The 144179-nt window shown below is 41.6% G+C and overlaps 2 protein-coding genes across 4 annotated transcripts; one reads left to right on the forward strand and one right to left on the reverse strand.

The window, feature by feature from the left end:
• The first annotated feature begins 629 nt into the window (after positions 1-629).
• On the forward strand, positions 630-78579 carry gtf2ird1 (GTF2I repeat domain containing 1). Of its 2 annotated transcripts, XR_005282347.1 has the most exons (28): positions 630-902; positions 13948-14075; positions 14335-14476; positions 16364-16540; positions 16622-16805; positions 22933-23240; positions 23495-23590; positions 23961-24044; positions 35845-36028; positions 41003-41028; positions 41601-41727; positions 45941-45984; positions 46151-46231; positions 48277-48417; positions 52993-53046; positions 53320-53400; positions 69283-69466; positions 69544-69605; positions 70362-70430; positions 70563-70830; positions 71764-71792; positions 71880-71927; positions 72012-72089; positions 75657-75849; positions 76133-76170; positions 76254-76363; positions 77759-77980; positions 78095-78579. XR_005282347.1 is itself a non-coding variant. In XM_038303710.1 (27 exons), exons 2-27 carry the CDS (start codon positions 13950-13952, stop codon positions 77825-77827), a joined length of 3003 nt encoding a protein of 1000 aa, XP_038159638.1. In that variant the 5' UTR covers positions 630-902; positions 13948-13949; the 3' UTR covers positions 77828-78579. The 2 variants fall into 2 exon arrangements, 1 of the variants encoding a protein (XP_038159638.1); XM_038303710.1 differs by having other exon boundaries at positions 77759-78579.
• Positions 78580-83919: 5340 nt separating this feature from the next.
• dtx2 (deltex 2, E3 ubiquitin ligase) lies at positions 83920-114077 on the reverse strand. 2 transcript variants are annotated; one of them, XM_038303707.1, is made up of 9 exons: positions 113490-114077; positions 109312-109900; positions 106860-106918; positions 96835-97047; positions 91960-92027; positions 90334-90501; positions 89238-89399; positions 86388-86477; positions 83920-84269 (listed from the first exon to the last, which is right to left on the reverse strand). In XM_038303707.1, exons 1-9 carry the CDS (start codon positions 113794-113796, stop codon positions 84030-84032), a joined length of 1896 nt encoding a protein of 631 aa, XP_038159635.1. In that variant the 5' UTR covers positions 113797-114077; the 3' UTR covers positions 83920-84029. The 2 variants fall into 2 exon arrangements, with proteins under 2 accessions (XP_038159635.1, XP_038159637.1); XM_038303709.1 differs by lacking the exon at positions 96835-97047 and having other exon boundaries at positions 113490-114076.
• Positions 114078-144179: the final 30102 nt, after the last annotated feature.

Below are 144179 nucleotides of genomic sequence, written 5' to 3' on the forward strand. Positions count from 1 at the left end.
CTTTTAAACAGCTTTTATTATTTTATTATTATTTTTTTTCTCTATTTTTATGTATTTCTTTTTTAATGCTTTTTTAAATGCTTTTTTTGTAGCACTTTGAGGCCTTTTTGGTGAAAAGTGCAGTATAAATTAAATGAATTATTATTATTATTATTATTTCAAGTGCATATTATATAATTATCCTATTTTAAGAGTAAAAATACTCATTCCATTGGCAAACTATCTAATTTACCTGCTCAAATTAAGGGTGAATACACTTAATTTAAGAAATGTTTACTTATTTCTAGATTGTTTCTGCAGTGTTATTACATTGATATTAATCTTTGTCATCAAAATATCCATATTTTTTAATCTTACAAAGGTAATAAGGTCTGGTCCTGGATTAGAATAACACTATTAGCTGGAAATATGGAGGATTTCCCTGGGATCCCTATAAAGGGTTAAAGCAGAAAGCGTTAATTAATTGGATTATTTAAACACTTGCATTAAAATAAACACTTTCATAAATTGACCGTAAATATTTCCCTTTTTTCCCCTTCCTTTTGTCCAGGGAGGCTGCCCCGTTAATCCTGTATGTAAATCCCAGCCAATGGATGCTGCTGTTGAGCTGGGCTGGGATTAGCAGGAGACGAATGAGTTTCAATTTTACTGGATTACAGAACAAAGAAAAAGGGGAAAGGGACACCCTGCTCTCTGAAAGGGCATAAACTACAAACCCAGAAAATAAAACAGAATAAAAACATCTCGGTTTGCAGGAGTCACCGGCCTGTTAGCGGAGGGATGCGGATTACGCTGTTTTAGCGGACATTGCTGGATGGGAATTGCGGCTGTTTCTGATGGATTAAAACGGGGAATAAACCGGGATTGACAGCAGCAACAAGGCTATTTAATCGCTAATTAAGGTGAGATTTTAACACTCTTTCATAATTAATCCCGGTATATCGGTGTAGTTTTTTTAGTGTAGGTTGTTTTGTGTTTAGATAAAGCGGTGGAAATGTGCGGATTATAAACTCATTTCTGGGGGAGGAGATGAAAGGCTCGCGCTAGCATGCAGGCTAACCTCTGGAAGCTAGCTGCTTAGTTAGCTTAGCTTCGTTAATTTGACCCTTAAACGGCTGATAAAGGCCGACAGGAATAACTGCGACAGAGTTCAAACTCTAACAGCAGAGGATTTTATTTGAACGGCGCCATTAAAGTTCTATAGCGGGTTTATTAAAGGTTTATTAGCCTGTCATGATCTAATGCTAACTCTGACACGAAGGTTACCAGCTAACAACAAAGCCAGCTGGCTGCAGAGGGCTGAGCGAGAGGAAAGGTTAAAGTTAGAAGAGTTTAACTGTTTTAATCTGTTATAGAAAGCTGCCATCACTCACTGGTGCTGGGAAAACTTTACTGAGTTTACAGCTCTAAGATTAAAATCTAACATCTTCCCATAAATAATATATTTGCATGTCATCTCAAGGGTCTGTACTGGTCACCAGATCATCCAGTCAGATTGATTCAAAGTTTTCCATCTAAGGAAAACCAGCTGATTGCATCGACTCATTGACTCTTCAGCAATCCCTCACACTAAGCATGCTTGTAGCGACAGTGGAGAGGAAAAACTCCCTTTGAACAGGAAGAAACCTCCAGCAGAACCAGGCTCAGTGTGAGCGGCCATCTGCTGAGGCCCACTGGGGTTCAAGGAGACAGAAGCAGACATAGAAAAAGAAGCATAGATACAAAAGGCAACTGTCAACCAGCTCCACAGGCGGCCCCGTCCAGGAAACACACAGCCAGGCAGACGAGCTCCGAGCCAGCTCCCATGTCAGAGGATGAAGAGAGCACATCCAGTGCTTGAGCTAAAAACCTGGTAGCACCTTCTGATGGTGCTGTTGTCTTTAGGAAAAACAAGTGATGCATAGCCTCCGCAACCATCAAATCTGTCTCTGTGCGTGACCACGCCCCCCGCGCAGAGGTTCTGCAACCGTCGTCACGCATGTCAAAAAAATCCTGACTATGCGTCGGACAGTCATAAACCCACGCAGACCCCAAGCGGAATTGCGCGGACAAAAAGCAGCTGTGATTGGCGCGCCATTTTTAAAAACCGAGGAACAATAGACAACTACGATGAAAGATGAATTGGTCTTTTTGCCAACTCCATTAACAGAACCTGTTTCTCTTTAATGTCTAGCAACTCTAGGTCTATCTCCAAGACTATGATATCTTGCAGACACACCATTGTTGTTTTGGAAGATAAACACTCCTAGCAGCTAGCACCGCCGAAGTTCTCGTGACCATCCGCCAAAGTTCTCTAATAGGAATGAAACTGCTGTGCGTCCCTAGAAATTCCAGACCGATGGTGCAGTAGCATACCACCAAAACCGGTTCACGCCCAGAACCAAGCGACATTTGATGGATGTGGTTGCAGAAGTCTAATCTGCCCTTCAGGCCTCCGTACATGGGTGGTGTGCACTAACCACTGCGCCACCAAAGCACGCCCCTTGAATGAATGTTTGAGAACAAAAATGGCGCCCAAGTTTAATTCCAGAGCTGATTACTAGCCATTTTTCCATCTGTTGTCGATAAAAACGAAAAATCGATAAAGAACTTGATAGCTATGGCATTGCACCAACAAAAACACAATTCTGTGTTTTTCTGTGTTTTTCTGCGGTTTATTCACGTCAGAGATCACGCACACAGGATACCGTACATCCACAACCATTGTTTTTAATGGAAAGGTGGTCGAATAATATATATAGAAATATATATAGACATATTAAATATTACAGTAACTAAATATATAAATATATTCAATTCACTTCAATTCAGTTTATTTATATAGCGCCAAATTCACAACACTTTCCAGTTCACCAGATCATCCAGTCAGATTGATTCAAAGTTTTCTATCTAAGGAAAACCAGCTGATTGCATCGACTCATTGACTCTTCAGCAATCCCTCCCACTGAGCATGCTTGTAGCGACAGTGGAGAGGAAAACTCCCTTTGAACAGGAAGAAACCTCCAGCAGAACCAGGCTCAGTGTGAGCGGCCATCTGCTGAGGCCCACTGGGATATATAAATAATCCGTGTATCATTCGTTCTTTCTATTTTCAATTGTCAATCAAAAAACAAAAAATAAAAAATTGACTGGTTATTTTGTTTTTTGTTTTTTATGGTTAAACCAAAAACGAAAAAAGGATTTGTTTTTCATATATCAATTCTAAGCTCAGATCTAGAATACGAAATGGAAAAACGGACAGCAACGCAGAGTTTGATTTTAATATTTAATCGGTACAGTTTACGTGACCCGGAAGTTTGGTGGAGCTTTAGCTAAAAAAAACAATTGGCTTACCCCCATAGATATCCATAATAAAGGCTTTATTATGGATATCTATGCTTACCCCCACCACGTTCGATCAAGCTGCACCAGATAAGGCAGTCGGACCTATCAGCCATGGACAGTTACGCTCGAGGATCCAAGCGTGTGACTCTTAAGGAGGAGGACATGACAACGGAGAAAATCAGCAGGATTTTCCAGGTATAACTTTTTTCTTGAAACTTTTCTGTGCACTGTACTTTTAACTAGCAACAACAAACAGCGTTCTAGCGTCGCCATGGTAGCCACTTCATCACCCCACTGCCTCGCAAAGAGCTATTTCCGGGTCACGTAAACTGTACCGATTAAATATTAAAATCAAATTCTGCGTTTTTCCATTTCGTATTCTTGATCTGAGCTTAGAATTGATATATGAAAAACAAATCCTTTTTTCGTTTTTGGTTTAACCATAAAAAACAAAAAACAAAATAACCAGTCAATTTTTTATTTTTTGTTTTTTGATTGACAATTGAAAATAGAAAGAACGAATGATACACGGATTATAAATATATCTGTATTAGGTATATGTAATATGTTTTCTTTGAATAAGGGTCCATTAGAACTCCCCCCACCCAACATAAAATGGTTTGACCTGGGGGGACGTCAGACGTATCCGGAGTGTTTATTGCAAAGTTCCTCCTGTCTTTATTCCAGTGTAGGATTTCTATTGTCATAAAGCTGAGCTTAATGCTTCATTTACATTCTGCTTTTTCACTACGGCTGCCCACAAGCAGGTGAAGCAACAGATTACCAGACTTTCTTCTTTCTTTCTTCTACTCTGATAAAAAAAAAAGGCTCAGATCTAATGCATCTCTAAAGTCCCGTTGATATATATATTTTCTTTTCAAAGCATTTTTCTCCATGATTCTTTTTCCAGCCAGCAGCTCCTCCAGAAACCATGCCGGGTGGTTGATAGACATAAAGCTTTACTGCGGGCCACCTATTACATCACTATTTATTTCCCTGAACTCCTGCTGCTTCTGTCAGATGAGCTCTGCTGCTTCACTTGCATGTCTTCCTTCTGCTGCCAGAGCCTTAAACAACTGCTGTGACACACAAAAAGCGTCATATGTTTTCATATTGACTTATGAGGATTCTGAGCATGATTAGAGACGGCCCCTTCTAAAGCGAATAAAACATTGGCAATGAATTTATTCTCTTAATGTTTGTGTTTATAGTAGGGATGCACGATATAATCGGCCCCCTATCGGTATCGGCCTTAAAACTGAATATCGGACATCGGCCACCCAACCGATATTTAACCCGATATTTGATCAGCTTCTGAGTTTCTAAAGTCTAAAAACAAAAAAAAACTACTTCTTCTTACTCAAAAACTTCTTTTTTACAGACTTAAAAACTTTTAAAGATGAGGGAAAAAATATTGATCCATTAAAATATCCCAATATCTTCATATGCTGATATATTGCCATTTAAAAACACCATATCAATCTCTTTTACTAATGAAATATTGCTATATGTCATCGTTATGCTACGAAATCCCCCGAAAATTCACCAAATGTTGCCATATTTTTATATGTTGATATATTGACGCGGTATCGATCTATTTTACTAACAAAATATCACAAGAATTTGCAAAATATCACGAGAGTTTGTAACAGAACGATGAAATTTCACAAGATTTTGAAAGTAAAATAGATCGATACCGCGTTTTTAAAAATCTATTTGATATCAGCATATGAAAATATATTTGAGTATATTATTTTTCAAAGTGTCAGAAATGGATAACAAAACTGCTATTTTCAATGACTACTTATTTTTGTTATCGGCTACTTGAGTTTTAAAATATCGGCATATCGGATATCGGCCAAAATCCCAATATCGTGCATCCCTAGTTTATAGTCCTATAAAGTGCACATGCAATTCCATACAGGAAGGTCGGGATTTGATCCTGCAGCCTTCAAGCTGCAAAGCAGCAGCAAAGCTATAGAAATAAAAAAGCATGGAGCCCAGATGTGTGGAATCACTTCTACTGATGGATTTTTCAGGTTGAAGAAAAAAAAAAAAAGATATGGAAAGAAATCTGGATATCTGTTATCCCATTGTTCCCTCATTCCTTAGTCGTGTCCTTCCCTTCTCCGTTTCCTTTTCTTCATTGATCCAAGGATTCTTTCTTGTTTCCTTTCCTCCCCATCTCTGTCCCCTGCAGCGGAGGTACCACAGCCTCCACCGGGGTGAACATCCAATCAACAACAAATAGGAATAAATAATGCATCTGTCCTTTGCATCATACCTGAGCGTCCGGAGGAATAATCAATGGATCATTATTTATACCTTAAACTAATACGTTCACAGTGATTTAATGAATTTAGAGTTAATCAGTAAAAACTTTTGCGACCAGTCTGGGAGCGGCCATTTTTGTCCAAATCTAGTAGCCCCTCCCTCCTGCCATCTTCCAGCAGTGACGTCACGGTGTGGTAAGCCTAGCGCCATTCTCCCCGCTTTACAAGCTAAATCAATGGGAACTACTAGACACATCTGCAATCAACAACAATTATTGAAGATTTCCAGAGGACTTCACCATTGAAATTCACCAGAGCTATAGTGAAACTGACAATGCCCACGTGCATGGCAGCTGGATGCTGGAATACATCGGGTAAAAGTGAAAAAAAAGAGTTATTCCACCTTTCTGATTCCTGATCCTCGACGGACGGGTTGGTCGTTGGATCGCCAACTTGAAGAGGGAGGATTTGCCATCGAACTTCTGGCCAGAGAAAAAACCCGTAATATGTAGCCAACATTTGGAAGAAGAATGTTTTCTAGATGACTTGGATAATAGCGCGTTGTGACAAACACCAGATACAGCACTGGGACTTGATCAACAGCCGATACCGCACCGTGACAATGTCACTAACCAGTAGGTGGCAGTAGTGTTCTTTGACAAACATGGATGCCTCCAGTAAAACACATTCACATGAAAATTACTCTGAATTAAAAACACTGATCATTTATTGAACGGGATGGAATCATTTCAGATTTAAAGAACTTTCAGAAGTTTGGATTCTGAATGGATCCAGATGTTTCCTTTAAGATGAAGCAGGGTGTGTTGTTGGATCAGAACCCCGTTCTTGCTCTTTCTCATGTGGTCCTCCAGTATCTTTGGAGGGTAATGGACCCACCGGAGGACCAACTCTGATAGATTGCCTGTCCGGCCAGAAGCTGCCCCTGTGGAGTGGAGGTCGCCCCCAAAGGATGTGCAGATTATTTAGCAATCAGTTTCTGAGAACTTGGTGATCTTTTTAGCTCACAGAGCACAGCTCATCACCTTCTTTGTTTTATTCTCTGCTATTGGGAGTATTTGTGGCAAATTATTGCAGAGCAGTGTGTTATTCTGCCACACAAAAGGAAAATTATACGCACATAAGAATATCTGAGGTTAAATGTTTGGGGTTATGCACTTTATACATAAAGCATAACTGCTTATTAATCAGTAAAGACAACCTTACCTTATCTTCTATCCAACAGGAATCTGCAAATGATCACTGATGTTTTCACTTTAGTCATAGTAGTGTTTAAGGTTCCCATTTTTTAATCTCTTTAAATGAATGCTTGTTTTTTTCATGAAAAGTTTTGACTGTGAGGTATTTTTCCTTGGTTTTCCTTTACTGAGATTAAAAATCTTGTCATGAGAGAAGACAAAAGCCTGTGATGTCAGACTAGCACAAGCTGAGGGATTATTCTGTTAGTCATGAAAAGCTGGTTATTAGCCTGAACGCTGCTAGACCTGGATGAAGATAAAGCTGTTTTTGTTTCCTTCTCTCTTTGAAAATGAACCGTTTTTCCCTTTTAAGGGGGGGGGGGGGGGGGGTAGTGACAGATTTACCTCAGCCTGCTCTGTACATCCTCCATAGTCCCATTTAACTCGGCTGACAGGGTTCCTGGTGTTGGCAGAGTAAATGTGTTTAGATCAGATTCAGTTTATGGGGTTTTTGGTCGAAGGTAAACCTGCTAACTCCGTGTGAAAGGTTAAGTATTACAATTAAAAGCAAACTCTTAAATGACGGAGACCTTCAGGGCATCTATGAAGTCGCTGGCATTTTCCTCACTCCCTTTCTGACCTTCAGTTTGGATCAGTTCTGTTTTTTTTTACTCATTTTAAACAGACATATATCACATCTTTATTGTTTCATGCAAAACATTTCTAAAGCCGGGCGTACACTGTACGATTTTTTCAATCGTTGCACGAAGCTCCAGCCGCCGATGAAGCTTAAAAACAGCGTGTAAATGAGAACACGGGAGACGCGGTCTGTTACTCCCATTACTCTCAGCTTATCTATTGAACAAAGCAGCTCATCTAACTGTCAATACAGCCCCATTTATAGTTCAGCTATTTACTGTACATTTTATTAATATTCCATCACAGGCACAAACATCAACATAAGCTTTCCTTAAGCCAGAAATAATCCCATGCCATCATACTTTGACTCAATCCTCTCAGGTAACGTGAACCTTTAATTCACTGCACTTTATATGCATATTTAATCACACAGTGACATATTTCATGGGCAGGTATCTTACAGTCATAGTAAACTGGCGAAACTACCTTAGAATTCACATCACTTTAGATCAGTGAATGCATGAAATCACAGTTAAACCTTCAACCACCGTGTTTAGAACACTAATTCTATTCAGTTTATTTCTATAGCTCCAATTCACATCATGTCATCTCAGGTCACTTTCCAGTTCACCAGATCATCCAGTCAGATTGATTCAAAGTTTTCTATCTAAGGAAAACCAGCTGATTGCATCGACTCATTGACTCTTCAGCAATCCCTCACACTAAGCATGCTTGTAGCGACAGTGGAGAGGAAAAACTCCCTTTGGACAGGAAGAAACCTCCAGCAGAACCAGGCTCAGTGTGAGCGGCCATCTGCTGAGGCCCACTGGATAAACCATGGAGCCTGATAACAGTATATTACTCTCATACCATGGAATATATATATATATATATATATATATATATTAGTGCTGTCAATCGATTAAATTTTTTAATCGCATCAATGCCTGAGTTAACTCGCGATTAATCGCATTTTAATCGCACATTTTTTTCCTGATTGAAAATCATTTAAATACTCTCGATGACATACAAAAAAATACATACAGGCTAGGTTTGTGCCAATGTTCTTTTTTTAAAATGAAAACAGGTCACAGATACTGATTTATGCCATAGAAACATATGGCAAGAAGATGGGGAGGCATGTAGCAAAAAATAACAAATATGTAGGCAAAAAAAAGGCCCTGAAAACAGGCTGATGTAAAAGACAGTCTTTACAGTTAATACAGTCTTTTGAACAAAGACAAGCATTTTACCCTACTGCTATAAAATGTAGTACAGTTAACATTAGATGTTAATTAACCAAGGTAATAATGAACAATTTTCAATCAATACATCAAAATCAATAGACCGACATCACTAGATGAAGGTAGTCTATGCTCTCTAGAAAGTTACTTTTCAGCCTCTTAACAAAAATGAGAACACACACACAACACACACACACAGACACACCCACCCACACACACACACACACACACACCGACACACACACACACACACACGATACCGACCTGTGGCGTACACAGACGGCAAGAGGGCTGCTACGAGATTCCATTTCACCTCAGTAATCAGTTTTCTCAGCGTATTTCAGGTTGCTACTAGTTACCAGACACTCAACTTGTTTGTTGGTGGTGGGGCTTAAAGAAAAGGCACTAGCGTCACCCAGTGTATGAGCGTCTTTTTCCCTTGAGGAGCTCCGCTCTAGAAGCCTATGAGAAATGCATAGACTGGGGGAAAATAGCCCCGCCTTCCCGCAGGCTGCAGCGGGATGTACTTGGAAAAATTGTACCATAAAACCACATAGCGTTAATCTCACGTTAAAAAAATTATCGCCGTTAAAATGGCCTCGCGTTAACGCATTAATAACGCGATAATTTTGACAGCACTAATATATATATATATATATATATATATATATATATATATATATATATATATATATATATATATATATATATATATATATATATATATATATCCCAACTTCCTTTACAAGCGGTGACTGTTAGTAATTCAGTTGTTGCACCTATGTAACCCAGTGTTATCCACTGCTACAGTGCGCTAACTAACTCGCAACACGACATGTTGGCTACTTCCTGTAGCCGCTGCTGGCTCTGAAACACAACAAAACTCCACTATCTTTCACACATTTACCAGTACCAAATAGATAATAATGAAAACGTACTTTGTTAACATAAATTTTAAGAATATTCTCACCTGAAAAACAGCATGTAAATGAGCAGATGGGAGACGTGTCTGCTCATTTACAACGGTCTGTCAGTTTTACAGGAAGAACTCCATTTCAATCACTTCCCCCCCACCATGCTTCTGGGTTTTCATCTGAGAGGAAGAAGAAGAAGAAGGGGCTAACGTTAGCCCTGGCAGCTGCAGACGGGCTAACGTTAGCCCTGGCCGCTGCAGATGGACTAACGTTAGCCCTGGCAGCTGCAGACGGGCTAACGTTAGCCCTGGCCGCTGCAGATGGGCTAACGTTAGCCCTGGCTGCTGCAGATGGGCTAACTTTAGCCCTGGCTGCTGCAGACGGGCTAACTTTAGCCCTGGCTGCTGCAGACGGGCTAACTTTAGCCCTGGCCGCTGCAGACGGGCTAACGTTAGCCCTGGCCGCTGCAGATGGGCTAACGTTAGCCCTGGCCGCTGCAGATGGGCTAACTTTAGCCCTGGCTGCTGCAGACGGGCTAACGTTAGCCCTGGCCGCTGCAGACAGGCTAACGTTAGCCCTGGCCGCTGCAGATGGGCTAACGTTAGCCCTGGCCGCTGCAGATGGGCTAACGTTAGCCCTGGCCGCTGCAGATGGGCTAACTTTAGCCCTGGCTGCTGCAGACGGGCTAACTTTAGCCCTGGCCGCTGCAGACGGGCTAACGTTAGCCCTGGCCGCTGCAGATGGGCTAACGTTAGCCCTGGCCGCTGCAGATGGGCTAACTTTAGCCCTGGCTGCTGCAGACGGGCTAACTTTAGCCCTGGCCGCTGCAGACGGGCTAACGTTAGCCCTGGCCGCTGCAAATGGGTTAACGTTAGCCCTGGCCGCTGCAGATGGGCTAACTTTAGCCCTGTCTGCTGCAGATGGACTAACGTTAGCCCTGGCCGCTGCAGATGGACTAACGTTAGCCCTGGCCGCTGCAGATGGGCTAACTTTAGCCCTGGCTGCTGCAGACGGGCTAACTTTAGCCCTGGCCGCTGCAGACGGGCTAACGTTAGCCCTGGCCGCTGCAGATGGGCTAACGTTAGCCCTGGCCGCTGCAGATGGGCTAACTTTAGCCCTGGCTGCTGCGGACGGGCTAACTTTACCCCTGGCCGCTGCAGACGGGCTAACGTTAGCCCTGGCCCCTGCAGACGGGTTAACGTTAGCCCTGGCCGCTGCAGACGGGCTAAAGTTAGCCCTGGCAACTGCAGACGGCTAACTTTAGCACGAAGAAGACATTTCACTGTTCATCCAGGAAGTGTTTTCAATTTAAAATGTCTGGAATAGTGTTTAGTTTGAGGTTTTACACAGTAGCCCAACAAAACCTAGGTTGCACACCTGTAGGTTTTTGAAAGCTGAAACCTGAGCCCACCGTCTCTGTTTAAGGTTGTTTTTGGCTTTCTGAACATAGATTGCTTGCTTTTTTTGGTTTTCCTCAGATAGCCATGTTTCTTCTATAGATAAATGCTAGTGAATGATATTTGCATGGCCGCCACCTTCAGAGCTGCTGAGATCAAAGACAGTGAGAAACCTTCGGTTGGATCCAATAAAACACGATCGTCCTCCCATCCTGAAGCGTTCCAGCTGCTGCTGCCTGGCTATCTCCACCGCTCTCCTCCTAGATGCTTCCTCTGCCTCTCTAAATATGAAAGAAAGAAAGCAGGCCATCTATTTTGAGGCCATTATAATTTTGGTGGGAGGGAGGGGGTCTAATGTTTGCTGTGGCCTGAGGGAAGGCAGATTTAGATGGACTTGGCACGCTCAGACTGGTGTGCAGCCGAATCCCACCACGCCTACCCTCCTCTCCTCGCCTCCATTGAGTCAGAGGTTGGGGTTTGCCAGAGGCTAGTATAATGGTTCCCAGTGTCTGGAGAGATTAAAGGCCAGAGCTGCATTGTTCAAATGCCCCGAGATTAGTTTCCAGGGAGACGGGTTTCAGCGCCCAGCAGTTTTTTTTAATGCTTCATGACTGTTTGCCCCTTCCCTTTTATTTGCATGGTTCAGCTTGAATGTTTTTAATGAAGTGATGTTCCTGCCTCGTCTTAACCGCGGCTGAACTTCAAACAGAAACTTGAAAGAGTCGTCTTGTCCATCCTAAGTCAATATTTCTTCCTGCACCATCTGTCAAGGAGAGAGAATCCAGTGCAAAGGGTATCATATGACATCCTCTGAGCGCTCTTATCATCTTTAACTGACAATGGCAGCTTTTTGATGGATTTGCCTTTTAGATATATTCCAGAAATACGACTCCAGGGATACAAGCGTCTGTCAGATAGATGGATGGATGGATTACCGTGATCTTTTTTTATTCTTTTACTTTTGCCATCATGCTCCCTAGAGGGTGGGCTTAGACGAGAGCAATGCGGTGAAGTCGTAAAGATGAAATGTGAGAAGTTAGACCTAACAGGGTTTACAGGCATTAGAAAGGAGACGGCGGCGGCGGTGGCGGCGGCGCTGCGTTCCGGCGTATGAAGTAAAGGAGGCAGCAGGCCGGGCCTTAAGGCTTTCTAACAATAGTTTGTCTGGAAGAAAAAGTTCATGCGAACATGTAGCTTTGAAAAACGTGTTTCTGATCCCCCTTAAGGCTGCATCTTTACATCCATCTATCTCTAATCATGAACGCAGCCGTGACAGTGGCCCTTTATGTGTACTTGTGCTTTCTGGTGTGTTCGTGAAACGTCATCAGCCTCAGCCCTAGCACTGTTCCAATTCACAAGAACAGCATACCGAGAACGGACAAAGCCCCCTGATGTTGTTCTAGCCCCTCCCTCTTTACCCAGCATGCATCAGAGCAGGCTTATCCATTCTCCAGACTGACAGCTGTCCCAGCATGCACTGCGGCAGCAGCAGCTTCCAGGTCAGCGCTCACAGAGCTCAGAGTATTAAGTTAAAAGTTCTCTTTTCTGTTGCCGTTGTTCAATAAAGTACGTTTTAAGATCATTAGAGGCGAGAATATTATACTTTAAGCGTCACTATATGGAACATTTACTGATTTAATGCGTAATTTTTCAAATAATTTCCAAATTTGAGAGGACCGTGGAAACCAAAGGACCTCAGAGGGTAACGGCAGCCAGGGCTAACGTTAGCCCGTCCGCAACTGCCAGGGCTAACGTTAGCCCGTCTGCAACTGCCAGGGCTAACATTAGCCCGTCTGCAGCAGCCAGGGCTAACGTTAGCACATCTGCAGCAGACAGGGCTAACGTTACCACATCTGCAGCAGACAGGGCTAACGTTAGCCCGTCTGCAGCAGCCAGGGTTAACTTTAGCACGTCTGCAGCAGCCAGGGCTAACGTTAGCACGTCTACAGCAGCCAGGGCTAACGTTAGCCCGTGTGCAGCAGCCAGGGCTAATGTTAGGCCGTCTGCAGCAGCCAGGGTTAACTTTAGCACGTCTGCAGCAGCCAGGGCTAACGTTAGGCCGTCTGCAGCAGCCAGGGCTAACGTTAGCCCGTGTGCAGCAGCCAGGGCTAACGTTAGGCCGTCTGCAGCAGCCAGGGCTAACGTTAGCCCGTGTGCAGCAGCCAGGGCTAACGTTAGGCCGTCTGCAGCAGCCAGGGCTAACGTTAGCCCGTCTGCAGCGGCCAGGGCTAACGTTAGCCCGTCTGCAGGGGCCAGGGCTAACGTTAGCACGTCTACAGCAGCCAGGGAAAACTTTAGCCCGTCTGCAGCAGCCAGGGCTAACGTTAGCCCGTCTGCAGCGGCCAGGGCTAACGTTAGGCGGTCTGCAGCAGCCAGGGCTAACGTTAGCACGTCTACAGCAGCCAGGGATAACTTTAGCCCGTCTGCAGCAGCCAGGGCTAACGTTAGCCCGTCTGCAGCGGCCAGGGCTAACATTAGGCCGTCTGCAGCGGCCAGGGCTAACGTTAGCCCGTCTGCAGCAGCCAGGGCTAACGTTAGGCCGTCTGCAGCAGCCCTCTCTCTGCATAGCCGTGTATGAAGGACCGCTGGCTCTGATGGTGATTTGATTGTTTTATTTGGCAAAATGTTCATTTGATTTGTGTTTATCTGACTGTTTTCATTCTTATTGCCCCAATAAATGAAAAAAGTCAGAATTTATTATTATCAAGAGACTATTAATAACAGGAGGTGAAATGCAGCCCCAGACGAGCTTTGGATGTGGTGATGTCATCAGTACGCTTCTGTTCTAATTGACCCAGATCTATGCTCCATGCTCCCGTTCTCCCAGAGTCCAGACTTTCCTGGGTTCTTCTCAAGAACAGACTCCTCAAGGACACGAGTCCGTACTCGTGTTCTTGTGAACTGAGTAACGGCCAGTGTCTGCTTTCCTTTACCATCTCCACTCTTGGTCTTTTATAAAGGTATGGCTCAGATGAGGAAGTTGGCGTGTGATGGCCTGAGGAGCAGCTCCCGCAGCGAGCCACAGGTCCAGCTGGTGTCTGCCAGACAGGAGATCCTCACCAGCCTGGTGTCTGCCCTCGACTCAGTGGTACGTCAGCCGCTCTCTGCTTCGCCCTGTCACACAGACATCAGACATCAGAGCAGGTTTTATCCTGTTTTATCTGTTCAAAAGTCTCCAGTCTGCCCCGCTTCCTTTGTTTTCTGCCTCCAAATAAACCAGATTTCTGCTATCTAGTAACATTAAGGTAATAGGTGGCAGGCTTTCTAATGCTATGAAATCTGGCTGATTGGAGGTGAAAATGGAGGAAATGAAGTGTAACTGAAAACTGCCTCTCCTTGCGCTGCAGTGCATGGCCATGTCTAAACTCAATGCGGAGGTGGCGTGCGTCACCGTGCACGAGGACAGCGTGATCGCAGTGGGAACCGAAAAGGGCAGAGTGTTCCTCAACTCCAGGAGGGAAATCCAAACGGACTTCTACAAGTTTTGCCGTGAGTTTCCGTCTGAGCATCGTTTTTTTTTCTGCTGACTTTAATAGACTTGTTCTCTTCTCCACAGCTGTGTGGTTGTTGCACAGTTTCTGTGGGATTTGATGTTTTTCGTGGTTCCAGGAATGTGGATTCAGCCAAAGGCTTTGCTAACCGCAGCTGTTTGCAGTTTAGCTCAGGGTTAGATTACTTTAATATGATCAAATAAAAAAAAGACTAAAGGAATCAGATTTTTATCTCCTTAAAACGGCACCAAGTTTCTGCAATAAATACTTTATGCAAAAAAAACAACAAAAAACAGTTTATTGTTATGCATCACTTTAAGAAGACTTGATGAATCCTATAAAAATTCTCTTTTTATCCCATCTAGACAAACCAATTAGAAGCTGCATTTGTGGGTTTATTTTAACCCTCTATCTGGATTATTAATGCAGCATTAATGATAAAAAATACTTTTGTTCATTAACTGATTAGTCTAAAACCTTAACAAATACGAAAGAATGAACTTTTGACCTTTTCATTTGATAATCTCAGCTCCACCTTTAAAAAAAGAATCAGGATTTCTGGATATTTGTCTGCATTCAGATGTATTAATTTATTGAACTAACCTCTAAGAAAATCCAGATAAACTTTTTTTTATATATAAAATTCTACTAACTAAAGATTTATTAACCAAAGAGAATCAACAAAGCACCACATATAAGAGCTAAAAATGAAACAGCTTTCAAATATTTGGGTGTCGGATGTTTACAGTTTGTTGGTCAAGAAAATGAATCCTAATTCAGAATAGAATAAAATCCTAATCAACAATAGAAAAATCCCTTTATTGTCCCAAAATACACACAAATACACTCATACATACATATATATGTATGTAGGGATGCACGATATAATCGGCCCCCTATCGGTATCGGCCTTAAAACTGAATATCGGACATCGGCCACCCCACCGATATTTAACCCGATATTTGATCAGCTTCTGAGTTTCTAGAGTCTAAAAAAATAAATAAAAATACTTCTTCTTCTTCTTCCTCAAAAACTTCTTTTTTACAGACTTAAAAACTTCTAAAGACGAGGGAAAAAATATTGATCCATTAAAATATCCCAATATCTTCATATGCTGATATATTGCCATTTAAAAACACCATATCAATCTCTTTTACTAATGAAATATTGCTATATGTCATCGTTATGCTACGAAATCCCCCGAAAATTCACCAAATGTTGCCATATTTTTATATGTTGATATATTGACGCGGTATCGATCTATTTTACTAACAAAATCTCACAAGAATTTGTAATATCAGATATCGGCCAAAATCCCAATATCACGCATCCCTATATGTATATATATATATATATATATATAGATATCTATATATATATCAGGATTTTGATATATATATATCAGATATATAGATAGATATCTATATATATATATGATTCACACCAATTCCCGGACAAAAATCATGCCATCTGGCGGAAAATCACGCAGCTTTTTCAAATCACGCGAGAATGTCTACAAAACAACAAAAATGGCACCGGCAACGCTTCTGGATCGGTTTCATTGAATGTCGGTGATTTTAAAGTAATTTTGAGTGACAAATGCAATGAAATTTGTACTCTCCCAACAATAAAAACTACTTGACCCGGGCGATCGGGCGATGGTTAACATCGAGCCCTGATATATATATATGAGAGTCATGGGTGCTTATTGATGGCATTAAAATTCTTGGTGAAATCGTTCAGTCCTAATCAGGATGTACGAAAATCAGCAGTTAATAAAATGCTCACATCCAGTTCTTAGATTTAAGATTTATTGATTATATGAAGATTTATTGTTAGAGGTGTTTTTGTGCGCCTTAGATAAATGACTTTTCCTTGGCCTCAGGAACGCCGTGTCTACAGAGTCTGACTGCAGTCGGCGCCCTTACCAAAGACCAGGAGGGGGATCCTAGCAAACTGAGTAAAGACGGAGAGCATGGGAAGCAACGAGCGCCATCAGACCCGCAGTCCAACATCTTTGTTCTGAGGAAGATGGTGGAGGAAGTCTTCACAGTGCTCTATAGTAAGACTTTTCTTTGCTTTCAGAGCAGGATTTTAATCTCAGACTTTGACCCAGAAGCTCACGCCGTCTCCTGCTCCACAGGTGAGGCTTTGGGTAAAAGCAGCCTGGTCCCTGTGCCTTACGAGTGGATCCAGAAGGACCCCGGGTGTGTTGTGGCCCACGGTTTCCCTGAGGGAATCACCCTGAAGAAGCCATCAGAGTATGACACTAAGGCCCTGATGAAGATCCTGGAGCACAGCCACCGCATCCACTTCACAGTAAAGAGGTGAGCCTGTGGAGTAAAACCCTCTATCAGGCAGAGCCAGCTGTCGTCAGGAACACACTGTTGTTTAAAAGCTTGTATCACATGAGGAAAGCAGCTGTTTCACATCAGATTACTCATTTTAGTCTCTAATGGGATGCAGAAATGCATGATTGTGTGTCGCTGCGAGCAGATAGCTGCTCTGGCAGACAGGCTGCAGGGTGTTCATCCTTCATGGACGGGATTTAGAGTCGATTCGGGAAATATCCAACCCCCAGTACCTTTTTAGTGTCTCTAAAAGACATTTAGTGATATTTAATGGTGCTTAAGAATGCAGCTAAGAAGAATGGCATTAATATGATTCTTTTCATTGTAAGAGGATGCTTTTAGGAAATAGAAATAACAGTCAAACAGCCCTTAAAGTGTCAGAAGTTTGAAAAATAGATCAGTGAATTTGAAGGATTACGGACTGTAGTGGGTGTAGTTTAACAACTGGGAAAGAGGATTTAACAAATCCTGGTCCAGGATGTGTCATAGCAGCAGAAATTACTCTAAGTGTTTGATCTTTGAGGTTAAGCGAGGTCATCATGGGATACAGCGTCTAGCTGGAGTATTTATACACATCGATTACTTTCATTCTGACAGATCACAGCAACAGACCTCAAATTATGTCATGATCAACACAAAGGAGCGTTTAACTTTAGATTGGAAGCAGTGGCGGCTGGTGGAGTTTTCTATAAATTCAAAATAGACATATACCAAAAACAAATCAAACGTAAACTAAGTTATCACAGCAGTATATTTATATGAATGCAAACAAAAAAACATTTCATTTCATGTACAGGTTTATTTTCTGTAAATAAGTCTTTCCCTTCTGAGGCTGTGAAGGTAAATCTGCTCCGATATTGTGTCACAAACCTGAAAAAATAATAAACCAGTTTATTAATAGACAAACCATTATTCAGCTTGGGATTTTTTTAATAAATAAAAACCATTTATTTTCTGAGAATGTGTTTATTTTAGAGCAACTATGCAGATCTAGAAAAAGTAGACTATGTTCTATTATTTTCCATGTGAATCCCAGGTTGTTCATTCTTCTTTGCCTTTTCTATACACTGCAAAAACGATCTAGAAATAAGTAAAACATTTCTTAAATTAAGTGTACTTACCCTTAATTTATGAAGGTTAATAAGATGATTTGCCAATGAAATGCGTATTTTAACTCTTAAAATAAGATAATTCAATAATATGCACTTGAAATAAGACAATGCAAGTGTTATTTCTTATTTTCAATGTAAATTGTCTTATTCCATTGGCAAAGTGTCCCGCTTTCCTCCTCAAATTAAGAAAAAATGACTTATTTAGACTTCCATTTTTTGCAGTGTAAAGTGCTTTAAATCAGCGCTAGCTGTCTTTATCCATGCTGGATCGGATCTTGACGGTTGGAATTACGTCAGGAAATATTGGTAGCTTCATCTGGTCTGTTCCTGTTTGGCTGTGACTCCATCCTGGAGAGAAATATCAGCTGTGCTGCTGCCATCAACACCTTTGTTTCTAGATGTTGGAGCTTGGCCTGTTTTCCAGTGTAGTCCTGTTTCTCTGACTGTGACTAACTGGATGTGCTCTCTTCATCCTCTGACATGGGAGCTGGCTCGGAGCTCGTCTGCCTGGCTGTGTGTTTCCTGGACGGGGCCGCCTGTGGAGCTGGTTGCCTTTTGTATCTATGCTTCCTTTTCTATGTCTGCTTCTGTCTCCTTGAACCCCAGTGGGCCTCAGCAGATGGCCGCTCACACTGAGCCTGGTTCTGCTGGAGGTTTCTTCCTGTTCAAAGGGAGTTTTTCCTCTCCACTGTCGCTACAAGCATGCTTAGTGTGAGGGATTGCTGAACAGTCAATGAGTCGATGCAATCAGCTGGTTTTCCTTAGGTAGAAAACTTTGAATCAATCTGACTGGATGATCTGGTGAACTGGAAAGTGACCTGAGATGACATGATGTGAATTGGAGCTATAGAAATAAACTGGATAGAAAATGGAAGCAGGGAAAGTAGAATAAAGCCTTAGCCTCGCTGCATGCAGTTAGCCTAGCCTTGGAGCTAAACTAGGTCCTGGAAAAAGACGGTTCTTGCACCATTTCTCCCTGTCAATGGGAAAGATGACCAAGGATTTTGCCACATATATATATACATATATATATATATATATATATATATATATATATATATATATATATATATATATATATATATTAGGGGTGGAACGGTTCACAAAATCCACGGTTCGGTTCGATTCACGGTTTCTGGTCACGGTTTTCGGTTCGATTCGATACATGTTGATTGTTACACCGAAATTCCATAAAAAATTATGAAATTAATGAAAAAAATCCCCCCCAAAATAATGGATTGTAATTATTTTACGTGATTCGCGCAAACCCTGGATCAGACAGATCAGGGGGAGCAGACGATGCCACAATGGGGGCTGTAGGCTTTGCTTTGAGCAGCCGGTCTGGAGCGGAGCGCTGACGGAGTATGAGGGATTTCGGGGTTAGCATGACATGTTGGTCGTGTTGCTGTTAGCATAAACAACACGTGTTGCACAATGCTTGCACACTGTTGCACTTTTATCCACAGCTTTCTTTCCGCCGTCATCGTAGGTCACTCTAAATGCAAAGTGGTCCCATACAGCAGACCTATAAAGTGCTGCTGGCGCGTCTTCCAACTCCTGTTCTTTCCCACTCGCCATACCCACACAATTCTCCACAACAACTGATTTCTTTCTGCTACACCCGGCTACGCTGCTTCGCTTCTTCTTCTTCTTCTTGTTTACTACTGGTGGTTGGCTTTGGTCGCAGTACCGCCACCTTCTGCTCTGGAGTGTAAACGCTTCACCTATGAGAAAAAGGAGCAGCGCATGAACCGAACGCAACACACGCGAACCGAACCGAGGCATTAAAATTATACATTTAAATTAGCGTAAATTCTCTAATATAGGCCCGGGCCTTTATTTCACTCAAGTGCATCGCGGTCCAGGCCTTTATTGGATAGAGGCCAGTATTAGAGACAGGCCTCTATTGCTATTTGAGCAAAACAGACTACCAGTGGAATGAATAAAAATGAGATTTTGTGTCCATTTGAACCTATAAAACACTAGGGTCATTTATTGAAAAAGTACAGTTACCATGTCTCGCTTGGTTTGAAGTAAAAAAAAAAAAAAAAAATCCTCCAATTCTGTTTAATTCTCCTCCTCGGTTTTTCTCCTCCTCTTCATCTCTCCCTTTAATCTCCTCATCACTCGCGCTCCTCCTGTTCTGCTGCGTGTCTGTTCTCTTCCTCGCGCAGACGGGCAGCAGTCAGGGCCTGTCGTCCAGCTGCGCAGGGCTGTGGTCAAGGGCGTAGGTTTGATTTGAACTTTGGTAGGGACACTATTGGTCTGGTGTCATTGGTGCTGCAGTATGCGTGCCCTTTTTTATGCTCGATGTGAGCATCCGTGCTGATAAGACGAATTCATTGTTAAAAGAGAAAAGCATCATTTTGCTACATTAATAAAAATTTTATAAGCACTACACTCATTAGATGCTGTTTATCAATGTTTGAAGTATCACAGGCTCTGATGAATGTGGAATTAGGACTGTTTTCCACTTTGAAAATGGTTTAATTTGCATGACTAATAGAGAAGGTAAATACAGTACATTCTTTTGAAGATATAGAATAGTGCAGAGTTAAACCCCACTCTTATATTTGTACCTACTATGCTCTCTCTGTATCAAGCAAAATAATACATTCATTAAAATATTAACTTCACTATAAAAGTTGAACATCTGGGCTGTAGTTACTCTGTATAGCCCATTTCATCTATTTTATCCAGGGCTGAAAAAATTAATCGTATTAATTGATTATTTCAATAATCGTCAACTAATTTAGTATGTGATTAATCATTAACTGGAGAATGGAGAATATTAAACATAATATAAATGTAAAATAAATGTCCCTTTCCCCTATAGAGCAATCCACTTAGATCAGTAATTATACCAAAATTGTAATATATAAGATTAAATAAAAATGTTTTGTCTGTCAATATTCTCCATCCATGTGGAAATATTTTAGTTTCACCTGGTTTATTTAGACATCACCTAAAGCACTGAAGGGCAGCTGCTTCACCTACTGTACAAGCTGCCCTGCATCATTATTACTGGATATCTGTGTTTCCTATAATCATATAATGTATAAGTGCATTTTTAATAGTAAAGCATTAAATGAAACACAACCTTTTATCATTGTCCTATATTGCTTACTGTCTGACTGGTTAAATAGCTCCTTACTGTATGTCTATTTTCTTTTTTAGTGGCATCGTCTACAAACACAACGCTAAGAATGAGCCTAAGTGTATTCAAATATAAAATAATTTTTAACAATTATAAAAGACAATATAACACTATCTTATCTGTAATTTAACATTATCCAAAATAAACAGCCAGATTCCAGCATTTTTACCAGACATTAATGTTTGTACTAATTTACTTATAGACTGTGTGGAAATCTATGTAAGATAAAATCAATGTTTATATTCTTCCTTTGTTTGTTCTTGTCTTTATCCTATTTCTAGAAGTATAAATAGTCAATAAAATAGAACTATTATTATGTGGAACCCTAATTATGCTTTTTAAACGAAAAACAGCAGATGTTTAGGCACCATTTCTTGTTGTTGTACTCTATAAGAGAAATTACACCTGCTAATAATTATACCTGAGCTTTCTCAAAGAGTCATAAAAAATTAAACCAGTAATAGCAACTAAATATTGGTAAAAAGGAAACACTCACTTTTTCTTTTTTAGTTGGCTGTGGATAAGAATTAGAAATGTTGATGGCTTACTGCCTTTATTTGCCCATTTTGTGTCTTCAGAACTCCTGGCTGACTCAGAATATTTCGCTTTATAAAAGAAAAAAAAGGTTTTTGTTTTTTAGTGTACATGATATTCATTTTTTTTTAATTGGGACTAGTTTTGTAGCCTAATATTAATTGTTGTAACCGCAGCATTCTAGTGTGAATCAATTTTCAATTTTGTGCTCCAAGCACACGCAGACAAGAAAACAGCCAATCAGAGAGAGAGAAGGCGGAACCTAAGGCAGAACAACCAATGAGAGTTGAGTTAAACAGCGCAGCACAGTTCCACGCGCTGCTACATGAAAGGGACAGGAGAGAGCAGGCAGAGGAGCTGCGAGAGGAAAAGAAGCCACTGCTGCAACAACTACTGCTGTAAATTATAAACATGTTGCTCACATCCAATTATTGGTCGGGACAATTAGGTCGGTTCAAAATTTTGGTAGGGACATGTCCCTATGGTCCCTATGCAAACCTACGCCCATGGCTGTGGTACTTGTATGTTACTTACTACCACAAGTATAATGTTGAGGTATGCACAGAAAAAACGTTTATAGCCCCGGCCTGTATTAGAGACCGGCCATTATTTACCTCCTCTGACAGCGAGACCGGCCAATGTTAGAGTCCCGGCCGCTATTGGAATACAGGCCAATATTGGAGAATTTACGGTATATATAAAATTCTTAAACAAATGTGCACTGCAAAAAATATAAATCTCAATAAGTTATTTTTTCTTAAAATAAGTGTGTTTTTCCTTGATTTGAGGAGATAAGTAAGACACTTTGCCAATGGAACAAGACAATTTCCTTTTAAAATAAGAAAAAACTATTTTATCGTCTTATTTCAAGTAAATATTATCTAACTATCTTATTTTAAGAGTGAAAATACTCATTCCATTGGCAAATCATCTTATTTACCTGCTCAAATTAAGGCTAAATATACTTAATTTAAGCCATTTTTTACTTATTTCTGGATTGTTTTTGCAGTGTGGTAACACTTTCCTCTTTCATTTCACTTCTAATAGTTCCAGCTTCATCCGTTTGGAAGGTGGAGCATCAAAGTGTTTTTACATCTTTAATTAGGTCTGGACTTTAACTAGGCCACTCTGACACACCGGATTGTTTTCCACCAAAGACGTTGGTTTAAATATTAGCTTTGCTCTCACCTGAACAGAGCAGCTTTCACACTTTCTACAGATGCTTACATTGTTTCAGATCTTCATCCAGCTTTAAACCCTCTGAAATTACTGGTTTGGATTTTTGTTTTCTTTTCCAAAGGCAAGCTGAAGATTTGTCCAGAGAAGCCAAGCCAAGCGCCGAGGTGAGTAGCAACCCCTCCGTCGCCGTGGGAACACAGAGCAGCCATATTGCTGGAAAGACGACCTGCCAGGCTGTTACCTCACCAAACCCAGCCACCTCCAGCAACTCGGTTCTGTCAAACTTCTTGTATGGGATGCCCATGTCCTCCAAGCCCCACCCTGACAGCAAGCTAGACTTCAAACCTGCAACCCTCCTCAGTCTGGGCAAGGACAGGCTGGCCAGCTGGACGGACAGGGGTTCCTCTGGGAAGGACGGAGCCAGCACGGGTTAGTTTCTGCTTTAAACTGAGCAGTATGGAGGGTGGTTATGAACTGATGGCTAGGTCAGTGTATCTGATTAAAACATTTTGCTTTTTTAGTTGGGTTTTCTTGACTTTTAGCACAAAAATGTTTAAAATCTACGTTCAACAACCAATAAATCCGCTTTAACTCCGTTAGAGAGTTTAACTTTTAGAGCTCTAATGAAGTTGATGAAGGAAATGAGGGCTGGAATGATGAAGATGTTGCTCTTCTACTTTCAGATGATCTAACAAGACTTCCTGCTGATCAGGGTCAGAGTCCGCCTGGCGTCCACATCTCTAAACGACTGCTCTTCTCTATCGTGCATGAAAAATCAGGTCGGTCTTAATAAATCAGCAATTGCTTTGCCTCACCAATCACTCATCCCACACGTTTCCAAATGGATTTCTGCTTTATGACATATATTTAATTTTAAGGTCTGTTTTTTTGAGGAATGAGACTCACAATTACAGTTAGCATGTATGGCTAAGTTAACCATCGCCAGCCTGCGTTCAGTTACTAATCAGTCAGCAGTAATCCTTTAAGTAGATTGCTCAGGTTTTTCAAGTTGACTCTAAGGGAGAAAAAAAAAAGGAATTCCAGATATTTCTGTGACACTCTGAGGTGATAAACCCCTTTAGAAGGGTTAATGTGAGCTAACCATCAGATAACCACCATGTTGCATTTTATGATTATCTTGTCCTGCAGAAAAATGGGACTCCTTTATACGGGAGACTGAAGACATCAATACGCTGAGAGAGTGCGTTCAAATCCTGTTCAACAGCCGATACGGTAAGAGAGGCGTGGTCCTTCATATCAGTAGATATGTATGTGTACATATATATATTTATATATACACTACTCAAAAAAAAAATGAAAGGAACACTTTGTAATCAGAGTAAAGCATCAAGTTAATTAAACTTGTGGGATATTGATTTGGTCAGGTCAGTAGCAGGGGGGGGGGGGGGGGGGGGGGGGGGGGTTGTTTATCAGCTTCAGCTGCTTTGGTGTTAATGAAATTACCAACAGGTGAACTAGAGTGGCAACAACCAGACGACCATCCAAACAGGAATGGTTTTACAGGTGGAGGCCACTGATATTTTTTCCCCTCCTCATCTTTTCTGACTCTTTTTCACCAGTTTAGCATTTGGCTAGGGTCACTGTCACTACTGTTAGCATGAGGCGCTACTTGTACCCTACAGAGGTTGCACAGGCAGTCCAAGTCCTCCAGGATGGCGCATCAATACGTGCCATTGCCAGAAGAATTGCTGCGTCTCCCAGCACAAACTCAAGAGCATGGAGGAGATTCCAGGAGACAGGCAGTTCCTCCAGGAGAGCTGGACAGGGCCGTAGAAGGTCTACAACCCATCAGCAGGACCGCTATCTGCTCCTTTGTGCAAGGAGGAGCAGGAGGAGCACTGCCAGAGCCCTACAAAATGACCTCCAGCAGGCCACTGGTGTGAATGTCTCTGACCAAACAATCAGGAACAGTCTCCACGAGGATGGCCTGAGGGCCAGACGCCTCTAGTGGGCCCTGTGCTCACTGTCCGGCACCATGGAGCTCCATTGGCATTTGCCACGGAACACCAGAATTGGCAAGTCGGCCACTGGCGCCCTGTGCTTTTCAGAGATGAGAGCAGGTTGACCCTGAGCACATGTGACAGACGTGAAAGGGTCTGGAGAAGCCGTGGAGAACGTTCTGCTGCCTGTAACATCGTTCAGCATGAGCGGTTTGGTGGGGGGTCAGTGATGGTCTGGGGAGGCATATCCATGGATGGACGCATAGACCTATACAGGCTAGACAACACCACCCTGACTGCCATTAGGGATCGGGATGAAATCCTTGCACCCATTGTCAGACCCTATGCTGGTGCAGTGAGTCCTGGGTTCCTCTTGGTGCACGACAATGCCCGGCCTCATGTGGCGAGAGTATGCAGTTCCTGGAGGATGAAGGAATTGATGCCATTGGTTAGAATCGTGTGTATGTAAGTAGGGATGCACGATATTGGGATTTTGGCCGATATCCGATATGCCGATATTTTAAAACTCATGTAGCCGATAACCGATATCGATACCGATGTTAAAGCTGGACAAAAATAAGTAGTCATTGAAAATAGCAGTTTTGTTATCCATTTCTGACACTTTGAAAAATAATATACTCAAATAATTTTCATATGCTGATATCAAATAGATTTTTAAAAACGCGGTATCGATCTATTTTACTTTCAAAATCTGGTGAAATTTCATCGTTCTGTTACAAACTCTCGTGATATTTTACAAATTCTTGTGAGATTTTGTTAGTAAAATAGATCGATACCGCGTCAATATATCAACATATAAAAATATGGCAACATTTGGTGAATTTTCGGGGGATTTCGTAGCATAACGATGACATATAGCAATATTTCATTATTAAAAGAGATTGATATGGTGTTTTTAAATGGCAATATATCAGCATATGAAGATATTGGGATATTTTAATGGATCAATATTTTTTCCCTCGTCTTTAGAAGTTTTTAAGTCTGTAAAAAAGACGTTTTTGAGGAAGAAGAAGAAGTATTTTTTATTGTTTTTTTAGACTTTAGAAACTCAGAAGCTGATCAAATATCGGGTTAAATATCGGTGGGGTGGCCGATGTCCGATATTCAGTTTTAAGGCCGATACCGATAGGGGGGTGATTATATCGTGCATCCCTATATGTAAGTGTGTGACTTAAAAAATGAGGGTTTCTATTCTCAAGCAAGTAATAAAAAAAAATCCATTTCTGTATGGAGATAAATGTTTATAGAAAAGAAGTTTCCAGACTTCTACCCTAAAGTAAGAAATGAATTCATATCTTTGTCTGTGATTTCCCACATCTTATCACTATTTGCTTCATGAACTGTTTTGTTTTGTTTTTCACTCCCATCAAACAATTGGAGAAATGAAAGTATTCCTGCTGTGTTTCTGCTCTCTAACCCTCTAGTTTTACAAAGAGTATGAGGACAGATGGTGAGCTGTGCTTTAAAGAGTCTCTGTTCATTGTAGTATAATCTGCTTCTGCTTTAACAAGTTTGTAGAAAATAGTTGAAAAAGAGCAGCTGTTGATTCAGGGCACTGTTAGGGTTTTAAAAAAAACCAAAAACATTTTAAAGCAAAATAACCTTTTACAAAGAAAAAAAAAACAGAGAATTTTAGTATGATTCCCCTTGCAAGGAGAGTGGGTAAGATGGCCCGTTTACAATTCTCCAAACCCCTCTGAAAAAAAAAAATCTCCGCCCTTCTAAACCAAGGGGTTTTTAAATTTAAAGGGAAAAGCCCCCGGCGACAATGTTTGGGTTTCCCACTGGGTAAAAGGGGGGGGGGGAAAAAGGGTTTAAACCCCGTCCGGGGAAAACCCGAAAAAGGGGTGAAAAACCCCCCAAAACTAAGGGGAACCCCGAAGTTTAAAAAACAAATCATGAGATAAGGGCTTTTTCCCCCCCCTCCTTTCTCCCGGTTTTTAGGGAGTGCATTTACCCCCCTGTTTTTTCCCCCCAACCCCCCCCCCCCCCCCCCTTTTTTTCCCGCAACCTTTAGCAAAACCCCGCATGGGAAACTGCAAAACCCCTAATAACAACCCTTTTGAAAGACCCGCAAGGGAAACATTTCAACACTTTGTGAATACAAATTTTCCCGGGAAAATGCAAAAGTGGTTTAAAAATGAAGTATAAGGATAACAAAATGTGTTAGCAAAAATATGGGTTGTGTGTAAGCATAATAAATGATTAAAAAAAATTAAAATGAATTTAAAAATAAAAAACTTGTACAATTTAATCCAACATTTTCCCCCCTGTTTATTCACTTTAAGCTATTTATTTTACATTCAGGGGGCCCCTTTTCAGGGGGTTTAAAAAATTGAAATCAAAAAAACCCCCAAAAAACTCCCCCCCGAAAGGTTTCCCCTTTTAAACCTTGGTTCCCCATTCTTTTTTTAAAAATGCCAATTGAAAAACAAAAAATCCAAAGTTTCCCCCTCCCCCCCCTCCCTTCTTCAATCATCAGAAGGTAATTTTCCCGGGGCAAAGGGCATACATTTTTTGCTTTTATGGGTTGAAATTTTCTGTGGCAATTTTGTTATTAAACAAAATGCTCCAAAAACATGGAATACAAAAAAACAACCAATAAGGGCAAGATGGGGGGGCAAATACAGCCCATAAAATTAAAAAAAGAAAGCACCAATTGTTTGTATTTACCAAAAAAAGTCCCCCCCAAATCCATCCCCACATTTTTTTGGTCAAAATTTCCCGAAGGGTCCCTTTTATTTTGCCCGTTTTAAGGGGAAACGAAGGCCCTTTAAGGGGGGCCCTTTGGGGAGGGGCCCCTCTGCCCGGGGTTTGGGGTTTTTGGGGGAATAAAAGGGGGAAAAAAACCCCGATCTTTCCCAAAAAAGAAAAACCACACACCCCTTTTTCACCCAAAAAACATGTCCCAAAAGCAATACGGGGGGCTGGGGAAAACCTCGGGGAGGTAGCTGACAATTTTTCATGGCGGGGGAGAAGCTTATTCTGTTTTTTTTTTTTCCCAGCCCCTGGACGTTTTTAAAAAAGGGTTTTTAGTTGAAATTTTTTGTCTACATTTTTATTTAAAAGTAAAAAAAACCCCCCAGCATAAAAAAGATTCAAATCCTGGGAGAACCCGATTGGGTAGGTTTTAAATTTAACAGGAACCAAACCCCTGGTACACCCAAATTTCTATCAGTATAAGTAGGGATCATCTCCCCCTTCCCCTGCATTTTTTAATGCCCCCCCCTCCCTTTTCCCTAAACTCTGGTTTTAGGTTTAAAAATTTCGTTTGCAGTTGGGCAATAAAAATTCCCTCCGTTTTGAGGGGATGTAACCCGAAACAAGGGTTTTAAAAAAAAACCAAAAGTAGAAGCAAACACAAAACCCGTGGTTTTTTTAAAATGGAAAATTTTTCAAACAAATTTTTTCCTTCCCCCACACCACCACCCCGATGTCGTGCTGGAAAATTTTAGGTTTTTTAAAAAAAAGGGGGATACCCGTAAAAAATACTTGCACATTGTGTTTCATTTAAAAGTGCCTAGTTTTGGGCCCATCCGGGCCCGTTTAAACCCCCCAAAACCCCGGAAAAAATTTTCCCACAGGGTTTTCTTTTTTTCAAAAAAAAATTTGTTTCTTTTTTTTTCAGTGTGGTCAGGGGGTAATTTTTTATCCAATAGGGCAATTTATCAGTTGGGGGCTGTATAAAAATTTATTATATTTTAGAAGACCAAATTAGGAGTTATTGGTGGCCGGAAACCCCACGTAAAAACGGGCTAGCTTCCCCCTACACACAAGACCCAAACATTAGACACTGGTTTTTTGCCCGCTTTTTCTGCCATTTAAAAAAACCAGTTGTTTGTTTGCCCAGAAGGAAATTTGAGTGAAAAGGACTTTTAAACAAAATTCAACCTTTTTTTAAAAAAAGGGAAAAAAACCATTTAAAAAAATTTTTAAAATTTTTAAAACCCCGTTCACCCCGGGCCAAAATAAAAGAAAACCCCTTTTTATTTTCAACTCCCCCTTTGTGTAATATTTTACAGGGCACAAAAAACAAAAGGGCCAACAGGAACGGGTTCCCCCTGGGCCTGCAAAATAGAAAAAGAGAAAAACAAAACCCCTTCCCCTTTTCAAGGGGTTTTTGGGTGGGGTTTAATTTTTTATAGTGAAAAAAACTTTTGGAGGCATGGGTTAAAATTTAACCCTTTATAATTTTTACCATCAGTTTTTTAGCTAAAGTTTCCCTTTCCCTACGATCCCCTTTTCCCACTGTCCCTGGTTCAAAAAAACCCCCCCCAACCGTTTTGAAATTCCTTTTAACCCCACGCGAGGGAAAAAGGTAGAAATCAAAACCGTTTCCAAATTTTCCCCGGGCATTTTTAAAAAACTTTGCGAGAATGGTTTTTTAAAAAGGAATTTGTCCCAAACTTATTACTGTAGTAAAAGTAATAGCAGAGATAGACTTTCCCCTTTTTCAAATAACTGGATCAAAGGGGGCAACCAAAAAACCTTGCCCTAGTTAGAGGGTAAAACAAAAATAATATGAATAAACGCAAACAACCCCTTTTAGGTTTTAACCTAAAAGTGTTCTATGGAAAAAATTTTTTAAAAACTTTTTAAAACAATGGTCTACTTCCCAAAGACCCCCCCTTTGGCAGAGTTTTTTGAAACCCTTCACCAGTTTGAGGGTTTGGGTTGTATGCTTAAAATTTAAAAAGCCCCCCCCTTTGTAAAGATGGACCTTTCCCCCTTGGAGGTTTGGTTTAAAGGGGGGGGCCAAATGTGTTTTTATTTTAACCCGGACCCCCAGTAGAATTAAATAGGTGTAAGGGAAGGGACGGTAAAATTTTCCCAAAAATAATTAAAAAAAGATTTTACTCATTACTCATCTGGGTCCCAAATATCACCTTTTTTTTGCAATCCATTTTAAAAACAAAAATATTTTAACCCAAACAGAATTGAAAATGGGTAAATAAAGGGTTTTGGGAAAAGGGCCCCCCCCTTTTTTAAAGGGCTTAAATTTTTCCCGGGAAAATTTATGTTTTAGCACATATTAAAAAACAAAAACTTTTAAAAAAAAAAGTTTTTTTTCATTAAAAAATAAAATCCCTTTTGCGTAAAAATGATTTCCAATGCTCAATCAAAAACCAAATCCCCCCGTTTGGGGACATGATAAAAATCATGACTCAATATAAACAGCTAAATTTAAAGAATTTTTTTTTTTTTGGGAAAGGGTTGGTTTATGGGGTTTTGGTCACATATAGGCCCTTTTTGGATTTTAAGATAGTTTTGGGGGGATTAACATGTTTGTTTCTTTAATTTTTCAATTCCCCCCTTTCAAAATGTTTTTAATAAAAAAATGGTTTAAAATTTAATAAAAGTTTAAAAAGATGAAAATTGGACAGCCCAATTAAAAAATTATTTCGTAAACGATCAGTCCCATGGGTTTAATTTTTTTTTCGATTTAAATTTGGTTTTTTGCCAAAAGTTTTTGTAAAAGGGAAAAATTTACTAATGACATTAAAAACCCGGTGAAACCAAAAAAAATCTCCCCTCCCCGAAGGGGCCTTTCCCGGGCGGGGGAAAAATTTTTGACCCGAAAAAAAAACATTAATATTTGAATTTTTCAAAAAAAAATTTTAAATTTTTTTTAAAAGTTTTTGGTTTTTGATTTTCTGATCCAAGGGGGAACCCCTGCTTTTTGGGAAAGCCCGGTTTTACATGTAAAATTAAAGTGTTAAAAAGTCTTAAAAACTCCATTTTTAAAGATTAAGCACTAAATTTTTTTAATTTCCGGGAAAATTTCAAATAAACAATGAAATTTTATTCATGTTTTCAACACCCCGATAAATTCAAAGAGATGGGGCCCAAAAACAGGGGTAACTACAGCCCAGATGTTCAACTTTTTTATAGTGAAAAATTTTTTATTTTAAATGAAGCATAGTAAAGGTTTAAAAATATAAAAAAATGGGGGGTTTTAATTCTCACGATTCATATATTTCCAAAAAAAGTTTTCTGTATTTAAACCCGGGGCTGTTCAGTTGTTTCAAAAAAATCATTTAAAAAAGTGGAAAACGTCCTAATTTTTCCCCATTTTCCCTAAACCCCGGTGATACTCCAAAAAATTGAAAAAAAGCATCTAGGGTTTGGGTAGGTTTTTAAAAATGTTTATTAAAGTAAACAAAATGCCCCCTTTTTTTTTTTTCTTTAAACAATGAAAAATTTCCCCCTCATCAGTAATGATCTCAAAAAACAAGCATAAAAAAAAAAAAAAAAAAAAAGGGGATGCATTAATATAGTAAACCAAGAAAACCCCAAAACCAAATTGCTTCCCCCCACCCAAAATTTCCCAAAAAAACCCAAAAACCCAACCCCCCCTCCGGGGTTTCCACCCCTTCATTGCAAACCCCCCTTTTTTTTTTATTTAAATTTTTTTTTTTATCCAATTAATTTTTTTATAGTCTTTTCAGGACCCGGAAGTCTTTTGCCACAAAAGGTAATAAAGTAGGGATTCGGGTCCATTGGGCCCCCTTACAAATTTTAACAAGACTGTCCTTCCCTTTCCCGAAACGCCTTCCCGATTTTAAAAAAAAGGTATGTTGGGAAAAAAAACCAGATTAAAAATGGGTTTAAATTTTGGGGTGCCCAGGGCCCCTATTCTAAAGCAAGCAAAATGGGGCCCGAGCAAACCCCCGGGCCCAAGAGGGGTTAAATGGGCATTTAGGGAAAGTCAAATACAAAAAACCCGCCGGCAGGAAGGGGCCCTTCAGGGGCCCCTCAAAAAAAACCCCCACAAGCTGGATCCCCCTGCACAGCCTTTTTTAAAAGGGCCTTGAGGGGTTTATCGGAAATAAGACCCGTTCAGGGTTTTCCTTGGGGCCAGCACCTTGGGAAATTTGGGTTGGTTTTTAAAAAATTGTTCCCGCAAAGCACCACTGAACACAGGAAAAAAATGTTTGGGGGGTTTCCTAATTTAAAGTGTATAGTTAAAAAAAACTAAAAACCTTATTTGTGCATATTAATTAATTTTTTTGATTTAAAAAAAAAATTTGGGGTAAAAAAAACCACCCAAAAGGCTGATTTAAAAAGAGAGGAAAAAAGGGGCAAGAACAAGGGAAAAAAGGGAAAAAAAAACCCAGAACAAAGCGATTTAATGTCTATTTTTATTAACCCTTTTCTTTTCTGTTAGAAAAGGGGGGGGTTTTTTTTATAGGTTTTCTTGTCAAAAGGGGGGGGGGGGGCCCCCTGCCCCTTTTCCAAAGCCCAGGGCCCCCAAATTTTTCCCAAATTAAACCCCCCCCCTTCCCATAGACCAAAAAAAGACAGGAAAAAAAGGATTTTTTCACTAGGAAAACCCCCCGAACCCCCCAAAGGTTTGGCACCCCAATTTTAAAAGGAAAAACTCAAATTTTAAGGGGTTTGGGGGTTTAAGGGGGGTGGCTGGGGGAGGGGTTAAAAACCCCCCCCCATATTTTTGACCCAAAACCCCACAGGTCCCCCAGAAGGGAAACCCTTTTTGGGGGGTGCTGGGGGGGATAGGGGGAATTAAAAACCGTAGATTCTCCCAAAATTTAAGGGAAAACTGGCAAAAAACCTTTTTGGGGGCCCCGAGAAGGGAGAACACCCGCGACAACCCAAAATTTTAATTTGGGGCTTGCCCGAAAAGTGCCCTTTTGCTTTCTGGTTAAATAATGTGGAATATGGACCCCACAGGGGAAATCTTTTTTACGGATTTTTGGGGGATGTTTCAAGGGTTTTGGGTTTCTTTTATTTTTGGGGTTTTTCTGGGTCCGTTTTCACACCAAAAATTTTTCCAAAGGGGTGCCCTTTCCAAACAGAAAACTATTTCTTTTTATATTTTTTTTTTTAAAAAAAAAAAAATCTTCTAGGTTTTTTAAAAACATCCATTTTTTTCAACCCAACCCTTTTTTTCCCCCAACCCCCCAAAATTTCTTTCCTTTTTTTTTTAAATAAAAGGGGAAAATGGTTGGGGGTCAAATTTTCCCCCCAGGTTTTTTCCATGGCCTTTGAAACTTCCTGCTTTTTTGGTTTAAATTTGACAGTGTCTTGGCTATTGGGCCTTTTTTTTTCCCCCATGACCCAAAACACGCTCCTTGGGTTATCATGAGGGGTGGTCCAAAAACCCCTTTTCCCCCTTAAAGGGCCCCCCCCCCACCTCTGGGACTTGCTGAAAAAAACACAGTGTCCCCTTTTTCCTCCTATAAAACCAAATGGAATTTTTTTTTGTTTATTTTTTTTAAATTTTTATGACTTTTTCTGCATGCAGGGCCGGGGATTTATTACTTTTTGGAGTGGGTTTCCCCCACTCATTCTATGTGGTGGGCGATTTTTCCCATTCTTGAATTAACATTTTCCAATCCATTCCCCTTTTGGGAGGGAAATTTTCCCTTTACTTTCTTTTTCTAACCCTCTTCTTGTTCCCGGGTTCCCGTAAAAAATTACTGTGGGTGGTTTTTTGGGGATTCCCCCCAACCCGGGCCCGCAAAGGGGTTTTTTGGGAATTCTATTAAAGGAAAACGTGAGGACTGCCCTTCACCTTCCCCGGTTCACAGGATCACTTTGGGGTGGGCCGTGGGGGAAAGAATTTCATTTTAAAAATTTACCCCCTAAAAATTTTTTTTACCAACCCCCAAAAGAACCTTTGGGGCCTAGTTTAAAATATCCCTGGGAGGTATCAGCTTGTGGTAGGGGCTATTTTTTAAAAGGTGCTTTCTACATGGGTTTTGGGGGGTATATCGAGGAGGGTCCCCCCGGGGTGAGAGAGCTGAGGGGTCGGCTGCAGCGGCCCGCACCTCCCAAAGGTTTGGGGGATTTTGTATTTGATGTAACAGGTTAGAATGGGCCCCCGCCAAAACTCATCCCTCCTCCTTTCTTTTGAAACATAACTGAAACTTTCCTTTTTTTCCCTTTTTTTTTTTCTTTTACTTTCCCTCTCTCCCTCCCTTTTTCTGACCTGCCAATTTTATCCGACCAAGGTTTTGCATGTAAACCTTCTTTTGCATCAAAGTGTCTTATTTTTGCTCTTTTTTTTTTATTTTTTGTTTCAAATCTTTTTTGTTTGTTGGTTCCTTTAATTTGCCATTTTAAAACCGATTTTTTTTATCCCTGCCAAAGGGCCTTGCTCTAACGCTGATGGGTCATCCCTTTTTGAAATGCTTTCCAAATTTTAAATTTTCACCCGGAGGGTTTCTCTAATAAAATTCTGTTTTTTTTTTTTTACTGTGCCCCTTTTTCCCTTTTGAACCCAAATTTTGGGCCCCCGTGGGTTTTTAACACCCTTTGGGGTTCTAAAAAACTGGGGGGTTCGACAAGATGGTGAAACAAACTACTTTTGTGGTAAAATTTACTTCAAACCCTTTTCGGTGGGGGTTTTCTTTTTCTACAAACATCCACAAAAGCCACCCTTTAACCCCCTTTTTTTTTTTGGTATGGGAAAAACAGAAATCTAGTGTTTTATATTTCCTTTCACACACACACCCCACACACACAAAGGCAGTTTTAATTTTACCCTTTTTTTTAAACCCCAGAGGGCGCCCCTTCCCCATGCAGAATTTAATAGTTTACAACTCGGGGAACCTGCCCTTACAAACTAGGGGGCCCTGCCCCTCCGCGGACTTTTAACTTTTTTAAAAAAAACTTTTTTAAACCCATAAAAGTCTAGAAATTTTCAGGGTTTTAAATACAAAAGGGGGAATCCCGTGCCCCACGCGAGGGACTTCAAAAGGGGGAAACTCCCTGACCCCACGGCCCCTTTACTTTTTATCTTCTTTTTTTTTTATTTTTTAAAATTTATTATATTTTTAACAAAAAAAAAATTTTTAAATTTTTAATTTTTTCTTTCCAATAATTCACTCACTCCCCCTTTTTTTTAAAAAAAAAAATACTCCAATTTTCTTCGGGCCCCGAATGCTTCAACCGGGCGGGACCCCCCCGGGTTTGTAAAGGGAAGAGACCAGTCCCCCTAAAAAGGGGTTTTTCCCTTTCGCGGGCCGGGAGGTTATCTGGGTTTTCCCCTTACCCGTGGGGGTCGACGGGTATCTTGCAAAACCCCTCGAAGGACCCCAAATTTAAAGTTTGGGTTTTAAAAACCAAACAAATTTTTTTCAGTAAACCCGAAAAAAAAAATGGGCAAAAGGAAATTTTTTGGAAAGATACCCCTTGCAAGGAGAGTGATCAGAGGGCCCGTTCAGTTTTCAATTCTCCAAACCACTCTAAAAAGTTCCCCCGCTCTACCAAGCTTTTTTTTTAAAGGGAAAACGCCCCGGCTTTCAAAGTTGGTTTTTCCCACTGCTAAGGGGAGGGGGGAAGGGTGAAGGCCCGTCGGGAACCCGAAGGGAGGGGTGAAAAACCCCGTTTGGTACCGAAAGGTTATAAACAATATCAATTTGGGTAAGAAACTTCACTCCCTTTTCTTCCCCGGGGTTAGTGGTTTCATTTTTTTTCCCCTGTTTTTTTTCCTTTTGAAACCCTTTAGAGCCCCGCACAGCATCCCGCCCCACCCTAATTTAAAAAAAGCATTTGAAAAAACAGCAAGTTAAACATTCAAACCCCTTTGTGTAATCAATTTTACAGGAAAAAATGCAAAAAGGTAAATATGAATGTATTTAAGGTTTAAAAAAATTTTTGTGGCCCTAAATAATAAAGATTAAAAATAATATATTAAAAAAATAAATAACTTGTTTCAATTTTAAACCAAAAAGACACAAACTGGAAAAAAGGGCCCGTTTTTAACTGGAAATTTTAAAAAAGTTTTTCAAAGATTTTTAAACCCCGGGAATTTACCCTTTTAAAAATATTTAAAACTCTTTTTTTTTTAAATTTAAAAAAATTTAAAAAAAGAAAAAAGGAATGGAAAATTTGAAGGAAGCATCACAGAGATGGTGAAGGCCCAGATATTGGACATCCTAAGGATTGAAAGATTAGGATGATGGACCTGATTTAAAGGAAAATGGAACCAGAGAATTTCAGTGAAATAACCATCAGTTAGATCTGAGGGTGTCTGAATTTTTTACGCTGTCCTTAAATAAACATTCTTGTTTTTCTTCTCTCAGCGGAGGCTCTCGGTCTCGACCACATGGTGCCTGTTCCCTACCGCAAAATCGCCTGCGATCCAGGAGCCGTGGAGATCATCGGCATCCCGGATCAGATCCCCTTCAAGAGGCCGTGCACGTACGGCGTGCCCAAGCTCAAACGCATCCTGGAGGAGCGCCACGGCATTAGATTCATCATCAAACGGTAATAAACACAGGGACTCATTATTTATTTTACTTTTTATTTAACCATTCTAGTCATTTTACATCTCCTGACAGAAAATCAATTAGTAGACGTCACAACAAACACAAAATACAAAAAAATCTTAACAATTATGACAGCAGGCACAGTAGGCATTAGGGCCACTGGAAAAAATAAAAAAAAGTTATTGATTTTTAAATAGTTTCCGCTTAATATGGGAAAAAAGTCAGAATTCTTACTTTAATCTCAGAATTCCGACTTTTTTTCTTATAATTCTGACTTTTTTTTCTCAGAATTCAGTCAGAATTCCTTCCAGTAACATTTCATCCCATCATCCTCTTCATCAGACACCCAGATATTCTGAAATAAAAGTCCATCTTTGTACCAAAGTGTCCACAGTTAGCTGCAGGCTCGCAGTCATTCGCTGCATTGTGTAAACATGTTTCAATCTCTGGACCGTTTCACTTATTGTTGGTGGTTTTCCATCTCTCCACTGCATAGGAATCATTTTCTTTGCTACCAGTAGAAGAACCCTCAGTATATATCACTGATCTGCATTATATCTGTTTTTAGGTATTTTTTAGCTTCAGGAGTCACATTTACTCTCAATATTCCCTCTATATCCTTTTTAATATTGTCCCAAAATCCTTGTATTACTGGAAAATCCCCAAAAATGTGTGCAGTGTCTTTAATATTTTCACAGAGGAACAAAGTACCTCCCCTCTTCAGCCGGTGAACAATACCTCCTAAAGATCGACCCTTAACAATCATAGACAGGTTTCAGGTATTACAGGCTAACGATGGAACGACCCATTCATCGGTCACCATTTGCATGTTTCCAAGCGATACAAGGCCTTGTCTATATAAAGACTCAAACTCACTGCGGATCCAGACATTTGAATTGAGAAAGCTTCCTGGAGAGGTGGAGAAACGTCTTCAAATCTTGGAAACCAAGTCCAGTGGATATTTTTTTAAACATTTACGGAATATTTCCACAATTTCGCCAAACATAAAGCTACACTGGGAGTTTTTACAAATGAGGAGACGATAAAGGGAGTATTAAAGTATCTCATCTACACTTTCCAGTCAAATTCTTTCCATAGTTGGTTGTTAGTTCCCCTAGGACAGCCCATACATACGTATGTCCACCCATGCAGAATCTTTATTTATAACATTCATTTCCAATCATGGGCGTAGGTTTGCATAGGGACCATAGGGACATGTCCCTACCAAAATTTTGAACCGACCTAATTGTCCCGACCAATAATTGGATGTGAGCAACATGTTTATAATTTACAGCAGTAGTTGTTGCAGCAGTGGCTTCTTTTCCTCTCGCAGCTCCTCTGCCTGCTCTCTCCTGTCCCTTTAATGTAGCAGCGCATGGAACTGTGCTGCGCTGTTTAACTCAACTCTCATTGGTTGTTCTGCCTTAAGTTCCGCCTTCTCTCTCTCTGATTGGCTGTTTTCTAGTCCGCGTGTGCTTGGAGCACAACATTGAAAATCTATTCACACTAGAATGCTGCGGTTACTACAATTAATATTAGGCTACAAAACTAGTCCCAATAAAAAAAAAAAATTAATATCATGTACACTAAAAAACAAAAACCTTTTTTTTTCTTTTATAAAACGAAATATTCTGAGTCAGCCAGGAGTTCTGAAGACTGCTGGAAAAATGGGCAAATAAAGGCTGTAAGCCATCAACATTTCTGATTCTTAGCCACAGCCACCTAGAAAAGAAAATGTGAGGGTTTCCTTTTTACCGATATTTAGTTGATATTACTGTTTTCATTTTTTTGTTTTTACTTTTACAATTTTGATATAATAACTGATCTAAGTGGGTTGCTCTGTGGGGAAAGGCACATTTTACATTTATATTATGTTTTAAAGTCTCTATACTCCAGTTAATGATGAATCACTCACTAAATTAGTTGACGATTATTGAAATAATCAATTAATATGATTCATTTTTTTCAGCCCCAGATGAAATACATGAAATGGGCGACACAGAGTAACTACAGCCCAGATGTTCAACTTTTATAGTGAAGTTAATATTTTAATGAATGTATTATTTTGCTTGATACAGAGAGAGAATAGTAGGTACAAATATTAGAGTGGAGTTTAACTCTGCACAATTCTATATCTTCAAAAGAAAATACTGTATTTACCTTCTCTCTTAGTCGTTCAAATGAAACCATTTTCAAAGTGGAAAACAGTCCTAATTCCACATTGATCAGAGCCGGTGATGCTTCAAACATTGATAAACAGCATCTAATGAGTGTAGAGCTTATAACATTTTTATTAATGGAGCAAAATGATTCTTTTCTCTTTTAACAATGAATTCCTCTTATCAGTACGGATGCTCACATCGAGCATAAAAAAGGACATGCATATTGCATAGCACCAATGACACCAGACCAATAGTGTCCCCACCAAAGTTAAAATCAAACCTACGCCCTTGTTTCCAATTCCCATTTTTCCTTGATATTGTTTGTGATTTGTAAGATGTCATTACCAATTCATAGGGGTGTAAATCACATCCATCATGGCGATTCGATTCACTATCGATTTCCTGACCCAACGATATGATTATTTTCGATACTCAAGAATACACCACGATACGATTCGATTAATTTTTTTTTTTTTTGTTTTTTTTACACCTTACAGGCTATACAATGTTTCAAATTTGAAATAAATCAATGAAAGCTGTAATATTGTCATCCATTTTATTTGAGAAACAACAGCAAATAACAGAAGTAGAAAAGTTGTACTCCACCTATTCCTATTAAAACCTCATTAACTGAAAAATAATAATCCCCCTGCGTTATAGATTCTGAAAGGCTTTGCATCAAAAATTACTGCACAAAATCAGTGCAATGAGTGCAATGCAATACCTCGGCTCCAGACGTCCCGCCCCCTCCACAGACGCTCCGCTGCTCCTCTCCTTAATTGTAGCTGACCGCAGACAGCGCCGCAGACAGGAGGCCGGCTTGGTTTGTTTTTATGACCGAAATTGCGGAAAACAACTCGTGAAGTTTGACCCGCTAGAAGAGGGAGGTGCGCAAGAACGCTGGGACCCTTTTTCCACCTGGATCTCCGCTCTTTTTGGCCCTCATGTCCCTCCGTCGTTGGACTAAACTCGCCCCCACTTCCTTGCCGCCTCGGCCGTATCTAGACCCACAGCGTGTAGCTCAGACCACGCTTCAATATTGAGCATAATTTAAAAATGTCTGCATCAAGCTCACTGCAACACACTGCTGTAAGAGTATAACCAGGAAGCGAGGTAGGAGGGCAAAATAGGTTTAGTGCCACCGCAGCACGGGAGGGAGAATTACGCCCAGGAGCAAATGGATAAAAATAGACCGGAGGAAAAAAAAACATGAATCGATTATCTTGCGGACGTATCGATGCATCGGATCGTCGGCTGTTGGATCGATGCATCGATACAAAACCATTATTATTTACACCCCTACCAATTCAGGGAATCATTTTTAAAGCCTCCCTTCATGACTCCTTTATATGGAAGGGGAATAGGGCCACTTAAAAAAATAGTTTACTGATTTTCTAATCTTATTGTAGTTTATTATGGGAAAAAAGTCAGAATTCTGACTTTTTTTTTTTAGAATTCTGACTTTGATCTCAGAATTTTGGATCTTAATCTTAAAGATGTGGAGCACTCAGCTTCACTGACAAAGATGTGAGTTGTTTGGGAGGGCCAGTAACACACTGGTGGAAATTAGGCGAGTTATAACGAGCACGAGGGGGTCGCTGGTGATGCTATTTCATTAATGGAAGAGCAGAAGGGGAATAAAACATGACTAGTTTAGTCTCTAGACAAGGCGACAGCTTGATGAATTCTTAGGAAAAAAGTTGGAATTCTGAGGGAAAAAAAAGTTGGAATTTTGAATTTTTTCCAGTAATAAACTGAAATAATATTTAAAAATCAGTTAATCAGTTTACTTTTTCAGTGGCACCTAATTCTAAATACATCACTACAGCTTTATGCCCAAAGTTTTTACTCATATTTAGTAAAAAGAATCTCCCAGCCTAAACCATCTGTCCCTTAAGTGCCCCCCCCCCCCCGTCCCGCTGACTGCTGATTCACTACTATCCCGGGTGACTCTCCGTCTCACCAGCGCGCCGCACTAATGGCTGTTATTCTTCCCATTTGTTCAAGCTAATTTAAACCAGCCACCATGCCTTGTTTGAGATAAAGCATCTTTTTACCGATCCTGCAGGCAGCTCGTTAACGTTAATATAATTAGCCAAGATTAAAAATGGGATTAATTTATGATGATATTACATCCCATTGTCTCCCTCAGATGTGAGGCTCTGATGTGCAAAAGCAACGGAGCAGGAGTTAAAAGGGACGCTTCAGTAAACTGAAACCAAAGCGTTGTTTTCATTTAAAGCGAGACGGGAACACTTAGATTCCTCACTCAGTTTGAGTTCAATGTGCTGAACAGCTCAGTTTCATCTTGTTTGAATCTTTCCTGATCAGTAAAATCTCTTCATATTTTTACTTTCGCTTTTCTCCACGTCACCCGGTTCGTCCTTCAGCTTTTTATACGACAGGTGGCTAAATAACTATAGCTAGCGTAATGAACTCTGCACCATGAAAGGTTTGCATAAATAAACACGAGTCGCAGGAAGATCTGTTTGGTTTTGAAGTCGATCATAATCACAGCAAGAGGGGAGAGAAGCAGCATGTGGCCAAGAGACGTAGGAGTTGATTTTCCAGCCAGACGACAATAATAATCAGGTTGTTTCAGCTGTAATAAGCGAATGTGATTGTTTCTGTGAGACTGATTGTTTAAACAGCCGTTAATGTGCTTAAGGAGTCGCTAATGACTTGCTCAATCACATGTAATGCGCTCCAATCTGAATATTTCTCTATTTTATTGTCCTGAGAGTTAAATTAGGCTTTGAACTCTGTGACTAACAGCCTGTTTTTGTTGTTTTGTTTTTTTCCTTCTGCAGAATGTTTGATGAGAGGATTTTTACTGGTAAGGCTATAATTAATTCTGTTTTTGTTTTAATGCTGTTTTCCCTAAAATGTACGAGCTGTTATTCCAGTCCTCATTACTGAGAATGCTGCTAATCTGTCTCCATGACTTTTGGAAATTAGCGCTGCTAATTGCAGCTCAGAATATAAGGAAATTATTTCCAGGACAGCAAAGTTTCTGGAGAACAATGACTAAAAACCTTTTAGCTGTGTTCTTTTTTTAGTTATTTAATCCACCTCCATCTTTTCTCACCTACTGAACTAAAATTGACCTAACGGCTTTAAAAAAAAAATGAAGATCTGTAGCTTTACTGGTTTGTCTGAATCTGATGGATTAAATGATTTATTAGCTTAGTTTGGTAAAGTCTGAACAGGTTTCGGCTTCTTTCTTTCATGAAACCAAGCCAGACGTGAAATTTTAATAACTGTGAATGTTTATGCAACTAATCAAAGCAGACGGAGAGCAAGAGAGGCTGTCGAGTGTTTTTATTTATTTACACATTTACTCTGTAAAATTGCTATCTGCTAATTGGATGCTTTGTTTGTTTATCCTCTGCGTCTGGTTTGTTAAAGCTGCAGGCAAGATTGCCAGGGAGGAGGGAAAGCTGGACACGGGCCCTGCGCCTGAGGACGGCTTCTCGGACTGTCTGGGCATCCCTCCCACCGCGGCCGAGCTGCTCAGCAACGCTCACAGCAGCAGGTTGGCCCTCAGCCCGCAGAGACACACCCTGCAACATAACCCGTCCGACCATTTAGGTCTTTAGACTGAACTCTGTCGCTTCATAGAAGCTTAAAATGAGAAAATCTAATATTGCCATATATTTGGGCTATATCGCAATACATGATATATATCACAATATGTCTAAATTACCTTCAAAAACTATAGAGTGCATGAAATTGCATTGATATACTCATTCAAACTTTTGGTTTCAAATTTTATTTTATTTTATTTTATTTTATCCAGCTATAAGCTTTTCTGCCACACGATGTCTTAGGGTGTCAGTATTAGACCTTTAACAAGATCCTAGCAACAGGAAACAAAGCTAAAACACGCAATAATAAATAAAATGCAAAATAAAAAGGGCTCTTTTGTGCATAATTAAAAATGCACAAAAGACCTATCTTAGATTCAGTCTTGTTTTCGTCTTAAGGTCGAAAATTATTATTAGTCTTAGTCACAATTTAGTCATTATTAGATTTTATATTTTTATACGGTTTTAGTCGACTGAAACTTAAAAAGGTTTTAGTCAGTTTTATGTTGTGAAAAAAGTGAACCTTTACAATTCAGAATAACAACCAGATTGTTTCCCAGCCTGCAGCTCTATCCTAGATGCTACAATAGCTGGGTATAGAATGCTGCTGTGCAGATCATCATTGCTATTGGACAGAAAACTGATTTATAGAATTCAAATACACTTTTTTTTTATGAATTAATGTCCTACTTTATACAAAAGTGTCTCACAAAAGCTGTGAAAATAGCAGATCTAGTTCAACACATCATATTGCTTAATATAGCAGACAGACGAACTGACAGAATGTCCAGTAAAAGAATGATTTTAGACCTAAAAGGTTTCCATCCCAAAGCAAACATTCCTGATCTACAATGAATTATGCATTAAACACAGATCTATAAAATGTGAATTAGTCCAAAAAAAGCAAAAACCAAAAACGATATATATATATATATATATACACTAGGGATGCACGATATAATGGGCCCCCTATCGGTATCGGCCTTAAAACTGAATATCGGACATCGGCCACCCCACCGATATTTAACCTGATATTTGATCAGCTTCTGAGTTTCTAAAGTAAAAAAAAAAAAAAAAAAAAACTACTTCTTCTTCCTCAAAAACTTCTTTTTTACAGACTTAAAAACTTCTAAAGACGAGGGAAAAAATATTGATCCATTAAAATATCCCAATATCTTCATATGCTGATATATTGCCATTTAAAAACACCATATCAATCTCTTTTACTAATGAAATATTGCTATATGTCATCGTTATGCTACGAAATCCCCCGAAAATTCACCAAATGTTGCCATATTTTTATATGTTGATATATTGACGCGGTATCGATCTATTTTACTAACAAAATCTCACAAGAATTTGCAAAATATCACGAGAGTTTGTAACAGAACGATGAAATTTCATCAGATTTTGAAAGTAAAATAGATCGATACCGCGTTTTTAAAAATCTATTTGATATCAGCATATGAAAATATATTTGAGTTTATTATTTTTCAAAGTGTCAGAAATGGATAACAAAACTGCTATTTTCAATGACTACTTATTTTTGTCCAGCTTTAACATCGGTATCGATATCGGTTATCGGCTACATGAGTTTTAAAATATCGGCATATCGGATATCGGCCAAAATCCCAATATCCTGCATCCCTAATATACACAATATATTAAGAATAAAATATCAACTATTTCACATCCAGGAAGCAGATTCAACCAAGAATCCTACATTCTTGCACCTCTTAGCAGTTTGTTTAACTCTAGCAAATTAGTCCATGCAGCTGATGCTGATGATCAGTTTGTGGCTTTTAAACTATAACCTGTATGAAACACTGTGAGATATTCAGTTTTTGTGATATTTTACTGTTGGCTCTAACATTCTGGACAAAGATCTGTCCTCAGATCATCAATAGAAGTCAGAGGGTATCAGTGGCCTCGTTTTCAGCCACAGAGCCGACATGAACAGATAGAAAAGGTCAAAAAGGACGCGGGTGTGTCTGCATGGGCCGTTAACAATAGAGTAATTCACTCTCTGCAAACCGAGTCAGGAAATTAGCTCTGCTTTTTACTGATGCTACAAATAAAAGGAAGCGTCTGACTGTGGATATCCTCTCATTCAGGACAACAAACACATCAAAGGATTCAGGTTGGAATAAAAACAGACCAGCATCCTGGCAGCTGCTGCTTCTCATCCATGGATATATAGTAAAAATATAGTATATAGAAATATAGTAAAATATCTTGATTAGTCAACTGATAAAAGCTGGAAAGGAAAAAAAGGTTAATGATTTCATGCGTACAGATTACATAAGTAAATTGGATGCCAGATCATTTTAAAAAGGTTCGGCCTAAACATGGATAAAACAAAACATTGCAGCAAATGTAGAACAGAAGCAGCTGAGCAGAAATAAATGTCTGCAAACCGAAATAAACTGCAGCAGAAAAGTCTGGTCAGCGATGAATAATCAATGGATCATTATTTATACCTAAAACAAATACGTTTGCATCGATTTAATGAATTTAGAGTTAATCTGTAAAAAAACAATACTTGACGTGACGATCACTGAGTCTGGGAGCGGCCATTTTTGCCCAGATATAGTAGCCCCTCCCTCCTGCCATCTTCCAGCAGTGACGTCACGGTGCGGTAAGCCTAGCGCCATTCTCCCCGCTTTCCAAGCTAAATCAATGGGAACTACTAGACACATCTGCAATCAACAACAATTATTGAAGATTTCCAGAGGACTTCACCATTGAAATTCACCAGAGCTATAGTGAAACTGACAATGCCCACGTGCATGGCAGCTGGATGCTGGAATACATCGGGTAAAAGTGAAACAAAGAGTTATTCCACCTTTCTGATTCCTGATCCTCCACGGACGGGTTGGTCGTTGGATCGCCAACTTGAAGATGTCATAAACCGGGACGGATGGACCCAGTATTCAAGGCGAGTCAGACAACGGGAAGATTCAAAACTAATGACAGAAAATGAAACATAACAGAAACGCGCTCTGCTGAAGATAATCGGACCGCAGCAGCTGCAGGGGGGGATGCGCAACCCATCACTGGCATTCTGCTTTAACAGTTCAGTCCATCTTCCTTTAAAGAGGCGCGATCTAGTCGATGCACTGCCAATGAGACGCGGCGTGCGGCGCCCAGACTGTCCCAGATACAGCATTCTCGCAGGGCATGCAGGAAGCCGATCCAAGTCCGAGGAAAACAGATCAGGCTGGAACAGTCCAGGAATCCAGGAGTTCTCAGTCTGATCAGAGGTTCTGATCAAAGCAGGAATAGAGCGATCAAGGCTTCCAGGAATCCTTAGAGCATGAAGGCAGGTTCAGGTGCAGACTGGCCCAGACAGATACGCACAGAAGAAGAAGGCAGGCTCAGTGGTAGAGAGGAACATAGACAAGACTTGGCTATGATAAATGTGGAACTTTAAACTGGTTTCCACCTTGGAGCAAGACTTACGGGAATTAAAACTGACCTTTCCCCCGTGTTCCGAGCCAAAACCCTAAAAGGCTCAGCGGAGAAGAGCCGGGACACAACCAGGAGACAGGAGACATGAACCTGAAACGTAACTAAAACTCATGAAACAAACATGAAAAACTGACAAGAATAAACTAAGAATACACAAATAATGATCTGGCCCCGTTAGCTGGGCTCAACCATATATATAGCAGAAGAAGCAGGTGAATAAAACAAATGCTAATAAGAGAGCGGGGAGGGTACAGCAGGTGAATAAAGTGAAAAAAAAAAACCCGTAATATGTAGCCAACATTTGGAAGAAGAATGTTTTCAAGATGACTTGGATAATAGCGCGTTGTGACAAACACCAGATACAGCACTGGGACTTGATCAACAGCCGATACCGCACCGTGACGTCACTAACCAGTAGGTGGCAGTAGTGTTCTTTGACAAACATGGATGCCTCCAGTAAAGCACATTCACATCAAAACTACTCTGAATTAAAAACACTGATCATTTATTGAACAGGATGGAATCATTTCACATTTAAAGAACTTTCAGAAGTTTGAATCCTGAATATGAGCGACTTTTCCTTTAACAAGTTACGGCGTCATTTCCTGAACTCCTTCACTAATCTATTATCTGAGTTTAGTTTTTTGTTGAATAAATACTGAACGATTCTCATCTCTATTTTCCTCCTAGATCAACGAGTGCTTGTGTGAGTCCCCAGGCTGACTCTGATGCAGGTACTGCACTCATAAGGAAAAAAAAAACCCTTTCCTTATTTAAAGTAATCTATTAGTTCAATGGTTGTAGTTTTAGTTAAAGGAAAAAGCTGTGTTTGTAGATCTGTTATCACAGAATCGTTAAAAACACTTAGACGACTGAACATTGAGTTGTTAATTCCTGCAGGTCCTTCAGGAGATGCAGTTCCTGTGAGGAGGATTAAAATGGAGCCTCCAGAAGGGGATGTCATTCAGGTTACAGTGCCTGGTAAGTCTGCAGACTCCCCTCCACCAGTTGGTCTGCCCTGGAATTTAGCTCGTTTTACTCCGTCCAGTTTCCCAACCTCACCACACTCCCAGGTAAATAACTGGAAATTAAAATCTTAGCATTGTCTTTACTAATCTGGATTAACTGACTATAGGTGAGGGATTGTTTTTTTTTTAAAGTTGGAGTTTTCATAAATAAGGAAGTTTCCTCTCTTCCAGAGCTGCATGTATTAGAATTAGACATCAATCCTGTTTCTACAGTGTTTTATTATGTTTTATTTATTCCTGCAGAAGCGTTTATTCTGTCAGAGAATATTTCCCTTTGGAGCTGAAGAATAATCCCAACTGTAAATATGGATTTGCTTTATTCTGTGTCCCAGTTCCCTGACTGATAAATCTTTGTCAACAACTTAGAAAAAAAAAACTAAATTAAAAAAGAATTGGTCCTAAAATGTCAGATTTTACTTCAGATATCAGCAGAGAACGTCTCCTGCTGCTGCCCGCCCAGTGACTTCTTTTTAGAATCAGAAGTCACTGTTTAGAAGATTATTGAACGTTGGCGAGGAAAAAAAGACAAAAAGAAGATGATGAAAAGGAAGCTATTTCATCCATTTCAAACATGACTACTAAACATTTAATTCTATTCAGTTTATTTCTATAGCTCCAATTCACATCATGTCATCTCAGGTCACTTTCCAGTTCACCAGATCATCCAGTCAGATTGATTCAAAGTTTTCTATCTAAGGAAAACCAGCTGATTGCATCGACTCATTGACTCTTCAGCAATCCCTCACACTAAGCATGCTTGTAGCGACAGTGGAGAGGAAAAACTCCCTTTGAACAGGAAGAAACCTCCAGCAGAACCAGGCTCAGTGTGAGCGGCCATCTGCTGAGGCCCACTGGGGTTCAAGGAGACAGAAGCAGACATAGAAAAAGAAGCATAGATTAGGGCTGAAGGGCTTTGAGGGGTTTCCTTGAGAACAATTATCAGATGAACGCTGGGTTTTTATGTCCAAACCATAGCAATGGTTGCCACTCTGATCTTTTACAGCCAGTAAAGTAGTGCTAATAAATGTTTTTAGTTAAATCATACCTTGAAATATTTATACTGAATAGAAATCAACCGGCTGATTTTATATTAAAAAATATTCATTTAATTTAAAGAAGAGCGTCACACTGTTGGCATTAGTACCTTAAAGGTATAGTGGAGGATTTTCACAAATTATTTAAAAGACCCACCCTCTCCACTTTAAAAAAAACTGCACTTGCACAACCCTGTACCCGCTTCCGAGAGGGAACGCCTATTAAAGGCGTGCGAGAGCGTGCACAAGCCCATTTCTCCTCGTGCACGCTCTGTTTCTCACACCAGCTTACTGTGTCTGTCCGTCCGCCCTCACCCCTAAATCCCTCCATCACTATAGAGCGGGGACTATATAGTGAACTTTATAGTGAACTCAGTTAACTGACCGTTCACACAGATGATCACTACTTTTCACTCCGTTGGTCACGTAACTCCTCCTCCACTGTGCGGTGCCTACGCCATCTTTGTTATTAGTCGCCACTGTCAGGTCACAGCTGAGGCCGCTGTGACAGCAAATCCCATAATGCTTTGCAGAGGAGAGCTCTCAGCGCAAAGCATTCTGGGATATATCTGCCTCTGAGGCTTTTCTTTTCTTCTCATACTCTTCATAGACACTTTTTTCTTCTGACCCTCGGCCATTTTCAAAGAACCATGGTGAGAAAGGTGAGCTTCAATGACTGACTGAAACCGCAGATATACACAGAAAAAATGGCTAACGGGACCAGCACGTAGGACAGCCTTACGTAAACATATCACCAGAATGATTGACAGTTAGGAGGACCACTTATTGAGATGATCCACCCGGAAATAAAAGATTGTCCTCTGTAAATTGAAGTTGTCTGTCTAGATATGTTTTGTTATATCAAAGAGGAACGCTTATAGAGTTCTAACGAATACCTCAATCAGTAACTTCTGTTTGTTTTATAAATATAGATGAATACGTTTTGTTTATTTTATTTCTGTAGATGCTAGCACTAGCGGGGAGGAGCCTGTTGAGTGTTTGGCCGAGCCGGTTCCATCCGCTCCGTCTCCAACCACGGCTTCGCCGACCTCGTCTTTGACCCCTGCTCCTCCACCTCCCCACCACCCAAAGGAGACCCCCCCAGGTATACTCACCTTCATTACATCACTCCTCCATGTAACTGACCTCCTTACAGTGCAGCTCCTCCCAGCTTCCCGCTCTGCCCTTCATTAGGTAGCCAAACGAAGCACGTTTGAACCACGTTTTTCTTCCCTTTTTCACATCCTTAAAACTAAACATCCTCGTTCACTATTAGCCTCCACCCCAACCTAAAAAATCCCCATCTGTGATTTAACCTCCTATAGCCCCCCTCCTTTTAAGGTTAGCTTTCACCTGCAAAAAGCACCATGCATTATGTGTTCCACCTCAGTCTGAACGCCTGTAGTTTGAATTCTGAGTCATCCGTGAAAAATCACTGAAATAAACACATCAGTGATTACAAACGGTGCATTGTGCGTTTTGCAGGTTTGAGTGTTTTTAGAAAACCGTTTGTCATTTCTGCCCTCAACTTACTAATAGCCTCTCCCTGAAACTATGGCTAGATTAACACAACCAAGAACATTTGAGTTCACTCTGCTCCTCCGATGCAGATAAACCATCACTTATTTTAGGTCATAAACATTTCAGTTTGTCTATTTTTCTTTAAAGCGCCCACATAATGCTCATTTAGTTTGGAATTACAGGGAAAACAGCTCTGTGTTTAGAAAGGGTCATAAAAGTGAACACACCTCTGCTAAAAACTTTAATTATCAGTAAATCATCTTATTGTGAAACATATCCAGTCCAAATCGACAAAAAAAAAAACAACAAAACAGTTATTAGGATGAAACATTTCACCCTTAAAATAATCCTTGCTTAAACATATTTTGGTTTAATCATTATCCAGTCTACCTGAGTTTACACTGGAGGCCCGCTACAACCAATCTGAAGAACCTGAAAGAAAGTTCAGATACTGGGAATATTATTTTTCTAACATTTTATCAGGGATTAGAGTATTCCGACTTATAGTGATTGAAAAAAAAATCCCTTGAAAATAAATTGAATTGTAAATAAAAAAAAAAGGCAATCAAAATCCCTCTTACGTTTGTCAGCCAATGGACGCAAAGGGGCACTCTGAAACCAACGGTATTAGCCAATCGGAAGAAGAAGGGGGCGGGTCTTAGGAAAGCATGTACCTCCTCCTCTTGTTTCTTGCTCAAGTTACCAGATAGATTGTGGTTATCTGCTGTATTTCTACACGGAAAGTCACGTTGTGCCGTTAATGGCTCTAATTTACGGAGAAACGTGCTAAAAGTCAAAAATTAAATAAATGAAACTTTGTGTTTGGAGAGAAGGACGATAGAGAGAACGGAACTGCATGGAGTAGGAACCATGCAGTTCATGAGCTCGGGGGAAGACGTCACGACCGTAGATAAAGGTCTGAAAAATAAATGGCGCTGGGCGTTGCTGGAGGAGACGGGGCGAAATGGCGAGCCATTTATAGCCTGACGTAGTCCGACTCAATTCTAGTCAGAATGAGTGCGATGCTGCTCCATAGAGCTGTGATTATGGGGCGTGTTTCGAATGAACCAGGAAAAAAATGCATCTGCACTCAATTGGATAGACCTACAACCAATAAGAGCAACGGAGTGCGTGACGCATGTTAAGCCACGCATAGTTGTTGTCAACAAAAATCAAAGCGTGCAGTTGCACGCCTAGAATAAGAAGATGAGCCTTGATCGCGTTTCTCTGTTCCTCTTTTTAAATTAATTTGCTGTCGATATCTTCTAGAACAGACCTAATAGCAGAATCTACTCACCTCAACTCTCCAGCGGCAGCCATTGTTGTTGTCACCCAAGCGCGCTTTGGTGACGTGGTTGATTACGTTACTGTTGATCATCTGTCCATCATCGTATAAAGCCCGCCCTGACAATTTGATTGGCCCGCCAGATATTGTGCTAGCATACTCGCGCTACTGCTGAGCAATGCCAGACCGAACTTCCCGACCTCAAACGTTGTGGGCGGGACTAAGTTCAGAATGGCACCCAGGCTAAGCCATTTAGCAGCTGGTGCAGGAAGTTAGGTCAACCAGTCGCTTGCTTCTGTACGCTGGGCTCCAGGAACGCTTATTTAAGCATCCAGCCTCAAAAAGTTGCTACGCAGACATGGCCCTGGTCATCTAAGCGCTGTTCCTGCGGTCGCGCACACTACACGTTAGCCAGGAGCTACAGTTACATTTGATGTAGCAGCTTCAGTAACTGACCGTATATGAGAGTTTATGCTTTCCTCGCCGAACACAACGCTTAGCAGCAAAACTGGATAGCAAACAAAATGTGGTTCATGCAAGTCGTAGATATAGACGCACTTTTACCATCTGGCTGTTTTTGGTAGTCAAATTTAGTCTTCAATCATTCATGCAATCTCTGATCCAATGACCCCACACCCCCCTGGCATGGCTGGAAAATATACCAACACAATCATTTTGTTGCCTGTTTTGAAAAAGTTTGCTTTAATCCCTGTTTTATGTAGTTTAACACAAAAAAAGTTTGTAAAGAGAAAAAAAAATCCCTGAATGGTCAGGAGAAAGATATGAATTGTTCAGGATATAGCTCACACACTGGAAAAACAATCTAGAAATGAGCAAAAATTTCTTAAATTAAATGTATTTACCCTTAATTTCAGTAAGTAAATGAGATAGTTTGCCAATGGAAGGAGTATTTTTATTCTTAGAATAAGATAATTAGATAAAATGCACTTGAAATAAAACAATTCAATTGTGTTTTCTCATTTAAAGTGTAAATTTCCTCGTTCCATAGGCAAAATGTCTCTTTTAATACCTCAATCCAAGAAAAAATGCACTTATTTTAAGAATAAATGACTTATCTAGATTTGGATTTTTTTCCAGTGCAAGCTTATCTTTCAGCAGAGGTGGGTAGATTTTTTTTAGATCTACTCCAGTGAGCATAAATTCAACTATATATATATTCAATATAAAGGAATCAGATGTGTGGGAAGAAATTCTAATAAATCCTCAACCAGGAAAGTTTGTTGATCGACGATCCTGCAGAAACTCCAAAGGAATGATCTGCAGGAAAGTTCACTCAGAGGATCCATGTCGACTTGGATTCATGTCGATCTGATGATCATTGAAATCTGAGCTAGTATATAGATGGAGGATATTTGAATTTTATTGAAGAGTTTACTCCAAATGATCTTGGTTCATTTAATTGCTTATTAGAGCTGATTATTCTTTGGCTTCATTTGATTTGTTCTTTCTTTAAGTTTTCTTTTCTTTCGCAATTTACCAGTAAAGGAAGAAAAATGGAGGTAAGTGTTGAACCTGTTGAATGTAGTTTTCCCGTTTCCATGTTTTTTTTTTTTATAGGGATTCCCAGCTTACAGTTAAATTCCCTTCTGGATTTTAGGTTTGTCTTTAGTCAGATTCTGAGTAGAAACTAATCTAGTAATATTAAAAAGTGCTTTAAAATGACTTTTTGCTAGGATTGTTGTTGCATTTAAAATAGACCTGAGCTAACATGATCAGGAAGCTTTCCTCTATCTCACTGTCTGTAATGGGAAGGAAGCGTAAATGCTTGATAAGCACGTTTTTATTTTAATTTTTTTAATGAAAAAAATCATTTAATATTTTTCCACGGGTGAAGTTTTTACTGTTCAGATCCTTTCAGACATTTTTTTTTCTGCTTGGTTCACGTCTTTCAGGATCATCAGTTTGAAGATCCTCTCTAAAGCCCTGTTAGAGTGGCGTTTAGATGCAACAGTCGCAGGAGGGTTTGTTGGCCTGTTGACTGTTTAATGTTTTTTTTAAGTTCTGTAATAATTCGGTTCAACTCAGTTTATTTCTATAGCGACAGTGGAGAGGAAAAACTCCCTTTGAACAGGAAGAAACCTCCAGCAGAACCAGGCTCAGTGTGAGCGGCCATCTGCTGAGGCCCACTGGGGTTCAAGGAGACAGAAGCAGACATAGAAAAAGAAGCATAGATACAAAAGGCAACTGTCAACCAGCTCCACAGGCGGCCCCGTCCAGGAAACACACAGCCAGGCAGACGAGCTCCGAGCCAGCTCCCATGTCAGAGGATGAAGAGAGCACATCCAGTTAGTCACAGTCAGAGAAACAGGACTACACTGGAAAACAGGCCAAGCTCCAACATCTAGAAACAAAGGTGTTGATGGCAGCAGCACAGCTGATATTTCTCTCCAGGATGGAGTCACAGCCAAACAGGAACAGACCAGATGAAGCTACTATGAGAAAAAGCAGAGAGAGCAGAACGTTAGAGATTGAACTAACAGATTCTGCAGAGAGGGAGAATAGAGATAGAATGAAGCAGAATGATGAAAAAGGGGTCCCTATGTCCTCCAGCAGTCTAAGCCTATAGCAGCAGAACTATAGAGATAGCTCAGGATAACCTGAGCCACTCTAACTAGAAGCTTTATCAAAAAGGAAAGTTTTAAGCCTAGCCTTAAAAGTAGACAGGGTGTCTGCCTCACGGACTAAAACTGGTAGTTGGTTCCACAGGAGAGGAGCCTGAGAACTAAAAGATCTGCCTCCCATTCTACTTTGAGAAATAGAGGGTGTTGAGTCTATTTCTTTAATGCTGAGAGTTTTTTTTATCACTGAAGAGGCTAAAGAAGTTGCTCATGTTTGTCTCTTTGCATCTTGCAGCCGAGGCTTTGTCCCCCACAGGAGCTTCTCCCAGCATCCGCAGACCCACTGAAGGTAGGTCTCCTTCTGGTGTTTAAACTAGAGGGTGAATAAAAAGGTCAACAGGGTTCACCTCAAAGACAGATCACCTTGGTGATCAGCTCTCTGTTGTCCTACATCCACATTTATACCTAAAGATGTTAATTGGTTTGGTTTGACATTTCTAAGTAGACATATCTTAGAATAAACAAAAAGGGAGGTAATATTCAGATGTGGAAGGAAGCAGTTTGGCTCTGAAGATTTTCTTTTCATGACTTCCTTTGGTTGTGGTTTGTTGGACGTGTTCAGCTGGGAGTTTGGTGGAGGACATCGGTGAAATGATCCTTCAGCTCCGGAGACAAGTGGAGAGCCTGTTCAGCATCAAGTACGGTAAGCAACCTGTAATCCTCACCCACAGCAGGACGGTTCCCTTCATGTTCATTGAATTTATTATCAAATAAATAAATGTTTCCTAAGTTATGAATCCAGAATAATTAGATGTGTGGGAGGAGCTGTATGCAGGCTGGTTACACTACATCTGCTTGAAACAAAAACGACAAAAAGAAAACCTTATTATTATTCTGAGATAACATGCAGAATTCAATAGTAATTTAATTACTTCAGTTTTTCTAACTTGTTGGTAAAATCGACTAAAATTCTCAATTAATTCATCTAATTGATTGATTGATTGATAAAATTTATTGATCTCACCGTGGAGAATGTATATACATATATATACAAAGAGCAAAGGTTGCTACGTTGAAGAACCTAATATTTAAGACATATTTTCAGTTGGTTAACACTTTTTTGTTAAGTATATAATTCCACATGTGTTATTTAATAGTTTTGATGCCTTCAGTGTGATTCTTCATTTCCCATAGTCATGAATATAAAGAAAACTCTTTGAATATATATACAAGTTGTTTAAAATGTGAAAAAAAATAGATGCTGCTTCAGGCTATAAAGATCCACGATCGTTAAGGCATCCAGATTTTTGGCTTCTTCTTATTAATTGATCATTAATTGCAGCTGTAAACCGCTCTGTGGTTGTGGATAACCTTCCCTAAGGCCGGGGAATGGCAGTTAATTCTGTCCGCCATTTGTTGATATGATCAGTCTATGCTTCACTCTACATCTCTGTTCATAACGCTTCACCTCTGCTGCTAACAGAAATATTTAACCAACTTTCCACCTCCCTCACCGACACATCCATCTCTGCCTCGGTTATGCTACGTTCAGACCGGGGGCAGCAAAAGCAGCAAAATCGCGTCTGCTGCTTCATTTTTGCTGCTTGTACCAGTGAATTCTGACGCGCGTCTGAAGCAGCTTTGCTGCTCTGCCTGCGCGGTCCAAAAGTGTGTCTGACGCGCGTTGGGCGGAGCTACACTATCCTTTCTCTGCCTTGCAGCTATATTTGCTGTGATCAGTGGGAATAAAGTAGTTTTAATATGTTTTTAAGTGAGAAAATACACCTGAAAACTTCATCAGTGGAGTCAGTTCATCCAGATTACAATCCTGTCTCCCAATGTTATTTCTGTCGGAGCCGCTCAGACCCCCACATACCAGCGGTGCGCCGACAGAAGGAATCCATTCATCAGCAGCCTCTGGCCGGGTCACCTCCTCGCGGTTTACCGCGGTGGCTGGTAGGTGTTTTTCATCTAAATAATCAGATCTGCAGGCACCAGAATAATAAAAGCAAACATATTCTGCCGGCAGATGTATATATTTTAAGTTAATTATGCGTTAATAAACTGTTTAAGAGAAGTGATCAGAGCAGTCTGTGTCATCAGCGCTGTGTCTCTCTCCCAGCCAGCTCCCAGATCAGCTTCTCTGATTGGTTGACGCGGCGCGTCGAGCAGCAAAAATTCAATTTTTCCATCTCGAGCAGCAACGAGTTTGCGGCGCGTCACGCGCGTCAGATGCCAAAACGCGCCCGACGTGCTGCTTCAGCTGCTCAGACGCGCTGCGCTTGCTGCTCGAAACGCGCCGCGGGACCTTTTGCTGCGCCTTGACGCGCGTCAACCATTGACTTTGCATGTAAACTCGCTGCTTCTGTCGCGCCAGCTGCCCCCGGTGTGAACGCAGCATTAGACAGTTTGTTTTCCCCTCTCTTTCATGTGGTTGCCATTGGTAACCATTAAACGACATTGATCAGGTGGCTCAGTTAAATACACAGTGACATTCCTGCGGTGCTTTGTGTGGGACGTGCAGCTGGCCGAGTGTGAGGTGGAGCTTTGTGCTCCCAGGTGGAATTTATCAAAGAATTTAGCTTGTTTTTCTGCTTTCTCCCGCTTTGATAAATCTAAAATATATTTCGCTTGAATAATTTTTCTGCCCCTGGGCCCTTTGTAGACTTTTAATGTGGAACCCAATCTTTCATAGATGTAGACCTCTGGTCCCCTGTGGTCCACTCTTAAGCCTGGTTTATACTCAGAAACCAGGTCGTCTGCATGTGTGTCGCAGTTAACGCAGATATGCCCCGCCCCTTCCGCAGGCATCTCCCCAAAATTATAGGTGACGAGCAGACAGGAGGCCTCTGATTGGTCAATTGTACATCCACTCTACTCTGTGTATTTCCTGTTTGGTTCCTAATGGCAGAAACTGGCTGTAGCTCCGTCCACAGCGCCTGGAACACCTCAGACACGATCCCAGACACCGTGCAGGACGCTAATTTGTCGCTCTGTGCGATGGTCTGTTGCTTTGCACCCGAAGGAAAAACACGCAGCACCACGGCCAGTCTTTGGGGAACACTCACGGGTGAATTGTGTGTCGTCCGCCGTTGGATGAGGGGTTGTAGACGGCGAACAAGCTCATCAAACCGAGACACGGACACCAGCAATCCTAGCTAGTTCCTAATTGTCCCTCTGGCTTGGACTAATGTAGCGCAGAAAACGTTTCAATACTGGGCATAAATCAAAAATATCTGCGTCATACCTGCGACAAGCTAACTGCGACACACTGCTGTGGGACGATAACCAGCACCTAAGACTTAGACTCCTCTTTATTTATCCCTTGGGATTACTCCTTCAGGGAAATTCTGCTTCCAGGAGCTTATAAAGAGAACAAAAAAAGTTTTAATGTCCTGGAATATGTTTCCTTTAGATATAATAATATCTGCACAGTAGAGTGCTAAGGGATAACAACACAGTAGTTGAATTGGATTTTTGCACTTGTATTGCAGAAATACAGTATACTGCAGTATAAGGCCTATGGGCACATGAGTGAAAATAGGTGATGTTTTGCACAAGATGTCCAAAGAAGGGGGTTTGGCCCATGTTTCTCTTCCTATCACCTCCTCCTTTTTCCAAGTGACGAGTTGTACAGCTTGATGCCTTGAGGAGCAAAGGAGTTAAGCAGTCTTTTGGTTCTATATTTCTTTTATGTGGTCTTAGCACCATTTAGGGTTTTGCATAAGGCTCCAGGCTGGTTCCCACAGCTCACCCTAGAGGTCACTGATTAGCGGACCAAGGTCTGGATCCTCCTGCTGGCTAATCCAGACCCAACCTGATTTAAAACACTTATAAATTACTGCATGTTGTCCAGCGACAGTGTCTCATTTCACCTGCTCCTCTTCTCCTGTTAATACGGTAAAGCCCTGGGGAGCGTCCGGCTCCAGGCTGCACGTGATCCAAATGAGCCAATGAGCTGTCAGTCTGGGTTGCTGCTGCTGCTACTTTTAGACACAGCAGGCAAACCTGTGGCAAGCCGGGCGATGGGAAAGAAGGAGAAGACCATGAGAAAAAGAGAGCAGAGAAAGTGTGGACTGCTGGAAGAACTGCGGTGAACTAGTGAAAGAAAAGTGAAATGGCGTGCTCAAAGATGACCCTGCACATTTAGAGGATGTTTGGCTCAACCTGCTGCTGTGAAGCAGGATTCTCCACCATGAACAGAATCAACAATAAATCTGGATCCAGGCTCAAAATGAGCTCCTTGATATGTGCTTGAGAATGGCTTAGTCTCCGGTTAAACCCAGGTTTAAAGCCTTGCAGGGCAGCCTAAAGCCCACTGCCAACATTAAGACAGAAAAAAGACAGAAAATAACAAACCATCAGTTCAGGGGTTTGAGAAAATATGAGAATCAGGAAATTATCTATAAACCAAACTGAACGATTGTTCTCTAATAAAAAAACACTTTAGATTTTAAAATGGAAAAATGTTCTATTATTTATATATATATATATATATATATATATATATATATTTTTTTTTTTAAGTCAATGTAGATGAGGTTTTTATCGATGCATAAAAACCTCATTTAATTTCAGTGTTAAATTCTGTTTAAAGTAACAGATAATAATTAAAATTGTTTCCAGACCTTTACTGGTTGATTTTCTTTTTTTTGGACCCTGCTGGTTTTTAATTTGTTTCTCCTGAACTAGAACTTCTAGACTGATTCCTGTGAAAAAAGCAAAACCAAAAACAAGACAAGAATCTGCATCATTTTATAACTAAGAAACCTTTAGATGTTAAATCCGCCCTCTGGTGTTATCCTTTATTTTATGCTGTATTTTATGTGATATTCCAGAGAACCGCGGTGCATAAATAATGTTACTAACAGCATCTGTTAATATTAAAAGAACTGAAAGCTTTAAAGCAGAGGCAGGGTTAGGGTTTAATCTCTAGACATTCATTACACCAAGAGCAAAAATAAAAGCTAGCAGGAGCTCATATGTCTTCATTTACAGCTTCCACTGGGTGATGGATTGGTTCTATCAGCTTAAGCACTTCTGCACTTTTAAAGATTAAAATGTTCACAATACAAGTGGATCTCAATAAATATTATGAAAAAGCTTATCTAATGTAGTTATTCAGCTCAAAATCTGATAATAGTCATTTCACACAGAAAGATGCATTTCAGTGATGATTTGATGATTATAGCCTACAACCAATTAAAGCTAAAATGCTGTTCCTCAAAGAACAGATTATACAATAGAATCAATACAAATATCTTTAATATAGCTGCATCATGGCCTGTTTTATCATGGGGGGGGGGGGGGCACCAGCAGTAAGGATAAGCCTCTAAAAGAGGCTAGCTGTTGGAAGAGAGCTACATCCAATAGGGGAAAGTTTAGCGGGAGGAAAGGGCGGGTCAAAGGTTGCAGGTAGGGATGTTATGAGATGAGCCGAGGCTTCGGGGCGTGCGTCCAGTAACGGAGGGGGCGTATCCACGAGGCGCGTATTGACGCATGATTCATTTGGGGGAGGAGCCAAAAGAATGGCGTGTGAAGCCTTGCTACCCCGCCATACAGGGCCGGTTCTAGCCCTTTGGTTGCCCTAGGCGAGATTGAGTTTTGCGCCCCCCCCCCCCCTCACTTTTGCCGTGCGAAATACCAGTACGGTTTTCAGCATCTGTTTAGTGCTTCATTGAGTTGTGTTTACAGTTCCACAAAGAGTGCTGTGCGGTGGATTGTGCCTACAGTTGTGCAAAGTGTGTGTTACAAAATTGCAAATTGAGTGCAAAGCAGTGTTTGTTCTGGAGTGATGCATAGACAAATACCAGAATAGGTTTCAGTACCTTTTCTTTTTTATTATTTTAAATAATTTATTACACACTCAAAGTTAGGACTGTGCAAAAACACTTTTAACCATCTGTAAGGAAACTGACGGACGCTTCATAACCGGTTTAATTCGCTTTTTTTTCTAATTGTATGATTAATGGGAAGTAAGTGTAACGCTTATTAAGGCTAGGCGCCTGACTACAGCCAAAAATAATAGGCACTCAGATAGGTTCGTCTATGGAGCCCGTGGGTGTGAACAAAATACCGTTAGACAAAAGTATGTTTAAATTATTGTATTCAAGTTTGAGTTTTATATATATATATATATATATATATATATATATATATATATATATATATATATATATATATATATATATATAGGAAGATATGCAATATTAATAATATTTATAATAACAGTGATTTTCTATAATATAACCAAAAACAAAACAAGGAAAAAAAAAAAAGCTCAGCAACAAAAACAATAAACCCTGATGTCACCCAAGAGTTTCTATTTTGGTCCATTCATGAATCCAGGGTGATCAACAGTCCATCAATTAATATCTGATTGATTGTTTTGGGTTTTGTTTGTCCATGACCCAGGGCAAATAGGTCCAGAATGAAAAAATAGCTTGGTTCATTTAAATCCTACCGCGAAGCTGCGGTGATCCGGTAGCTCGCCATCCTGACGTGACACAGGGGGTGGAAAAAAAACCTGACCTAAACAAGGTCATAAATAAAAATAAAACAAATTAGCTGTCATGTTTAAACATTGTTAAACTGTTATCCAAAAATAAATAAACATTCAACAATTACAAAAAAATAAATAACTACATTCCATAAAGTGTTTCTCATGAATTTTTCAAATGAATTTCAAATTAAAGATCGCGATCAAATTTAAAGTTACATTCAGATTCAAATCAAAGGTATAGACCTTATTAAAGTTACCAGTACAGATCAAATTAAAGTGCACTTTCAAATTATACTATATAAATTGACTTCCATATCATTTCAATAAACAATTGTTTTTTTTTTGCTCTTATTTCGTTGCGCAACTCAGTGGCGGCTGGTGAAAACTATTTTTGGTGGGGCTGATATAGCCTAGTGTATGTCTCCAACTAATCCGGAATAAGAATTCAAATAAACAATTGGACAATACATACAATTTAACAGTAATGATTTAATTTACTATATATTAACAGTAACAGTGATGATTTGGGTCACTGTGACGGGGTTCTTTGGCCTCCAAGAATCCAGTCTCAGTCGGGTTACCGGTGTTGGTGATTTATTGAGCTCAAAAACTCAAAACAGGGTGCAAAAGAAACTAAACATGTACAAGATACTCTGGGCCTCAGCCTCCCTCCAGTTAGCAGCAATGTAACAAAGAAACAGAAAACAAAAATTGCCGCTTTTCTTCCCACAGCCCTCATTAAATAGTTTAAGCCCCTCACATCAGGCTCTCTTATTTCTGATTTCTTCTCATTAATCAGTTTTGTCCATATATTACCTCCACAAACAATTGATGTACAAAAACAAATAATTTTTACAACTTAATTCTTTTACACAGATTCATTGACTTATTCAATTGCACCAAACTGGGTTTGAACCCAGCAAAGACGCAGCCAGACTGAAGATGACAAGTCCCCGTAGCATAAACACGTACACACACACACACACACACGGCTAACCCCACTGAAATATTAAGTGTGCACCCTCAATATGCCAGCAGGTAACCAGGAACAGCTTGTGTGTTTTAAGTTAATGGAGCTACTGGTCTCAGCGCGAGTGAATTGGTCCTCACAAACACAGTATAACAGGAATGTGTGTGTGGCGCGCAAAGTTAGAGAGGTTGTTTTAAGCGACGAGGTGGATTCGTCACAGTCACAATAACCATGACATGAAATGTTCATATCCTACAACAGGGATGTTCTTCTGGCAAACGGGTAGATAAATAAGGATCTCACCGAATTTGGTGGAAGCTGCATCTCGGTCGTTACATTCGCCATCTTCCCTCTAACTGTCTGCACCTGCGCTTGGGTTCAGAAGCCTGTTAAAGCGCAGTATTTTCAGCGCCCCAATACCATAAAGTTCTGAGACGCTGATTGGCCATTAAATTCACCTAGCAATAGTACATGATTGACAGATTCTCTGCAAATGTGGGTCAGTCTGATCACAGCCCCCAGAACAGAGACGGTAGGAGTCTGTCTGTGGAAATCCACAAATTAATGACAATAGATAGGGAAATGTAGTTTATATAATTTGTTTTGCTTATAGGTACACAGTCTAGAGAGTAAAACTGACATTTATGAGTTAATTTCTAAAAATATATTTTACGTTTCTCTCTTCTTATCAGGGAGGGCGGTGCCCCAGCGCCCCCTATGGGCCGGCCGCCACTGGCGCAACTCCACAAAAAAATGACCAAGCCCAGAGTTCCATAGGCTGTTAGCAAAAATTAACAAAAAGTAACTAAAACTGTCCTAAAAGGACGAATCTACAAAAATCAAAAGGCCTATTTAATATTTTAACAATATATAATCTATTCGGCCACAAAATTAACAAAAGAAAATGACCTTTTAAATCAATAAATAAACTTTTCAGTTAATAATGCACAGACTAAGTGGGCGCGTCGCCACCGCACTTCTATTTCTAAAGAAAAACAAAATACGTAAATTAAACGACTCACCGTCGAGCGGTCGGCAGAAAACACCCAATTTAATCCTTCGGCCGTCTTGGTAAGCCTCGATCCAGCCGTATTCTTCTATAAGTTTAGAAGACGCCGAGACGAGCAGCTAGCCACAGCGACAGCAGCAACAGCGATTCATATCCGAGTCACCTGTGACCCGGAACTTAAAGGGTGCTGTCAGTTTGACCCGCCAAAATAAAATACGGGTGGAAATACGGGTTTCTTATTTTGTGCAGGTTACATAAGCCTAAGGGCGGCGCTAGAGGGCGCCCCCAACACATTTGTCGCCCTAGGCAATTGCCTAGCTCGCCTATAGCAATCGCCGGCCCTGCCGCCATACCACTAACTGCTTCTGGAAGTGTCCAGCTCGCCCAGAACTTCGGCAGAAATTCAAACAGCCTCAGCGTTCAGTCAAGATGTGGGAGTTTGTAGGAAAGTTGCTGTCAGTTGGAAGATTCTAAGAATAGATTGGTTGGAGAAATAACCAATCTAGTTGCTTAAAGCTACTTTGGTTCGATTAAACAATGTAATGATCAAAATCTGAGCGAACCAGTGGTTACAGTTGCAACATTTATGTTAAGCATTATTGCTTTCATTTGTGTAGTTACCACTGCTAGTGGTGTCATCTGTATAACATGGACTTCTAATCCTGAGGCTGATGGTTCGAGACCCGCTTTAGACTTATGAAAGATGCAATAATATTTAAGTATTTTGGCTAATGTGACTAATTTGTATTGGTTTGCCCGAATACAAATATAGATTGGGTAAAAACACTGCCAACTTGGTTAAGCCAAAAGATTGGTTGAACACACAACATCCAACTCGATAAAAAACCAAAACTGTTGAAAAACTACCGTATAATGTTTGAATAAAATGACTTACACCTTTCATTTTTCCTATCATTGCCCAATTTCACTGTCTGTTCAGCTTATTTCACTGAAATGACAGTGAACCTTAAATGATTTTACTCTTCTAAGACATTTTACACAAAAAATAAAAAAAGATGTTATTATACACACCAATCATTGACAATTTCAAAGGAACTTAAATAGGAAAAAAAAAACATCAAGAAAAAGAATTGCAAAAATCCCAGATTATATCAATAACTGTAGTTCTGCACTCCACCAGTAGGGGGGGGACATGTTCACATGAAGCCCCATGAACTCTGGGGATCGTTGAAGCAATTTGGCCAAAATGTTCGATGACTCATTAGGCTTCATGTCACCACCACTAGCTCCTGCTTTTAGATGTTGTCTCCAAAGTCTCCAGTAGCAGAAAAAAGTCTCTAGATTTGGCGCTAGGAGCTTTTTAGAAATCAAAGTGCTAGAGGGGTCTGAAAAGTGGCTACATATAGCGACTAAAGCGCTAAGTTGGCAACACTGCTCTTTGCATGGTTTGTTTTCAAATGGTTTGCTGCTGTCTGTTTGGACCCTTCTGAACATGTGCAGCAAATGGACTGATCCAATATGGTGGACACTGAGGGGGGGGGCTGAGACACACTTAATATTATCAGCGTTCTGATGGCATTTTAGCCAAAGGATTATTATCAAAAACATAATAATGTGCACAAATAAGGAATAGTTGTATTAACCATGCATGTAAGCAGAGTTTTTTGGGGCCCCCAGGAACTTGGGGCCCTAAGCAACTGCCTAGTATTGCCTAATGGTAAATCCCCCCTGGTCTGTTTAAATGCCTGTCGAAGTTCTCGGACGGTTCGAACAGCTTCTTAAAGCGGTCACATGGTATCACGGTAGCGAGGCTTTGGACGTCAGAAATTTTGGCTCCTCCCCTAAATGCATCAAGCCTTTGGGGAAATGCCTCCATTACTCCACACATGCCTCAAAGCCTCGGCTCGCCTCATGACATCACTAGCTGGAGCGCATTGCAGCCCTCCAGCAGCAGATAGAAAGGAAACTGGCAACTCAGACAAAAAGAAATCAATAAACTGCATTTTAATCAAAATATAACAAACTGACAAATAAAGTTTACTAAATGTGTGCACTGAAAATATTTCAAATCTATGCGAATCATTTTGAAAATGACAAATATAAAACAGTTCCCACTGAGCTTTAGTGTGTGTCTGTCACATAGTCGTAACATAGATATTGAAAAAGAAAACCCACCAACTTCACCATTGCTTCATTCCTGATTGCTTGTTTTAGCCGCCTTTTTTAAAGTGATGCTTGTAGTCAAATAACCTTCTAATCTAATTGTACCACAATTAGACTGGACTGAAATGCCTCTGTAACCTATGGTGGTAGATCATATCAGTCTGAATCTGTCCGTGAATTTGTTTTCGTGCAGTGGTCTCATCCTTTATAAAAACCTTCTGTTCTTTCCTTAAACTCATCCTTTATTTAGACCAAGGTCAGACAGGAAGCTTGGAACACAATGGAGTTAATTTATTTGACCGCCCAGTCAGAGAAAGACAGACCTGGGCTTGATGGCAGCTCACAGGGAGTATTTATCATCCATTCATTATTCTGTCAAAGCTTTTGTTGGGAAGCATCAGTCGACTCTGATTAACGCTCTATTTTAGGAGCTCTGCACAACTCTGCTGCTTTCACCTAAACACAGCAGCTGCATCCGGCAACGAGTCCTTCACCAAGCAGTTCAAGTTTATTTTTGGCCGGTCCTTGGCGGGTCCGTGGCTGGTCCTTGGCGGGTCCGTGGGTAGTCCTTGGCCGGTCCTTGGTCCTTGGCCGGTCCTTGGTTGGTCCTTGGCTGGTCCTTGGCCGGTCCGTGGTCCTTGGTTGGTCCTTGTCCAGTCCTTGGTCCTTGGTTAGTCCTTGTCCAGTCCTTGGCTAGTCCTTGGCCAGTCCGTGGCTAGTCCTTGGCCGGTCCTTGGTCCTTGGCTGGTCCTTTGCCGGTCCTTGTCCATTCCTTGGCTGGTCCTTGGCCGGTCCGTGGCTAGTCCTTGGCCGGTCCATGGTCCTTGGCCGGTCCTTGGTTGGTCCTTGGCCGGTCCTTGGTTGGTCCTTGGCCGGTCCTTGGTTGGTCCTTGGCTGGTCCTTGGTTGGTCCTTGGTTGGTCCTTGTCCAGTCCTTGGCTGGTCCTTGGCTGGTCCTTGGCCGGTCCTTGGTTGGTCCTTGGCCTGTCCTTGGCCGGTCCTTGGTTGGTCCTTGGCTGGTCCTTGGTTGGTCCTTGGTTGGTCCTTGTCCGGTCCTTGGCTGGTCCTTGGTTGGTCCTTGGCCTGTCCTTGGCCGGTCCTTGGTTGGTCCTTGGCTGGTCCTTGGTTGGTCCTTGTCCAGTCCGTGGCTAGTCCTTGGCCGGTCCATGGTCCTTGGCCGGTCCTCGGCCGGTCCTCGGCCGGTCCTCGGCCGGTCCTCGGCCGGTCCTCGGCCGGTCCTTGGCTGGTCCTTGGCTGGTCCTTGGCCGGTCCTTGGCTGGTCCTTGGCCGGTCCTTGGCTGGTCCTCGGCCGGTCCTTGGTTGGTCCTCGGCCGGTCCTTGGTTGGTCCTTGGCCGGTCCTTGGTTGGTCCTTGGCCGGTCCTTGGTTGGTCCTTGGCTGGTCCTTGATTGGTCCTTGGTTGGTCCTTGGCTGGTCCTTGGCTGGTCCTTGGTTGGTCCTTGGTTGGTCCTTGGCTGGTCCTTGGTTGGTCCTTGGCCAGTCCTTGGTTGGTCCTTGGCTGGTCCTTGGTTGGTCCTTGGCCGGTCCTTGGCTGGCCCTTGGTTGGTCCTTGGTTGGTCCTTGGTTGGTCCTTGGCTGGTCCTTGGTTGGTCCTTGGCCAGTCCTTGGTTGGTCCTTGGCTGGTCCTTGGTTGGTCCTTGGTTGGTCCTTGGTTGGTCCTTGGCTGGTCCTTGGTTGGTCCTTGGCCAGTCCTTGGTTGGTCCTTGGCTGGTCCTTGGTTGGTCCTTGGCCAGTCCTTGGTTGGTCCTTGGCTGGTCCTTGGTTGGTCCTTGGCCGGTCCTTGGCTGGTCCTCGGCTGGTCCTTGGTTGGTCCTTGGCCGGTCCTTGGTTGGTCCTTGGCTGGTCCTTGGTTGGTCCTTGGCTGGTCCTTGGTTGGTCCTTGGCCGGTCCTTGGTTGGTCCTTGGCCGGTCCTTGGTTGGTCCTTGGCCAGTCCTTGGTTGGTCCTTGGCTGGTCCTTGGTTGGTCCTTGGCCGGTCCTTGGCTGGTCCTCGGCTGGTCCTTGGTTGGTCCTTGGCCGGTCCTTGGCCGGTCCTTGGTTGGTCCTTGGCTGGTCCTTGGTTGGTCCTTGGTTGGTCCTTGGCCTGTCCTTGGCCGGTCCTTGGTTGGTCCTTGGCTGGTCCTTGGCCGGTCCTTGGTTGGTCCTTGGCCTGTCCTTGGCCGGTCCTTGGTTGGTCCTTGGCTGGTCCTTGGTTGGTCCTTGGTTGGTCCTTGGCCAGTCCTTGGTTGGTCCTTGGCTGGTCCTTGGTTGGTCCTTGGCCGGTCCTTGGCTGGTCCTCGGCTGGTCCTTGGTTGGTCCTTGGCCGGTCCTTGGTTGGTCCTTGGCTGGTCCTTGGTTGGTCCTTGGCTGGTCCTTGGTTGGTCCTTGGCCGGTCCTTGGTTGGTCCTTGGCCGGTCCTTGGTTGGTCCTTGGCCAGTCCTTGGTTGGTCCTTGGCTGGTCCTTGGTTGGTCCTTGGCCGGTCCTTGGCTGGTCCTCGGCTGGTCCTTGGTTGGTCCTTGGCCGGTCCTTGGCCGGTCCTTGGTTGGTCCTTGGCTGGTCCTTGGTTGGTCCTTGGTTGGTCCTTGGCCTGTCCTTGGCCGGTCCTTGGTTGGTCCTTGGCTGGTCCTTGGCCGGTCCTTGGTTGGTCCTTGGCCTGTCCTTGGCCGGTCCTTGGTTGGTCCTTGGCTGGTCCTTGGCCGGTCCTTGGTTGGTCCTTGGCCTGTCCTTGGCCGGTCCTTGGTTGGTCCTTGGCTGGTCCTTGGTTGGTCCTTGGTTGGTCCTTGTCCAGTCCTTGGCTGGTCCTTGGTTGGTCCTTGGCCTGTCCTTGGCCGGTCCTTGGTTGGTCCTTGGCTGGTCCTTGGTTGGTCCTTGTCCAGTCCTTGGCTGGTCCTTGGCTGGTCCTTGGCCGGTCCGTGGCTAGTCCTTGGCCGGTCCATGGTCCTTGGCCGGTCCTCGGCTGGTCCTCGGCCGGTCCTTGATTGGTCCTTGGCTGGTCCTTGGCTGGTCCTTGGCCGGTCCTTGGTTGGTCCTTGGCTGGTCCTTGGCCGGTCCTTGGCTGGTCCTCGGCTGGTCCTTGGTTGGTCCTTGGCCGGTCCTTGGTTGGTCCTTGGCCGGTCCTTGGTTGGTCCTTGGCCGGTCCTTGGTTGGTCCTTGGTTGGTCCTTGGCTGGTCCTTGGCCGATCCTTGGTTGGTCCTTGGCCAGTCCTTGATTGGTCCTTGGTTGGTCCTTGGCTGGTCCTTGGCTGGTCCTTGGTTGGTCCTTGGTTGGTCCTTGGCTGGTCCTTGGTTGGTCCTTGGCCAGTCCTTGGTTGGTCCTTGGCTGGTCCTTGGTTGGTCCTTGGCCGGTCCTTGGCTGGCCCTTGGTTGGTCCTTGGTTGGTCCTTGGTTGGTCCTTGGCTGGTCCTTGGTTGGTCCTTGGCCAGTCCTTGGTTGGTCCTTGGCTGGTCCTTGGTTGGTCCTTGGTTGGTCCTTGGCTGGTCCTTGGTTGGTCCTTGGCCAGTCCTTGGTTGGTCCTTGGCTGGTCCTTGGTTGGTCCTTGGCCGGTCCTTGGCTGGTCCTCGGCTGGTCCTTGGTTGGTCCTTGGCCGGTCCTTGGTTGGTCCTTGGCCGGTCCTTGGTTGGTCCTTGGCTGGTCCTTGGTTGGTCCTTGGTTGGTCCTTGGCCTGTCCTTGGCCGGTCCTTGGTTGGTCCTTGGCTGGTCCTTGGCCGGTCCTTGGTTGGTCCTTGGCCTGTCCTTGGCCGGTCCTTGGTTGGTCCTTGGCTGGTCCTTGGTTGGTCCTTGGTTGGTCCTTGTCCAGTCCTTGGCTGGTCCTTGGCTGGTCCTTGGCCGGTCCTTGGTTGGTCCTTGGCCTGTCCTTGGCCGGTCCTTGGTTGGTCCTTGGCTGGTCCTTGGTTGGTCCTTGGTTGGTCCTTGTCCAGTCCTTGGCTGGTCCTTGGTTGGTCCTTGGCCTGTCCTTGGCCGGTCCTTGGTTGGTCCTTGGCTGGTCCTTGGTTGGTCCTTGTCCAGTCCTTGGCTGGTCCTTGGCTGGTCCTTGGCCGGTCCGTGGCTAGTCCTTGGCCGGTCCATGGTCCTTGGCCGGTCCTCGGCCGGTCCTCGGCTGGTCCTCGGCCGGTCCTTGATTGGTCCTTGGCTGGTCCTTGGCTGGTCCTTGGCCGGTCCTTGGTTGGTCCTTGGCTGGTCCTTGGCCGGTCCTTGGCTGGTCCTCGGCTGGTCCTTGGTTGGTCCTTGGCCGGTCCTTGGTTGGTCCTTGGCCGGTCCTTGGTTGGTCCTTGGCCGGTCCTTGGTTGGTCCTTGGTTGGTCCTTGGCTGGTCCTTGGCCGGTCCTTGGTTGGTCCTTGGCCAGTCCTTGATTGGTCCTTGGTTGGTCCTTGGCTGGTCCTTGGCTGGTCCTTGGTTGGTCCTTGGTTGGTCCTTGGCTGGTCCTTGGTTGGTCCTTGGCCAGTCCTTGGTTGGTCCTTGGCTGGTCCTTGGTTGGTCCTTGGCCGGTCCTTGGCTGGCCCTTGGTTGGTCCTTGGTTGGTCCTTGGTTGGTCCTTGGCTGGTCCTTGGTTGGTCCTTGGCCAGTCCTTGGTTGGTCCTTGGCTGGTCCTTGGTTGGTCCTTGGTTGGTCCTTGGTTGGTCCTTGGCTGGTCCTTGGTTGGTCCTTGGCCAGTCCTTGGTTGGTCCTTGGCTGGTCCTTGGTTGGTCCTTGGCCAGTCCTTGGTTGGTCCTTGGCTGGTCCTTGGTTGGTCCTTGGCCGGTCCTTGGCTGGTCCTCGGCTGGTCCTTGGTTGGTCCTTGGCCGGTCCTTGGTTGGTCCTTGGCTGGTCCTTGGCTGGTCCTTGGTTGGTCCTTGGCCGGTCCTTGGTTGGTCCTTGGCCGGTCCTTGGTTGGTCCTTGGCCAGTCCTTGGTTGGTCCTTGGCTGGTCCTTGGTTGGTCCTTGGCCGGTCCTTGGCTGGTCCTCGGTTGGTCCTTGGCCGGTCCTTGGTTGGTCCTTGGCCGGTCCTTGGTTGGTCCTTGGTTAGTCCTTGGTTGGTCCTTGGCCGGTCCTTGGTTGGTCCTTGGTTGGTCCTTGGCTGGTCCTTGGCTGGTCCTTGGCCGGTCCTTGGCTGGTCCTTGGCCGGTCCTTGGTTGGTCCTTGGTTGGTCCTTGGCTGGTCCCCTACAGCTTCTTTTTAAACATCAATCTTTGCACTAAAATATTCTTTCTGTCATGATTTGTGGACATTAGGATCTAAGGAGAAGCGCCATCTTCTGGTCAGACCCTGTAATTCAGTGAAAGGGTGGAGTCAGAGTAAAAACAATATGTTGGGTTCATGGAGATTTTGCTGGGAGTTGCAGGGAAGCAGGCTGCCATTTGACTGGAAAGGACTATCTTTAATGGCTGCTGCTCTAAATGTCCACTAATTATTTTATTTATCATTTTCAGTCATGTGTGGCCTATTACTAAGCTTTGTGGCCTAAACGTTTTTTTATTTCCTTTCCTTTATCACTGTCATACATAACCTGTGATGCTGTCAAGGAATGTTTGTATTCTCTCTAATAAAAAAAGTAAAAATAAATAAAAGAAAAGGTTAAGGTTATAACATCTACAACATGACGAGTGATGAATTCACAAACCTTTGATAATGCCTTAAAAATTCATCTACGAGGAAAAACTCAACATTTTAATATCGACTAAAAGATTTGATTTAAATAAAAAGGATCTTCAGGCCAACAGCTGCTACAGTTTACTAACAACCGACCAACTGATCACCTGTTTAACCTTCCATGTTGCATTAAGCAGTTAGTGTTGATATATATTCCAGGCATAGAGCGCCCTGATGGCATGAAGCCTAAATATTTCTCCCAATATGTCATATAATATCGCATTTAGGACATTGCCTTAATCTATTTCTACAGATCATCTTTTAAACTGCTGTTATTATTTAGATTGTGTTTGTTTAAATAATGATTTTATTACAGACCAAACATGGAGCCAAGTTTGAATCTTTTTCTCTCTGCAGCTGAAGCTCTGGGTCTTCCAGAACCAGCCAGGGTGCCGTACTCCAGGTTTCAGATGTATCCAGAGCATCTATACGTCACCGGCCTGCCGGAAGGAATCTCCATCCGAAGGCCCAACTGCTTCGGAGCGGCTAAGCTGCGCAAGATCCTGGCTGCCAGCGCTCACATCCAGTTTGTTATCAAAAGGTAGAAAACAGATACAGTTTGTACAGTTAGTCTACTTTAAATTATTATTTTTTAACTTGCCTGGTTTGGTTTTCCAGGCCGGAGCTTTTAGCTGAACAAGTTAAACAAGAGATGCCTTTGATGTCCGTATGTGAAGCAGGTACGTCTCTGTCTAACATGATCTATGGTGCGATAGACTGGGCCGGTAGTTTTCAGATTTACTTTATCCTCTAAAACCCACCGGGTCGCCGGCGACCCGTTTTAAAGTCTTTACATGTCATAAGTCAGAATGTAAAATGTTGACCAATATAAACATGTTAGACATCATTGGAAAGCTTAGATTCTCCACTATTCAACCACCATGTTCATTTCATCAAAGCACAATTAACTCAGATATAGCAGCGTGTCAGAATCTAAGCATGACAAAGCAGCTCCTACAAGCTAGCATGTCTTTATAACTGCTGTTCAAAAAAGACCTGTTATCTTTGAGAATAAATAAACAGCTTTGAGTCATTTTTGAACCGATGCAGCTTGGGCTGTGTGTTACTCTCCCAATGTTCTTTTAAATATCCAGAAACTAGAAGCTGTTATCTTCCAAATAAGGTATCAATGTAATTTGGGCTTACAGTTCCTAAGTTATTTACTTTTCCATTTGGGTATGCAGAATAGGTGAGAATTTCCCGAAATGAGGGGGATGTTAAAAGGATAAGCAAATATCAGAACTGTCCTCTATATGATCAGAAGGATCCAGTTAAATTTAATCCAGCATTTACTTTAAAACCTCCTAAAACAATAAAAAAGGAAGTCCTATAGCTGTCTGTGCTTTGATCTCTAATGAGCTTCTGCTATAAATGCTTTTTTCGTGGTAAGTTATTCTTGAAAGAGAACAAAAACAAAAGTTTGTTGTTTTCCACAGAGCCAGACGCCAACGATGCAACACCAGCAGAGGACGCAGCAGCTCTGTCCAAGAGACCCGGATTCTCAGGTACCCTCATGTTTGATCTGCAGTCACAGATCAGAGGCTTAGATCTGGAGTCGCTTTAAACATTAATTAGCTCCGGTTCCCCCATGAAAGAGATGCAAAGCTTTCAAGCTTTCCTCCGTTTCATGTCCCCAGAGTGCATGGAGTCCAAGCTGTCCAGGATCGACCTGGCCAACACGCTGCGGGAGCAGGTCCAGGATCTCTTCAACAGGAAGTACGGGGAGGCGTTGGGCATCAAGTACCCCGTCCAAGTGCCTTACAAGAGGATCAAGAACAACCCTGACTCCGTCATCATCGAAGGCCTCCCCCCCGGCATCCCCTTCAGGAAGCCCTGCACATTCGGCTCCCAGAACCTGGAGAGGATCCTGGCCGTCGCTGATAAAATCAGCTTCACCATCACCAGGTTAGACCAGGGGGGTTTACCATTAGGCAATAATACAGTTGCTTAGGGCCCCACGCTCCTGGGGGCCCCATAAAACTCTGCTTACATGCATGGTTAATACAACTATTCCTTATTTGTGCACATTATGTTTTAGATAAAAAATCCTTTCGCTAAAATGCCATCAGAACGCTGATAATATTAAGTGTGTCTCAGCCCCCCCCCTCAGTGTCCACCATATTGGATCAGTCCATTTGCTGCACATGTTCAGAAAGGTCCAAACAGACAGCAGCAAACCATTTGAAAACAAACCATGCAAAGAGCAGTGTTGCCAACTTAGCGCTTTAGTCGCTATATTTAGCCACTTTTCAGACCCCTCTAGCACTTTAATTTCTAAAAAGCTCCTAGCGCCAAATCTAGAGACTTTTTTCTGCTACTGGAGACTTTGGAGACAACATCTAAAAGCAGCGAACTCTGCTCTCCAGAGCGAGTAGATTGGTAACCCCGCCTCCTGCTCTCCTCTATCTTGTCTGCTGTCATGATTCATGCAGCTATTATTTCATCCAAATGAAAAATGGAGAACAGATAAGCAGATCATGGCTTGTCTACAGTGAAAAGAAGGACTGGGTTATTTACTTTGGCCTTTTTGGAAACACAGGAAGGAGCAATCAGCTAAGTGAGCTTAGTGCTTGGAAAAAATCTTTCATTCCTTTAGAGACAGCATGAAAAGTCAGCTGAGTACAAAACATAGAGAGGAAAACAAGAAGAAAAGGGACAAGAAGAGAGGGACACAACCTAGAACAGATAATGGATGTCTATTCTGTTAACATTTATCTATCTGGAGAATGGCTCTGTCTTTGCCTAGGGCCCTAAATTTCCTAAATCCGCCCCTGGTTAGACCCCAGTGTTTCTGGTCAAATTTTAATGTTATTTAATTATGATTTTTCGTCTTTTCAGACCATTTCAAGGACTTATTCCTAAACCAGGTAATCACAGAATTCACTTTGAAACCCTTTTATTTTATTCAGGAAAAAAGTTATGTTAAAAGTTAACATTTTGTTTTCTTTTATCAGCACCTCGTCGGGTCACTTTACTAAAGAAGGCCTATGCCTCTATAAGCGGTAAGTGGAAAAGTTTTCTTTTTTTTTTCACCAATTGATCAAATCAAATTTGCTGTGTTGAGTTTTGTGCCTTTCTGCCAACAGACGATGACGACATGAACCGCATGGGCGAGAAAGTGGTCCTCCGAGAGCAAGTCAAGGAGCTTTTTAACAAGAAATATGGTAACAGGGCTGCAATTATTCAGCAAATCAAAATTCAATTCTGAATCTAATCCAGATCTTTAATCTGGGATCATAAAAACCAGAGAAGATATGAGCGATAAACGCAGGATTCTTTTATCACTGCGGTATGGAAACATGTTAGCATAGAAAAGAAAATTCTAAAAATTGAGACGAGCTCGGTAACCTGAGTTACAAAGTAAAATAAAAATCCTAATTTCTTTATACATATAAAAAAAATACAATTTTATTGCAGGAGTTTCAAGATTTTAATGGATAAGTCCGGTCAGCAAGGAATAATCAGCGGATTATTATTTATAGCTAAAACTAAAACGATTGTGGTGATTTCCAGCAGTGACGTCACGGTGCGGTTAGCCTAGCGCCATTCTCCCCGCTTTACAAGCTAAATCAATCGGAACTACTAGACACATCTGCAATCAACAACAATTATTGAAGATTTCCAGAGGACTTCACCATTGAAATTCACCAGAGCTATAGTGAAACTGACAATGCCCACGTGCAAAATTACTCTGAATTAAAAACACTGATTATTAATGGAAGGTGATGCAATAATTTTATATTTAAAGTACTTCCAAAAGTTTGTATTCTGAATATGAATGGACTTCTCCTTTAAAAAACTGATCCTGATCTGTGGAAAGGACTTTCAGATTGGCCGTCTGCTGTAGACGGGCTAACATTAGTCCATCTGCAGCAGCCAGGGCTAACGTTAGCCCTGGCTGCTGCAGATGGACTAACGTTAGCCCTGGCTGCTGCAGATGGGCTAACGTTAGCCCTGGCCGCTGCAGATGGACTAACGTTAGCCCTGGCCGCTGCAGATGGACTAACGTTAGCCATGTCTGCTGCAGATGGACTAACGTTAGCCCTGGCTGCTGCAGATGGACTAACGTTAGCCCTGTCTGCTGCAGATGAACTAACGTTAGCCCTGGCTGCTGCAGATGGACTAACGTTAGCCCTGGCCGCTGCAGATGGACTAACGTTAGCCCTGGCCGCTGCAGATGGACTAACGTTAGCCCTGGCTGCTGCAGATGGAGCCCTGGCCGCTGCAGATGGACTAACGTTAGCCCTGTCTGCTGCAGATGGACTAACGTTAGCCCTGGCCGCTGCAGATGGACTAACGTTAGCCCTGGCCGCTGCAGATGGACTAACGTTAGCCCTGGCCGCTGCAGATGGACTAACGTTAGCCCTGTCTGCTGCAGATGGACTAACGTTAGCCCTGGCCGCTGCAGATGGAGTAACGTTAGCCCTGTCTGCTGCAGATGGACTAACGTTAGCCCTGGCCGCTGCAGATGGACTAACGTTAGCCCTGGCCGCTGCAGATGGACTAACGTTAGCCCTGGCCGCTGCAGATGAACTAACGTTAGCCCTGGCCGCTGCAGATGAACTAACGTTAGCCCTGGCCGCTGCAGATGGACTAACGTTAGCCCTGGCCGCTGCAGATGGACTAACGTTAGCCCTGGCCGCTGCAGATGGACTAACGTTAGCCCTGGCTGCTGCAGATGGACTAACGTTAGCCCTGGCCGCTGCAGATGGACTAACGTTAGCCCTGGCCGCTGCAGATGGACTAACGTTAGCCCTGGCTGCTGCAGATGGACTAACGTTAGCCCTGGCCGCTGCAGATGGACTAACGTTAGCCCTGGCCGCTGCAGATGGACTAACGTTAGCCCTGGCCGCTGCAGATGGAGTAACGTTAGCCCTGTCTGCTGCAGATGGACTAACGTTAGCCCTGGCCGCTGCAGATGGACTAACGTTAGCCCTGGCCGCTGCAGATGGACTAACGTTAGCCCTGGCCGCTGCAGATGGACTAACGTTAGCCCTGTCCGCTGCAGATGGACTAACGTTAGCCCTGGCCGCTGCAGATGAACTAACGTTAGCCCTGGCTGCTGCAGATGGACTAACGTTAGCCCTGGCCGCTGCAGATGGACTAACGTTAGCCCTGGCCGCTGCAGATGGACTAACGTTAGCCCTGGCTGCTGCAGATGGACTAACGTTAGCCCTGGCCGCTGCAGATGGACTAACGTTAGCCCTGGCCGCTGCAGATGGACTAACGTTAGCCCTGGCTGCTGCAGATGGACTAACGTTAGCCCTGGCTGCTGCAGATGGACTAACGTTAGCCCTGGTCGCTGCAGATGGACTAACGTTAGCCCTGGCCGCTGCAGATGGACTAACGTTAGCCCTGGCTGCTGCAGATGGACTAACGTTAGCCCTGGCCGCTGCAGATGGACTAATGTTAGCCCTGGCTGCTGCAGATGGACTAACGTTAGCCCTGGCTGCTGCAGATGGACTAACGTTAGCCCTGGCCGCTGCAGATGGACTAATGTTAGCCCTGGCTGCTGCAGATGGACTAACGTTAGCCCTGGCCGCTGCAGATGGACTAACGTTAGCCCTGGCTGCTGCAGATGGAATAACGTTAGCCCTGGCCGCTGCAGATGGACTAACGTTAGCCCTGGCCGCTGCAGATGGACTAACGTTAGCCCTGGCTGCTGCAGATGGACTAACGTTAGCCCTGGCCGCTATAGCTGGACTAACGTTAGCCCTGGCCGCTGCAGATGGACTAACGTTAGCCCTGGCCGCTGCAGATGGACTAACGTTAGCCCTGGCTGCTGCAGATGGACTAACGTTAGCCCTGGCCGCTATAGCTGGACTAACGTTAGCCCTGGCCGCTGCAGATGGACTAATGTTAGCCCTGGCTGCTGCAGATGGACTAACGTTAGCCCTGGCCGCTGCAGATGGACTAACGTTAGCCCTGGCCGCTGCAGATGGACTAACGTTAGCCCTGGCCGCTGCAGATGGACTAACGTTAGCCCTGGCCGCTATAGCTGGACTAACGTTAGCCCTGGCCGCTGCAGATGGACCAATGTTAGCCCTGGCTGCTGCAGATGGACTAACGTTAGCCCTGGCCGCTGCAGATGGACTAACGTTAGCCCTGGCCGCTGCAGATGGACTAACGTTAGCCCTGGCCGCTGCAGATGGACTAACGTTAGCCCTGGCTGCTGTTAGCCCTCTCTCTGCATAGCCGAGTGTGAAGGATCGCTGGCTCTGATGGCGATATTTTTATGTTTTTCATTTGGCAAAATGTTTTTATGACTGTGTTTATTATTCTCCCCGAGTCCAGACTTTCCTGGGTTCTTCTCAAGAACATACTTGGCGAGGACACGAGTCCGTCATCGCGTTCTAGTGAATTGAGAAACAGATTTAGTCACGTCTTTAAGAAATGGGAATAAATCTAATAAAGACTTTATCTAGGACCTGAGAGATCCGCCTTCTCCTGCGACCAACAGCTCTGAATACCAAAACATTTTTCTCAACATGGATATAAGAGGCCATCAGTGAAACACGGTGGTGGTAGCCTCATCATCCTCATGTTGAAAGACCTTTTGAAATGATGAAAGTCCTAATAGGAGAGAAACTGTAGAATCTTTTTAATAGAAACCTAAACTTCTTTCTATTTCTATTGCCAGCTGTATTTACAGGCCAGTTTAGGTCTAAAATCAGTGATGTTACCTGAAATATTGAAAACGATTATTCTGAGCCTCTTATTGTGTGATCCAGGTGAGGCCCTGGGCTCCGACCGCTCCGTGGTTGTCCCCTACAAGCTGATCCGTGGCAGTCCCGAGTCTGTAGAAGTCAGCGGCCTTCCGGACGACGTCCCCCTCCGAAACCCCAACACCTACGACATCGTGTGTTTGGAGAAAATCCTTCAAGCTGCGGATAAAATAACGTTCAACGTGAAGAGCCAGCTGCAGTGAGTTCACAGCCTCCTGGAAGCTGACAGGAGGAATTTAGGCTCTCGCTGCCGACGCTTTATTTAAACCTCGGCCTTTGATCTGTCACACAGTACATTCTTTACAACAAGGATATATATTTATTTATAAGAAAACAGAGTCTGCTTTGACATCAGCTCATTTTAGATGAAAGAAAAGGAAAAATGGTTGAAATAATCCAGATTAGGAGTCTGTTTTCTTAACTTCTAGGGTGTGAAAAAGTTCCCTAAGCTGCAGGCTAATGTAAACCTTCTCCTCTCTCAGACCTTTTGCAGAAATCTGCAGCCAGGCTTGTAACACAGGTAGGAGAAATTCCCCCTGCATTGGTTGAATCTAGATTAAAAAGCTCTACTCTGCTGAACTGTTATCTGCTCTGTGCTTTTAGTAGGAACAGACGCCTCGACTAACCGACGGAAACGCAAGAGAGTCCATGAGAGCAGCCGCATACCCGCTTCCTCTGACCTGGGGATATCAGCCAATCAGATTCCAGTTATGGTGCGTTAACCAATCATCCGGTCTGAAGTCATTCAGGCTGTTTAATAAACCTTTATAATAATAAATAAGGTGGATTATCTTTCAAGAATGAATATTAATTCATTTACAGGGAGCCAGTATTTATATCAATAGCTTTGCTTTTTTCCCCAACTTTAATATTAGATAAATCCTTAAAAAAAATACCAAAAAAAACATATTTGAGAGGAAAAGTTTTAAGAAATAAAGCAGATTAACATTAATAGTTTTATGTGGGAACTTCAGGATTTCCAATCATTTGTAGTTTATATTCTACGGAAGCCCTGAAAGGCAAGTGGAAAAAAATCCCCTTAAAAAGTTTGTTTTTCTTTTTGTTTGTTTTATTTGTTTTCTGTCCTAAAAAGCAAGTGAGATAAAAAAAAAAAACTGAATAAAAAAACATTTTAAGTTTTTTATATAAATTGTGTGATTGATTGTTGATCCATTAGCGATTTATTAGCCACCAGTGAACATCTGTGGTTTTACTTCAGTGCCTCTAGTGGCAAAACAAAGTATTGCAAAACCAAAGACTTGGTAGCCAAAAAAAATGACAGTAGCCGCAGTTGACAGAAAAAAACTACAAAGGATCTTTGTAGTTTGTGTATACACACATATATATATATATATGTGTGTATATATGTATATACACCCCTGTAATTGACATTTATGCACTATTTTTGCACGCCACGTATCACTTTACTTGGATTTAGTTTTTACATAAGCATATAGATACACATACATGTATACATACAGAAGAGCTATATGTGTATATATTCTATCTCTTTTTTATTTCTATTTTTATTATCTTGTGTAGTTGGATGTGTGTTTATATATATATATATAACTGTAACTGGAGCGTCTAACAAAAGTAATTTCCCTCTGAGATTATTAAAGTATTTCTGATTCTGATATACACACACACACACACACTCGTTGTGTCACAATATCCTTGTGGGGACCTTCCATTGACTTCCATTCATTTCCCACTAATTTATATGGCCTAACCGTGACCCTTGCCCTAACCCTAACCATTACCGACACATACCTATCCCTAACCTAAACTCAATTCACACCTTAGTCCTAAACCTACCCCCCACCCCAAGAAGAGAAACTTTCCTTATGGGGACCAGTTGTTGGTTCCTAGGAAATTGTCCCCACCAGGTATTAAAGACATGGCCACACACACACACACACATACGGTATATATATATATCATATATATGAGAGTCATGGGTAGCTGTTGATGGAATTAAAGTTATTTCTGAGTGAATGAAATTAAATTAGAGTGACTGATTCCTGTATAAACCCAGTATTAGGTCTCGTAAAGTAAAGCTGCTATCTGAGCTGTTGACGCCCCCCCCCCTCTCTGTGTCCCTGCAGCAGTGGCCCATGTACATGGTGGACTACAGTGGAGTTAACGTCCAGGTTCCCGGGAAGGTGAATTACTGAAGGACAAACTGCAGCAAAGAGATTTAAGGAGGCATCGGTTTCTCTTCCATTAAGGACACTAAACCGTTTCCAGAGGAACAAGTCATGCCAATCTCTGCAGAACCATTTTATAAAAGCTGCAGGTTCGACTCCGAAGGAGAGGAAGCCCAGAATGTATGTGTGTCAGAAAGCTTGGCTTGTTTTGCTTTTTAAGGAAAAAAAAAAAAGACTTATTTAACTTTTTAAAGCTGGAAACATCACTAACATCATGTTATTTCCTTTTTTCAGTTACAAAGTGTCCGTCTACTGAGTCAACATTTTAAGTTGAGCATTTGGCTGCAGAAATGATCTAGTTCTGTTCAACTATTTGTACTTTTTTATTTATTATATTTATTCAAATATAACATTTTGTGCAGGGATGTAAAATATATTATTCTGTCATACTTTGAGGAACTCATTACACTAACTCAGATTAATATAGGTAGCTGCTAATCTACAGACTGAAACAGCAGCTTTTAAGTGTCTTAAGTTGTTTTGTTCATCATGAGATAAAAAAAGAAAAAAAAAGGACTAAAGTTTTGGTCAGCAGGAAGTACTTTAACTGTTAACATTAACGTGTAAAATATGTCATTTTAAGTCAGCCTGAATGTATCTTGTAAAGAAAAGAATGGTATGTTACTCTGCGATGACCGTCTGGACTAATTATATTTAATATGCTGTACCTTAACGCCAGTTAGGCCTTTCAAATAAAATGTGTTGCCTTGCACTTTCAATCTGCTCCCGTTTGTTTTCAATGTTTTCTTTATTTCCCTGACAGCTAAAATTATTTTTAATTTGTATAAATGCAGGAATTTTTAGCTACTTTTGTGGCTTTTTAGTCAAAAATAGTTCAATTCTATTCAGTGTATTTCTATAGCTCCAATTCACATCATGTCATCTCAGGTCACTTTCCAGTTCACCAGATCATCCAGTCAGATTGATTCAAAGTTTTCTATCTAAGGAAAACCAGCTGATTGCATCGACTCATTGACTCTTCAGCAATCCCTCACACTAAGCATGCTTGTAGCGACAGTGGAGAGGAAAAAAGCGCCGGTGTGCGCGGATGACATCATACATGTCCCGCTTTGTTTTAAAAAAATATAAATAATCTAACGGCGGATGTCTGGGGGACAGTGATTGGCCTCCATGTTCTGAATGCTGGCGTACCATAAAGAATAAATGTAGAACAGTTTAGTTTGTGCCTTCAAGTCGTTGCCCATAGGAAGGCGTTACTGGATATAACCTAACGGAATATCTTCAGAACGGCTCCAAATGACACTAAACTCATATGGGAGAGTAGAACATGAAGGAATAACGGAAAATCAAGGGGCCAAGGTAAAAAAAAAAAAAAGGAAAAAAAACTAGGGATGCACGATATAATGGGCCCCCTATCAGTATCGGCCTTAAAACTGAATATCGGACATCGGCCACCCCACCGATATTTGATCAGCTTCTGAGTTTCTAAAGTCTAAAAAATAAATTAATAAATACTACTTCTTCTTCTTCCTCAAAAACGTCTTTTTTACAGACTTAAAAACTTCTAAAGACGAGGGAAAAAATATTGATCCATTAAAATATCCCAATATCTTCATATGCTGATATATTGCCATTTAAAAACACCATATCAATCTCTTTTACTAATGAAATATTGCTATATGTCATCGTTATGCTACGAAATCCCCCGAAAATTCACCAAATGTTGCCATATTTTTATATGTTGATATAATGACGCGGTATCGATCTATTTTACTAACAAAATCTCACAAGAATTTGCAAAATATCACGAGAGTTTGTAACAGAACGATGAAATTTCACGAGATTTTGAAAGTAAAATAGATCGATACCGCGTTTTTAAAAATCTATTTGATATCAGCATATGAAAATATATTTGAGTTTATTATTTTTCAAAGTGCCAGAAATGGATAACAAAACTGCTATTTTCAATGACTACTTATTTTTGTCCAGCTTTAACATCGGTATCGATATCGGTTATCGGATACATGAGTTTTAAAATATCGGCATATCGGATATCGGCCAAAATCCCAATATCCTGCATCCCTAAAAAAAACGGCCTTCCCCTTTAGCTCTAGTTTAGTCCCTTAGGGAACATTTCAGTTTCTAGTAAATATGATAAATTTATATTTCTAAGCCGTTTGTCAGGCTGTGCGTTTTCACTTTAAGCTGTAAGCAGCTACTTGTTTAAATTTTCTAAATCTGTAGAATTTAAATCTAATTAGTAAAATACACTTAATGAATGAATTTCCCAGGCAGAGGGGAACAATCAGGAGTGGAACCACTTCAGTGTTAAAAGTTCGTCAGGCTAATAACACCACAGATTTGAAGCAATATCTAAATCGGCGCCACAAACATTTATTCCATTTAATCTTATTGTGACACGGCTCACTTTAAAGTAGCTTATTTAATACTACTGTTCAGTTTCTGTCTTGATTCATGAGAATGTTAGTTGATCTATAGTTGGACGGAGCATTTGCTGGTTGTTGCTGGTGAAGATTCTCAGTCATCCTGGTCAGAGTCATTCCAAAAAAGTAAAAAAAAAAAAAAAACAACCCATTACACTTTGTTTCCAAGTTTGAAGATGTTTTGCGTCCCATCCACTGACTAACTGGATGTGCTCTCTTCATCCTCTGACATGGGAGCTGGCTCGGAGCTCGTCTGCCTGGCTGTGTGTTTCCTGGACGGGGCCGCCTGTGGAGCTGGTTGACAGTTGCCTTTTGTATCTATGCTTCTTTTTCTATGTCTGCTTCTGTCTCCTTGAACCCCAGTGGGCCTCAGCAGATGGCCGCTCACACTGAGCCTGGTTCTGCTGGAGGTTTCTTCCTGTTCAAAGGGAGTTTTTCCTCTCCACTGTTGCTACAAGCATGCTTAGTGTGAGGGATTGCTGAAGAGTCAATGAGTCGATGCAATCAGCTGGTTTTCCTTAGATAGAAAACTTTGAATCAATCTGACTGGATGATCTGGTGAACTGGAAAGTGACCTGAGATGACATGATGTGAATTGGAGCTATAGAAATAAACTGAATAGAATGGCTCCAGGCTGCGCCTCCTCTACCTTCTAGTTTCTCTTTCTATTTACCAACTTTATCATTTTTATCTACTTTATTTACAGCCTACCTTCTTAAAAAAAAACAACAAATACATTTTAAAGCTTTACTTCGAATTAATTCAACATTTCCCACAGATATTATGTTTAAAAACAACTCAGTTGACAGATGTTGGGATTATATGCCCATCCGGGTTGGATGCCATATTAATGTTGTGGATTTTTTGTCACCTGGTTCTGCTGGATAAAAACCTTGTTTTTGTTTAGAAAACATGCAAATTGGAACAGACTCAGATTTCAGCTTCTAAAACCTTCAATGCAGCGATAGAGTTGATTCCTTCCCGCGAATCATCGCAACCCCACCGGCTGTACAGGGGAACAGAAGACCTCGTCTAATCAGCCAGGCCAACTATTCCCTCTAACGACCCCCCTTTCAGAGACATAGACAGGTATGGGGCATTGCAGGCTAACAAAGAAGCCAAACGACCCCCATTCCAAAGGGGGGGACCCGTTCATCCGTTTCTATCTGCATGTTTTCTAAACTAAAACCAGGCTATTTTGGGCCGCTGGATAAAACCTGGAACTAAACGCTATTTCTGACATTTAGAATCCTGGATGGAAGAGAAACGTCTTCAAACTTTGAAACAACGTCCAGTGGATTAACTTTTTGGAATAACTATGTTGTTTTTTAGATTCTGATCGATATATATAATATAACCCCATATTTTCCGGGTTATAATATGGATGTAAATCCTTCCTCTGCTTTCCTAAACCAGATGTTCTGACAGTGGAAGTTAACGTCAGAATGAAAGCTTCCCCACATTCATCGGCTGCTTGGTGTTTGAGTGAAACGGCAGCAGACTACAGAAATAAGCGAGGCTTCGTTTGCATCATTTCTTTATTGCAGACAGTTTTTAAAGTTACACACATGGAGGCTGAGCTGATCAGCTGTCACTGCGAGCAGAATAATGTGTGATACAGGAGGTTGGACCTCGTGGGAACATGTTCGCTGCAGCTTCGCTAGTCTTGTTTTAATGAAGACAAACTTTAAAGACTCTTGATTGTCACACGGTCAAATCCTCTCAAATGGCAAATTTTTTTTTTTTTACTTTTTTTTTGTCTCAGAGGTGATATATAGCCCCATTTACAATAAGCTTTTGAAACCGTGCTGAGATCAGTCGGAGCACGGTAACCAAGGTAACATTTTAGTGTAAATGGAAAGTAACCGAACCGCGCTAACTCTAGTGCTAGTTATCAGTAGGGCTCGGCGCGGCTCAGTTGTGGCTCGGTTCTCTGATAACTAGAGCCTGGTTCACACACTGAAAACCAATCTGAGCAGAGTTCCTTGCAATTTATGCTTGTTTTTTTTACAACCATTTCCACACCACGCTAGCGCAGTTCTTCGCCTCCTAGTGGCGATCTATGGTACTACTGCTCTCTAGAGGAAAAAAAAAAGCAAACTAACATGGCGGCGCCCATAACATTCAGGAAGTTTGGTATCATTGACCTCCGATAGGAGGCGAGGAACCGTGCTAGTGTGGTGACTAAATAGTCGTAAGAACCAAGCTTGAAACGGTCAACGGATCCAGGCTCCTTCCGAACTCGGCACGGTCAACTGATCCAGGCTCGGTCCGAACTCGGCACGGTTACCGGATCCAGGCTCGGCCCGAACTCGGAACGGTTAACGGATCCAGGCTCGGTCCGAACTCGGCGCGGTCAACTGATCCAGGCTCTGTCCGAACTCGGAACGGTCAACGGATCCAGGCTCGGTCCGAACTCGGAACGGTTAACGGATCCAGGCTCGGTCCGAACTCGGCGCGGTCAACGGATCCAGGCTCGGTCCGAACTCGGAACGGTTAACGCATCCAGGCTCGGTCCGAACTCTGAACGGTTAACGCATCCAGGCTCGGAACGGTCAACGGATCCAGGCTCGGTCCGAACTCGGAACTGTTAACGCATCCAGGCTCGGTCCGAACTCGGAACGGTCAACGGATCCAGACTCGGTCCGAACTCGGCGCGGTCAACGGATCCAGGCTCGGTCCGAACTCGGAACGGTCAACGGATCCAGGCTCTGTCCGAACTCGGAACGGTCAACGGATCCAGGCTCTGTCCGAACTCGGAACGGTCAACGGATCCAGGCTCTGTCCGAACTCGGAACGGTCAACGGATCCAGGCTCGGTCCGAACTCGGAACGGTCAACGGATCCAGACACGGTCCGAACTCGGCGCGGTCAACGGATCCAGGCTCGGTCCGAACTCGGAACGGTCAACGGATCAAGGCTCGGTCCGAACTCGGAACGGTTAACGCATCCAGGCTCGGTCCGAACTCGGAACGGTTAACGCATCCAGGCTCGGTCCGAACTCGGAACGGTCAACCGATCCAGGCTCGGTCCGAACTCGGCGTGGTTAACGCATCCAGGCTCGGTCCGAACTCGGAACGGTTTCAGAGGTTTCGTGTAAACGGGGCGTTAACGACTGATTTCTCTGGAACATCATTCCCTCCAACAGCAACTGTGACATTAGAAGAGGAAACAGCTGCAGACGATCCTCCATTTTGAAGATTTACACAGAGGATGGCTAAATAATGAAGAAAAGTCACGACTTTATGGCATTTCTTTTTCTCTGCTATTTTTGATGCATTCATATCTTTATTTACAGGGTGAAGTATTGCCTCTTCTCATCAGATCTGTTGGTTGTACTGACGTTGCTACTTGACGGTTAGTGTTGTTGTCAGACTGCTCGTGTTCCCGGTTGGTAACCGGTCAGCTGAAATCTTCATGTCAGAACTAAAGTGCTTGATGAGATTTTTTATTCCCAAAGTGAGCTCCGCTTCCTACTGCAGCTGAAACAATGATACCGGGAAAAATCTAATAAAATCACTAGTTTTCCAGTGGGAGGTTCTACCGATCAGACTCACCCCCCCCCGTTCTTTTTTCCAGTTGGGGTTTGTGTCTCGCAGGAATGCAGCAGCGTATGAACCAGGCAGCTTTTTCACAGAGATATTTTTCTTTTTTTTCCGTCTGTATCTTTTTGTCTTTCGTCCCGTTTGGACCCACAGGAACCCACTGGGCTCTAAAGGCTGAGCCGGAGGTTAGCGGTGGGATGGAAGTGGGCGACGCTGGGAGCTAACCGCTGCCGGCGGGCGGTTTGAGGCAGTCCTCGGTCACGCCCTGCGAGGCCAGCTCAGACAGGACGTTGTCCAGGTAGTTGGGGTCCGGGTAGCCGTGGCCCGACAGGTTGGACATCATCTCGGTTTTGTGGTGGATGCCGTTCCAAACCACCGTGTCGTGCTCCCCGGTGGTGCTGGACGTCCCCACGGTGAAGATGAGCCGCCGCATCCACGCCACCTTCAGCAGCTCCAGGACCTGATGGCGAGCAGAGAGGCGCAGCAGAGTCAGGATGACCCGATTCCCCACAACTGATCAGGATGTTTAATGATGTCGTTATAAAAACCTACAGACCTTCAAATCTGATCAACTCCATAATATTAACACAGAACGGAGGGAGAAAGCTTTGGTTATTTTAAAAACCTGTTGCTTTGAAATCATTTAGATTTAATTACAGCTTTACAAACGTTTCCTCATGAATGACGGTGAAAGAAATGGAGCCTTTGATGTCAGAAGCAAAAATGAAAGTCAGTTAATTGTTACTTCTTTTCTATTTCAGAGTCACTGAGCAAAGAAACTCAGGTCTTTCCTCTTTTAACCATTTTCAAATCAAATTTGTCTTTTAACTTACAATTTCTTTCTAGTTTTAGTCCTTATAAAATGCAGATCGGTCCAAAATCAAGGATAAAATCTCTGTGTGAGACGGTGACGTTCAAACGGCTCCTAAACAAAACCAACGTGTTTATAGCTGCTACGTCCAGGAGGTCGTAAAATATCGCCACTGGACACCTTCGCCTTGGAGCTTTTAGAGAATATTTTCTAATCATCTGATCTGACACATCCGCGCCGACCTGTGTTACTAGATCTGCTCGGGTCCTGCTTCATGCCAGTGACGTTACGCTACATGATTGGTTGATCGTTGCCGCATGATTTAACATGATTTACCTGACGCAGAAATACCCGCTGCTTCTCCATAACTGCATTTTGACGTTCTGAGTTTCATGCTTCCCACGTGTCTCCACTGCTTGATCCACATCGTGCTTCACCTACATTCCCTGGCAGAGGTTTTAGCTTATTTTAGCTTTATTGTGATAGCTTATTTTTCATTGAATTTAAACTCCCCCATGTTGTCCAGATAGAAAGTTGAGTGGCGCATCATCCCAAGGTCCGTACGCCACATCGTCTATATCTGTTCTATTAGGACTGAAACAATAACGGTTACGGTTCCAAAAATATTGTCAATTATTTTAATGTTTGATATGACTTACAAAAATAAAATCCTATTTATGACGTGGTAACAATTTTTAGACCTATGACAGACTGATTTAAGACATTTTAATACCAATTAAGGCCTTGATTTTATATTGAAGAATTCAATGCCTTTTAAGACTTTTTAAGGACCTGCAGGAACCCTGTAAATAAAAATAAAATATTTCATTGCATTCTGTTTATTTTTGGATGAATATTTCTCTCTCATTCTGCTCGTTTCTATTTGAATATGATGTAAATGTTTCCTTGTATTGTCATTAAAACATTTTATCTTTTTCCTTTAAATATTTCAACATTTTAGCAGCATATTCAATCAGTTTAGGTCTGGGTTGCCATGGAAACACAAGGCAAATATATTGAAGAAATAAAGACAAAATGACCAAAGTAGAAAGAAAAGTGTTTTTGTTTTTTGCTTTTTTTGGACTAATGCAGATTTTATAGATCTGTGTTTCATGCAGAATTCATAGTAGATCAGGAATGTTTGCTTTGGATGTCTAAAACCTTTCCTTTATTGGACATTCTGTCAGCTTATCTGTCTGCTATATTAACCAATAGGATGTGTTGAACTAGATCTGCTATTTTCACAGCTTTTGTGAGACACTTTTTTTTTTTTTTTTTACAAAGTATTGGATTAATTCATAAAAAAGTTTATTTGAATTCTATAAATCAAAGTTTTCTGCCAACAGCAATGATGATCTGCACAGCAGCTTTCTATACCCAGATATTGTAGCATCTAGGATAGAGCTGCAGGCTGGGAAACAATCTGGTTGTTATTCCAAATTATAAAAGGTTCATCTTTTTTTTTGCAACATTAAACTGATTAAAACTCTCACATATCGTTATAACTAAAATGTCACAAAGACTAATAATAGTTTCTGGCCCTGAAGACTAAAAATAAATCCAAGATGGCTGCCAGAAACACTGCTTGGCGGTTGTAGTGTTAGTGAGCGTGAATGATGCTCAGAGAATGATCACTATAGATCTGGAAGCTCAGACTGAAAGCTGCAGGTGACCATGAACGCACCGTTTGAACTACAGCCTGTAACGCGTACGGCCCACTAAGGACTGAACCCCCGCAGGAAGCAGACAAGTTTTAGGTTTCTTTACCTTTCTGCCCTTGTCATTATCAGGAAGGAAGCAGAAGCGAGGGAATCCTCTGCAGGTGAAGGGCTGCCCGGGGTTTGGATGCTCCGGGCCCTAAAGGAGGAAAACAAGCGAAGAAAATCACAGCAGCTGGATCCAAATATGAGCAAAGATTCTGAAAGCTTTAATGAAAAACGCTGGATGTGGAGCAGAAACATCCATATTTATTTACTTTAGAAAACGACTGCAGACTGAACATCGTTTCCAGTAAACTTTCTTTGCATCCTTAGAAAATGTCGCTACTATTTTTGCAGCATAAACTCCCCTGATAGCGTCTGATCTACCCGAGTATTTCTTTATTTTCTTCATCTTTATATTTCCTGTTAAATAGATTTGCTAGAAATAGATCTAGCAGAACTCATCAGCCAAATAAAAAATTGGTACATTAAGTCAATCAGACTCTTTAATTTAACATCCCTTCACCGACTAAGAACCGTAGATCTGCTTCATTAGAATGTACTCATCTACAGAGGCGAGCAGCTCAAAGTCGTTTAAGATGTTAATTGATTTATTTAAAGGAAGAGCAGCAAAGCAGAAACCATTAAAAAAATTTGATAAAAAAAAAACATTAGAACGACTAAATGTTAAATTATTGTCGACATCACCAGGAGAGGCTAAAGAAAGGTGAACAAGCGGAGGGAAAAGCTGCGTCCCAAAGTTTGCATTTCATCTGGAAAACAAGGTCTGAGTCTGAAGAACAGGAGCAGAACTGCCCACATTTCTATACTAGAAGCTTCTTGTTATGTAATAATTTCATTTTGTCGGAGCAGCTCTGGTTTGTGGATCTAAAGAAAGAGCGGGGATCCAGGTGGAAAAAGGCTCCCAGCGTTCTCGTACACCTCGCTCTGCTAGCTGCTCCATCTTCAGTCGTTTTCCAAAATGGCGGTCAGACAAACAAAACCAGCCGCTAAGGAACCAAACAGGAAATGCGCATAGAGTAGAGCGAGTATAGATCTGACCAATCAGAGGCCTCCTGTCTGCGCTCACCTACAATTTTGGAGAGGTGCAGCAGAGTGTCTGCGGAAGGGGCGGGGCATATCTACGTTAACTGCGACACACGCAGACGACCTGGTTTCTGAGGATAAACCAGGCTTTACTTTAGCTAAAGCTAACAGGTCGGGTGCAGATATCTGCGTTCAGACGTTTTGAGTCCGTGTTTTCTTTTCCTCTCCTGCTGCTCCCGTGTCCCGCCTCTCGGTGTGACATCATCGGATCTGCCGCTTTGAGACAACGCACAGCAGCATCAAACGAGAGATACTACCATGTATGTTTAAGTTAAAAGTTAGGAGACGGGTTGGTTAAATGAAAATAGAAAATCAGTTCTTGAGACATACGGAGCTTTTCAGCTAAAAATGGCAACAGATTATAAGTTTATACAAGTTAGTATTATAATGCAAGAAGCTTGAGAAAACAGTTTAAATGTTGCGTTCTTCTTTACTATAAAAGCTTGAATTTTCAGAGGACCATGACTCCCAGTTACAGTTTTTAAATTAACATGTTTTCTTATTGATCAGACAGAATCAGGCTGCAGAGATTCTACAGATCTAGAAATGTTATTTCTGGCTTCATTATATTAGTTAAGTTCATAAATGTTTTTAAACAGAGAAGCAGGGAGAGCTGCAGATTTAAAGGTGAAACCGATTTACTGGGAAATGCAATAAAATATATCTCCAAGTTTATTAGAAAGTTAAAAAGAAAAAAGTATGCTATATTTAAATTGTAGCAAATCCATATTTTTCTGGATGGAATTGAAATTGTACTTCTAGGGATGCATGATTTATTGATTTTGGCATCGGAATCCGCTGTTATTTTTTTTATACATTAATGTTTTTGAGCCCTATAAATATATATAATGCATTAAAAGGCATCTCTAACTATATATAAATATAAATGTGAGTCTATTAAGGTTCTCTTGTGTTTTCAATGATAGGAAAACATTCAATAAATAGATGTTTGAGCTAAAATACAAAAACCTGTTCAGGTGGATTAACTGTAGCTCCATCAGCCCCCACCCTTAGAGCGCCCCCACCCTTAGAGCGCCCCCACCCTTAGAGCGCCCCCACCCTTAGAGCGCCCCCCACCCTTAGAGCGCCCCCACCCTTAGAGCGCCCCCACCCTTAGAGCGCCCCCCACCCTTAGAGCATCCCCCACCCTTAGAGCGCCCCCACCCTTAGAGCGTCCCCACCCTTAGAGCGCCCCCACCCTTAGAGCGCCCCCCACCCTTAGAGCGCCCCCCACCCTTAGCGCGCCCCCACCCTTAGAGCGCCCCCACCCTTAGAGCGCCCCCACCCTTAGAGCGCCCCCACCCTTAGAGCGCCCCCCACCTTAGAGCGCCCCCACCCTTAGAGCGCCCCCACCCTTAGGAGCGCCCCCCACCCTTAGAGCGCCCCCACCCTTAGAGCGCCCCCCACCCCTTAGAGCGCCCCCCACCCTTAGAGCATCCCCCACCCTTAGAGCGCCCCCACCCTTAGAGCGTCCCCACCCCTTAGAGCGCCCCCCCCACCCTTAGAGCGCCCCCCCACCCTTAGAGCGCCCCCCACCCTTAGAGCGCCCCACCCTTAGAGCGCCCCCACCCTTAGAGCGCCCCCACCCTTAGAGCGCCCCCCCACCCTTAGAGCCTCCCCACCCTTTAGAGCGCCCCCACCCTTAGAGCGCCCCCACCCTTAGAGCGCCCCCACCCTTAGAGCGCCCCCCCCACCCTTAGAGCGCCCCCCCACCCTTAGAGCGCCCCCACCCTTAGAGCGCCCCCACCCTTAGAGCGCCCCCACCCTTAGAGCGCCCCCACCAGCTTTCATTCCAAAGTTGGGCCCTTGCCTGGATGCCAGGTGGGATGCTGTAGATGATCTGAATGGTGCCGCAGTCGGGGTGTCCAGGCAGCGACTGAGCCACGCTGTAGATCTCCATCTTGCCTTTTGGCTGCGTGCCGGTCTTCTCTCCGTAGATCGTTTTACAGGATGGACACTGTAAGCTGCCGTCCTGCAGAGACGAGACAAATCTTTAAGCTGAACTCCCCCGACCTCAGATGAACGACCGAATCAAACATCTTCATTTAATTTAAAGGAAAAGTCGCTCACATTCAGAATTCAAACTTCTGAAAGTTCTTTAAATCTAAAATGATTCCATCCTGTTTAATAAATGATCAGTGTTTTTAATTCAGAGTAATTTTCCTGTGAATGTGTTTTACTGGAGGCATCCATGTTTGTCAAAGAACACTACTGCCACCTACTGGTTAGTGACATTGTCACGGTGCGGTATCGGCTGTTGATCAAGTCCCAGTGCTGTATCTGGTGTTTGTCACAACGCGCTATTATCCAAGTCATTTTGAAAACATTCTTCTTCCAAATGTTGGCTACATATTACGGGTTTTTTCTCTGGCCAGAAGTTCGATGGCAAATCCTCCCTCTTCAAGTTGGCGATCCAACGACCAACCCGTCCGTGGAGGATCAGGAATCAGAAAGGTGGAATAACTCTTTTTTTCACTTTTACCTGATGTATTCCAGCATCCAGCTGCCATGCACGTGGGCATTGTCAGTTTCACTATAGCTCTGGTGAATTTCAATGGTGAAGTCCTCTGGAAATCTTCAATAATTGTTGTTGATTGCAGATGTGTCTAGTAGTTCCCATTGATTTAGCTTGGAAAGCGGGGAGAATGGCGCTAGGCTTACCGCACCGTGACGTCACTGCTGGAAGATGGCAGGTTACTATATTTGGGCAAACACGGCCGCTCCCAGACTCAGTGATCATGACGAAAATAACGTTAAATTCATTAAATCACTGCGAACGTGTTAGTTTGAGGTATAAATAATGATCCGTTGATTATTCCTCACTAACCAGGCTTTTCCTTTAAAATGTAGATATTTCGCCCTCTGAGGTAGAGTTAAGGTAACAGCCAATCAGAGCCGCTCTTTACCTTTGTTCCATTGTTGTACATGGCCAGCATGCAGAGCATGTGCAGAGTGTGACCACATTTGATGAACTTCCCCACAGTTTCTGGCAGGATGCTCTGGCCCCCCTCCTCTGAGGACGGCATCTCGTAGCTGGACGGATTGGACAGCTGATCCATGCAGATGATGCAGTCCTGACGGGTAATATAGAGTTAGGCAGGTGGAGAAAAACAAGCAAACACACTAGTCTGTCTCAAACACAAAGGCATTAAAAAAAAAAACATGATTTGAAAAATAAAAACACGTTTATGTCAACGAACATGAAATAATTCAATCTCTGTAGACGCTGCTGCTATGAGAACCCCTGAAAACAAGCAGGCGGTGTGTCCCATGAAAATCCACATCGTCATGCAAACAAACACTTCCTGTTTACTCCAGCCATACAGCCAATAAGCTAGGGCTTCCTAAAACAGGCAAATCTGTTTTTCTAGCATTAACGATTTCAATTCTATTCTATTCAGTTTATTTCTATAGCTCCAATTCACATCTGCCATCCAGTCAGATTGATTCAAAGTTTTCTAAGGAAAACCAGCTGATTGCATCGACTCATTGACTCTTCAGCAATCCCTCACACTAAGCATGCTTGTAGCGACAGTGGAGAGGAAAAACTCCCTTTGAACAGGAAGAAACCTCCAGCAGAAACAGGCTCAGTGTGAGCGGCCATCTGCTGAGGCCCACTGGGGTTCAAGGAGACAGAACATTAGTGTTCATGTGTTCCTCAGATGCTCATTACATTTCCATTGCCAAGTCTGACCAAGAGTCATTTAGTGGAATCCTGATGTCTATTCGCTGCTAGCTGTTTCAAAGAGGGTAAAGAATCATTTAACTAAAGGTTACTGGTTCTTGATTAAGCAAATGATTTAATAAAACATTATTTGGCCAAATAATGTTTTATACACCTCATGGATCATCATTGTGAATTGGTCTGAAAACATTCCAATTTCTCTAAATTAGTGAAAAGCTAATTTGATCACATCCCAAATTCTTCCAGATAAACTTTGGTTTCAAACACAGAATCCATCTTAAACTGTAATATGTTTTCCAACCATGTTCCCCTTCCTCTTAGTACATATTAGTTTAGTTTAGTTTAGTTTCACTAGTTTTGGTTAAGAGTGTTAAACTGAAATATGTTTGACTTGGAGCTGATTGATTTTTGTTAATAAACTCTTATATTTTGAACAGAAGATAAATTTATTCCATGAATGTGCAGAATTAACTGTTTGACCATGATTAGAGCTCGAATCACTCTTTTATTTATTGTTCTAACACACAGTTGGTAGGACTGTGTGTCATAAACAATATACAACAGCCGAAATAATACCTGATTAAATAAGGTATGTTACCCCCCCTACCAGGGAGGGCAATAAACATCTTATAGTATCAGAAATATTAATTCCCAGGTGGCTGGGTATTAAATAGAACATAAAATCACAACATTAATATCCCAACTAACATTTAGAAAAAGCAACGAAACATTTGGCTGTTGCAGTAAATTCATCTATGATACAAATGAAGGCAATCCTTTCCATTTAATCTCTCCTTGCTTATAAACCTGGACATTGACGGCTGGAGAACATATAGGAAAGCTTTACCTCCTCTGGAACCTCTGCCACCACCTCCATGTAGCGCTGAATCACATCCTCAGACCTCTGAGCCGACGCTGGAGGGGAGGGGCAAGAGATAAAATATAGAAAACGACAAAAACATTTAGAAATGAGCCAGTAAGCATAAGAAAAACAGTGAATTTTCTAACTACAGGTTCCTTTTTTTATAAACAATGATTATTTCCATCATAAAAGCCATCTGGTGAGAAGAAGACAAACAAAGTGGCGTGATGAGAAGCATGATGGATGGAGACGGACATGAATGACGGGGAACATCAAACCTTCCTCGCAGGGTGAAGAGCGTTTCAGATAACTCTCAACTCAACGTTTACATTTTCCCATCAAGTCACCTTGATCTTTTCATCTAAGCTGAAAGTTGGAGTTTATTCCAGATTAACAAAAAAAATGAATAATGCAAATTACTGCATGACAACAGATGGTTTCTAATGGAGCCGATATTTATCAGGCTGCTAAACGTCACGCATTCGCCCTGCACACTTTCACACCCAATAAAGATGGAAGCAGCTAAGATGCTAAAGTGCATGCAGGGCTGAAAATGTTAAAATGATTAAATAAAGAAAAAAGATTTTAAAAAAAAGCTGGTAGAAAAAACATTGAGCCTGGCGGCCCTGTCTGTCACCGGCTTATCTTTATCTATTTATAGAAACACAGTCACATGGTGTTTCATCCACACGCCTTTAAAGTTTCTAAAACAAGTTAAAAAATAATTTTTTTTCACAAATACATTTTGTTTTATAGGTGTGTAAACAAATAAAATGAGATTTAAAATTCCACCTGACTCTGTGGGAGTGATGCTACAGCAGGTACTCAGTTTTAGCCCCGCCCCCTAATGGCCGGTGCCCTTTTTATGACGTCATCATATGGCAACTCCACTCGGACAAACTGTATTACACCCATTTCTTAAGGATCGAAACTCTTTTGGATCCTCAACATATTATTCCTTATATTTGCTATTATTTTACATTTCATCTGCGATTTAAAGTAGCTGAAAGTAGAAAACAATCATCGTCAGTCTGGAAGGAAAGTCCCGCCTTCTAAGCCGGACTGAGCTCGTTTTTATTTTTACTAAGATCTGAGGGCAGAGGAGGACAAATGCGACATCTTAAAAACGGACTTTCGTAGAAATTTTAAAACAAGTTATTCTATCTGTAGAAAGTGAACAGTTGACACGAACTTAAAAGTAGTGTAGCTTAGCGTGGCTAACAGACCGAGCTAAAAGAGGCTAACCTGCTAGCTACTGAGCACAGCTAGCCACAGCGCTAACCAGCTCCGCCCTTTAAAATCGTGATCACATTTCCTCCCAGCACTCTGCCCACTAAAACCTCTGAGAAACAAACACGCTTCAACTTATTCAGTCTAAATTTGCTTGACTTATAGTCAAGATGTGGATCTATAAAGTCTGAGGTTCATCCAGAGTTTCAAATGGGCTTTCATGGTGTTTTGCAGTGTTTTTTTTTGGAAAAAGAAGTTGTCATGGCTAAAATTGTTTTTTTTTATCACCTATAAATCAGACATGGTGACATTTAAAATTGTGGCTCCACCTGAAAAATATTCCTCAATGTCTTCCTGTCACACAAATTATATTATAGTTTATAGTTTCAGGTGGAATTTGCTCCTAAGACCCTCAGGGCTTAACCACAATTAAAAATCTCTTTGGATCAGGACTTCCTGTAGGGCGGCGGTAGAGGGCAGCAATAATCAATACTGTCCATCACATTTCTCTTTCACAATAAGAGACGACTGCTTCCTTTATAAACATGCAAACCTCGCCTTTAACCTGATATGAATTAGTTTGTAAAGTTTGATAGTAAAGAACACGCGGACACCTGGTAATAAAGTCGTCCTTCAATTTTGGTCTGTTGGCGAAGAGATGCAGGGCACGACAGGACTTCAGCCCCCCTCATCTAAATGATACGGATTTGATCTTTTGGACTCTAATTAAACTGCATTAAAAAACGTGCATCCAGATATGTTCCAGTTACATTGCAGTTAGCTAAAGAAAATGCAGTAAATTAATTTTTTTTTTTTAGTTGTTTCATTTCAGTTTTAGCTGGTTTAATTTAATAAGAAATCTTCTTTAATGATCTATCTGATTATTGATAGAAAAAAATATTCAACATCATCAGTCATCATTCAACAACCCATTTCAGAAAGACAGCTTGGAGCTCCGCCCAGCAGATGACGGTCGACCAGCTCCACCAATCAGCAACCAGAGTCCACTTTGACATCCTGCCCAGTTTGATGCTGCTGTTAAAAGATTTCCTGATTTGTCAAACTGACGCTAAAGTAGAACTTCACATGATGCTCCACATTCCTCATTTTAGGGAAGAAAGAGCTTCTTGGAAGAGTTGTCATAAAATACAACTTTATTCTCAAAATTTTAGGACTTTATTCTCGTAACGTTGCGACTTCATTCTCGAAACAGAAGAAAATAAAATCTCTAGCCTGCTAATACCCCGTCGTACAAAGCAGAGCTTGTAAATGATGGGAATTAATGGATTACATTGATTCCACTAAATTAAATATTAGAAGAATAAATAGTTGATTTCCAAGGTTGGAGTCACGACCCACCGTAGGTTCTTAAGATTAACTTCAGAAATTAATTTATAAAATAAACCTTCATGTTAAAGTGCTAAAATATATGCAAACACCAGTTTAAAATGGGAAAAAATAACTACCTTGGTTACTGATGCTGATTGTAATTTTATTACACCTGTTTTTAATTGATTTTGTTAGTATAATAAACCAATAGTTTGGCTCTTGAGTCGACTGGTGGGTCAGAATCTAAACAGACCATCAGTCAGTAATATACTTTTGGCTTCTCATTTATACAGGATTCCTCTAGAAAACAATTAAGCTAAGATTAGATCAGATGAAGAGCATACATTTTAAATCTGTTCAGATTTTTAGGAGCATCAGCCTTTACTGGGGCCGATCGATCACATGAACATGAACTTGTTCTAGACTCTTCCTCTGACACCTTCTGGAGCCTCATCTCCATCATCTACATTTCACAGAACGTCTGACGAGCTTCCTTCGTCCACCATATAGGGAGGTGCAGCTCTAATCATTTACCACATCCTAGCAGGGCCGCTATTTTCTTTCCCTTCTCTACCTCAGTTGTGCTGCTTTGAGTCGGTCAGTCGATAAACTCCTGATGCATTCTGGGAAGTTATGTTTGCAGCTACTGATCAAAGGGGTCTGAATACTTTTGAAAGGCACAGAACCCTTTTCTAAGGCGTTGAAAGACAAACCATTTCTTTTTTTTAACTGGACATGGGACCCTTTTTTGGACTACTTGAATGCGCCTGCAGCTCAGAGAAGGAGACTGGGTTTATTACACTTAGCTTGGCTACAAGAGGACAATTTGTAGTTTTATGTTTGTTTTTTTATGCTTTTGGGCTCCCTTTATTTATTAAAAAATTTTTATTTTTATTTTTTATATGTGTGTATATCCTATGTATGTAGAGTGTTTAATTTTTGATGTTTTCCTGCTTTGCAAAAAAGTTCGGTAAAAAAAAAGAGGCACAGAACGTCGCCTGATGTGGAGGTAGAGTTCAGAGGTGGGGACTCGAGTTTGTGACTCGTACTCGAGTCGCACTTAAGTCGCATATTTAATGACTTTAGACTCGACTTAGACTCGTGATTTCTGACTTGTGAACAATATTTTATTTTTAAGTGTTTTTTGTTTTACTAACTTGACTGATCGCCGCTCGCCTTACCCGCACACAGCAGAGGTAAAAAAAAAAAAAAAAACGGCAGAGTGGCAGTCAAACTGTCACGTAGCTCTGACGTCACTGACGCAACGCTACGTGACATATACGCCCGCGCGCATGCATGCATGATCAACAAGCTAAGCTTTAAAAACTTCATGGCCGTCGTAGAGGAGAAATATGTTGTGAATAATGTTGTGAATTGGCACTAAATAAATAAACTGAATTGAATTTAAAATCCTGCCCGCCAAGTCGGTTCTGTCTGTTCCAGAGCATTAAGTTACAAAAAGTTATTGCCACAATGTTTCTTTTATGAAAGAATTGTTATTGTCCTGATATTTATTTAGGGTTTTTCTTTATTTGTTGCAGTTCCTAACCTCATATGTATTAATAAAAAGCAGGATTGTGATTTTTTTTTTTTCCACAGTCCTCATTTTCACTTAAAAATAAAAGAGCAGACATTTACTCCTAAAACTAGAAAAAGTTGTAACCACAAATGTCAGGTAAATACTGTAAGAAAAAAAATTAAGATGCAAAATTTAACTGGAAAAAAAATTGAGTGTGTGCTTTTTAAAATTGTATTTTTCATTTACCAGTTCAAGATAATGATCATTCCATAGATATAATAGTGACCTTTAAGCTATACCGTCTCAGTGACGGAGATGAAAACACAAGGAGAAACAAGCAAGCACGCAAATTATTGCACTTATTTTATTAATTAATTATTTATTAATCGAGCGATTAGAATTTATTGTGCGATTAATTGATAATTGTGACAAGCCTTCTCAAGACTTGACTTGATCTTGCAAAAAATGACTTGTGAACATGTCTGGTAGAGACACATCGGAGGTTATTGTGAAATGTTGAGATAAAGGGGGGCAGGACTTTAGCCACCGAGCTGCTTCATGTTCTAATGATCTAAAAAGGGAGGGTGGTCAGTTTTACTGAACCTCTGCGGCACATTAGGACATTAAATGCTTTAAGCGGCGACACTGATGTAAACTGCACAATGAGATGACAAACCAGACTGTGAGGAGGATTAGTGGTAGGACACATTAAGACAAATGGATGTTATGGAGGATGAGATACTCCTCAAGCTCATGGAGATGAGGAGGTGGATTTTGGCTACCTCTCCTGTGCTGCCTCTTTGCTCTCCTAACTGAACTGCTGCTGCTGCTGCTGGGGGGCCTGCTGGCTGTGGGGAGGAGAGGAGGAGGAGGAGGAAGAGCGAAGGGAGCAGGCTGCTGATGATGATGATGATGCTGCTGCTGCTGCTGAGGGAGGGGGGCGGAGGTGAAGTGCACGCCGAGTCCCACTGCTGACATCAAAATGGAGGCCATGCCTGGAGCGAGGGGGGAGGGGGTGGGGGGGGGAATGGGTCGGGATGAGGCGGGGTGGGGGCAGAGGTGGAGAGCCAGTGAGGGGTGCAGGAGCAGAAAAGAACAAATCGAAAGAATGAGTAATGTAGCAGCGGCTGATGCTTTCACTGCGACGCACAAAGTCAGGCGGCAAAACTTTCAACTTCAGTCACAGGTTTTGGTTCTAAAGGTGGTTGCCTGGGCAACCGTCTGCTTAACAGGTTTACAGCTGTTCTCTGGACCCAAAGCTTTACATTGTTCTTAGAGAGCAGATCTTAATCAATAAGGATGTAGAACTTCGACAAGACAAAAATTAGAAAGGTATCCAAGGAGCCCCAAAGGTGATAAAAATCCAAGCAATGAGCAAATCACACGTCTCCAAACCAGTTCTAAAAATGCCTGATAAATTCAAATAGTTCTAAAGTTTCTGTCCTTTTTTCATCGTTTTGTAAAAAGCAGACGAAGCTTCAGGAAGGAGAAACTGACTGAAATATCTCAGCCTGAAATCCTGGTATCTGTGAGTGATCTTTGCAGCAGGTCAAAGTTCTGAGACATGAATTTGGTTGGAAGAAGCGTCGGTTTCACCCTCTGAGCTCAGCGTTTGAAGAACAGAAACAGGCAGGATGCCCGGTCAGCAGAGGAAAATACCGCAAACTTAAAAGTCAGCAGCTGCAACAACTAGAGATGAAGAAACCATGAATGATGAGATAAAACCATCCAATATTCCTCAATGGAAAGTTTATCCACTGAAATCTATTCCCTGGATTGCTAGTTGCCCAAAAAAAAAAAAAAATGAAGCCACCGTCGGCCATATTGGTACTCCCCACTGAAACAGAAACACGTAGTCAAAATGCCTCCCTGTTCAGCATCTGGCTGCTAAAACCGACAGTTTTCTGTCTGCAGGAAGACGTTCCACATTATATGTTACAGTCAGTGGATGAACTAAGCAATAAATCCATCTATAGCCGATGGATCCTATAGTATAGCAGGGGTTGATGTTAAGGATTTTTACCACTTGCCCTTTGGGACCTTTGGGCAAGTGACTTTCACATTTCATTTGCCCAGAAACCATTTTTACTTGCCCAGTATAATGATTGATAAATATAGTTCCTAATATTCATTTTTGTATAAATATCAATTAAACATGTTTTTTAAATGTTTTTTGTAATTCAGTATTTTTTAAGTTTCCAGGTTCCTGGTGTGTATCTGCATGCGTCAGATAATGAATTCAAGCCTACATTACCGTGTTAACATGCTTTTCAATCCATCCTGCACATTCTTTTCAAACTAAACTTTGCTTTAAAATAGGGATGCAGGATATTGGGATTTTGGCCGATATCCGATATGCCGATATTTTAAAACTCATGTAGCCGATAACCGATATCGATACCGATGTTAAAGCTGGACAAAAATAAGTAGTCATTGAAAATAGCAGTTTTGTTATCCATTTCTGACACTTTGAAAAATAATATACTCAAATATATTTTCATATGCTGATATCAAATAGATTTTTAAAAACGCGGTATCGATCTATTTTACTTTCAGAATCTGGTGAAATTTCATCGTTCTGTTACAAACTCTCGTGATATTTTGCAAATTCTTGTGAGATTTTGTTAGTAAAATAGATCGATACCGCGTCAATATATCAACGTATAAAAATATGGCAACATTTGGTGAATTTTGGGGGGATTTCGTAGCATAACGATGACATATAGCAATATTTCATTAGTAAAAGAGATTGATATGGTGTTTTTAAATGGCAATATATCAGCATATGAAGATATTGGGATATTTTAATGGATCAATATTTTTTCCCTCATCTTTAAAAGTTTTTAAGTCTGTAAAAAAGAAGTTTTTGAGTAAGAAGAAGTAGTTTTTTTTTGTTTTTAGACTTTAGAAACTCAGAAGCTGATCAAATATCGGGTTAAATATCGGTGGGGTGGCCGATGTCCGATATTCAGTTTTAAGGCCGATACCGATGGGGGGCCGATTATATCCTGCATCCCTACTTTAAACTGTTGTGTGCTTAGAAAAATATAAATTGTAATGTTAAAAATCAAAACAAAAACTTGACAGGGTAAAAACTTACTCTACTACTACTCACCAATCTAACATGTTTAGCTCTATAACATTTGAATGCACCTCTCCAATGTCTCAGAGAAAAAAATGTAATGAACATTTTCTAATGTATGACCTGCATCACTGTACAGAAGACTGCCATATGATAGAAATATTTACACTGATCGCATACAATTATTATTATTATTTTCCTAATCCCTGACTGATCATTTTTAATCTAGCATGTATTATAGTATAGATTAAATTCATCATCCAGCTGCTGCTCTGCAGAATTATCTCCCAAAGAGCTAAGTCACGCCATCTGGCGGAAAATCACGCTGCTTTTTCAAATCACGCGAGAATGTGTACAAAACAACAAAGATGGCGCCGGCAAAGCTTGAGGGTCGTTTTCAGCGAATGTCGGTGATTTTAAAGTAATTTTGAGTGATAAATATTTTTTTGGGATCAATTTGTACTCTCCCAACAATAAAAACTACTTTCCCTGGGAGATCGGGTGATGGTTAACATCGAGCCCTGTATAGTCTGTAGCGTAAATACTTTGGATACCTTTTATAAAATGAATCACCCGAGTGACTGAAATGCATTTCCCACATATAGACTTTAGCTCCTTTAAGCCGGGCATACACCGTGCGATATTTTCAATCGTTGCACGCAGCTACAGCTCACATTGTACGACGGAACCGCACGGTTTAAAAGTTCCCAGTTCACGATGTTTGTTCTCAAACTGTGAGACCTGACGCTCTGATGCGATCGACCTACTCACACTGTATGTCTAAAAACCAGGTGGGACTCAGCACTGAGAGATGGTGCTGGTTGGACTCATCAATCTGGAAGAAGTAGAACTCCCTTGTTTATACATGTGCAGTGCTGGAGGTTCTGGTAAACTCTGCTTCCACAGCAGAATTCGTTCACGACCACCTCATGACGTCCGACTAAATTTAAAACATGTTTGATCTTCTCCCGACCTTACGACTTCTGATCAGGAGGTAGTCGTGAGAGGTTGATCGCCCCTCGTTACCCCCTGTATGCTACACGATGCAGGACGCACAATGAGGTTGAAACTCGGCTCAATTGAAAATAATTCTCGCACGACTGGAGAAAAAAAAAATCGTACAATGTACGCCCGGCTTTAGCTCAAATCACCATGTTATCAGCACCATCGCAGGTCCAGTGTTTGTGTTTGTTTCCATTTATCCTTGTACTTAAACTGATTCAGCAACTCGTCGTCAGGAGGTTTTACTGCACTCTACTAAACGCTGCTGATGTGGACGTGCTCTTCCTGGTTCGAAGCTTTTTGGTTGTTTGGATTTAGTGAAGCAATGATCCAAACAGGCTCTGTGAATTAATTCGATAATAAAAGGTTTTATTTTACAGGGTGAAGTGTTAGACATCAAGTCTGCCAGAAATACAAGCCATCTTCCAAAGTATTGGGTTCCTTTTCTAATGTGGTGGTTTGTTCTAACCTGACCTGACCGCCAGATGGATTTGCTCCGCATGTCCATCTGGAAACCTTCCGTTGAAGTAATTTTGGGAAGGGGCGAAAATACTGGTTAGTAGGGGTGTAAATAATAATCGTTTTGTATCGATGCATCGATCCAAAAGCCGAAGATCCGATGCATCGACACGTCCGCAAGATAATCGATTAATGTTTTTTTTTTTTTCCTCCGGTCTATTTTTATCCATTTGCTCCTGGGCGTAATTCTTCCTCCCGTGCTGCGGTGGCGCTAAACCTATTTTCCCCTCCTACCGCGCTTCCTGGTTATACTCTTACAGCAGTTTGTTGCAGCAAGCTTCACACAGACATTTTTAAATTATGCTCAGTATTGAAGCGTGGTCTGTGCTACACGCTGTGGGTCTAGATACGGCCGAGGCGGAGAGGAAGTGGGGGCGAGTTTAGTCCGACGACGGAGGGACAATGGGGCAAAAAGAGCGGAGATTCAGCTGGAAAAAGGCTCCCAGCGTTCTCGCGCACCTCGCTCTTCTAGCGGGTCAAACTTCACGAGTTGTTTTCCGCAATTTCGGTCATAAAAACAAAACTAGCCGGCCTCCTGTCTGGTGCACTGTTTGCGGTCAGCTACAATCTGGGAGAGGTGCAGCGGAGCGTCTCTCAAGGGGCGGTGACGTCAACACTCTGGAGCCTTCTTCTTCTTCTTTTTTTTAATGGCGGTTGGCAAACAACTTATAGCTGCATTACCGCCACCTTCCAGAATGGAGTATGGACCAGACAAACTATTATATTCTCCCTAAAATACCCGTTCTTCTTAGAAAATTAAAAATACCCCCAAAAACTACATCCCCAGATGACCTTTGAAACAATTCCCTTATATGTAGTTTATTTTTATTCCTGTCTAACTCTCTACACAACATCTCTCTTTCCTGAATATATTTATTACATTCTAAAAAAATATGTTGGACAGTTTCTCTGGAGCCGAGGTATTGCATTGAACTCATTACACTGATATTGTGCAGTATTTTTGCAGTATTTTTTGATGCAACTTTTCTACTTCTGTTATTTGCTGTTGTTTCTAAAGAAAATGCATAATGATATTACAGCTTTCATTGATTTATTTCAAACTTGAAACTTTGTTTAGCCTGTAAGGTGTAAAAAAAAATAAAAATAAATAATAATAAAAAAAAAATTAATCGATTAATCGAATCGAATCGTGGTGTATTCTTAAGTATCGAAAATAATCGAATCGTTGGATCAGGAAATCGATACTGAATCGAATCGCCATGATGGATGTGATTTACACCCCTACTGGTTAGCTGATTGGCCTATGTTGGTGATAGACGGGCCAAATAAACCAATCAGATCAACGAAGCATATGACGTACTAACAGAGCGACGACGAAGAGGAGCCAATTGATAGATCAAACTCTTGGTGAAACCAGTCGGGAGAAGAGCAAAAACATCTTTTCCTCTGAGAAAAGCCTCCAGAGCAGTGTTTTGCTCTTCTTTCAGTGAAGAAATACTCTGTAATTCCGATAAAACTTGCTCGATAGCCACGCTAACGCTAGTTTCATCGGCTGAAGCCGCCATGTTCTTTAGACTGAACTGTCGCGCTTCTCGTTGCGTCAAACCTCACACCGCCTCAAAGCCAACGCTGATTGGACGTTCGTTTGGTGAACGGCTCCAAATTTTCTTTAACGGAGAGTCTCCAGACTGATCTGCGAGTGAAACCTTGAAAGCTCGAAAGATCAGGATGGTCTCACAAGGCTAGGATTGTGCAGCGAAGCAAACTAAATCCGTCTTTTCACTGGATCCTTTTAGGAAGACTTTTAATTTGTGTATTCGCAGGATTTTAATTTCATTTTCTAGGTTAACCCTTCATAAAGCAAGTAACCCTTTTTGATCAATTGCATACCCCTTACAAATAGAGTCCTCCCCCCGTCCCTCAGTGAGGTCTAGAAGCACAAGATCTATATCCAGCCATTCAGCATAGATGCTGCTACATGGCTGTATATATTTTTTTGGCATTTGACCAATTAGATGAGCCCTTAAATGATAGATTACCTACTGGAAATTAAGTTGGAGAAGAAAAAAAAGGTAAAAAGCTAATTGAAAAGTTAAAGTTAATAAGTCTAGTTAACATATCATAATCATATTTAGATTTATAAACTAAAAAATGTCAGTGCCAGTATCAGCATTAATGCATCTACGGTTATGTTGGACCAAAAACTAAAAAAAAGTCTCTTTCTCAGAGTGTTTTTCATTAATTCCTTCTAGAAGAACTTTTGATATTTTTCTTAATACATTTGGGAAAGTTGGCGTTTCTTGTTATTACATTGACATTAATTTTTGCTATAAAAATATCCTTATTTTTTGAATGTTACAAAGGTAATAATGTCTTGTTCTGGATTCCAATAACTATTGGCTTGAAATTTTATTTTTTTAAGTATTTCACTGAGCGCCCTATAAAGGGCATTAACATTAACATGTTCAATTCAACCTTAAAGGAAATGCACCATAGATGAAATAATGCACGCTAAAAGGCAACACAAGAACCAAGAAATAAGTTTTAAGAAGTTTAGATCTTCACTGTCAGTAGTGATGTAAAGTCCTTTTTTTGTTTAGGCCAGCAGCCGTGAGCCATAAATACGTTTCCAACCAATGTAGCATCTTTTCTGAAACCTTGAGGCTTTTGGGATAACTGCGTATTTGTACAGCTGCCTCAGCTTAACACCCACAATCTCTTCCTCCTCTTAAGGACACGGAGCTGCAGCCGTAAATCAGACACAGGACACAAAAAAAATCGCCTTTAAACAAGCAATGAAAAAAGAATCAGGGTAAAATCAGCAGAGGTTCTGCAGCTGGAGTCCATCATTCTGTTCCGGTACAGACGTGGTTTTTAGCATTAACATGGCTACAAGTTTGGCTTTAATTAAAACGAGTGTTCATTAGGGCTTAATGAATACTCAAACTGTGCATTAGGAGAAAAAGCCGCACAGGTGACCTTCCTTTTTAAATTATTTACTGAGAGTCTCAGTTCGGAGCTCCTGCTTAATGAGGTTCTGGTCCAGCAGCCTCTGATTGGACGGATCCAGTCAGCTTGTCACAGCTCAGAACCCGACTTTAAATTAAAAAGCTGCACAGGAGAGTAAACCAGGGTGGCAGAAATCATTTTATCTTCTACTGTTTAGAGACACTAAATTCACAGTGTTAAACATTAGGTATAACTTTTATCTTTTTCAACTGGATAAAAAAAAAAAAAATAAAAAAATCAGTATAACATCAAATGCCTTGATTTTACTTTGCTGAATAACTGAACAACAAATTAAAGGAAAAGTCCGCTCACATTCAGAATACAAACTTCTGACAGTTCTTTTAATATGAAATTATTCCATCCGGTTCAATAAATGATCAGTGTTTTTAATTCACAATAATTTTCATTTGAATCTGCTTTACTGGAGGCATCCATGTTTTTTTTTTTACTGATCAACACAAAATTCATTAAATCGATGCGAACCTTTTAGTTTTAGGTATAAATAATGATCCATTGATTATTCCTTGTTGACGTGACTTCTCCTTTAAGGAAAGTCTTATAACTGAGGCATCTGTTAATAAAAAACACAATTTTAGTGCTAGGAGCTCAGATTGAACATTTTGTTCAATCTATTCCTTATTAAAGCATGATGACTTGACATAATTTTAAATTCTGCTGACGCTACTGAACGGAGCAGCATAATTAGGCCTTAAATTATGAAGGTTTTCTGTTGCAGCTGAGTCACAGTGAGCTGCTAGATACTCTACTTTTATGATCTGAACTGAAATACATTCTATATATTAAATGAAAAAGTTCTTGGAATGAAAAGTAGCAGGTAACTCATAAAAGGGGAAACAAATAACCCCAAATACAAGACGACACATCTTTCAAGGTTTGTCCACCACAGCAGGCTTAGTGCTTGAGTTGATTTTTTAATCATGCATTAGTTCAGTAACAAACAAAGTAGAAATTCAGAATGTAAGAAGATTGTTTTCTTTGCAAAATAGTAGCATTAATGACTGACTAGTTAAACACCTGGGGCCTAACAGCGGGCATTTTTAACCAGTACTGGCTGGCCAATAGAGGGCGCTTGAGCGCCGCCCCATCCACCCGATGACCCTGTTTATACTTCAAAAAAATATTTATATATTAAATTTGTTTTATGATTTAATTTTAACGTTAGCCCGTCTGCAGCGGCCAGGGCTAACGTTAGCCCGTCTGCAGCGGCCAGGGCTAAGGTTAGCCCGTCTGCAGCGGCCAGGGCTAAGGTTAGCCCGTCTGCAGCAGCCGGGCTAAAGATAGCTCGTCTGCAGCGGCCAGGGCTAAAGATAGCTCGTCTGCAGCGGCCAGGGCTAAAGATAGCTCGTCTGCAGCGGCCAGGGCTAAAGATAGCTCGTCTGCAGCGGCCAGGGCTAAAGATAGCTCGTCTGCAGCGGCCAGGGCTAAAGATAGCTCGTCTGCAGCGGCCAGGGCTAAAGATAGCTCGTCTGCAGCGGCCAGGGCTAAAGATAGCTCGTCTGCAGCGGCCAGGGCTAAAGATAGCTCGTCTGCAGCGGCCAGGGCTAAAGATAGCTCGTCTGCAGCGGCCAGGGCTAAAGATAGCTCGTCTGCAGCGGCCAGGGCTAAAGATAGCTCGTCTGCAGCGGCCAGGGCTAACGTTAGCTCGTCTGCAGCGGCCAGGGCTAAAGATAGCTCGTCTGCAGCGGCCAGGGCTAAAGATAGCTCGTCTGCAGCGGCCAGGGCTAAAGATAGCTCGTCTGCAGCGGCCAGGGCTAAAGATAGCTCGTCTGCAGCGGCCAGGGCTAACGTTAGCTCGTCTGCAGCGGCCAGGGCTAACGTTAGCTCGTCTGCAGCGGCCAGGGCTAACGTTAGCTCGTCTGCAGCAGCCAGGGCTAACGTTAGCCCGTCTGCAGCGGCCAGGGCTAACGTTAGCTCGTCTGCAGCAGCCAGGGCTAACGTTAGCCCGTCTGCAGCAGCCAGGGCTAACGTTAGCTTGTCTGCAGCAGCCAGGGCTAACGATAGCTCGTCTGCAGCAGCCAGGGCTAACGATAGCTCGTCTGCAGCGGCCAGGGCTAACGTTAGCCCGTCTGCAGCGGCCAGGGCTAACGTTAGCTCGTCTGCAGCGGCCAGGGCTAACGTTAGCTCGTCTGCAGCGGCCAGGGCTAACGTTAGCCCGTCTGCAGCGGCCAGGGCTAACGTTAGCTCGTCTGCAGCAGCCAGGGCTAACGTTAGCCCGTCTGCAGCAGCCAGGGCTAACGTTAGCTCGTCTGCAGCAGCCAGGGCTAACGATAGCTCGTCTGCAGCAGCCAGGGCTAACGTTAGCTCGTCTGCAGCGGCCAGGGCTAACGTTAGCTCGTCTGCAGCAGCCAGGGCTAACGTTAGCTCGTCTGCAGCAGCCAGGGCTAACGTTAGCCCGTCTGCAGCAGCCAGGGCTAACGTTAGCTCGTCTGCAGCAGCCAGGGCTAACGATAGCTCGTCTGCAGCAGCCAGGGCTAACGTTAGCTCGTCTGCAGCAGCCAGGGCTAACGTTAGCCCGTCTGCAGCAGCCCTCTCTCTGCATAGCGGCGTGTGAAGGACCGCTGGCTCTGATGGAGATTTTTTGTTTTATTTGGCAAAACGTTAATTTGATTTGCGTTTCTCTGACTGTGTTCATTATTATTCCTCCACTAAATGAAAAAAGTATGATTTTATTATTATCAAGAGACTATTAATACCAGTAGGTGAAATGCAGCCCCAGACGAGCTTTGAATGTGGTGATTTCATCAGTACGCTTCTGTTCCAACTGACCCAGATTTATGCTTCGTGCTCCCGTTCTCCCAGAGTCCAGACTTTCCTGTGTTCTTTTCAAGTGTTTTTATAATGTTTTGTTGTTAGTATTCATATAAATATACTGATGTAATAACTTAGTATACGTTTGATTGTTTTTTGGTAAACGTCTATGGGGGAAAACTCCCCCAGCCGCCGCTTTTTTTGTTTGTTTTTAACAGAAACAAATCTGCAGGGAAGCTGCTTTCATGCATTAGTGATAAAAAGAAAAATCATTCATCACCTTTTAATTTTTAACTTTGGACTTACTTCCTTTTCCCTTAACAAATATTTCTCCTAAAACAGGCAAAGACAAATGAAGTGTTGTGGCAACAAAGTCGGCGGCGACCTCGGGCATAAAACCCACATCAAGCTAGAAAATGTGTTGCAGAGGAAACGCTGAGGATGGATGATTAGTGACCCGTTTACCTGCCAGGGCAGAGCTCACGCTGGTGGAGCCGTTCAGCTGCACGGAGATGGAAGGAACACTGCAGGCCAGGAAACACAGACAGAGACACTCAATCAGTCAAAACACAGACCAGGAAACAGAGGAAGAACTAAACAAAGACTGGAAGTTATTCTAGTTTTCTACACGCGGCAGAAACTCTGGTATGACATCAGAACAGAAACACTAAAAGGTTTTTATTTAGCTTTATTACTACTGAGATTAAGAAGCCTTCTTTAAACAAGTAAATGACAGATCCTTCATGCCGGGGTCTGATCTCCTCTGGCTGCAACAGGACTCGCCGCACCATGAATTGATGGATGTGCAGCAACAAACCTGTTTACTGTCTAAATAAGCTTTAAAGGAAATAACAGACACTGAGCTTCCTGCAGCGAGGGGAGGGAGAAGGGATGATCCCTTTTTAAACTCATCATGGCAGAATTAAGGTCCGTGAAGTCCAAATCCCAAACATAACCTCAAGTCATCACAAGTTTAGTAGCAACAAATCAATATTAGAGCCACAACTTTAAAGGGCTAATATTGATTAACTAGAAACAAGTTTTAAAAACTTATTTGCATTTTCTTCTATGTGATGGTGAAGGTTCACAGTCATCCAGGTCATAGTTGTTCCAAAAAAAGAAAACTAAAAACAATCCTCTGGACTTTGTTTCCAAGTTTCCCATCCAGGAAGCCTTTTCAATTCAAAATGTCAGAAATGGCGTCGAGTTCCAGGTTTTATCCAGCAGCCCAACAAAGGTATGGGGCATTGCAGGCTAACAAAAGAAGCCAAACGACCCCCATTCCAAAGGGGGGGACCCATTCATCCGGTTCAATTAGCATGCTTTCTAAACTAAAACCAGGCTTTGTTGGAGCTCAAAGCTATTTCTGACATTTTGAATTGAAAAATGTTCCTGGATGGAAGAGAAACGTCTTCAAACGAGGAAAAAAAGTCCAGTGGATTGTTGATTTTCTTTCTTATATACATACTTAATAACCAAGCGGGAACATTTGCACTTCCTGTTTCTTGTAAACCTGTTGGTCTTGGTTCAAACTGAATACATCAAATTGGTGTGGAAATCTCGGCTATGGCAGAAGTGCGTCTGCGCTAACCATAATGAGCGCTATCTGAATAGTGCTGGAGGTTAGGAAGGAGTTACGACCAGGAACGGGAATTATTGTATGAGTGACCGCTGTTCTGTCAGATGAGCATAGCCATAGTCAAGACCCATTTATCCCTTTAGTTTTGCATGAAATATAGAGTTCTAGCAACTTAATGGGTGTGTATCCCTTTAGTCATGCACAAACAAACAATTGAAATATTTAATTTTTGGTGTTTTTTGAAGCATATGGCGATCTCACCTTAAATTATTTTTTCGTACATGACTAAAGTCTATTTAAAGTCTATTTTAAGTCTGTTTTTCATACACAACTAAAAGGATAATACACAATATATATATATATATATATATATAGCACACTTTTTACTTTGAGAACCACCTTTCCTGTACATTTTAATCACACGTCGCATGTCTCTACTAACTATTATTTATTTATTTTTTGTTATTTTTTATTTATTTTTTATATACTCTACTAGCTATAAGCAAACCTGCTAAAGCTCTTTCAAGCTGAAGAATCTGGAAACATCAACTATATAATCTAGACAATGACTTTGCCGCCGTAACACATTAATCTGCTTTAATCTAATCCCTTCTACTGTCGCTCTGGTTGTATGTTTAAGGTTGTTTTATGGCTGAAAGGTAAATTTTAATCCCAAATTGAAGTTTTCTGCACTACCAAACCTTTTGTTATTAAGATTCCTTGAATTTAGCTCCATCTATTTTCCCTGTTCTGTTTAAAGGAAGTCACCCATGCAACACTTTGGGCATCATACAAAATATACGATGAGAAAAACATGTCAAAAAGGTTATTGGCTTTGGAACATTCATTTCAGTTATAATAAAAGCAAACTTTGCACATGTGTTTTGGGGAAAGCTTTAGGAATTTAGTAAAGGAGGGTAAAACCTGCAGTTTTGCGCCGCACAATTATTAATAACCTGTGGTTAAGAAGAGACTGAATTAAACTCAGCGTTGAAGAAAATTAGACCTCAAATGAAGTGCCAGTGAACTGCATATTCATTACACTCATTAGGCTAGCAGTTTGTCTTTTGGAAGCTGCTTTCTTTGCCTTTAGGAACAAAAGGAAGGGAGGTTAAACGACAGGGAAGATTAAGAGGAACCGAGGCAGAAAAAACATCACTAAAAACCACTGGAGCTATGGGCCATTTTCAGCTATTCCTGTTTGACAGGATGGATGGGTGAGAGGACATGGGGGGGGTGAGGACGGGAGTAGTGGACATAAGCAACGCCTTAGCTTTCAGCTAAATGAGTCAGAGGAAGAACTCACTGCAACTGATTCAGCAAGAAGCAGAAACTAACCTTAACCCGTTAGCACTTGAAGAGCCGCTCAAATGAGGCGCCTGCATTCGTCCGGCGGAGGGCGGGGGAGGCCACGGGCTGCCCCAAGACACTCCCCCCACAGAGAGGGGTCTTCTGGGGTAGGGCGAGTAGACCGAAGTAGGGTGAGCAGTGGCGACCCTCCCCGTCCCTTGGAGGGTGGGTCGGGTCAGACTATTGGAAGAGAAGGAATGACGAGAGCGGCTAGGCATAGGTCCCGTGCTGCTGTGGCTCAAACACTGCTGGCAGGAGCAGGCGGGGGCGGAGGGGATGGCCGGGGGCCCGGAGGTGGCCAGAGGGTAGGGCAGGTTGCACTGCCGCCGCACCTGCCGCCTAAACCCGGTGGATTTATTGACCTGGGCCAGAGAAGTAAGATCAACGATGTAATTATATCCATGGGGGCCCAAGTCCGCCGTGCCTTGGCGAGCTTGATAGCTGTGCTCCAGAAGGATGGAAGTTCTAGTTTCATAGGGGGTCCAGCTTCCTTCGTCGTTGGCCCACTCCCAGTAAACGCCACTGCCGAGGCCAGAGGACTGAGCAAACATGGAGCGGCGCACCGAGCGCGTCTTTCCTGAAATCACAGAGGAACATTTTCAGTCAGCATGAACAAATAAAACACCAACTATACCAAATCCAAATGCTTTTACTTTTAAAATTTTACTCTTTTATCCTTTCCAGGATCTGAATCCAAACTTAGAAAACAAGCCGCCATTGTAAACAATGAAAATATAACAGGCATGTTTGCAGCAGGTGGCGTCACACAAGAAACAACCAAGAGCAAAAACAGACGAGCAACTTTAAGCAACAGAAGCCAAAAAGGTCTAAAAAAATGAACAAAAAAAAGGTTTTCAAAAACTTAATATACATAGCAGTCAAAGAAAAGGGATTTATTACCCCCCTCCCCTTATTTCCAGCCCTTCTTTATAATACTAAATATTTACTCATTAATAGTTCGTCTCTTCTCTGTTTAGATGGTGGAGATTCTAATAAATCTGAAAAGTTTAACTTTGTCAAAGCTTTTGACTTGCTAATAAACAGAAAAAAATGAGTAATATAACAGTATGTTAGGTTAGCTCCGCCCCATATTTTACTGCTGATCTAATGCGGTCTTAAAGTTTTATAATCGTCTAAAGCTGGGCATAAAATGTACGATATTTTGCCCTTTTTGGGCCGATTTTCCACTAGAGGGAAAAAAAATTTTAATCGGGCCGAGTTTCAGCCGCATCATGCATCCTGTAGTAAACAGGGGGGTAACCATCAGCCTCTCACGACCGCCTCCCCATCAGGAATCGTACGGTCAGAAGAAAATCAAAGAGGGGAAATTCAGACACTCGTGAGGTGCTGGTGGCTAAATCCTGGTGTTAAAGCAGAGCTACGAGCAGATTTACCAGAACCTCGAGCTCTATGCAAACAAGGAAGTTCTTCTTCTTGTTCCTCCAGATTGACGGGAGTCCGACCAGGGCCATCTCTCAGCACCGAGTCAGACGTGTGGTTTCTGGACGTGCAGTGAGAGCAGGTAGATCGCATCAGAGCGTTGTGCCGTTCAGTGGAAGAACAAACATGGTGAGCTGTGTCAGATGAAATATTTGAGTGTGCCTTTTCTCGGCCCCATAGGAGTGATCGTAGAGAAATCTTGACCAGCCTCTATGCTGGAATGTTATTCAGGAAGTTAAACGTAGGGGTGCCAGAGAGCAGTTGCCTCCTGACTCTGAAATACAGATAACGCGCCCTTTAAGGCGTTTAAGATCATTCATGTCCTTGATGAACTGAAGTTGTTTTTCTTGTTATAACCAATGTTCCTGTGTGAGAAAGTTCTTTATATGCAGGGGTGGGTTGGTTTCCCCTGGGAGTGTGTGTAGGGGTTTGTGAAGTATCAATATGTTTGCTGATTTTTCTCTCCGTTTGCAGAGGATAGAAAATAAATATTTTGTTGGAGATGAGAAATCTGCTTCCTGGTCTGTTGAAGCACCAATAGTTTGCATCCAATCATTTAATTAAACAGTCTTAGTTTTGGGGAATATATAGAAATTATGCTCTAATTTGTAGTTACCAATCGGTCGTTACTATATTTTAATTTGACGAATCGGATCTTCTCGACGTTCTTTTTCCTGTTTGGTGTGATTGGAATTGCGGATCTTGACCTGGCCTGACCGGAGAAGAGCAAAAAAATGGCTCGGCTCCGTATTTTGATGGTGGAAGATGGAGACGTACGGAAGAGTAGCGGTGGCTGTGGGACAGATCTGATTGATTAACGTGACAGATAAGTGCTCCGCACGACGTACGTGAGCGGAGCGCTGACGGAGGATGTGGAATCTGGGGGTCAGAGGCAACAATGAAATCTGTTCTATTTAAACAAGGACTTCGTGTTTGTCTCAGTTTTGGGAGCCTTTGCTAAGGACTAATGAAAGCAGACTGGTGAAGTTTTGACATATTTCAAAAGGCCAGATTATGACCAGCAGAATCTCCTCTCCGCAGTCAGACATGGAGGCGCGTCATTAATAATAGAGAGGGCTATGAAATGTGGGTCTTTTCAGCAAAAAATAAGGGAAAGTAATGTATCATGTGACTGGCAATAATGATTCCCCTTAAAAACAAGAGGAGAGCAGAGAGGAAGGATCTCCAGTAGTGGTCAGGGTGACAGCACATTCAGACTTCTGCCTTAAAACAGATTTGTGTGTCAGTCTCTGAGAAGGATAATCAGGGATCGCTTTAACCCTGTAATACCAAATGTATCATATTTGATACATACGGTTTCTGAAATGTTTTGCTTCCGACACTTTTTGCATAATTTAATGGTAAAAACTTTGCTCAAAATCAAATTGTACACAATCAGATATACCTGATAACAGAGGGCAGAAGACTACACAAAAAATAATCTGGACTTATCGCATAGAAATAAATTATTAACATCAAAAATGTATTTCTGTTTTTTTCTTTTTACATATTTTGTTAAAAGGCCAAATAAGGACTTCATAATAAAAGAATTAAAGTAGTTGGGAAAAAATTATATGTGTTATATTTAGGTGTTTTCCATCAAAAAATATAAATATGAAAAGAATCTCCAATTTTGTCACATTTTGAACTTCAATTTATTTCTATAGCTCCAATTCACATCATGTCATCTCAGGTCACTTTCCAGTTCACCAGATCATCCAGTCAGATTGATTCAAAGTTTTCTATCTAAGGAAAACCAGCTGATTGCATCGACTCATTGACTCTTCAGCAATCCCCCACACTAAGCATGCTTGTAGCGACAGTGGAGAGGAAAAACTCCCTTTGAACAGGAAGAAACCTCCAGCAGAACCAGGCTCAGTGTGAGCGGCCATCTGCTGAGGCCCACTGGGGTTCAAGGAGACAGAAGCAGACATAGAAAAAGAAGCACAGATACAAAAGGCAACTGTCAACCAGCTCCACAGGCGGCCCCGTCCAGGAAACACACAGCCAGGCAGACGAGCTCCGAGCCAGCTCCCATGTCAGAGGATGAAGAGAGCACATCCAGTTAGTCACAGTCAGAGAAACAGGACTACACTGGAAAACAGGCCAAGCTCCAACATCTAGAAACAAAGGTGTTGATGGCAGCAGCACAGCTGATATTTCTCTCCAGGATGGAGTCACAGCCAAACATGCTTGCAATCTTCATGCTGGTGATTCTCAGTCATCCAACTCATAGTCATTCCAAAAAAAAAAGAACATTAAAAACAATTAAAAAGATAACCTCAGGATAAATTGCAGTAGATTGTTTTGAATTTTATTTTATTTTGGAGGAACTTATTGTGAAATCATGATTTATAGGATTGTTTTTAAGTATGAACCCTTATAAAAAATTTATACATATAAGAAAAGAGAAACTATAATTTATATAGTTATTATTTTCTCTTTGCCTTTTTTTGCCCATCAGTTCAACTAAACATGTCTATTAAAGCTTTAAGTATCCATTTGGCCTCCATAGCAACGCTCAGAACTTGCAATTTAACATTTTGCTTTATGTTTGTTTTAGTTTTAATCAGGTCAATTATGAAACTATAATAAAAATATTGATCCTCTAAATGATTAATAAAGTTTTCAGTGTGAGCTAATGTGAGCTAGCTGTAGCTTCCAGGCCGTTAAAGCAGAGATGATTTAAATCCTCCCTCCGGCAATCAGCGGCCTGAACGGCTCACCTGTGTCCTGCCGGAACTGCTTCAAGCTTGGGATGTCGATGAGGTAGGGGGACAGGCTGGGGTCCGACTGTCCGAGGCAGATGCTGGTTGCTCCGGCTCCTCGGTGGCCGCGCGCTGACAGACACCGCTCGATGTAGGCGCTAACCTGGCCGCTGTAGGGCCGCCAGTAGCCCAGGTCGTCCTGCCACTCCCACACCGCTATCATGGGCTGGGACTGTCCCACCGACCCAGGGGCGGTGGTAGCGGACACGGACGGTCCGTTCCTGGAGCCGTTCACCCTGGCACAGGAGCCAGACACAATCGCCATGTTCGCTAACACAACGACTGGTTGGTTAGCCGTTTGTTGCTACGAGGAAAACAATGTCCGCAGCGAGGCTAGCTGGGCTCCAGAAAACACTCCATTAGGAATGATTAACACGCCTGGGAGGAAGTTAGGAGGTGGGGATCAAACGGAGCATGGCCTGAATAAAAACATCCAAGACCATGTTGACAAAGCTGGGGTGTTCAGAACGGTTAGCTTAAGAGCAGAAGGGTTAACAGGATCCTTCCTCTCCAGCTGCTGCGTTTACGGTTCATCCGAAATACTACTGGTGCATTCAATTGGCGTTAGAAAGTCGGAATTTAAGGGACCGTGCTAATTTACGGCGGTGCTACAGATTATTATTTTTTATTTCATTTCAAGAAAATAGTCGTAGAATAAAGTCATTAAATTACGAGAATATAAAGTCGTAATATTAGGAGAATAAAGTTGTATTTTATGACAACTAATGCAAGAAGCACTTTCTTCCCTAAAATGAGGAATGTGGAGCATCATGTGAAGTTATACTTTAGCATCGGTTTGACAAATCAGCAGCATCAAACTGGGCAGGTGTCAAAGTGGACTCTGGCTGCTGATTGGTGGAGCTGGTCGGCCTTCATCTGCGGGGCGGAGCTCCAAGCTTTCTTTCTGAAACGGGTTGAGGTATGTTGACTTCATTTGCGTAATTTTTCAACTTTTTTCTTGCAATGTTGCAATTTTATTCTCATAATGATACGACTTTATTCTCTTAATGTTGTGCCTTTATTCTCGTAATGTTACAACTTTATTCTCTTAATGTTGCTCCTTTTTTCTCGTAATGTTGCAACCTTTTTCTCTTAATGTTGCAACCTTTTTCTCGTAATGTTGCAACTTTATTCGCGTAATGTTACGACTTTATTCTCGCAATGTTGCGCCTTTTTTCTCGTAATGTTGCAACTTTATTCGCATAATGTTACGACTTTATTCTCGCAATGTTGCGCCTTTTTTCTCGTAATGTTGCAACTTTATTCTCGTAATGTTACGACTTTATTCTTTAATGTTGCACCTTTTTTCTCGTAATGTTGCAACTTTATTCGTGTAATGTTAGGACTTTATTCTCGCAATGTTGCACCTTTTTTCTCGTAATGTTGCAACTTTATTCTCGTAATGTTTTGACTTTATTCTCGTAATGTTGCGCATTTTTTCTCGTAATATTGCAACTTTATTCTCTTAATGTTACGACTTTATTCTCTTAATGTTGCCCCTTTTTCCTCGTAATGTTGCGACCTTATTCTGGTAATATTACAAGTTTATTCTCTTAATGTTGCGCCTTTTTTCTCGTAATGTTGCAACTTTATTCTCGTAATGTTACAACTTTATTCTTTTAATGTTACGCTCCATTCTCGTAATGTTGCGAATTTATTCTCGTAATGTTCCGAATTCATTCTTGTAATGTTACGTCTTTACTCTTGTAATGTTAAGACTTTTTTCTTGTAATGTTATGATTTTATTCTCATAATGTTGCGAATAAATATACTCTGACTGTTGGGAGCTGGAGAAATACACCTTTTCTCCAGCAGAGTCCGCCCTGGATCCTCCCTGCTGAGCTGCTCTGCACACCTGCAGCTGATGATCTCATCTGGAGGACCTGGACTACTTAAGCTGCCTTCAGACCTTGCCTCGACGCCGCAGTGTCTTAATCAGTTGGTTAGTACTTAAGCCATAGATCCCTAGTGAACCAAGTCTCCTTTGAGTCCAACCTGGATTCTAACCCTTTTGTCTCTGCTTCCAGGTTTCCTGTTCTTTCTCCTGTGAAGCTCTGGAAGAGCTTAACCTGCCGAGCCAGCCCTCCGAGCCAAACCTGAAGACTCACTCTCTGGATTTCCTAGCAGCTCTGGATACCGAGCTGGAAACACAAGCCAAGGTCAAAACAGCCTTTAGAAGTAAGACGCTGAAACAGCTTAAGGACTCTGCCAACCCAAGCTTTCTCCGGACCCAACAGTTCCGCTCCCAAAGCCTCCTCTACGTTCATCAAGGTACAAACCTGAACACAATCAGTCAAGTCTCAACCAAGCCTTTGCTAACCAAACTGTCTTTCTCACAGATGCCAGTGAACCGGTCCCAGCCCAGAACCATTGCATCAGTCTTTATTATATGTGTGAATTTGCCAATAAACTCTGTTAAACTTTCCATCCGTGTCGTCAGTGTTCTGCATATTGGGCCTCCCTGATACCCATCATGACACCGACGTGCTAACTAATATATTCTTCAGAATTAGTTCTCAAATTGTTGCACTTTTAAACACAAACTGGACATATGCAGCCAAACAATGTTGCAAAGTTTATGAAGAGCGATTCATTAACAGATATGCAATTCAGAATTGCATTACTATGTTATTACTGAGCTTTTGCTTTTATTTACTACTACTACACTATGACGTAGCAATATTATGAGGCGGAAACTCTTCCCAAAGCAGCAGTCAGGTCTTTTTGGGGAGGTGGTCTTGCTCTATTTTTATTGTATTATAGTTATTAACTTTTTTTATTCGTGTAACTTCAGTAATTCCCTGACCCTTCCTCCCACAGTCCAGAAACATGACTGTTAGGTTAATTGGCTTCTCTAAATCCTCCTTAGGTGTGAGTTTGTGTGAATGGTTGTTTGTCCTGTTTGTCTCTGTGGTGCCCTGCAATGGACTGGAGACCTGTCCAGGGTGCACCCCGCCTCTCACCCACTGACAGCTGGAGATAGACACCAATTTCAACCCCAGCACGCAAAATGGATGGGAAACAAAATAATATTATTAAAAGAAAAAGTGTTATGTAAATTTATAGCATACACAATAACCCTTTTTTTGCCTAGGCAATGGCTATTTTCAAATTTAAGAATTAAATCATGAGGAAAAACTGTTAAATAACGTAATACAGAATTTACAGATAGAGTTTGCCTCGGGGATTCTTCACATTTCACCTGAAACATTTTAGCAATGACCGCTACAATAAAACCATCTATCTGGTAATAAAACGTAAAGATTGAACATTTCTCAGACCATAACGCACATTTGTAAGGACATAATTCATTGATGGAATTATGGTAGTGATCAGATTATCCTTAAGGTAGACTACAATCCCCTGACATCTATGTAAAAGGCATCCAAGCTCTTAAAAAAAAAATAAAAAAAATTCAGCAAGTTTTGTAAAAAAAAAAAAAAAAAAAACAATTACCCTCAACATCTTTAAATTTAAAGGTTATAAAATGTGCATAAAGTCTGAATTTTCCTGTTACACACATCCTTCTATCTGTCCTCACATATCTATGAACAATTCCTGCCCTCAACTGGAGATAAACATGTATGACATGATCAGCAGCGTATGTAGGCTTCCCAGAACCCCAATGTGCTCATGACTCACAACCTATGGTTTGAAAATCAGAAATACGACGCAGCAGCCCAGAAGGATGGATGCTGTTAAAAACAGGTTTTAACTGATGAGACAAGAATAAAATTTACACCTTATACTTTATTATAAAAAATGATGGATGGCAAGCTTTAAATCAGGGCTGAAAGACAAAACTGCTTTTTAGTTAAAACTATGTTGATAATGTTTGATAAACTTGCAAAGCTGTTTGGTTAAATCAATGCTCCTAAACTCCACTGCTTGTGTCCTGCTACTTGTTTTTGCACGTCTGCTTCGGAACACCCAGCTCTGGTGAGGAGCTTTAACCATTTGATTCAAGTGACTAAAGGAGCACTTAATTGCACAAAAAAAAAAAAAAAAATTTTAGACCACTGAGCAACATTAAAACTACTCTTAGCAACTACTCTTTTGCAAAATAGAAAGAAAAAAGTATCTGAAAAGTGTCAATACTACACAGACCAGGGGCGGATTTAGTAAATTTGGGGCCCTAGGCAAAGACAGGCAGGGGGCCCTCTGAATTGAGAAGACAACACATAAAACAGCCCCATTCTCCAGATAGAGAAATGTTAATAGAATAGACATCCATTATCTGTTCTAGGTTTTGTCCCTCTCTTCTTGTCCCTTTTCAGCACGATGGAGCTGCTAAACTAAAATGTTGAGGGAATCACTGCAATCAGCTGTTTTCTTAAATGTTCAGTCAGATTTCTGCTCCTGTTGACGGGTTGTTGGTGAAATGTTCATGAGCCAGGGGCTCTAATGTGTCTATGACTGTTTTTTTTAAATCATAGTTTTTAAAATCACAATTCAAAATCAATATTTCAATCTATCCAATCATAATTTCTGTTTAATTTATAAAATCAGACATGGTTTAGCACCACCTCCACTATGTGACTTTGTACAGTTCAGATCCAGTGAGGTCAGGGTAACCAGAGGGGCAGTGAGGGAAGACTGCATCATCCCCCGGAGAAAAACAGCCTTTGGTCAGGCTGTTTTCTCCGTAAGAGCATCTCAACAATGGAACACAGTGCCAGAAACCATCAGAGACTCTTTGTCATTCTCTTCATTCAAAAAGAATGCAAAAAAATGGCTTGTAGAGAGCCAAATTTGTGGGCACTAAGGTTTTTAGTGTGTATTTAAATAATTTTACAATATATTTTTAATAATTTTACATACATTTTACTTCTTAACCATAATGTTTTTATGTAATTGGTATTGTAATTTAATCTTGTGATTTTATACTTTATTTTTAAGGTTGCCTTTTTAATATCTGGCTGGGGGACTACCGATGAAAATTAGCACTCCTTAGCTAACTCGGGTATATTTACATTGTTTTTTTTTTTTTTTTTTTTTTTTTTTTTTTTTTTTTACATTGTATTTACATTGTTTTAATGTTTATTAATGTACACTGTCCCCTTTCAAATAAACAAGAAATTAACAATAAAAATGAACAATTTTGTTGTTTTTATACATATTTTTTGTTTCTTGTTATGAGAATCACTGTTGTGAATTTATCCTTTTCTTTATCGTTAATGTCTCTAAACTTTCAAGCACAGCTGTATATATTTACCTTGTTAAATAGAATGAATTTTAGGATTGCCAGTCCAAAGAGAGAGAGAAGTGTACAAGGGGAAGGAGAGGAGCAAGGTGGAAGGGGAGGAAAAGCAATTACGTTTCGGTACAGAAGACAATAAAGCAGAAGGACAAAACACAAAAGTCACAGATACGATGTGTTGGTGAATAATAGAGTCAGTTATTAACAAAAAGGAAGTTTAAAAAATGTAGAAAATGTATGTAGAAAACAATGAGATGTATCTTGCCTGTCCAGACAGCTCCCTGGGTGCTTAGCACCCCTAAACCTCTGATCATAGAATCGTCCCTGGTTGGAATAATTAAATTCAATTCAGTTTATTTCTATCATGCCAATTCACATCATGTCATCTTAAGGCACTTTATAGTTCATCCAGTCAGATTGAGTCAAAGCTGATTGCATCGACTGATTGTTCTAATTCATGAGCTGGGTCCTCAGAAGGCCGGGTTCAAAGGTCTGGTCAGATTCCAAGACTCCTCGTTCTATGGCCGACAAATGCGTCCTTCTTTTTGCCCGGTTTGAAGGACGGGTCCGATGTATCCTATCTATCCTTGGGTATCCCAGGATTCATTGCGAGACCAATCAAGCCGGCTGCTCCGTGATCAGAGAAAAAGGAACTTGGTGCCGAACATTGGTGAATGTTTGAAGTTCAGTATAACATAATACAAGTATGGGAATAGTTCTGTCTGAAATAAATGAAAATAGTTGTTTTAATGTATATTGAGTCAGATATTTGGAGCTAATGTTTGGTTTATCTAAACGTTTTTTTTTCTGTTACTGTGTAAATGGGTTTGGCTGTAAGTGGGAGTGGGGACTATAAATCTGATAGGATTTTTATTTTTTTAATTGTTATTTTGCACAGTTTGATTAACTAATTATTTTTTTTTTGTTGTTGAATATAAGAGATTTTGCAGATATATTTTTTATACATACATTTTTTTAGATTTACTTATATATTTCGACGCCTTTATAGAATAGAATGGAATAGAAAAGAAAATAATAGAATAGAATAGAATAGAATAGAATAGAATAGAATAGAATAGAATAGAATAGAATAGAATAGAATAGAATAGAATAGAATAGAATAGAATAGAATAGAATAGAATAGAGAAATCTCTTTATTGTCCCACACTGGGGAATTTCTGGTGTTTACAGCAGCAAAAAGAAATTTAGAAAAAAATTTTTACACAAATGTGGACTTAACATAACATAGCATAATAGTAAAGAGCTAAAAGAATAAAAATAAAATACTGCTCTGTAAAGTGTTTTAACATTATAAAACTGCACCTGGAGAATAAATAACCAATATGCAGCTATGGACATTTTAACAATAATGGATATTTGAAAATAGCAGCAACATCAGAGATGTGCAGAATGACAGAAGCAGGTTATTTAACTGACTAAGGTTTTTATCTTTATATTTGCTTTTATTTGTTCCTGCTCCCGGAGGTTGGTGCCTTTATTCCACTCTGGATTCTCATCAGTGTAATCTTTGTTCAATTTACAATAAAAAAAAGAAAAAACACATTAAAAAGAAAGACAGTTTTGAAAGTTGTTTCCTGATTTGTGTGTCACTGTCATGGTTGCTAGGCGACGGACCTGTTTGAATCCACAACCGAAACTCTTCCGGTCTCCTTATTTTCATGGACCTCGAAGGATCCAGTCCAGGTAGATCGCGTTCTTGGAAGAAACAGCCCATAAATATGAATCCCGCCATTGACTCTTCAGCAATCCCTCACACTAAGCATGCTTGTAGCGACAGTGGAGAGGAAAAATTCCCTTTTAACAGGAAGAAACCTCCAGCAGAACCAGACTCAGTGTTATTTTGAACATATTATTTAACACCTGTCAATATAACTGTACATGTCACTGCTCTGGCTGCTTCGCGCGTTTTTTCACCCTGTCATCATGGCTGATTGTTGCAGATGACCTGCTTTCAGAATAGAAAAAGAAGCATAGATACAAAAGGCAACTGTCAACCAGCTCCACAGGCGGCCCCGTCCAGGAAACACACAGCCAGGCAGACGAGCTCCGAGCCAGCTCCCATGTCAGAGGATGAAGAGAGCACATCCAGTTAGTCACAGTCAGAGAAACAGGACTACACTGGAAAACAGGCCAAGCTCCAACATCTAGAAACAAAGGTGTTGATGGCAGCAGCACAGCTGATATTTCTCTCCAGGATGGAGTCACAACCAAACAGGAACAGACCAGATGAAGGTACTACATCGACTATGTTGGTGCACTTGCATATTGTTTGTTTATATTTCACATTTGTGATACAATTATTGATGACAGTAAGGCACAATCTGGTGAATTAAGTAAGTTTGGTTAACTATTTAATTTCTGCTTTAATGTTGCACATAATGACACATACGCGACTCAACTTGTGATCCATGAGGTTAACTACACCACAATGGAAAACTCTAGCTTTACATACCTAAGCAGTTATAACACATTTGTAGTCCTTGGTATACGAATAAAGAAATAAAGGGTACAGGAAAATAAATCCATTTACACCATATCTAGGTACGACCCAAATCTCATCACAGATCAAATAGTTTTTTCAGAGCTTGATAATTGCTTGAGTCACACCCCTCTCATCTGCCTCCTGAAAGCATGCCGCCTCCATCTCACAGATTTTATTGGACGCGGCTAAGCAGTGAACACAGAGACGGCAGTGGGAATGGGAGGAATGCTGAGAAAATAATTTGAAGAGAGCTTTGGCGCTGGCTCAATTTTAATTACTGTGCACACCTGGCAGCTGTGCTATTGTGTCCCCAGCCAGCACCCCATGTGACTGGAACTTTTATCCGACTGCTTTTCAGCTTTTGGAATACTGTGTCTAAGATTGTCTGCTTGTACAAGACAGAATGTTAATTTACATGGTGGAGGTGGGTGGGATGTTGTTGGTGAGGGGTGCAGACTTAGTAAACAAGAGGCACATTCCATAGGCACTATGGCAGCACATGAACAGGCACAAGAATACTACAGTAAAATACCACATATAAAGCCTTAAATGGCCGAGCTCCATCTGATATCAGAGATCTGATTGTTCCTTATGTTCCTAACAGAGCACTTCGCTCTCAATCTGCAGGTTTACTAGTGGTTCCTAGAATTTCTAAAAGTAGAATGGGAGGCAGATCTTTTAGTTCTCAGGCTCCTCTCCTGTGGAACCAACTACCAGTTTTAGTCCGTGAGGCAGACACCCTGTCTACTTTTAAGGCTAGGCTTAAAACTTTCCTTTTTGATAAAGCTTCTAGTTAGAGTGGCTCAGGTTATCCTGAGCTATCTCTATAGTTCTGCTGCTATAGGCTTAGACTGCTGGAGGACATAGGGACCCCTTTTTCATCATCCTGCTTCATTCTATCTCTATTCTCCCACTCTGCAGAATCTGTTAGTTCAATCTCTAACGTTCTGCTCTCTCTGCTTTTTCTCATAGTAGCTTCATCTGGTCTGTTCCTGTTTGGCTGTGACTCCATCCTGGAGAGTAATATCAGCTGTGCTGCTGCCATCAACACCTTTGTTTCTAGATGTTGGAGCTTGGCCTGTTTTCCAGTGTAGTCCTGTTTCTCTGACTGTGACTAACTGGATGTGCTCTCTTCATCCTCTGACATGGGAGCTGGCTCGGAGCTCGTCTGCCTGGCTGTGTGTTTCCTGGACGGGGCCGCCTGTGGAGCTGGTTGACAGTTGCCTTTTGTATCTATGCTTCTTTTTCTATGTCTGCTTCTGTCTCCTTGAACCCCAGTGGGCCTCAGCAGATGGCCGCTCACACTGAGCCTGTTTCTGCTGGAGGTTTCTTCCTGTTCAAAGGGAGTTTTTCCTCTCCACTGTCGCTACAAGCATGCTTAGTGTGAGGGATTGCTGAAGAGCCAATGAGTCGATGCAATCAGCTGGTTTTCCTTAGATAGAAAACTTTGAATCAATCTGACTGGATGATCTGGTGAACTGGAAAGTGACCTGAGATGACATGATGTGAATTGGAGCTATAGAAATAAATTGAATAGAATTGAATTGAAGACAGTGTAGGCAGGGGCGGATTTAGGAAATTTGGGGCCCTAGGCAAAGACAGGCAGGGGCCCCTCTGAATTGAGAAGACAAAACATCAAACAGCCCCATTCTCCAGATAGATAAATGTTAATAGAATAGACATCCATTATCTGTTCTAGGTTGTGTCCCTCTCTTCTTGTCCCTTTTCTTCTTGTTTTCCTCTCTATGTTTTGTACTCAGCTGACTTTTCATGCTGTCTCTAAAGGAATGAAAGATTTTTTCCAAGCACTAAGCTCACTTAGCTGATTGCTCCTTCCTGTGTTTCCAAAAAGGCCAAAGTAAATAACCCAGTCCTTCTTTTCACTGTAGACAAGCCATGATCTGCTTATCTGTTCTCCATTTTTCATTTGGATGAAATAATAGCTGCATGAATCATGACAGCAGACAAGATAGAGGAGAGCAGGAGGCGGGGTTACCAATCTACTCGCTCTGGAGAGCAGAGTTCGCTGCTTTTAGATGTTGTCTCCAAAGTCTCCAGTAGCAGAAAAAAAGTGGCTAAATATAGCAACTAAAGCGCTAAGTTGGCAACACTGCTCTTTGCATGGTTTGTTTTCAAATGGTTTGCTGCTGTCTGTTTGGACCTTTCTGAACATGTGCAGCAAATGGACTGATCCAATATGGTGGACACTGAAGGGGTTCGGGGGGGGGGGGGGGGGCTGAGACACACTTAATATTATCAGCATTCTGATGGCATTTTAGCCAAAGGATTTTTATCAAAAAAATAATTAATGTGCACAACTAAGGAATAGTTGTATTAACCATACATGTAAACAGAGTTTTATGGGGCCCCCAGGAACTTGGGGCCCTAGGCAGCTGCCTAGTATTGCCTGATGGTGAATCCGCCCGATAACGTAGGGTCTACAACACTATACATGATCCAAACCGCAGATTGTGCAAAGATGCACTGATAAGTTTCAGTCTGGTTTTAAATCCCTTCATATCCCTGAGACTCTTAAAGACTTTTCAGTGATATTCTTTAAGCATCATTTTTTTGGATGCCCTGCAGCTATTTTATTGTTGGACCTGTTAGCAGCATTTGACAAAGTCAATCATTACACCCTCCCCCCAAGGCTAGAATCATGTGTAGGGATAAAAGGTTCTGCTCTTCAGTGGGTTCCGTCATATTTCTCTGAAAATGTTTTTTTATGTAAACATTTATGTGAACATACAGTAATTCCCTTTGGTTCAGAAATAGCTCGTCAGTTATGGAGGGCCCAAGTGCTCGATTTTGGGTTCAGTCTTGTTTTCTCTTTACATGTTGCCCTCAGGATCTGTATTTTGATGGTATAATCTTTTATTCATTTACTTTTCTGATGATTTTCTAATTTATCTGCCCCTGAAATCATTGGGAGACTAGTTTCAGCTTTTATTGTGTTGACTTGAGGACGTCAAACAGTGGTTGTCCCTAAACCTTTAAATTAATTATAAAAAACAAAACGGAAATTGTCTTCTTTGAGACTCAGTTCTCTGGACCCTTTATCCTCCCATTTTAATGATGTTATAATCCTTGGTGTTAAAATCCTGTGGAGGCAGGTGAATACATTAATCCAGCATTTTTCATCCAGGCAGTTCACTAAGGTAAAGCCATACCTTCCAACTGATGTATTTATTCACCTGTTTTTACTGCTGCAACTCCCTGCACTTTGACTTGGACCAGTCCCATATTAACTGCCTTCATCTAGAACAATTGCTGCAGCTTGTTTACTGACTAGTTTAAAAAGAAACTCATTAACCCAGTTAAAAAAAGTTAAAAACAATCCACTGGACTTTGTTCCCAAGTTTGAAGATGTTTCTCTTCCCATCCAGGAAGCTTTTTCGATTCAAAATGTCAGAATTAGCGTTGAGTTCCAGGTTTTATAGAATGTACCAAAGCAAAGCCTTGTTTTGACTTAGAAAACATGCGAGTTGAATCGGACAAACAGGTCCCCCCCTTTGGAATGGGGTCGTTTGGCTTCTTTTGTTCGCCTGCAATGCCCCATACCTGTCTATGTCTCTGAAAGGGGGGGATCGTTCCCTTGTTAAAGGGAATTGTTGGCCTGACTGAACAGGCAAGGTCTTCTGTTCCCATGTAATGGAGTGGGAGTTGCAATAATAGCGGGAAGGAATCAACTCTATCGCTGCATTGTAGGTTTTTGAAAACTGAAATCTGAGTCCACCCACATAGATGGCTTCCTTCACGCCCCTCTCAAACCACCTGTCTTCTTTGTCCAAAATGTGAACATTCTGGTCCTCTAAAGAATGTTCTTTGTCCATAAGGTGTAGATGGACAGCTGAGTCTTGTCCAGAGGAGGGCGCTCTTCTGTGTTGGGCCATGCGTCTGTGGAGAGGTTGTTTGGTTTCTCCAATATAAAGACCAGAGCATTCCTCGCTGCATTGACCTGCAGACACCACTCTGCTCAGATTCGGTCTGGAGGTTTGGTCTTTAGGATGCAGTAGTCTCTGTCATGGTCTTGGTTCTGTTCTACTTTACTTTCCTTCTTGTTTTCTAGTTTTATTGGTTTAATTCCAGTTTTGTTGTAATTTCTAGATTCATGTTAGTTCTCATGTTTTTTTGTTGCCCTCTCTTGTGTGTTCCTTTCCCCTTGACTCCCTCATTTTCTCCTGTCACACCTGCTCCTTGTCAGCTCGTTAGCCCTCCCTTTGTCTCTGTCAGCTATTTATACTCTCCCTCTGCTGTCACTCCTTGTTGTTGCTGGTCCTGTCGTTGCTGCTTTCTTCCTACCTCATCTCTTCCCGGCTCCTCAGGCTTGTTTTCCCCTGATGTCTCCATGGTTTTGGTTTGTTTAACATTTTAAGTTGGATTTCTGGATTTCTGCCTCTGTTACCTATGGTCTGCAATTAAATCTCTCAGAACTCATCTCTGCTTCACTAGTCTCTGCATCTGGGTCCTCAAGCAACCTCACCACCCATTCATGACAGCCCCTGTTTAAGGGTCTGTTTGGTTTGAAATGTTCTGGGATTTTGTGTTTGGAGAAAATCCTCTCCTCTTGAGTTTTTCTGAGACTCCAGCAACATCTAGGATGGCAATGTTTTTGCATTTCCATGTAAAGATTGGCTAGAACTGGTGACAAGGTAGATCCCAGTGGATAGTTTTATAACTTATGTGAATGACTATGACCTGGATGACTGAGAATCTTCACCAACTCGTTACCCAAGTGTTGGCTTCCCCTCACTTGCTCTGTTTCCTGCAGAATACAATTTTAAAGAATTACTTTTAATTTCTTTACATGGTATTTTTATGCTTCTATCTGACACGGTTTAGTAATGCTGTTTTTTTCCAGGTCTAACATTATTCCACAGATATAGACAGTATTTGCTGTGGCAGGTCATCGACTCTATACCTTTTAACATTAAATCTGCATAAATGTTAAATTACTTTTGAAGACTTGTTTTTATAAATTAGTTCTCAGTTTATGATGACCAAAATTTCAGATTTTATAGTTGTTATTCTACATAGTCGTTCTCTTTTATCTTATTCTTCAGTTTGTGTTTTTCCTCTTGCTGTTTTGTGAGTTTTAACAGGTGTTTTGAGTAATCTTTCTAAGTCTATTTTTGTCTTTAATCATTTTGATTGCGCTTTTCCTGCAATGCTTTTCATCAGGCACTTAGCCATTTTGCTTGTAAAACACTGTGGAGCTAGAGCCATTGGAAATATGCTACATAAATGGATTTGGACTTGACCTTAAAATGCACCTAAAACAGCCTACTGCAATAGAGCCGGGTACTAGATGCTGGCTGCCAAAGTGAACCTTTACCACTACAGACAAGAGTGCTCTAAGCCGGGCATACATTTTTTTCAATCGTTGCACGCAGCTACAGCTCACATGTGTTTAAAATTTCACAGCTAGCGATGTTTGTTCTCACTGTGTGACCCGATGCTCTGATGCCATCTACCTGCTAACACCGTACGTCTAAAAACCAGGAGGGACTCAGCTCCGCAGTGAGATGGCGCTACTCAGACTCGTCTATCTGGAAGCCAAACCAGTAGAAGAGGAACATGAAGCTCACTAGAGTGAAACGCGCTGCCTTGGCAATTTGGGCAATTTTGTGCTGAAAGCCCTAAAAAGAAAAGGAGACGACGTATTTGGACAAAGACATGGCTGAGCTAACATGGCTACTATGGTCTGTCAATTTTACAGAAAGAACTCCATTTCACTCATTGCACCCCCCACCATGCTGCTGGGTTTTTATCTGAGAGGAAGAAGAAGGAATCGTAAGGTCTCCCGACCTTACGATTCCTGATGGGCAGGTGGTCGTTGGAGGCTGATCGCCCCTCGTTACCCCCTCTACACTACACCACGCACTATCAGGCTGAAAGTCGGCCCAATCGAAACATTTTCAGACTACTGGAAAATCTGCCCCAAAAGGCCAAAAAGTCGTACAGTGTGCGCCCGGCTTTACAGCGTAACACCTGTTTCTAGTGTATTCTAAAGGTCTCCTGTATCTCAGAGAGTGATTGAAAGTGTTCGGCTTGCTTGAGAGCATGGAGGATTTCCTGATCTAAGCTAGTGATGGTTAATCAACTGGATATTGTGTTAATGTCCAGTGCTAATAGTGCTGATCGTAATTAAACAGTTTGCTCCTCACTGTAAAAGTCCATTAATCTGAGCAATCAGTGCTTTTATGTTTTGCCACCAAAGTTGTTGGTAGTAATTTAATTTAGTTTCATTTAAAGTAATGTTTATCTTTGGAGAGCAAAGGAACATAAACATGACAGGCTGTATATTGCTAACCTGACTCCGCCAGATGAATTTGCTCCGCATATCCATCTGGAAACCTTCCGTTGCAGTAATTTTGGGAAGGGGCGAAAATACTGGTTAGCTGATTGGCCTATGTTGGTGATAGACGGGCCAAATAAACCAATCAGATCAACGAACCATATGACGTACTAACAGAGCGACGACGAAGAGGAGCCAATTGATAGATCAAACTCTTGCTGAAACCAGTCGGGAGAAGAGCAAAAACATCTTTTCCTCTAAGAAAAGCCTCCAGAGCAGTGTTTTGCTCTTCTTTCAGTGAAGAAATACGCTGTAATTCCGATAAAACTTGCTCGATAGCCACGCTAACGCTAGTTTCATCGGCTGAAGCCGCCATGTTCTTTAGACTGAACTGTCGCGCTTCTCGTTGCGTCACACCTCAACCCGCCTCAAAGCCAACGCTGATTGGACGTTCGTTTGGTGAACGGCTCCAAATTTTCTTCAACGGAGAGTCCCCAGACTGATTAGCGAGTGAAACCTTAAAAGCTCGCCAGATCAGGATGGTCTCACGAGGCTAGTATATTGCTGCCTGAGGCACTAAGGTTTTTTTTTGACACATGGCCTTGGAAAGAAAGCTTTCCCATTCCTTACTGTCCATGAAGATGTTCCGAACTTGCAGACTAAAGCACATTAGCGTACAGTTGCTTTGCACAGCCATTGAAGAGGAGTGGACCGACATTCCACAGGCCACAATTGACAACCTGATCAACTCTATGTGAAGGAGATGATACTGGCTGGTTTTCTGAAACCCCCCAATAAAACCAAACACACCTTCAGTGTGGCCTTTTATCGTGGGCACCCCTAATCAGGGTGTCTAATCAGTCTCTTGGGAAGTGCTCACTATCACAGATTTAGACTGGTTTGTGAACAATATTTCAGGGAAGTTGTTTTATTATGAATGTGGAAAACAATTAAATCTTTAAGTTCATCTCTTAAAAAATTTGGAGCATAACCAAAAGTGTTGCATTTATATTTTTGTTGAGTGTACCTGCATCAATCGGATTCCTTGATAAAACTTCAGTTTTTACATAATAAAGGCTTGTCGTTCAGTTATTCTTTATTCAGGATAGCAACTTTTACCTTGAGAGAATGCCAAACCTTTCCTTTCTTTCAGTGATCAATCTCTATGGTTCTTTATATGCTGTAAGAAATATCTCATCCTAACCAACCTCTAAAAAAGTGGCAATGATGTGTTTGGTATTTAGACACTTCATATCTCACTGTTGACTCAAAGGTGTACAACAGCAAAAACGGTGACACCTTTTCCATGTTAGACCTCTGATTGACTATTTACAAAGCCATTGAATAACCTTAACACACACTTATAATCATACAGAATGACAAACGGAAATGGCAGAAGATTATCTCTTTTTTTGTGTGTTACAGCATGTTGAAGATTTTAACAAAAATGCTTCAAAGGAAGGATTAATGAAAACAAATTGGTCAATCCGATTTAAGTCGTTTAGATCACTGGATCACTTAATGAGAAAAGCCTCATTTATGTCCAACATTTCCGAAAGACAATTGACATTTCTGTCAGTAAAAAGTGAAGAAAGGTAATTTTCCACACCACTGTTCATAAACCAGCTTGGCCCCAGCTCTGCGGTCAGGCCCCATGCACTCTGAATGGTGTCAATTACTCGGATGAGACCCGCTGCATTCACATTATGCTTTTCACATGCCAGACTTACAAGATGAGATGTTCCAGTTGAGGATGAAATAATGAAATACATCCTCTCAGGAAGTTGGTTCTCAGAGCAGGATGGAAAGGGCTATGGCTGGCATCAAGGGAGCAGAACAATTTCCATTATCCAATGGCGTCTTGCCCACATTGTGGCTCTCAGTATCAATGAAAGATTCTCTCCTTCATTTTTTCAGCATTCAGGAGAAAAGGTTGTTAAAAAAAGAAAATATAGAACAGGCATTTCACAAATGAGGTGTTTAAAATAGAATGGGTATATCGTGTTGAGCCAACTACCAGTTTTAGTCCATGAGGCAGACACCCTGTCTACTTTTTCAGTGTAGTCCTGTTTCTCTGACTGTGACTAACTGGATGTGCTCTCTTCATCCTCTGACATCGGAGCTCGTCTGCCTGGCTGTGTGTTTCCTGGACAGGGCCGCCTTTTACAGTTGCCTTTTGTATCTATGCTTCTTTTTCTATGTCTGCTTCTGTCTCCTTGAACCCCAGTCGGCCTCAGCAGATGGCCGCTCTCACTGAGCCTGGTTCTGCTGGAGGTTTCTTGCTGTTCAAAGGGAGTTTTTTCTCTCCACTGTCGCTACAATCATGCTGAGGGATTGCATTTGAGTCAATGAGTCGATGCAATCAACTAGTTTTCCTTAGATAGAAAACTTTGAATCAATCTGACTGGATGATCTGGTTGAACTGTAAAGTGACCTGAGATGACATGTGTTGTAAATGCGCTGCTGCCTTTCTTTCCAGGATGGCGTTACAGAATGGCGTCACCAGATGAAGCTACTATGAGAAAAGCAGAGAGAGCAGAACGTTACAGATTTTGCGTTTGAGATGTTTTTTATATATATATATATATATATATATATACCTAATAAAGTGGCCGGTGAGTGTATATATATATACTATATACACTCACCGGCCACTTTATTAGGTACACCTGTCCAACTGCTCGTTAACACTTAATTTCTAAGCAGCCAATCACATGGCGGCAACTCAGTGCATTCAGGCATCTAGACATGGTCAAGACAATCTCCTGCAGTTCAAACCGAGCATCAGTATGGGGAAGAAAGGTGATTTGAGTGACTTTGTGTCTTGATTGGTTCTGAATCAAACCCAAACTCAGAACACTACCAGGAGACAGATGAAAAGTTTAACAGAGTTTATTAAATGTTTTGCACAAAATAAGACTGTGTTCAGGAAACAGGTCCGGGCTGGATTCTCAGGCGTCTGCAGAGATGACAGTTTGGTTAACCAGGGGGATAGGAAGCGTTGTTTCGTTTACAGATTATTGCTGACTATACCTTGGAGAGTTTCAGGCTTTCTTCTCAGAGGGGGGAACCGGTTGGGTCCAGAGACTGTTGGTTTGACAGAATGCTCAGCAGGTGCAGCGTCTAACTTCTGACTGTTTGATCAGACCTTGGATTGAGGGGTTAGCTCTCCTTCTGAGAGCAGCAGGTGGATTCCAAAGTGAGATCTTCAGGTTTGGCTCTCTAGGGCAGGCAGGCTGATTCAGGTTAAGCTCTCCCAGAGCTTCACACGAGAGACAGGTTTTGCTAGGAGCGACAGGACAAAGGCTGGTTAGAATTCAGTTTTCTCCAGGGGACAAAATTTAAAGACAAGGAGGCTCAGGTTGGCTAACCAAACTTAGCTAACACTGCGGCGTCGAAGAAAGGTCTGGCATCTGCTTAAGTAGAGGGTCCTCTAATGGGCTGACAAGCTCCAGGTGTGCTGGTGAGCTCCAGCCCAGAGAACCCACGGCGCACTCTGCTGGGGAAAGGTGGAACAACTCCAGATCCCAACACTTTGAACGTGGCATGATTGTTGGTGCCAGAAGGGCTGGTCTGAGTATTTCAGAAACTGCTGATCTACTGGGATTTTCACGCACAACCATCTCTAGGGTTTACAGAGAATGGTCCGAAAAAGAAAAAACATCCAGTGAGCGGCAGTTCTGTGGGCGGAAATGCCTTGTTGATGCCAGAGGTCAGAGGAGAATGGCCAGACTGGTTGGAGCTGATAGAAGGGCAACAGTGACTCAAATAACCACCCGTTACAACCAAGGTGGGCAGAAGAGCATCTCTGAACGCACAGTGCGTGAAACTTTGAGGCAGATGGGCTACAGCAGCAGAAGACCACACCGGCTGCCACTCCTTTCAGCTAAGAACAGGAAACTGAGGCTACAATTTGCACAAGCTCATGGAAATTGGACAATAGAAGATTGGAAAAACGTTGCCTGGTCTGATGAGTCTCGATTTCTGCTGCGACATTCGGATGGTAGGGTCAGAATTTGGCGTCTACAACATGAAAGCATGGATCCATCCTGCCTTGTATCAACGGTTCAGGCTGGTGGTGGTGGTGTCATGGTGTGGGGAATATTTTCTTGGCACTCTTTGGGCCCCTTGGTACCAATTGAGCATCGTTGCAACGCCACAGCCTACCTGAGTATTGTTGCTGACCATGTCCATCCCTTTATGACCACAATGTACCCAACTTCTGATGGCTACTTTCAGCAGGATAATGCACCATGTCATAAAGCTGGAAGCATCTCAGACTGGTTTCTTGAACATGACAATGAGTTCACTGTACTCAAATGGCCTCCACAGTCACCAGATCTCAATCCAATAGAGCATCTTTGGGATGTGGTGGAACGGGAGATTCGCATCATGGATGTGCAGCCGACAAATCTGCAGCAACTGTGTGATGCCATCATGTCAATATGGACCAAACTCCCTGAGGAATGCTTCCAGCACCTTGTTGAATCTATGCCACCAAGAATTGAGGCAGTTCTGAAGGCATAAGGGGGTCCAACCCGTTACTAGAATGGGGTACCTAATAAAGTGGCCGGTGAGTGTATATATATATATATATATATATATATATATATATATATATATATATATGTATATATGTATATGTATATATATATATATATATATATATATATATATATATATATATATATATATATTAGGGGTGTAAATAATAATCGTTTTGTATCAATGCATCGATCCAAAAGCCGACGATGCGATGCATCGACACGTCCGCAAGATAATCGATTAATGTTTTTTTTTCCTCCGGTCTATTTTTATCCATTTGCTCCTGGGCGTAATTCTCCCTCCCGTGCTGCGGTGGCGCTAAACCTATTTTGCCCTCCTACCGCGCTTCCTGGTTATACTCTTACAGCAGTGTGTTGCAGTGAGCTTCACACAGACATTTTTAAATTATGCTCAGTATTGAAGCGTGGTCTGTGCTACACGCTGTGGGTCTAGATACGGCCGAGGCGGCGAGGAAGTGGGGGCGAGTTTAGTCTGACGACGGAGGGACAATGGGGCAAAAAGAGCGGAGATCCAGGTGGAAAAAGGCTCCCAGCGTTCTCGCGCACCTCGCTCTTCTAGCGGGTCAAACTTCACGAGTTGTTTTCCGCAATTTCGGTCATAAAAACAAAACAAGCCGGCCTCCTGTCTGCGGCACTGTTTGCGGTCAGCTACAATCTGGGAGAGCAGCTGCGGAGCGTCTCTCAAGGGGGCGGTGACGCAACACTCTGGAGCCTTCTTCTTCTTCTTTTTTTTATTGGCGGTTGGCAAACAACTTATAGGTGCATTACCGCCACCTTCCAGAATGGAGTATGGACCAGACAAACTATTATATTCTCCCTGAAATACCCGTTCTTCTTAGAAAATTAAAAATACTACCAAAAACTACATCCCCAGATGACCTTTGAAACAATTCCCTTATATGTAGTTTATTTTTATTCCTGTCTAACTCTCTACACAACATCTCTCTTTCCTGAATATATTTATTACATTCTAAAAAAATATGTTGGACAGTTTCTCTGGAGCCGAGGTATTGCATTGAACTCATTACACTGATATTGTACAGTATTTTTGCAGTATTTTTTGATGCAACTTTTCTACTTCTGTTATTTGCTGTTGTTTCTAAAGAAAATGCATAACGATATTAAAACTTTGTTTAGCCTGTAAGGTGTAAAAAAATAAAATAATAATAATTTTAAAAAAATTAACCGATTAATCGATTAATCGAATCGAATCGAATCGTGGTGTATTCTTAAGTATCGAAAATAATCGAATCATTGGGTCAGGAAATCGATACTGAATCGAATCGCCATGATGGATGTGATTTACACTCCTAATATATATATATAATATGTAATTATTCAGTAATTTTGTATTTACTATTACTTTTTTCTATTTTTCAATTCAATGTAAACTTTCAAGCACATCTGTATGTGTCCCCAAACGGCTGTTTCTGATGCAGGAGGAATTAATGTCATAACACCTGATGGTTTAGCAAAGAGGGCTGTAGAACACTTCGAGCATTTAGACCTGCACCTGGAAGACCTGAAGTATAAAATGTACTGTCCGAAAACTTTGACAAACCCAGAACTGTCTGGTCAATTAAGCCGGGCGTACACTGTACGATCTTTTGCCATTTTCAGGCCAATTCTCCAGTCGTGCGAGAATTTTCAGCCTGATGGTGCGTGGTGTAGTGAACAGGGGGTAACGAGGTCCGATCAGCCTCTCACGACCACCTCCCCATCAGGAATCTTAAGGTCAGGAGAAAATCAAACATGTTTGAACTGCAGTCGGCCTTCATGAGTAAATCCTGCTACGAGCCGATTTACCAGAACCTCAAGCACTGTGCAAACAAGGGAGTTCTTCTTCTTCCAGATTGACCAGTCCGAGTAGCGCCATCTCTCAGCCCATAGTCCCACATAGTTTTTAGACGTACAGTGTGAGCAGAGCATCTGGTGGCACAGTGTGAGAACAAACATCGTGAGCTGAGAACATTTAAACCCTGCGCTTTCATCGTACAGTGTGAGCTGTAGCTTTAGATTGACCAAAATCCTTGTGAAACAGAAGAAACCTTTCTGCTGTCATTCATCCAGCCACAGCTTGCCAGCACTGTCAGAGAGAGAGGTTTGCTGAAAGAAAAAACAGAAGCGGTGCTGGATAATTAGCTCAGCGTCCTCCTCTGCAGCTGACATAGGCCTGTTTTAAAATGCATGTCTGTTGATGAGAACAGCACTCAGAGTGGGTTTAAAATGTTGGAAAGATCCCCCCCCCCCCCCCTCCAAGGCTACAGCAGGTGATTTAGCAGCAACAGGAGTAAACCTCTTGACCATGTTGCCACTTTAGCAGACACTTATTTATTAACGTTGGCTGAGTTTAAGCTCAAAACTAGATCCTGTTAACCCCAGTAAACTGGGTGTTAATTGATTGTTTGCTTTAAAGCGGATGTTAATCCAGCCTACAAAGAATTGGAGAAAGGAGAAAGGTGGAGGTGTTTGGAGGAACACACCAATACTTTTTTAACCCATTTAGTTGTTGCATCGGATTGTTTACCAGCTGATCTACCAGGAATTATATCCTATTTTGACACAAAAACTTGCAGCAATGGAGCAAGCAATGCCCAGGAAATCATCTGATGAAGTAGATTGGAGGTCTTCAACAGGGGGTCGCAAAAGTTTTGGTTGATTTGACTTTTTTTTATATTCCCCCCTGCAATTGTTTTCCACTAACAGACTGCAGTAAACAGATAAATGGAGGCAGAAGATGCCTTTCAGTCATCAATGCTCACATTCAGCGACACACAGGAGCTCTTTCAAGCTGGACACCGTTTCATTCGCAACACCTGTCCCATCAACCAGGAATCAGAAATACTTTAATAATCCCAGGGAGGGATTACTTTTGTGTAGATCCCACCTGCTCTTCGTTCAGCAGCGTGTCCGTCTCACCTGCAGGATCAGCTCCGCCCCCTCCCTCCATCCAGGTTCCTTTTATTTTGGGTTCAATCAGCCTCTGCTGACTCTTGCGCCTAGCAGTTGTGGAGCGCAGTCAGTGCACTCCGCCTCCTCACACAACCGACTTCAGCCCATCGCTCAGTGGGAAAACAAGGATTCTTCTTCTTTCTCTCAGATGAAAACCCAGCAGCATGGCGGGGGGCAATGAGTGAAATGGAGTCCTTTCTGTAAAATTGACAGACCGTAGTAGCCATGTTTGCTCAGCCATGTCTTTGTCCAAATACGTTGTCGCCTTTTTTCTTTTTAGGACTTTCAGCACAAAACTGCACAAATAGCCAAAGCAGCACGTTTCACTCTAGTGAGCTTCAGATTCCTCTTCTACTTGTTTGGCTTCCAGATAGACGAGTCCGAGTAGCGCCATCTCACTGCGGAGCTGAGTCCCACCTGGTTTTTAGACGTGCAGTGTGAGCAGGTAGATTGCATCAGAGCGTCTGGTTGCTTTGTGTAAGAACAAATATTGTGAGCTGTGAACATTTAAATCCTGCAGTTTGGTCGTACAGTTAGAGCTGCAGCTGCGTGCAACAATTGAAAATATCGTACAGTGTATGCCTAACAGTCAGAGAAACAGGACTACACCGAAAAACAGGCCAAGCTCCAACATCTAGAAACAAAGGTTTTGATGGCAGCAGCACAGCTGATATTTCTCTCCAGGATGGAGTCACAGCCAAACAGGAACAGACCAGATGAAGCTACTATGAGAAAAAGCAGAGAGAGCAGAACGTTAGAGATTGAACTAACAGAGTTATGCTTCTCTGTAAGATGCAAAAAAAGGAAATAGATTTAAATAAGGGTTACATAAGAGTGCTTTAGTGGATGTAATCCTACTGTGTTTGACCAAAGCAGAGATTTCTTCAAGGCTAGAAAATCTGTCAGCTTGTAAAACACAAGGATAATAACTCTCTTTCTGCTTCTTAGTCATTAATACATCTGCATTCAGGAGGATCTGCTGCTGCCAGGCTTCATCATCCTAACCGACGCAGTCTCACACAGTGATTTATTTCGACGAACTCTTAGAGAGCGTACCTTTTAGTGAGGAACAAAGACAAAACAGCTGAGCTTGACGACAACGCGCCCTGACATGCAATCTCATCAGATAGATAGTCATAGAAAGTCTGACAGTTTAATGGGCTTGTTAAGTCAGACTATGAAATCTAAAAGTGGATTTTTATTGCATGGCATTAAAAAAATAGCCTCTGCTCGAAAGCAGTGACTCAAAAATATGGCAAACACCTTGTTTACAATTCAGCTGTCTGTCACATGTCTCTTTGTGTAAGAGCGGACATGCCGGCACACAGCTTGAATTATGCAGAAAAGTTTAGTTCCGGCTGCGTAGGTTTCCACTGACAGATTCAGATTCTGCCTTGGACTGCACTGAAAAACATTGTAAAATACCAGTTTAAGGAAAGATTAAGTTATTTGGACGGTGTTTAGTGAAATCCCAGCAACCTCCGCAGTTATGGGAATAGATTTGTAACATTAAAGAGCTTTGGAAATGTTTCACAAGCCCCCTAAAGCCAAGATATTTTTCACTCTCATTAAAAAACTCTTAAAAACACACAACTTGCAGAAAAATTTAAGATGCAAAGTGGAATATGATGCAAGATTTTTGGGACTTCTAGAAGCATCTGCACTTTTTTATTCTGGGAGGCTTCATGATGTGAGCCACATCTCATAACGATTGAACAAATGTTTTGAGTTGAAGATGAGATTTTGCTGATAGAATAAAAGTTTAGGAAGAAGGATGGACTAATTGGACAATGGACCTGCATGTTTTTGTCATTAAAGGAAAATTCCGGTCAGCAAAGAATAATCAATGGATCCTTATTTACACCTAAAACTAATATGTTTGCAGTGATTTGATAAATTTATCATCAATCAGTATTTATGCTTTTGAATTTTTTGCTTCCGTTACCCTTTTTTGTTATTAAATCTGCAAGTAACCACCTTCAGCTTCAGTGTCTGCATTTGGGTCCTGTCACCTCCACCCAACTTAAAAGTGAACTCTGATCAACTGCACTGTCTGCTTATGTGAGAGAAAACTCTGATCAGTTGAACCTGTCTGGAATTAATGGCATTAACCCTTTAATTGCCTTGTCAACCTCCATTTTGTTGAGCAAATGGTTAAACAGGTGAGGCGTCCCTTTTGGGAAACCTAGTTATGAGGTTCCCCCATGGAGATAAATCAAAATTAGCTTCCAAATACACATATTAAATTAAACTCTTCCATATAATATACTGAAAAATGTGCATAAACACTAGTTAAAAGCTCTCACATAAACTAAAAAAACATTTACCTCTTATATAACCTACTGAAAAGCTCTCATACAAAGTAGTGAGAACTGTTCATATAAACTGGTGAAAAGCTTCACCTTTCATACACACTAGTGACATACATACACACATTACTTTTTAACTTAAGCTTTAGTAGTGTATATGAAAGCTTTTTAGTGGTGTATATAAGTTACATCTTATTTACGTATGGAGGATAAAAAGTGCCAAAATTAAATAAATAAATAAAGCATTAATAAATGATTAAATGTGGAATTAAATAAATAAATGTGTCATTCATTAATTAAAACCACGTCACTAATATAAAGTGCCAAAATTAGATAAATAAATACAGCGATAAACAATTAATTAAATGTGTAATTCATTAAATAAATAAGGAATTAAATATATAAATGTGTCATTAATTGAATAAAATACGTCTTCATTTTATTTAAAAAAAATATATATAATTATTTCAGTGTGCATTTAATTATTTCATGGTCCTGTGTCGCAGTGCATCGAAACCATTAAAAGAATCTGTCAAACTCACCCATCAAAGTTAGGGGGCGGGTATCTAACACCTGATTGGTCGCCCTGCACATCGATTACAGAGACTCGATTCGCGTTAACCCCGCCCCCTAACTTTGATGGGTGAGTTTGACAGATTCTTTTAATGGTTTCGATGCACTGCGACACAGGACCATGAAATAATTAAATGCACACTGAAATAATTATATATATTTTTTGAATAAAATGAAGACGTATTTTATTCAATTAATGACACATTTATATATTTAATTCCTTATTTATTTAATGAATTACACATTTAATTAATTGTTTATCGCTGTATTTATTTATTTAATTCTGGCACTTTATATTAATGAGGTGGTTTTAATTAATGAATGACACATTTATTTATTTAATTCCACATTTGATTAATTATTGACACATTTAATTATTTATTTAATGCTGTATTTATTTATTTAATTTTGGCACTTTTTATCCTCCATACTTATGTCCCTGTTGGCACCTCATACATAGTTATCCTGACTTCACATGTTCTTGTGTTGAGTCAGAATTGGGCGTCTGGTTTTTGAAATACTTCTCAGGTTTTATTGAGACACTATTTATAACCAGAAACTTTCCTGAAAGGCAAAGGCCTATTCTGTCTGAACCAGGCTGTATCATGACTTTATCTGTTCTTCTGTAAAATCCTTGTATTATAAAGGTTATAAAAAGCCACTTTTTGGAAGTCAGGGGATGTTTTCCTGCAGCTTGTTGGTACTTATGGCAAGACATCCATTCACAGAAATGATTGTACTAAAAGATTTAATGTGAACTAGATCAAAGAAAGCTTAGACTAGCTAATGATGTGAAAGTAACTTGTAAACATCTTAAAGGGAAAATCCAGTCAGCAAGAAATAATTAAATGATCATTGTTTATACATAAAACTAATATGTATCAGTAATATGTAATATGTATCAATCAGTAAAAAATTTGTTGCGATCACTGAGTCTGGGAGCGGCCATTTTTTTCCAAATATAGTAGCCCCTCCCTCCTGCCATCTTCCAGCAGTGACGTCACGGTGCGGTTAGCCTAGCGCCATTCTCCCCGCTTTCCAAGCTAAATCAATGGGAACTACTAGACACATCTGCAATCAACAACAATTATTGAAGATTTCCAGAGGACTTCACCATTGAAATTCACCAGAGCTATAGTGAAACTGACAATGCCCACGTGCATGGCAGCTGGATGCTGGAATACATCGGGTAAAAGTGAAAAAAAAGAGTTATTCCACCTTTCTGATTCCTGATCCTCCACGGACGGGTTGGTCGTTGGATCGCCAACTTGAAGAGGGAGGATTTGCCATCGAACTTCTGGCCGGAGAAAAAACCCGTAATATGTAGCCAACATTTGGAAGAAGAATGTTTACAAGATGACTTGGATAATAGCGCGTTGTGACAAACACCAGATACAGCACTGGGACTTGATCAACAGCCGATACCGCACCGTGACGTCACTAACCAGTAGGTGGCAGTAGTGTTCTTTGACAAACATGGATGCTTCCAGTAAAGCACATTCACATGAAAATTACTCTTAGTTAAAAACACTGGTCATTTATTAAAAAATATGTAAAAATATTATATTTAAAGTCCTTTCAGAAGTTTGTATTCTGAATATGAGCAGATTTTTCCTTTAAACATAGGCAGGACAAGGAGAGCTTAAAAGGAGAGGATTTAAAATTAAAAAGGAATCATAAATGTATTGCCTAGAGACATGATTATGCAAGACAGAATGCAACCCACATGTTGTTCTGAAATTACAACATTGCATTTCATTTTACAGAAAATATTGTCGGGGTTTTCTTTCTGCATAAGAATGTGAACAGGGAAACGTTGAAGCAAAATGGCATCACTGTTTTCATAAACATCTTTACAGAACACTAACATCCCCACAGACGAAGCAACAACACATTTATAGCCGCCTTAAGCAGCTTCTGTGTGATTATGTGAATATTAAAATCTAAGGAGGATGGATTGACTGCACCTTATCTTGTTTTGTGGAAACATTCCTGATGGATTATTCAGCTGTGTACTAGAGTCCTGGAGCCTTCATCTCTAGAGGAATAATAAGGACAAATATAATACATTACCCTACTGGCAAATGAAGACAATCTAGGTGATTGCAAATCAAAATTAATCCCAGATTTATTCTCACCGTTTTGTGCAAAAAAAAAAAAAAAAAAAAAAAAAGCATCTTAATGATGCTACTCCCTGTTTAGGCTGTCAGAATTAAAAAATCACAACTAGCAAAACACGTTTATTATTATTCAGTCAGTAAAAGCTACGCAGATGGTAAATTAAACTTTAACATCTTTGGGACGTTTGGTTCCCAGCGTATCTCAAGAGCATGCTGAGTCTCCTCAGTCCCATTCACACAGCTCAGTTTTTAAAACTCAAGCAACATGACATGGAATTTATTTTTTTGCTCAAATTTCAAAGCGGATAAAAGAATAAATCATATTTTTTAATTGCCTTTATATACCTACAATTGTCAAGGTTAGGTTGTGGTTTTGAGGACCCAGATGCAGAGGCAGGGAGGCAGAGGTGAGTTCTTGCAGTTAACAATTAACAGAGGCAGAAATCCAAAATCCAACTTAAAATGTAACGCAAACCAGAACCATGGAGACATCAGTGGAAAACAATCACGAGGAAACAAGGAAAGACGAGGAATCAGCACCGAGGAGCTGCACAGGGAGAGTATTTATAGGAGACTAAGGCCCCGTCCACACGAAGTCAAAACGAACACGAAACGCTAATATTTTGCAGAACGTTTGTCGTAAAGACGGAGACGTAAAATAAATGTGATCGTCCACACGAATGCATGAAAACGCTGCAAAATGTATGCCAGGCCTGTAAGTGGCGCTGTGGTGCCAAAGCAAAAATAGGCGAAAACAGGCAACGAAATGTTGGGCATGCGCAGTTATATTTATACAACAACCAAACCGGAAAACCGGAAAATGGCCCTGCGGGTCCATTTTCGTGGTTCAGTCAAATTCAGGTGCTGAACTATGTGGTCGATATTGCTCTGTTCTTCCTGGAGATATTCCAGAAGAAGAAGATTCTGTTGTAAGCCCAACAGCAGGGTGAGTAGCATGAGCAGCAACCATTCAACACAGTACGGCGCCATTGTTGTTGTGATACTGTGTCGCGCATGCGTGTTTAGAGGCGACGCTATGACGCATGCGTGTAAGAAAAAAAATGCGAAAACGGCGTTTAAAAATCTTCCCACTCTGAAGGCTGAATAAAAAAAAGATAGTTTACAGACCCCCGAAACGCTGGCTTCGTATGGATGAGAGGCTGGTTTGGTGAAAAATTTGTGCGTTTAGGCCAGGGTTTGGCTTCGTGTGGGCGGGGCCTAAAGAGAGGACTGATGAGCTGATTGGGAGCAGGTGTGAAGAGAGGATTCTAGAAGGGAGATAGGGGAAAAGAGACCAACACAAGAGGGCACGCAAGAAAAACATAAGAACTCAAATTAGAACTACTAGAAAACATGGAGCAAGTAAAACTGAATACTCAAAAGAAAACTTAACCGAACCATGACTGTGACAACAATGCTCTAAATAACAAATACACCAATAAAGCTATTATTTTGGTTTTACTGTACATTAAATACATATTTTGTTAGTTTAAGATCAGAGTGCAGCATTTCAGTACAGTAAGAAGCTGACTAATGAATAAAATTCAAGTGTTTTCATTTGTTACTGAGACCAAATGTATGACGGAGTATTAGGGCCAGGCTTTTTCTTCTATTTCGAGAATGAAGTCGTAACATTACGAGGATTAAGTCTCGTAATACCTTGATTAAGACATAAACAATTAATAGAAATTTTATTATAAAAGTTAAATATTTTTAAATTAAAAATGTAAAGCTGTTTGGTTTGTGATCGGATTGGTGACGCATTTCTGTCCTAGGGCCGAACTAAGGAGAGATGAAATGAGGAAAAAATATCCAGGAAATCACGTTGTAGGATTTTAAAAAGAATTTATTTGTAAATTATGGGGGAAAATAAAAAGTATTTGGTCACTAACTTCAGTTTCACTCAATACTTTGTAACATAACCTTTGTTGGCAATGACAGAGTTCAAATGTTTCCTGTAAGTCCTCACCAGGTTTGAACACACTGTAGCTGGTATTTTGGCCCGTTCCTCTAGAGCAGTGATGTTTCAGGGCTGTCGCTGGGCAACACAGACTTCAACTTCCTCCACAAATTTTCTATGGGGTTGAAGTCTGGAGACTGGCTAGGCTAAATAATAAATACTAAATACTTTTTGGCCCCACTATATACAGGAAAGATGACGTCCTTATAGCCTTTATTAAAGTTTAATTAAGCTAGAAAAACAGGCCAGTGTGCATGTTTTTCATTTATAAAGATTCAGTTTGTTAAAACCAGGGGTGGAAAGTAACAAATTACATTTACTCAAGTTACTGTAATTGAGTAATTTGTAATTTTCTGAGTAGTTTTTGAAATATGTAATTTTTAGTTTTACTCTAGTAAATTTTAACCTAAGTAGTTTTACTTTGCAACATTTAAAACCCCCTCACGTTACTGAGTAAAAAAAAAATAAAAAATACTGATGATGAAAAAATTAAATACGGCCAGAAATTTAGACCCCTGCGTCACGGAAACGACGCTTAATCGCCATTAAAAAATAAAAGAAGACTTTTGACTTTAACAGCACTTTATTTACACAATTCAAACATAAAAACAATTGATGTAAAAATAAGTGTCAGTTAAAAATCATTAAATGAGGAGCTTGTTAATAACAGCGGCATCCTGTTGCGTTTTAGTTTGATTTCTGGTATCTTTTGGGCATTTAATTTTGTGTGCATTTTGAAAATTTTTAAAACTTAGTTTACATTTCTTTATTCCTATCATGGTGTTGTCTGTTGGACAGTAGTATTGAAAATAGTTTGCTCTTTATGGTTCAGGTAGTGACTGTCCTTGTGCTGTGAGGAAGTATGTTCTTTAGCCCAGCTGATCGTTTGCAGGTGTGGATGTCACTGAAATACGCCTTGAAATCGATTAAAACACCTTGTGCTCAATTCGATTCATGACTCATCCTTTTTTGCATTAAATAACTAAAAGAAACTAAGTAACTTTTACTCAAATTACATTTTAAATGAAGTAATTTTGTACTTTTACTTGAGTAAATTTTGAGATGGGTAATTTTACTTTTACTCTGAGTAAAATTTAGGCAAAGTAAAGATACTTTTACTCAATTACAATATTTTAGTACTCTTTCCACCTCTGGTTAAAGCTACAGTGTGTAATAATTACAGGGATATACAGTCAGAAATGTAATATATTATACATAACTATGTTATTTATCATCATCTACGAGCTCAGCCTCTTAACCTTAATATTTGCGCTGCCTTAGAATTCGTTATTTATAATTACATAGGAGCGGGTCTCGCAGCCATGGAGGCAGACATCTTTGCACTACGGCAGCGCAGAGCCAACAAACTAGCGATTACGAGATCGCCAAAATGTCACAACGATGTAGAAAAAATAACGGTTATATTTATTATCTTAAGTCTACATGAAATCTATACCCTACACAGACTAATGAAATACTATCTGTAAAATTATCTACGTAAACAAACCTCATCACTTGAGAAGGTAGGTGATGCGGACGTCGTGGAAGACATTTTGTCCCGTAACGCTCGCCGTACTGTTGGGGGGGAGAAGCGGTGGGGGGGAGATGTTCATGTTGCTGCAGTCTGCAGTCTGACCGCTAGATGTCGCTAAAAGTTACACACTGTAGCTTTAAAACAATACTTCTCCCTAAGGGAAACCTTAGCGACACAGTAAAGCAGCACAGACAAACAATCGCCTAAAATACAAGAATTAACTTTAATGTTAATTGCCAAAAGTTATTTGACTGAGATGTTTAGGTGACATTTACAAAGAAAGATTTGCTGAAGGTTATTTATTAATAATGTTTAACGGGTTGATGAAGGTCCTGAAGGCTGTAGACAGAAGGTTCTGCTGTAGTGATCCGTTGTACAGCTTCGTCTTTGGAAGCCTCTGACTGAAGACACTTGTTGGATGCTAGTCGGATGAGGAAGATGCTCAGGATTCTTTAGGTTTTTTCTATTAATATTTGTTCTTCTGTCAATCATCAGAGTTTCTAGAGAAGCCTCTATTCTAGACAACTGTTCTGATGCTGCTACCCCAGCAAATTATGGCAAAAGATGTCATACTTTTATAAAATACTTATAAATGGTATGCAGAATCTTGCAAATAATGAAGTATCCTCAAAGG

The sequence above is a fragment of the Cyprinodon tularosa genome, unplaced genomic scaffold, assembly GCF_016077235.1.
Source record: "Cyprinodon tularosa strain WSP-4 unplaced genomic scaffold, ASM1607723v1 ctg518, whole genome shotgun sequence".
NCBI lineage: Eukaryota > Metazoa > Chordata > Actinopteri > Cyprinodontiformes > Cyprinodontidae > Cyprinodon > Cyprinodon tularosa.

Coding starts and splice junctions, on each gene's coding strand:
- gtf2ird1 (XM_038303710.1), top strand. CDS start 13,950: ATGGCTCAGATGAGGAAGTTGGCGTGTGATGGCCTGAGGAGCAGCTCC. Junction 53,401..69,282: donor CCTGTTCAGCATCAAGTACG/GTAAGCAACCTG, acceptor TTCTCTCTGCAG/CTGAAGCTCTGGGTCTTCCA. Junction 72,090..75,656: donor GCTTTTTAACAAGAAATATG/GTAACAGGGCTG, acceptor TGTGTGATCCAG/GTGAGGCCCTGGGCTCCGAC.
- dtx2 (XM_038303707.1), bottom strand. CDS start 113,796: ATGGCGATTGTGTCTGGCTCCTGTGCCAGGGTGAACGGCTCCAGGAAC. Junction 97,048..106,859: donor CGTGAGCTCTGCCCTGGCAG/GTAAACGGGTCA, acceptor CCCTCGCTCCAG/GCATGGCCTCCATTTTGATG. Junction 92,028..96,834: donor AAAGAGGCAGCACAGGAGAG/GTAGCCAAAATC, acceptor CCTCCCCTCCAG/CGTCGGCTCAGAGGTCTGAG.